This window comes from Salmo salar, chromosome ssa15 (assembly GCF_905237065.1).
Source record: "Salmo salar chromosome ssa15, Ssal_v3.1, whole genome shotgun sequence".
In the NCBI taxonomy this organism is placed as follows: domain Eukaryota; kingdom Metazoa; phylum Chordata; class Actinopteri; order Salmoniformes; family Salmonidae; genus Salmo; species Salmo salar.
This window is the reverse complement of record NC_059456.1, coordinates 48914034-49058212: the sequence shown is the minus strand read 5'-3', so window position 1 is coordinate 49058212 and position 144179 is coordinate 48914034. Positions and strand designations below refer to the sequence as shown.

At 43.9% G+C, this 144179-nt stretch overlaps 4 protein-coding genes across 5 annotated transcripts; 2 read left to right on the top strand and 2 right to left on the bottom strand.

The window, feature by feature from the left end:
- Positions 1-7393: 7393 nt before the first annotated feature.
- ptger2b (prostaglandin E receptor 2b (subtype EP2)) lies at positions 7394-9993 on the bottom strand. The gene is made up of 2 exons (XM_045695242.1): positions 9069-9993; positions 7394-8775 (listed from the first exon to the last, which is right to left on the bottom strand). Exons 1-2 carry the CDS (start codon positions 9861-9863, stop codon positions 8482-8484), a joined length of 1089 nt encoding a protein of 362 aa, XP_045551198.1. The 5' UTR covers positions 9864-9993; the 3' UTR covers positions 7394-8481.
- A 44576-nt stretch (positions 9994-54569) lies between these two features.
- On the top strand, positions 54570-60243 carry zfp36l1b (zinc finger protein 36, C3H type-like 1b). The gene is made up of 2 exons (XM_014144961.2): positions 54570-54761; positions 57263-60243. The coding sequence occupies exons 1-2, from the start codon at positions 54711-54713 to the stop codon at positions 58319-58321; spliced, it is 1110 nt and encodes a 369-aa protein (XP_014000436.1). The 5' UTR covers positions 54570-54710; the 3' UTR covers positions 58322-60243.
- An 8535-nt stretch (positions 60244-68778) lies between these two features.
- rad51b (RAD51 paralog B) lies at positions 68779-122022 on the bottom strand. 2 transcript variants are annotated; one of them, XM_014144964.2, is made up of 10 exons: positions 121496-122012; positions 121209-121322; positions 121033-121137; positions 120817-120953; positions 120525-120644; positions 120164-120347; positions 116393-116465; positions 110816-110925; positions 105233-105311; positions 68779-71264 (listed from the first exon to the last, which is right to left on the bottom strand). In XM_014144964.2, exons 1-10 carry the CDS (start codon positions 121577-121579, stop codon positions 71131-71133), a joined length of 1140 nt encoding a protein of 379 aa, XP_014000439.1. In that variant the 5' UTR covers positions 121580-122012; the 3' UTR covers positions 68779-71130. The 2 variants fall into 2 exon arrangements, with proteins under 2 accessions (XP_014000439.1, XP_014000437.1); XM_014144962.2 differs by lacking the exon at positions 68779-71264 and adding an exon at positions 85201-85791 and having other exon boundaries at positions 121496-122022.
- A 7684-nt stretch (positions 122023-129706) lies between these two features.
- On the top strand, positions 129707-142399 carry LOC106571654 (cysteine-rich protein 2). Its single transcript, XM_014144965.2, has 8 exons — positions 129707-130129; positions 134767-134861; positions 135389-135446; positions 135634-135762; positions 135907-135975; positions 139178-139272; positions 141339-141396; positions 141529-142399. Exons 1-8 carry the CDS (start codon positions 129949-129951, stop codon positions 141603-141605), a joined length of 762 nt encoding a protein of 253 aa, XP_014000440.1. The 5' UTR covers positions 129707-129948; the 3' UTR covers positions 141606-142399.
- The last annotated feature ends 1780 nt before the right edge of the window (positions 142400-144179 follow it).

The window sequence follows — 144179 nt, the reverse complement described above, 5'->3', positions numbered from 1 at the left end:
ACAAGGCAAGACATAAAAAACACCAAGAAGAATTATGCAGATTTAATCAGGTGAATGTGCAAAAATGAAGAGAACAAAAAAAAACACAGTTATGCTTAGATAAGGTGCTGCCACACAAAGTTGTCTGGATTTGTTGAGGTGCGCACAGGAACCTTCTTTGCTGAGCTAGCAGTGATCCGAAGTTTACGTCCGTCATACCACGCATAGGAGGCAATCTGTGCTTTAGTGACATCCTCCAAGCTGGCATATTTACACTCCTCCAGCTTAAAACCTGTTAGGGATAGGGGGCAGTATTTTCACGGCCGGATAAAAAACGTACCCGATTTAATCTGGTTATTACTCCTGTCCAGAAACTAGAATATGCATATAATTAGTAGATTTGGATAGAAAACACCCTAAAGTTTCTAAAACTGTTTGAATGGTGTCTGTATAACATAACTCATATGGCAGGCCAAAACCTGAGAAGATTCTATATGGGAAGTGCCCTGTCTGACCATTTCTTGTCCTTCTATAGCCTCTTTATCGAAAATACAGGATCTCTGCTGTAACGTGACATTTTCTAAGGCTTTCATTGGCTCTCAGAAGGCGCCAGAACGTTGAATGATAGCTCTGCAGTTTCTGGGTGAAAAACAGCAGGGGTTTTGGAGATTGGTCCTTCTGAGAACAATGGTACTGGTGCGCGCGTGCATGTGATGACTCCATGTTTTACTTTCAGTATTTGAACGGATACAACGTCTCCCGGTTGGAATATTATCGCTATTTTACGAGAAAAAAAATCGCATAAAAATTATTTTAAACAGCGTTTGACATGCTTCGAAGTACGATAATGGAATATTTTGACATTTTTTGTCACGAAACGCGCCGGCGCATCACCCTTCGGATAATGACTCAAACGCACGAACAAAGCGGAGCTATTTGGATATAACTATGGATTATTTGGAACCAAAACAACATTGGTTGTTGTAGTAGAAGTCCTGGGAGTGAATTCTGACGAAGAACAGCAAAGGTAATCCAATTTTTCTTATAGTAAATCTGAGTTTGGTGAGTGCCAAACTTGGTGGGTGTCAAAATAGCTAGCCATGATGGCCGGGCTATCAACTCAGAATATTGCAAAATGTGCTTTCACTGAAAAGCTATTTTAAAATCGGACACCGCGATTGCATAAAGGAGTTCTGTATCTATAATTCTTAAAATAATTGTTATGTTTTTTGTCAACGTTTATCGTGAGTAATTTAGTAAATTCACCGGAAGTTTTCGGTGGGTATGCTAGTTCTGAACAAAACATGCTAATGTAAAAAGATGGTTTTTGATATAAATATGAACTTGATTGAACAAAACATGCATGTATTGTATAACATAATGTCCTAGGAGTGTCATCTGATGAAGATCATCAAAGGTTAGTGCTGCATTTAGCTGTGGTTTTGGTTTTTGTGACATATATGCTAGCTTGAAAAATGGGTGTGTGATTATTTCTGGCTGGGTACTCTCCTGACATAATCTAATGTTTTGCTTTCGTTGTAAAGCCTTTTTGAAATCGGACAATGTGGTTAGATAAAGGAGAGTCTTGTCTTTAAAATGGTGTAAAATAGTCATATGTTTGAAAAATTGAAGTTTTTGCATTTTTGAGGTATTTGTAATTCGCGCCACTCTATACCATTGGATATTGGTGAGGCGTTCCGCTAGCGGAACGTCTGTCCCTAACAGGTTAACATAAATGTCATAAAATGACAAGCATTTCTGACACTACATGTTGATGCCGTGTTCAGTGCCTTAGACCGCTGCGCCACTCGGGAGCCCTATAACGGACTACCATTCAAATTGGAGTTAATGACAATGCAATACATAAAAGACTATAAATCACAACTTAAAGCAACCACTAAGATGAACTGTCAACAGACAAACAGAGAACACAGGTATAAATACACAGGGGATAATGGGGCAGATGGGTGACACCTGGAGGGGGGTGGAGACAATCACAAAGACAGGTGAAACAGATCAGGGTGTGAGAGTACCCCCCCTCTATGGGAGCCACCTGGCGTTTCACCTGGACGCATACCTGGTTGACCAGGGTGCTGGCGGTGGAAGTCGGCGATGAGGATCTGGGTCCAGGATTTCCCTAGCGGGGACCCAGCACCTCTCCCCCAGGCCATAACCCTCCCAGTCAACCAGGTACTGGAAACCCCTGCCTCATGGTCGAACACTCAGGAAGCATCTCACCGTGTATGCCGGATGGCCATCGATGACACGGGGAGGAGGGGTAGGCCTGGAAACAGAAGACAAAGGGCTGTAAGACACGGGCTTAATCCTAGACACATGGAAAGTATGGTGAATACGGAGGGTACGGGGTAACAAAAGACAAACAGCAGTGGGGCTCTTGACTCTAGAGATGGGGAAACGGACCGATGAAACGGGGGGAAAGTTTACAGGACTCCACCTGGAAGGAAGGGCAGGTCCCGGGTGGAGAGCCATACCCTCTGCCCGAGCCAATAGCGTGTAGCAGGGGTCCAGTGGCGATCTGCTTGTCGTCTATACCTGGTAGTGGTCTTCAACAGAGTGGCCCGGGCTCTCGTCCAGGTATGGCAACAGTGGGGGATGAACATCTGGGCAGAGGGATTGCTGACTTCTTCCTCTTGCTCTGGGAAGAGAGGAGGCTGATATCCCAAGGAACACTCGAAGGGCGAGAGACCCATGGCAGAGCAAGGGAGGGTGTTGCGAGCGTACTCAACCCATACCAGTTGTTGACTCCAGGTGGTAGGGTTGGCAGAGACTAAGCAGCGAAGAGTCGTTTCCAAGTCCTGGTTGGCTCGCTCCGACTGGCCCTTGGACTGGGGGTGGAATCCATAGGACAGGCTGGCCGGCGACCCAATGAGCGTGCAGAACACCTTCCAGAACCGGGACGAGAACTGCGGACCCCGGTCGGAGACCATGTTCACCGGGAGTTTGTGGATTCGGCAGACGTGCTGCACCATAAGCTGGACCGTCTCCTTGGCTGAGGGTAGTTTGGGGAGAGGAATGAAGTGGGTGGCTTTGGAAAACTGGTCGACCACAGTCTGGATGGCCGTATTGCCATCAGACAGAGGGAGACCGTGACGAAATCCAGAGATATATGGGACCACTGTCGATGAGGGACAGGCAGTGGTTGGAGATGACCAGCCAGAGCTTGCCGAGGAGTATTGTTCTGTGCGCAGACCGTGCAGGCGCCAACAAACGCAGCAAGATCCGGAACCATAGTAGGCCACTTAAAGACAGTGCATCCGGCTTGACATTCTTGGACCCCGGCCGGTAGGAGAGGGAAAAGTTGAACCGGGTCAACAGCAGAGCCCGTCTCTCTTGCCTGGAGGTGAGGCGCTTGGTGGTTCGGAGACACTCCTGGTTTTTGTGGTCGGTCCACACAATGAACGGATGTTCCGCCCCTTCTAGCCAGTTCCTCCATTCCTCCAACGCCATCTTCACCTTGTGAAGCTCCCGATTCCCCACATCGTAGTTCCTCTCCGTGGCTTTGAGGCGGTGGGAGAAGAAGGCGCAGGGGTGCAGCTTAAGGTCCAGGGCAGAACGTTGGGACAGGACAGCCCCCACTCTGAAATCCGAAGCATCGGCCTCCAACACAAACTGATGGGAAGGGTCAGGATGAACCAGGATAGGAGCAGTGGTGAAGCGGTGTTTAACTTCTTTGGGCTAGGGGGAAGTATTCGGAAGTTTGGATGAATGAGGTGCCAAAAGTACACTGCCTGTTACTCAGGCCCAGAAGCTAGGATATGCATATAATTGGTAGTATTGCATAGAAAACACTTTAAAGTTTCCAAAACTGTTAAAATCATGTCTGTGAGTATAACAGAACTGATATGGCAGGCTAAAATCCGAAGACAAATCCAGATTTTGTTTTTCAGCTCTCCTCTGATTAAATGGCTGGGAATGGGAGTATAAAAGGAAGTCCTCCCCGATTGCAGTTCCTGGGGCTTCCACTAGATGTCAAAAGTCTTTAGAAAGAGTTTCAGGCTTGTTTTTGAAAAATGAGCTAGAATTTGTAGTTTTTCTAAGTGGCTCCCATTTTGGCTGTAGTGTTTGTAGCGAGTTCCGGTGAGTGCGCGTACTTAATGGTAATGGTCTCCAGTATTCTCCGTCTTAAATTTGATCATTTATTTACATAATAGGGTACCTGAGGATTGATTAGGAACGTTGTTTGACTTGTTTAGAAGAAGTTTATTGGTAACTTACGGGATTCATTTTGTATGCATTTTGAAGAGGGAAACCGGTGGATTACTGAGTCAAGCGCGCCATTGAAACTTACTTTTTTGGGATATAAAGAAGGACTTTATCGAACAAAAGGACCATTTGTTATGTAGCTGGGACCCTTGTGATTGCAACCAGATGAAGATCTTCAAAGGTAAGTGATTTATTTTATCGCTATTTCTGACTTTTGTGATGCATCTGCTTGGTTGGAAAATGTATGTAATGCTTTTGTGTGTGGGGCGCTGTCCTCAGATAATCGCATTGTGTGCTTTCACCATACAGTCTTTTTTAAATCTGACAACGCTCCTGGATTAACAAGTTGTTAAGCGTTTAAATGATGTATGACACTTGTATTTTCATTCATGTTTAATATTACGATACCTTTAATTGGAATTTGGCACTCTGCAATTTCACCGGATGTTGTCGAAGTGGGACGGTAGCGTCCCAATGATCCGTAAGAAGTTAAGGTCGCGGAACACCTGGTCAGTGGTAGATGACTACGTGAACGGAATCTTGGTAGAGGTGAGTGCAGACAGGGGGGAGGCAAGGGTGCTGTAACCCCAGATAAAGTGGCAATAAAAGTTGGCGAAACCCCAGGAAGCGTTGCAGCTGCACCCTGGATGTAGTGCCAATCCACAACCACTCTCACCTTCTCGGGATCCATCTGGACACTCCCAGCAGAGATGATGTAGCCCAGAAAAGGAATGGTGGAGCAATGGAACTCACACTTTTCTGCCTTAACAAACAACTGGTTCTCCAGAAGGTGCTGGAGAACCTTTCGGACATGGAGCATGTGTTCCTGGGGGGAGTGGGAGAAGACGAGGATGTCATCAATGTAGACAAAGACGAACCGGTTCAGCATGTCGCGGAGAACATCATTCACCAGAGACTGGAACATTGCAGGGGCGTTGGTGAGACCAAAAGGCATGACCAGATATTCGTAGTTCTCGTTAGCCGTGTTGAAGGCGGTCTTCCACTCGTCCCCCTCTCGTATCCGCACGAGGTGGTAGGCGTTTTGTAGAGCGGCTCGAAGGCCGGGGGAAATGAGTGGTAGCGGATAATGATTCTTCACAGTAATGTCATTGAGTCCCCGGTAGTCAATGCACTGTTGCAGGGTCTTGTCCTTTTTCTCCATGAAGAAGAAACCAGTGCCAGCGGGAGAGGAAGAGCGATGGATATATCTGTAGCTTGGGAGTCCGCAATGTAGGTCTCCATAGCCTTGGTCTCTGGTCCCGACAGAGAGTACAGGCGTCCCCGGGGCGGCTTGGTGCTAGGGAGAAGGAGCAACTTCCAAGCCCCCAGGAAGATGTCCCGGACAATGGGCATGGCAGAACGGACTCCAGCCCATGATAGCACCCGTAGACCAGTTGATGAGGGGATTGTGTTGCTGGAGCTCGTCCAACGCTCTAACATCCATGGGAATGGAGAGGTGCTGAGTGGGGATGTTCAGCTCGGAAGCCAGTGTGGTGTCCAAAAAGCTATCATTGGCCCCAGAGTCAATGAGGACCCGGAAAGATTTGGACTGGTTTCCCCACAGCAGAATGATGTGAAAAGGGGTGCGAGTAATGGAAGCAGAACATTTCTCCATATGGCCCACCAGAGTACTCGCTCCTCCTCTTTTACCGGGCAAGAGGACACAAAATGACCAAAATTCCCGCAATACAGACAGTTCCTTGTGTTGATCCTGTGTTGCCGTTCTGCTGGCAATAGCCCAGCTCTGCCTAGTTGCATAGGTTCGGGAAACAGTGCCTCGGCTGTCTTCGGTGACTCTCGAGGAAGGTTGGGAAACCTTGGGTGCTGTCGGCAACGGGACCGTCGGGGATTTCCGGGATGACTCGGAGATGAGGTGGAATCCCTGGACGTGCGAGCGAAATCGAATTTCCTCTCCATCCGTCATCCCAACAATCGCCCATTGATGCAGATGGTCAAAGGGATGAGGGAGTCAAGATCCGTGGGTAAATCCCGAGCAGCAAGCTCGTCCTTAACCTCCTCCGAGATGCCATACAGGAACATGTCGAACAGTGCTTCCTGGTTCCACACACTCTCCGCTGCCAACATGCGGAAATCCACAGCATAGTCGGCCACTCTGCGGGCATCCTGCTGGAGCTGGATTAGCTTCCAGGTAGCTTCTCTCCCGGAGAACGGGGCATCAAAAACCTTCCTCTCCTCTCCCATGAACCCCTCCAAACTCACGCACATGGCCGACTGTTGTTTTCATACGTTGGTGGCCCAGGTGAGAGCCTTCCCAGACATCAGCGTGATGAGGTAGGCTATTTTGCAGTGATCTGAGGGGAGGGAGGAGGGCTGAAAATACGCCCAACAGGTGCTCTCCATTAAAGCGTTCCGGGGGCGGTAAACAAGGCTCCCAGGAAGGTGGAGTGGCTGGTGGGGCGGCGCTAATAACCACGGAGTTTTAGGGGCGGTGCGGTTACCACTGTGGCAGGCTGCCCCCCAGACAACCCGCAGAATTGCTCCAGCAGCATGTCCAAAGTCCGGTCATGGTGCTCAGCCAACGTTTGGACCCCTCCATAAGACCGCCAAGCAATTCCTCATGCCTACCAATGGAGGCTCCTTGGGAGGAGTGTTGTGCAGCTTGCCCAGGTCTGCTGGATCAGTCATGGCCAGTTCGTACTATCAGGTATGAAGGTAAGACCCAGATGCAGACAACGTCGAATTACAATGGTTTTAGTCCAACAGGGGCAGGCAATAGACAGGTCAAGGCAGGCAGGGGTCAGTAAACCAGAGGTGGGGCAACGGTACAGGTCGGCAGGCAGGCTCAGGGTCAGTGGCAGGCAGAGTGGTCAGGCAGGCGGGCTCAGAGTCAGGACAGGCAAGGGTCAAAACCAGGAGGGCGAGAAAAAGAGCGACTGGGTAAAGCAGGAGCTAAGACACAAAAAATCACTGGTTGACTTGACAAATAAGACGAACTGGCAACAGACAAACAGAGAACACAGGTATAAATACACAGGGGATAATGGGGAAGATGGGCAACACCTGGAGGGGGGTGGAGACAATCACAAAGACAGGTGAAACAGATCAGGGTGTGACATAATGCAAATATTCAATAAAATACATACACATTATATTTGGTTCTCCAATCAACAGTCAGTTTAAGATTAGCCGACTTGTGATTGTCATTAACCTTCATAAATACAGTAAATACTTGACCCATTCGTCCAGAAGGAGTTTGGTCAAATTTTAATTTCAGTCCTATAAAGTGCTGTTAATAAAGCTTTTTTAATAAATCAATGATATAAATAGACACATAATGAATTCTCATAATGCTAAGTCCTATTCCAAATGCATATTGTGTGGGTATAACCTATCAGCGCCACAGCCAGCATTTCGCTACACCCGCAATAACATCTGCTAAACACGTGTATGTGACCAATAAAATTTGATTCAATTTGATTTGACCTCAAAGTCTGATCTCTTCTTCGATCTATTCCAATCTCCTGTCTTGGAGGTCAGTAAGTGAATGTCCCCTATGTTACTGAAGACACTGCAATTCAGTGTCCGGGTGTCCTTTCAACCAGTCAGTGGATGTCTGACAAATCACTTCCTGTATCCTCTTGGGCTCCTGCTGATGTCAGAGGGTTATTACCTTAATCCTTCTAGAGTGGGTCATCGGCCCCCTAGTCCCATATGCCTGACACTATGGGCTTGTTTGAGTGGTAGGGGGCGAAAGGAACCCACTGTAGACCAAAGTCGAGGAGTGAAGTCGGGGGAGGTGTATCTGCGACAGCCAAAAGTCGGACACTGTAGTTTTCAACAGCAAAGCTCAGATCAACATGGCAGTGTCAACATACATGTAGCTGCTATTGTTTATAAAAGTTTGTCTGTATAAATATTAAAATACACTTTTCTGTACCACCGTACTTATTCATTGGTTCTTGAGAGATCTCAAATATCACTTTTCATTTGTATCACCTGTAACTTTAGAATCGTGCAAAGTTGATTCCTGTTTCAGTCATGTATTTGACCACACAATTTTTTTTTAAGAATGATTGGTTGACCAATAGTGCCTCGCACAATGCAGGTAATGGCTGCATGGTGCAGTTGATGAGAAGCAACTGAAGCGACTTGAAGACGACTTCATCAAGAACTGCATGACATTTGATCACATGATTTTTGTAAAGTTCATGCTGTCAGCAAGTTGGACCATTTTTATAACCATAATGCAACACACTTTGAAAGACGGTGACCAGTGATGGTCAACGACTTGACGAAAGTGATCCGCTCCAACGAGCCCTATGTCTTCTCCACTCCCTCCATTTCGTCGTTCTGAAGCTCGATAAGTGGGCTTGGCAGAGGGAGTTTGGGCCCAACTGGGAGAGACTTTTCCTGGGGGAATGTGGGGGCCTCTGGAGGCTTCTGGGCCTTACTCAGTGTCAGCTTTCTCCAGAGGAAGCGCAGCACTGATGGCCTGAGGATGATGAACACCCAAGGGTTGATGATGGAGTTGAAGGACAGCAGGCGAAGCGCAGCGAGATCGGTGGCATGGCTCTTCTTTGACCTGCCTGTAAAGTTGACATACACACGGAGCTATATAGGGGGAAAAGAGAAAAGGCATCACAGTCGGTTATTCAGAATTTCAAAATCAACAAAACCATATAATGGTCATCAATTAAGACAGACCAAATGTTTCATTATTATTTATTACAGGCCAGGTAGTATTGGTTGTAGTAAGTAGGCTTAGGCTATAACAGGTGCAAGAAAACTACAGAAGCAGAAGTGGTGACGTCAAAGACCACAAGAAAAACCTCCACTGCACATTCGACTGTCTCAATATTTTCTAAATTTAGACCAGCTTTATCGAAACGAAAGATCTTACTTACCACTAAAGGAAACGAACAGATGACGAAAGCCACTGTTATGAACACCAGTAGCAGAAGATGCTCCACTTCCTCAGTCATAGCGAAGGATTTTTGGTAGAACCGTATCCGTCGCGTAACTCCCCCACGGTGCGATTTGTACCTCCGATACATTATAATCAAATGGTAGACGACAGATAAGTTACTAATTACTGTCGTCGAAATCATGATAAGAGCCAATGACGCATACACACCGACGTATACTTTGTGTTTGGTCTCGTTTGGGTTCATATCAAAGAAGCACCAATTCCCCGGGCAATATTGGACGTACTCTCCAAAGCCCATAAAAGGTGCTAGGCAGAAGAAGATGCAGACCAGATAGATGAGTGGAATGGTGATGTAGCCGCAGCGCTTTGTCAAGTGCCGCTCGTAAAAGAACGGCTGTCCAAATGAGAGGTAGCGCTCCAAAGCCATGGCGCACAGAATGGCCAACGTGGCGAGGCTGAAAAAAGTCAAGCTGAACCCAAAGTAGGCGCATACTGCTCTGTTTTTACTCATATCTACCAAGGTCCTGTTTTGTGTATAAGAGGCTAGTGCAAGAGGACTGATGGAGAAGGAACCTAGTAGATCTGTAATCACCAGCGCAGTCACCAGCACCTGGAACAAGGATGGACTTTGCCGCCGGCGCCGCATCTCCAAAAGGACCAAGGCGATTAAAATGCCTAGTACCTCCGCAGTGAAGATTGCCGCGGATATATAGGGATTCCCGGACGAGACAGTGACTCTGTCATGGCAGGTTATATTATCATTGTATTCCATAACAACTGGTCGTAGCCTACTTCCATCAGCTTGAACTGATAAATGTCCCTTCTGCGCACATCAGTGCACACAAAATAGGAATAAATCCGCATCCAACTCGTTGACTGCCATGAGAAATGAGGCTCATGCTGGCTCCTCTGGTGTCAACAAAAACTGATGTTAATCTTTCCGGCCCAACCCAGTCACCCACCCACTCACACACAACCATGTGTGTTATGCTGCTGAGAGTGCAGTACTATCACACACTGTCAGCCCACTCAGAATGGAGAGGGCGCCCCCCCTGCAGCATTTAATTTGTTTGCGTTTTTAGTTCATTTACATTTTTAAAATATTTTTTGTAGGCCTGTACTGATAAATGCCACTATTGTTGGCATATGCAGACTTCGTTTGTATAGGGCTGCAAGTCAATGGAGGTGGCTGGTGGCAGGGTAGTAATGGCTGGAAACGAATTTATGGGCGTGTATATCAAACACATCCAACAAACGGTTTCCATGTGTTTGATACCATTCCATTCTAGCCATTACTTTGAGCAGTCCTCCCCAAACCTGCCTCCTCTTCTTTCCGCGATGGGTTTTTCATGAAGAAGATGCTGAATAAAGATAACGTATAAAGATAATGTAGAAGACAAGGCATGCATACATGACTGTAAGTCACTTTGAAAAAAGTATCTGCTAAATGGCAAATGTTGTTATTAATATATTATAGATAAGAGCAATCTGACAGAGGTTTCACATGTATGGAATGAATCACAATTATCCCATCTCAGTAAGACTGTCAACCAAAGACAATATATCAGTTCTATATCTATGCTGTCAATGGTCAACCATCCCATACAAACCAATAGCTCTGGGGCTGTATGTATCAAGCATCAAAGTGCAAATCAAGGATCAGTTCCCGCCCCATGTCCATGTAATCTTATTCATTATCATCTAAAAAGCTAAATTGATCCTAAATCAGTACTGGTACTCTGAAACCTTTTATGAATACTGGTCCAAATAGTAAAACATATATCAGAGGCCTATATTTCAGATTTCATATCTGGTGTATGACGTGTCCTAAGAGCAGAATTCAGCTCAGCTGTTGACCGCTGTGGACTTTCTCCACTAGATGGCGATCTTATCCTGGTTATTGTCAACTACAAAATTATTATGGCTATTCAGCTTTGGCTTACTCAAGACAGTAAAGACTAATAGAGATACATAACAAGGGAGACAAGAAAGGGTCTGCTTCATTGGATATTGCTATGGCCTACAATATGCACTCGTAGTGCTACAGGGTTATGCGTATTTTGTGTGTGATGATATCACTGTGGATTAAAGATTGAAGCCCCTTTTTTTGACCACTAGTTCTGTCATGTCATGGTCATGGAAGTTGATGTAACATGCTACAGCACATTCATCCCTCTGTTGATATGTTGAACGAATGGGACATCTGACTAAGACCACGAGTCTGGAAGGCAAAGAGACATTCCAACAAACATGGTAGCACACACTAAGTGCTTTCTCACTCACCCAGAAACAGAAGCCACATAATTCACAGCAATTAAAGAACCACAGTGGCCTGGGAGAGAATGAGGGAGAGAGGGGAGGGTGGATGGGATAGAGGGAGGGAGAGAGGCGATGGAGTCTCTCTCTCTCTCTTTCTCTCTGGCCTGTTCCCAATTCTACTCATTTTTGCAGTTTAAAGCGAATGTCCTGCAATTCTACCCATTTTGCCATTGGGTGGAGAGAAATTTTTGCAGTTTTAAAGCACATTTCCTGCAATTCTACTCATTTTCCATGACTTATGCCATGTTAATGATATCTGAGTGAGAGTGATTAACAAACTCAAAGGGGGCCCCCTGGAGGTCAGGACCCCTGGTTTCTCTGTTTGCTCCAAATCTCCATATCACTGGCCGTTAGCATAGAAGGTCCTTGAATTGGTGATGGAAATGGGCACGTCATGGCATTGCCTTTGAAACATTTTATTGAAAAAATGGTGTTTGACTAGACACAATGCTATTTTACAGTAAACAAATTGACAACAGCCTTTCAGCACACTTATAGGGAAGGACATTCAACAAGCACGGCACTTATACAAATTACCTATATTGGCTGAGAGAAATTGATGATAAAAAGATTGTAGGAGCTGTTTTGTTAGACTTCAGTGCAGCTTTTGACATAATCGATCATAGTCTGCTGATGGAAAAACGTATGTGCTATGGCTTTACACCCCCTCTTATACTGTGGATAAAGAGTTACCTGTCTCAGAACACAGAGGGTGTTCTTTCATGGAAGCCTCTCCAATATAATCCAGGTAGAATCGGGAATTCCCCAGGGCAGCTCTCTAGGCCACTTACTTTTTTCAATCTACCAATGACATGCCACTGGCTCTGAGTAAAGCCTGTGTGTCTATGGGGTGGCAGGATAGCCTAGTGGTTAGAGCTTTGGCTAGTAACCGAAAGGTTGCAAGATCGAATTCCTGAGCTGACAAGGTAAAAATCTGTCGTTCTGCCCCTGAACAAGGCAGTTAACCCACTGTTCCTAGGCCGTCATTGAAAATAAGAATTTGTTCTTAACTGACCTGCCTAGTTAAATAAAGGTTAAAAAAAATGTTAAAGAATGTATATGGATCACTCAACACTTTACATGTCAGCTACTACCTTGAGTGAAATCACTGCAACACAACCTGTGTTGACGGTGGGGCTCGGGGGCAGTATTGAGAAATTTTGAAAAAAATATGTGCCCATTTTTAACTGCCTCCTACACCAACTCAGAAGCTAGGATATGCATATTATTAACACATTCGGATAGAAAACACTCTGAATTTTCTAAAACAGTTTGAATGGTGTCTGTAAGTATAACAAAACTCATATTGCAGGCAAAAACCTGTGAAAAAGAGATAAAAAAAAATGTGAATTTTGTGACTGTACTATTTAGTGTCATTGTTTTATAGATACCATAGTGAGAAAGGATTAATTTCGCAACACCTACGGCTTCCACTAGATGTCAACGATCTTTATAAAGTTGTTTGAAGCGTCTATGATAAACAGAGAGCAAATTAGAATGCAAGGAAGTTGACATGTCATCACTTCATTTTTTTGGCGCCTGCGCATAAATCTGAGAAGCGTGAGTTTGTCATTAATTGTTTATCAAGACATAGGATAGGTTGTGTGAAAATATTACTGATGTTTAACGTTAAAAATGGACCAAAAGATTAATGCTAAACAAGGTTTGACATGTTTGAACGAACGTAAATAGATTATTTACTAGGTTTTTTTAGCTTTTCGGCGTGATTTTACAACCCCCCCCACCACGTTTTGTGGGAGCATAATGAACGCTAACTACTTGGTGTTATTTGGACATAAATTATGAACTTTGTCAAAAGAAACCACATTTGTTCCGGACCTGGGATTCCTGGCAGTGCCTTCTGATGGAGATAATCAAAGGTAAGGGGATATTTACAATGTTATTATCGATATTAGATGATGCTAACTGTATAGCATAGCTTATTGTTCTTAGCATAGCACCCCGTTTATTGCAAAATGTGATTTCCCAGTAAAGTTATTTTGAGATCTGGCCATTCGGTAGCAATTACGAGATGATAATATATTATTCTTTGAATGACAATATCATAATTTACCAATGTTTTCAAATAGTAATTTTGTTATGTTCACCGGAAGCATTTCAGAGAAGAAAAAAATCTGAATTTCACGCTACTGTAAAATGCTGTTTTTGGATATAAATATGAACTTGATGGAACAAAAAATGCATGTATTGTATAACATAATGTCCTAGGAGTGTCATCTGATGGAGATTGACAAAGGTTAGTGCATAATTCTAGCTGGTTTCTGCTTTTGGTGACGCCTGACCTTGAATTGAAAATGGATGTTTGTACTTTTGTGGCTATGTACTGTCCTAACATAATCTAACTTTATGCTTTTGCCGTAAAGCCTCTTTGAAAATCGAACAATGTGGTTAGATTAAGGAGATGTTTATCTTTTAAATTGTGTAAAATAGTTGATTGTTTGAGAAATTGAAATTATTAGATTTTTGATGTTTTGAATTTCCAGCCTTGTTAGCAATCCCGACTCGGGGTTCATTGCTAACCTGTAGCCCCAACATCAACAAAGAGCTGCAGTTAGTTTCAGAATGGGTGACAAGGAATAAGTTAGTCCTAAATATTTCAAAAACTAAAAGCATTGTATTCACTAAACCCTAAACCTCAACTAAATCTTGTATTAAATTATGTGGAAATTGAGCAAGTTGAGGTGACTAAACTGCTTGGAGTAACCCTGGATGATAAACTTTCATGGTCAAAACATGTTGATACAACAGTAGCTAAGATGGGGAGAAGTCTGTCCGTAATAAAGCTCTGCTCTGCCTTCTTAACAACACTATCAACAAGGCAGGTCCTACCGGCTCTAGTTTTGTCACACCTGGACTACTGTTCAGTCGTTTGGTCAGGTGCCACAAAGAGGGACCTTGGAAAATTCCAATTGGCTCAGAACAGGGCAGCACGGCTGGCCCTTAAATGTACACGGAGAGCTAACATTAATAATATGCATGTAAATCTCACATGACTCAAAGTGGAGGAGTGATTGACTTCATCACTACTTGTTTTTGTAAGAAGTGTTGACAAGCTGAATGTACCGAGGTGTCTGTTTAAACTACTAGCACACAGCTCAGACACCCATGCATACCCCACAAGACATGCCACCAGAGGTCTTTTCACAATCCTAATGGCACTACATAGAACCATATCTACATGGAACTTTTCCACTTCAGGTAACTGATGGAAGCAGTAGAATCAGATTTAAAATACAGATAAAAATACATCGTATGCAACAGCGGGGACTGTGAAGAGACACACACAAAGGCACAGACACACATACACATGATAAGACATGCCCTCTACACACATGGATGTTGTATTGTAAATATGTGATAGTGGAGTAGTGGCCTGAGGGAACACACTAAATGTATTGGGTAAAGTGTTACTAAATTTAATGTCAAGTAATATTTGAAATAACTGCCTTAATGTTGCTGGACCACAGTAATAAATATAAAAATACAAATGGGATTCCTACCCACACACATGCGCGCATGCACGCACACACACACACACACACACACACACACACACACACACACACACACACACACACACACACACACACACACACACACACACACACACACACACACACACACACACACACACACACACACACACACACACACACACACACACACACACACACACACACCCCCACTGTGGCCTCAGACACTCTCTCCCTCTCTCCTCTCCTCTTGCATTTATGCAAACACACATGTTGTGAAAGAGAGGTCTTAGGTGACCAGGTTTGAGGTTTTAAATGGGGGGTGTTGGTTTACCTGTCAGTGTTACCGGGGACAACTGAGTGGGAACACAATCTGTCCCTAAGCTAGACTATTATTTAACTCAAGACGCCCTGGTTCACCCTCCTCCGAAGTCATAGTTCATGCGGACTCAATCAAACAGTGTGTGCGTGTGCGTGCGTCTGTATGCATGTGTGTGTGCGTGGACAAGAGGCATGTTTTTCCATTGAAATAATTACATGTGGTTATGTAGTTGAGCTGTGCTATAATAAGTAGGGAAGAGAAAAGCCCACAAACCTGCTCTCTGAAAGGGAAACTGGGGCTTTTCCTGTCCAAAATGACTGGTATTTACATACTTTGTCCCAAATATGCTTCCAGTTTCAGTATTAGTAGGCTTCAATCTCTTTACATGACAATGCTGTATATAAGACTATGATGAGCTTTACTAGAGTATGAAAATGGATTTGACTCTACGCGAGAGAAAACAGCGTTTTGTTTTTCTAGCAATCTGAAAGCAGAACTTTCTTACGTAAGAGCACATTTGGGTTGTCTGTATGTCTATCCATCCATTGCATGCTCCCCTCTGCGATCTCCCTACACCAAAATAGATCAACAGATCCGAGTTATCCTACAGTGTTGCATACTGTTATAGCATCTATAGTTTCTGAAGTTTGTACAATCCTTAGGATTCGATGACAATGAAAATAGCTCCTCACGAGGCATCACTGAGGGGGTAGGAACTTGGGGACTCTATCGGACCACAGGCTGGGTTCCTGTAAATAAGAAACCTGATGATATCCTAAAACAAACATGTTGGCTTTGCTAAAGACGTGACGGCTGCCAAGACACAGAGAGGTCCAGCCACTGACCACGAGGAGACCAGACCTCCCAGTCTTCCTCTGTCTCTCCCTCCCTCCCCTCTCTGTCTCCCCTACCTCCCCCCTAGTCTTAGAGGGAGAGAGAGAGAAAGAGAAAGAGAATGAGCCTGCTATTACCCAGGGTGCTCTGCAGTGGGAGTGTGTGATGACCACAGGACAAGCGAATTCCACTCCGACCGCACGCAAGCGGTTCAGCAAGTTCAGCCAAGGTTGCTCAACGCAGCGGTCACTCTCTGGAGTGGGGCTTGGCCTAAACCCTTGCCTGGTCACGGTCACAGAGGTTGAACACTATGTGACCGCTGGCTGGTCAAGTGCCCAGGGTGATCACTGATCACTTAAGAGCATATTGTGTTTTTCTGCCTTTCCATTTTGTTCTTCATCGGTTTTAACCAGCTCTGGATAAGAATGGGCATTTCCTAGAACACTGCTTTACACTGACCCATCACACGCATTAAAGGTCCAATGTTGCCGTTTTTACCTCTATATCAAATCACTTCGGGGTAACAATTAAGTGCCTTACTGTAATTGTTTTCAATTAAAATGGTCAAAAAGTAGGGGGAAAAATGCTCCCAAGCAAAGAGCAATTCATCAATCAAGAATTTTCCTAGGACTGTCTGTGAATGGTCTGAGTGGGGAGGGGGAAACTGAAAACTAGATGTTATTGGCAGAGAGGTTTCAAACTCTATTTCTTATTGGTCTATGAACTAATTTACCGGCAATCCAAAACTCCATCCCACCAAAACAGGATGAAATTTCAGGCGGCCTTTTCTAACAGCTTTTACACTAAAAGGGCATTATCATAATTTTCTACATTTCACAGTATTACTCCAACCTTATAGTGTGGAAATATATATAAAACACAGGAAAATCACAGTTTTGTCTGTACTGGGCCTTCAAACACTGACCCAAGTGTAGTAGGTATGCTTAGATTGTCTACTCCTCCTGACACAGGTTTATTTCAGCTGAGCTGACCTCCAGACCATCACATGAATGACCTTTGACCCCTGCAGCCTGCCCCTGAACCAAGGGGTCAGCACTTAAGTTGGACAGACACATAGAAAGAGAGTGAGAGAAGAAAAGAAAAGAGAAAAGAAAAGAAGAGAAGAAAAGGAGAGAGAGAGAGAGAGAGAGAGAGAGAGAGAGAGAGAGAGAGAGAGAGAGAGAGAGAGAGAGAGAGAGAGAGAGAGAGAGAGAGAGAGAGAGAGAGAGAGAGAGAGAGAGAGAGAGAGAGAGGAAAAGAGAGGAAGGAAGGAAGGAAGGAAGGAAGGAAGGAAGGAAGGAAGAGTTTCATGCTAATATTGACTGCTATATTTGTTTTGTGTGTAGTCCTTTTACTGTATTACCTGGGACATTATTAGACTAGATTAGTTGAATGTATTCACCTTTGTCACCTGGTCAGGACTTACTGTTATAACATCTATCTCCATAACAGCTCCTTGGACAACTTACAGCTTATGCATGTGTAAGATAGAGATGCCTTTAGGCAGTCATTGAACAACTCAATCTATGTGTCATGAGCCCCGGTGGTAATCTGTTCATGTAGTGTGAGAGGGTAGAGTACAGCCAGAGGCTGGGAATGTGAACATGAACAGTGTGTGTGTGTGTGTGTGTGTGTGTGTGTGTGTGTGTGTGTGTGTGTGTGTGTGTGTGTGTGTGTGTGTGTGTGTGTGTGTGTGTGTGTGTGTGTGCGTGTGTGTGCGTGTGTGTGCGTGTGTGTGTGTGTGTGTGCGTGTGGGCCTGACGGTGAGGAAAAACATCAGTCAGAAGCCCTCACAATGGCCCTGCAGCCACAGTACTCACATGTCACCCATCCACCCTGTTACAAACGGCAGGAGGAGTGGCTCCTCTACCGCAACTACGCCCCTATACCCCACAGTGTTCCCCTTCCCTCTTCCCCTCCTCCATTCCCCTCTTCTCCCTCTTCTATTTCTTTTCCCCCTCACTCCTTTTTTATTCTCTGCATTCACAGCCGCAAAAATATGACCTCTTTTATTTGTAGTTCTACCCACCCTCACACCTCTCCACCCGACCCTGTCTCATTCTATTCATCACCACAGACTGCAGTGAAATGGAAGGAAAAGAAAGAATAAGGAAAAGAAAAGTGGAGGCTGGATGGCTTCCATCATGATTTAGTCAACTTTTACCTGTGTGAAATGTTGGCTTGAGTCCAAAAAGCAAACCAATACTCTTTCCATGAATGTGCGCGTGTGTGTGTGTGAATGTGCGCGCGTGTGTGTGTGTGTGTGTGTGTGTGTGTGTGTGTGTGTGTGTGTGTGTGTGTGTGTGTGTGTGTGTGTGTGTGTGTGTGTGTGTGTGTGTGTGTGTGTGTGTGTGTGTGTGTGTGTGTGAATGTGCGCGTGTGTGTGTGTGTGTGTGTGTGTGTGTGTGTGTGTGTGTGTGTGTGTGTGTGTGTGTGTGTGTGTGTGTGTGTGTGTGTGTGTGTGTGTGTGTGAATGTGCGTGCATGTGTGTGTGTGTGTGTCAGCATGTGAGTGTGACTGTTAGGGGTGTGGTTGAAATAAAGTTGGGTCATAAGCAACTCGTGAAAAGAAGACTGTATATCCGCCATACTATCAATACAATTAATCACACAAAAACTCACACACCCACTCACATACACAGACTGCCCAGCTAGCATGTAACGTTCTGAGAACCATAGCTGGGTGAGAGCTTGGTTATCCTACGGTTATTTTGCATACAACCTTCCAAGAACTTTCTGGTAATGGTGCAGGATAGTTGCTTGGCTTTGGAACATTCTCAGCATATTTAAAGAGCTTGACAAATCACATTATATTCTTGATAGTTCATTACTTTAACAGAATGTTTCCTAAAAGTTTAAACATGGTCTTAGGTAACTACCTTAAGATGAACACACACACTGTAAGTCGCTCTGGATAAGCGAAGGGGGAGGAAAAGGAGATACCTAGTCAGTTGCACAACTGAATATGTCTGTTGAATGACTGAAATGTAATGAAGTGAGTATCCTATCACCCCGCCTCATATGTTACATAACCCTTCTGGACTTTGTCTCTGGACATGTCATGGCTGATGGTCTGTTCTCTGCTGGAGCCATGGTTGGATAACCCCATGAGAGTTCATCATACCGCTCCACCCTCCTCCTCTCCTTTAAAGCGTACATAACATGGAGGAGAGGGAGGAGGGGAGGAGGAGGATGGTGGAGAATCAGAGACCATGTTGAAGAGTAATTGGTGTACAAGAACACCAGGCATTAGACTTAATCTAGCAACACAAGTGAAACCACCTGTTTCCCCTCTGTTTCCCCTCTCAACCAGATAGTGTGGTTAAGTCTGAAATGGCACCCTGTTTCCTATATATGCGCTACTTTTGGCCGGGGTTCATAGGACCATAGGGCTCCTGTTGATACCTGGAGTTTTGATACTGTGTACTTTAAATGATATGTACTGTATCTCTGAGAACTGTAACACTGAGAGTGATTGTCAATTTGCTTTGGCCCTAGTGTGGACACTTTTCAATGACCTTGTGTTTGGCATGGCACAAGTCTATTTTGTTTGAGTCCAAACTTCTGTTCCATTCTGTCGGAGTAAACAGACCAGTAGTAGAGTTCTATGTCTACCTCGTACAGTATGGGGACTTTGGACAGGAGGACTGGAGCTGAAACATGTAAGGAGGACGGGAGGAGGGGAGGAAGAGGAGAGGGGGAGGAAGAGGAGAGGGGGAGGTAGGACTTCAGAGGTGAGGGGGCTTACTCTGCTAAACTCATCAGGGGTCTTGGAGGCTGGGGAGATGTCCCTCATAGGGGCCCGCTTTACGTGATTTCACAGAGGCTGCACGGATTCCGCCCTGATAATATCATCGTCATGAGAGCCCACCTGTGTAATGTCAAACATACACTGCAATTCCGTCTTTTCACAAGCAATTGGTGCACTTTCCCCAGTGGCTGAAGAACAATTTACTTATTATGTTTTGTTGGTTGTAATGAGAGCAAACTATGTCAGTACCTCCCTTTTCTCTTATCATGAAATCCTATTGACACTTGACTCGAATAAAACTGGAAAGGCTATTGACTCATTTAGATGTATTCGTCTGTGTGAATTTGCGCTCGTTAACCCCTTGTAACGTACTAAAGACATGGTATGACTCAAAGTTGAAGATCAGAGCTCTGTTTATCAAGGGTGCAGTGGAGTAGTGTGGCAATGACTGTCTGCTCATATCTGTGCCAGACAAGGTTGTCATGCTGTGTCTGAGATAGTAAAAACGGAGGAGGCCGAGAGAGTGTATGGGGGAGGAGAGAGGGTGTGTGTGTGTCACAGGAGGTTGGTGGCACCTTAATTGGGGAGGACGGGCTCATGGTTTTCATGTGTTTGATACCATTCCATTGACTCCGTTCCAGCCATTATTATGAGCCGTCCTCCACTCAGCAGCCTCCACTGGTGCGCGTGCGTGCCTGTCTGTCTTCATTTATGTACTGTATGTCTGCGTACAATTGTCTGTTTACCATGGGGCAAATCCCCTTCCTCAAACTGACTTAATGACAGGTCTTAACTGGGGTCTGGGGGCTGCAGGGCTGGAGGCTGCAGGGAGTTGTGGGAGTTGTGGTGGTGGAAGCATGATGGGAACCAAGGCTCCTATCACCATCTCTCTTATTGGAACCAGGCCTTGACTATCTCCTGGAGAGGAACTGTCTACATGAGCCCCCCCCCCCATCCTCTGATGACTCCCCACAAAACCTCTACACAGCCCACCCCCAAACCAACCCCACTCTCCCCCCTGGAGCCCCACCCTCCTTCCCCTCATCCTCTCTTCCTTCCCCAGTCAGAACAACAAACCCGTGCAACTGAAGCCTGCGGCCTGCAGTGTCAGTCTCCTGTGACAGGAAGCCACATGAGAGAGAGAAACTGCCAGGGAGAGCAGAGAGAGGCACTTATGGCTGTAAGAGAATCTCCCTCTCTCTGTTCCTCTGTTCCCCCACTGGAAAAGACAGAATGAGAAGTTCCCAGTCCTATGGTGATCCACTTAACCCCCCTGGTTCTCATCATCTCTCTCTCTCTCTCTCTCTCTCTCTCTCTGGATCTCTCCTTCTCTCCGTCTTTCTTCTGTCGCACTGATGAAGATCAACCACTCCAACGCCAATAAGGCTCACAAACTCCATGTCTCGATCACCCTCATCACTAGACCGAAGCTCTACTCATAACTCATAACCTAAAATCCTACATGAACTGAACTCGGTGTCCAGCTAAGTCAAAACAGCCCTAAAATCATTCTATCATACTGATTGCTCGAGTGAAAAACAACACCAAATAAAGCATACCTTTAAATCCCAATCAACATTGTCTGCATGACTTAAGACCTGTTTGTTGAAAAACAAAACAACATTCATTTGATATCATATTAATCATCAGTTTTGTCTGCATGATTAAGACGGATGAAAACGATAAGGTATTCATTCAAATTGTCTTGAAGCCAGAGCGCTCTGTTTCTAGTTGGGTTTTAAAACTCTTTCCTGTCTAACGGTTTCACTCTGGCTCTGCAGGATTAAGTTGCATCCTGGGGAAAGTGGTGAATGACACACACAAACACACAAATGACAGTCTTTCCTGTCCCTCCCCCCTCCTCTGATTAGTGCTGGACACTTGGCTCTTATGCAGCCTGCTTATTAATTGGTCCGTTCTCAGTCGGATCCTGGAGAGGCTCCAGAGCGTGTTGTGTGTCTGTAATTAAACTCTGGCCCACAGAGAGGAGGCTTGTGTGGGGAGGGCACAGTGTGTGTGTGTGTGTGTGTGTGTGTGTGTGTGTGTGTGTGTGTGTGTGTGTGTGTGTGTGTGTGTGTGTGTGTGTGTGTGTGTGTGTGTGTGTGTGTGTGTGTGTGTGTGTGTGTGTGTCATGGGGGATCTTGTGGGTTAGGGTGTGTGTGTGAGAGAGAGAGAAAGAGAGAGAGCTAGAAAGATAAATAGAGAGAGCTAGAGAGAGAGAGAGAGAGAGAGAGAGAGAGAGAGAGAGAGAGAGAGGGGGAAGAAACGAGAAAGGTTCACGTCACAGTTATCATGGCTCTTCTTGAGACGACTGCACTCTACACATCTCAGTTAGGACCAACGGAATCAAAATGTTTTTCATTCATGTTGTTGACTCACTTGTTGAGTTGAGTAGATGTCATACTCAGTAACTTGTAAAGACTTGCGGCGCGTCCGTGAGAAAGAATGCAGTCGTAGAAAGGGTGTTTCTCCGTACATGTATTTTTCTAATAACCATGAACAAGAGCAATGGAAACAGGGTTGTACTAGTGTAGTTTGAACCTTTGGACGGCACCGTCCCAAAGAGAAACATTTGAACAGTGTACCAACTGTCTACTCTGGCAGAGGTCCCAACCTCTGCTAATGTCATGCTAATTGGAACCAAATCTCCTGGTACCAGTCCAATACTAGAAGAGCTTTACCGTGGATTTACCTCTTCCATCCAAAACATTAACCTGCTATTATTAAATGTCACCCCTGGCCTGGCGTGTCACTTCCCTTGCCGTTGGTTGAATCCCTGGACGATGTTGGGGCTCCAGCGAGCCGTGTCTCCGCCCCACATGTGGAAACCATCGAAGCCCAGGCCGGAGACACGGGACTGGGCTTGGACTGGAACACTGCTCCCTCGGAACACGCTCTGGACCCTGCTTTCAGAGAGAGGTTAGGGCCAGAGCGGGTATGTGTGTTTGGTTAGAGCTAGCACCAAGGAAAAAGTGCAAGCCTGTATGTGTGTTTTAGCATGTGTGTGTGTTAGCGTGTGTGTATCTATGTGTATCGGCATCACTCCGTCGATACGGGCAGGGTCTGTCTCAGCCTCAGGACTCACTGATGTGGCCATTACATTCACAGGAAACTCCCCCACATTCCCTCTTCCCCCTCTTCCCATTACAACCGGGCAATTGGGAACGACAGCTGATTCCGGGAAACTGTCTCGCTGCACCGTCAAAAGTTTATGATTAACAAACAGCCGGAGGAACTCAAACCCTATGTAATGTTAGTGTGCTCTCTGCGGGCTGAAACTGGGGGCTTTGGTTGGCAACAGACTGTACAGCTCATACATTCTAGATGGATGGAAGTGGTTAGACTGGTTTGATCTGGATCCAAAACAGAGGGAAGATGTCTGACAGAGAACGAAACTTTGGCCTACTACAGTCTGTGTCTTACACTTACTGGAAGTAGAAATCCCATTACTGTACATGCAAGTCATTTTCCAGAATTTACATTGGACACATCCTACTGTAAATTTGTTTAACCTTGCTGCTCTCCCTGTAGAGATCGTTGGTGATTATGGAGGAGAGAAAGGTTGATTTGTAATGCAGTTAGATGTGGTGGGTGGGGTGGACCCCCACTCTCAGGAAGCGTGATGTATCCTGAACTGGTCCATAAATCCACAGGTATTTCAGGAGGAGGACAGATCTAGGCCTAGGGAAATGGGCCACTTTTCTACATCTCTCCAGACCTGACAACACAGCCCTCCAGGCCCCAGGCCCTCCCAGCCTGCCTACCCCCCACTAGCATCCTAGTACAGTCGAAGTTGAGTATTGAATCTGTGGCACAGCAACTAACAGTATGATATGAGCACAACTGTAAACATACACACACAACCCCAAAACAGCCTCAATCCTCAATTTCCTCCATTACGTTATTATTAATTTGACATTTAAAAGACAAAAACCCAGTTCCCCGTCTAAAAAGTACAAACATTTGATACAAAAGAGCTATTGTGTTATCTGACGTCAAATGCCATGAACAGGAAGGATACAAATAACACACCAGGAATCCATACAGGATGTTTTCATATACTTTATATTGTGCATTACTCTGGACACTTTGTTTCCCAATGCTTCATTCACTTGGCAGTTGTTTTCATGAAAAGAAACCCTGGAACTGGTAGAAGAATTGAGAGAAGAAAATCTAGAACTGGCAGAAACCATGCCTCAACAAAAAAAAACACAGGGGCAAAATGAGCACAACCTCTGGAGGATGTTTACTGTAAAACGTACAGTAACTGTTCAAATTTCACGTGTGTAAAGTTTCCTTAGCTTGTCAGTATAACGTACAGGTAACTGCCAAAATAAAGGAAACACCAACATAGTGTCTTAATAGGGCGTTTGGCCATCACAAGCCAGAACAGCTTCAATGCACCTAGGCATAGACTCTACAAGTGTCTGGAACTCTATTGGAGGGATCTGACACCATTCTTCCACGAGAAATTCCATCATTTGATGTTTTGTTGATGGTGGTGGAAAACGCTGTCTCAGGCTACGCTCCAGAATCTCCCATAAGTGTTCAATTTGGTTGTGATCTGGTGACTGAGACATACACACGAACCCTTTAAATGGCACCGGAGAAGATGACAGACATTGCGTTGTTTGTAACTTATTTTTTTACTTATTTTGTCATAATGTTGTCGTTACCATCTCTTATGACCGAAAATAACTTCTAGACATCAGGACTGCGATTACTCACCACAGACTAGCAGAATCTTCTTTTCCTTTCACGACTCTGATGAGCCCGACGCAAAGGATACGCTGCTTCCTCGGGAACAGGCCCCGATCCCCGTGATCTGCGCGAAAAGGAGGCAGAGAAAGAGGGGCCGAAGGTCCGGCTGCCTTCTGAGAATTCGCAGGCGATGGAATAAACCCCCACTTCCTTCCATTCTGCTAGCAAACATGCAATCTTTGAACAATACAATCGACGAGTTACGCGGAAGATTAAACTACCAACGGGACATTAAAAACTGTAACAACGTATGCTTCACGGAGTCTTGGCTGAACGACGACAACATCAACATACATCTTGCTGGTTATACGATGTGCCAGCAGGATGGAACAGTGGCGTCTGGTAAGACAAGGGGCGGCGGTCTATGTATTTTTGTAAACAACAGCTGGTGCACGATATCTAAGGAAGTCTCGAGCTATTGCTTGCCTGAGGAAGAGTTTCTCATGATATGCTGTATGCAAACAAGAAAACGCTCACCGAGAGGCGGTGCTCCCAGTAGCCGGGGACTCTAATGCAGGGAAACTTAAATCCTTTTTACCAAATTTCTATCAGCATGTTAAATTTGCAACGAAAGGAAAAATATCTCTGGACCACCTATACTCCACACATAGACACGCATACAAAACTCTCCCTCGCCCTCCATTTGGCAAATCGGACCATAATTATATCCTCCTGATTCCTGTTTACAAGCTAAATTTAAAGCAGGAAGCACCAGTGACTAGATCAATAAAAAAGTGGTCAGATGAAACAGATGCTAAGCTACAGGACTGTTTTGATAGCACAGACTGGAATATGTTCATGATTCCTCCGATGGCATTGAGGAGTACATCACATCAGTCATTGGCTCCATCAATAAGTGCATTGATGACATAGTCCCCACAGTGAATGTACGTACATACCCCAACCAAAAGCCATGGATTACAGGCAGCATCTGCACTGAGCTAAAGGCTTGAGCTGCCGCTTTCAAGGAGCGGGACTCTAACCCGGAAGCTTATAAGAAATCCCGATGTGCCCTCCAACGAACCATCAAACAGGCAAAACGTCAATACAGGACTAAGATCAAATCGTACTACACCGACTCTGAGGCTTGTCGGATGTGACAGGGCTTGCAAACCATTACAGACTACAAGGGGAAACACAGCCGAGACCTGCCCAGTGACACGAGCCTACCAGATGAGCTAAACTACATCTATGCGCACTTCGAGGCAAATAACACTGAAACATGCATGAGAGCACCAGCTGTTCCCGGAAGACTGTGTGATCACGCTCTCCTTTAAACAGGTCAGCATTCACAAGGCCGCAGGGCCAGACGGATTACCAGGACGTGTACTGCGAGCATGTGCTGACCAACTGGCAAGTGTCTTCACTGACATTTTCAACCTCTCCCTGTCCGAGTCTGTAATACCAACATGTTTTAAGCAGACCACCATAGTACCTGTGCCCAAGAACACTAAGGTAACCTGCCTAAACGACTACGGACCCGTAACCCTCATGTCTGCAGCCATGAAGTGCCTTGAAAGGCTGGTCATGGCTCACATGGCCCCAACAGATCCACAGATGATGCAATCTCCATTGCACTCAACACTGCCCTTTCCCACCTGGACAAAAGGAACACCTATGTAAGAATGCTATTCATTGACTACAGCTCAGCGTTCAACACCATAGTGCCCTCAAAGCTCATCAATAAGCTAAGGCCCTTGGGACTAAACACCTCCCTCTGCAAGTGGATCCTGGCCTTCCTGACGGGCCGCCCCCAGGTGGTAAGGGTAGGTAACAACACATCCACCATGCTGATCCTCAACACAGGGGCCCCTCAGGGGTGCGTGCTCAGTCCCCTCCTGTGCTCCCTGTTCACTCATGACTGCACGGCCAGGCACGACTCCAACACCATCATTAAATTTGCTGATGACACAACAGTGGTAGGCCTGATCACTGACAACGACGAGACAGCCTATAGGGAGGTTAGATACCAGGCCGTGTGGTGCCAGACAACAACCTCTCCCTCAACATGATCAAGACAAAGGAGATGGTTGTGGACTACATGAAAAGGAGGACTGAGCATGCCCCCATTCTCATCGACAGGGCTGCAGGGGAGCAGGTTGAGAGCTTCAAGTTCCTTAGTGTCCACATCACCAACAAACTAACATGGTCCAAGCACACCAAGACAGTCGTGAAGAGGGCACGACAAAACCTATTCCCCCTCAGGAGACTGAAAAGATTTGGCATGGGTCCTCAGATCCTCAAAAGGTTCTACAGCTGCACCATCGAGAACATCCTGACGGGTTGCGTCACTGCCTGGTATGGCTACTGCTCGGCCTCCAACCGCAATTCACTGCAGAGGGTAGTGCGAACGGCCCAGTACATCACTGGGGCCAAGCTTCCTGCCATCCAGGACCTCTATACCAGGCGGTGTCAGAGGAAGGCACTAAAAATTGTCAAAGACGCCAGCCAGCCTAGTCATAGGCTGTTCTCTCTGCTACCGCACGGCAAGCAGTACCTGAGCACCAAGTCTAGGTCCAAGAGGCTTCTAAATATCTTCTACCCCCAAGCCATAAGACACCTGAACATCTAATCAAATGGCTACCCAGACTATTTGCATTGCTCCCTCACCCCCTCTTTACACCACTGCTACTCTCTGTTGTTATCTATGCATAGTCACTTTAATAACTCTACCTACATGTACATAGTACCTCAAATAACCGGTGCCTCTGCCCATTGACTCTGTATCTGTCACGACACCTACGGAAGGTGGCGCCCCTCCTCGCCCGGGCGGCACTCGGCGGTCGTCGTCGCTGGCCTACTAGCTGCCATCGATTTATGTTTCACGTTCTGTTAGTTAGGCCTAGGTTAGTTGCGCACCTGTTTTGTGTTAGTTGTTAGTGGGGAGGGGTATTTAGGCTAGCTAGTTAGGTTTGTTGTTTGTGTGGGATTGTTCGTTTGTCAGGGTGTGTTTTGTCATGAGGTTCTGTATTTTGGAGTTACGCTATTCGTTTTGGGCTGCGTCCCTGGTTACGTTCTTTTAAGGGTGGTGCATTTCTTTTTGCACACCTTGCACTCCATACCTTTGTATATTTTCCGTGTGGATATTTTATTAAATTCATTCACAGAATCATTCTGTCTCCTGCGCCTGACTCTCCTGAATCCACCCATTGTGACAGTATCGGTACCCCCCTGCTTATTGTCTCGCTGTTGTTATTTCATTGCTGGTCTTTAATTACTTGTTAGTTTTATCTCTTATTCTTATCTGTATTTTTTGAAACTGCATTGTTGGTTAGGGGCTCGTAAGTAAGCATTTCACTGTAAGGTCTACACCTGTTGTATTCGGCGCATGTGACTAATACAATTTAATATGATTTGATTTAATTTAAACCCTCTATGCTCCTTTGAGACCCCTCTTTTAAAGTTACTGTGATCTTTTCTTCCAGCCAAAATAATGGGCAACTGGGCATTTTTATACATGACCCTAAGCATGATGGGATGTTAAATGCTTAATTAACTCAGGAACCACACCTGTGTGGAAGCACCTACTTTCAATATACTTTGTATCCCTCCTTTACTCAAGTGTTTCCTTATTGTGGCAGTTACTTGTACGTAAATAGGTAGGGCCTGGAGTTTTTACGCCCATGTGTGTCACGGTTATCGATGCTGAAGGAGGACCAAAATGCAGCAGGACTGTGTTTGTTCATCTTGAACATTTATTAAACTCAAAATGAACACCAAACAACAAAACAAACTCACGATCACCGAACAGTCTTCTCAGGCTCATACACGCTAGACAAGAAACAATCTCCCACAAAAACCTACACCAAACAATTACCCATATATAGGACTCTCAATCAGAGGCAACGAGGAAGCACCTGCCTCCAATTGAGAGTCCCAAACCCCAATCAACCTAACATAGAAATACATTAACCAGACTACACATAGAAATACATAAACATAGACCATAAACCAAAAACCCGGAAATAATAAATCAAACGCCCTTTTACCAAAACACCACCCCGAACCACATAAAACAAATACCCTCTGCCACATCCTGACCAAACTACAATAACAATTAACCCTTATACTGGCCAGGACGTGACAATGTGGCCTGGTTGTGATCATACTCAGACCTAGTTATAGGCTACAGGTACATGTAGTGGCCAAAGATTTTCCTTCTCATTGCTCAGGTCACCTAATCCTAGCGACTGACAGTTAATGATTTGGGGAGTTCTATTCCTCAGGGCCCGTATTCCTAAAGCGTCTCAGGGTAAGAGTGGTGATCTAGAAGGCTAGTGTTATTCATTATGATCTAAAAGGCTAAACTGATCCTAGATAAGCACTCCTAGTCTGCGATGCTTTAGGAATACGGGCCCTGTACATGGCTGTTTGTAGAAAGGGTTCATTAGACTACGAAGTAAATGAGGGACCTAACAGACCAGCTCCCTGCAGCCCTGCACTTTGACCTGCTCTCCTGCTATAATTTACAGCCCTCTGTGTGCTGTTGTCTGTTGTCTTTAGGTGTGGTGACATGCTGATGGATTTGTAATCAACCCTCCTGTTTGTTTGTCAGGTCTCAATCGTTAGCAGTTTGTCTGACCTTGCAGACAGAGTGCGTGATCGTTCTCAGGTAGCCTACACAGACGTGACATCAAGAGTTGTAAAAGCTGCTCTTTTTGGCCTCTTTTCTGGCATTGAGGGAGGGGGGGAATGGAGTGCGTTTGTGTGTGTGTCTTACTCGAGAACTTAGAACAAAAAAGCATGTGGGACAGGTGTTGTGCGCAGGAAAACACTCCCTCCCCATACACACTGACCTATTTCTGTTGCTTCTAGGGAAAGGGACTGGCAACACTGCTGCCACAATCACGTAGGTTAGACACACACAAACACAAATCAAATCAAATGTATTTATATAGCCCTTCTTACATCAGCTGATATCTCAAAGTGCTGTACAGAAACCCAGCCTAAAACCCCAAAACAGCAAGCAATGCATGTGAAAGAAGCACACACACACACACACACACACACACACACACACACACACACACACACACACACACACACACACACACACACACACACACACACACACACACACACACACACACACACACACACACACACACACACACACACACAAATCAAAGACCTTGAATAAAATCCAGGGTGCCACAACTAAACATTAATAAGGAATTCATGATCTATAGAGTGCTGTTGCATAAGTTCATGAAATATCGAAAGCTTCAGAGGCTGAAATATGTCTCCCTAATGTTCTAGCTCTGACATGGTCTGTGACATGATTTAAGGCGATAGCATTCCTCGGAACCCCTGAGATAACATAAAGCAGTGGAAAGGAGGGAAGAAAGAAACAAGCCCCATTTGTGTATTCGCTCTGTACTAACAGCACTGAGCAACTCTTTCATTGTAACTCACATGACACCTCCTCAAGCCTCTATGGCAACCGTCCATAATGACCAATAGTTAACTAGTTATGATGACCTCATCACTACTCGCCTCAGGTCGAGCAGAAAGTACTGGAAGTTTATTTAACCAGGCAAGTCAGTTAAGAACAAATTCTTATTTACAATGACGGCCTACCGGGGAACAGTGGTTTAACTGCCTTGTTCAGGGGCAGAACGACAGATTTTTACCTTGTCAGCTCAGGGATTCGATCCAGCAACCTTTCCGCTACTGGCCCAACGTTCTAACCACTAGGCTACCTGCTGCCCCCCAAGTTTAGATTGAGGTCATATGTGCTCTCAGTGAGGTGGGATAACATCAACAAAACCGCACAATGACACGGAGTTGACACTTGACACAAGCGCTGGCCATTGCCTTTACGGCTTTGAACACTTAGGAGAGAACAATTAAATGGACACAGGGGAGAGGCAGGCTAAAGCTAACTTTACCATTCTGTCATCTTCGGTCGAGTGCTGAAGCACAGCAAAGCTATGATGTTCACGATTCGTTAAGGAGGGTCCACTTGAAAGCTGTAATTCAGATACGTCAGTTGACTGTGTGTTTATCAAGTTTTGAAGCAAAGGGACAGATGCATTGTGAAATGTGGACTGTTTGATTTGGCAGCACAGCCGCAGTGCAAGGTCCACTGTATTTCTTTGGGGCATGAGACTGCCAAGGAGAGAAAGGGGGAGAGAGAGAGAGAGAGAGAGAGAGAGAGAGAGAGAGAGAGAGAGAGAGATACAAAGAAGAGACAGAGAGTGTGTGTTGTGTGTGTGCATGCCAGTGTGTGTGTGTGTACGTCGGTCGGGCAAACTCTCCAGAGTCTCCAATCAGAGACAAACACTCGCCCTCCTCCGTCATTTCATTTTGAAAAATGAGTTTTTCCATACCAATCAGAAAGCACAATTACAAAAATCCCCTCCTTCTCAGAGCAGGCACTGGAAACAATTTGGTGTAAAAAAGGCTTATTTTCCTAGAAAAAGCAGAGGAATCACATAAGGACATAACCACTTTCTTTTTTCAGCATGCTTCAATAGTTTTCTTCCATCTCTGTGGCTATGAACCGTGTCCTGACTCCTCAGCACAAAGGACCTTTGTCTTATCACGCGACATGACAGAGTATTTCTGACATGTTCACGGTCGACAATGAGGCGACCGTAACCCAGACCGTTACTGAACCGGCATCGCTAACCACACATGCTGGGTGAGACGGTCGAGTCAGCTTCCAGCCGTATGGTTTGATGTCACCTCCAGTTTCAAGCTCTAGACAGTGATGCAGGCGGGACAATAATGGTGACAGATAATATATCACTTCTCCTCAAGTCCCCAGAATGTCACATCTCTTCCTGTCCATCCTAAGGCTATGGGCCGTTGACCTCAAAATACAAAACCTGGGGGTGGACAGGTATCATATGGCAAGTAGAGGTGACTGTGGTGGTAATAGCACACACCCAAGCTATTCTCTCAGGGAAGTGGAGGGAACAATAAAACAGCACCCTATGGTGCTGTGCACTTTACTTGCAGTCAACGACACACTGTGATCAGATAGAGAGTAGCCTGGTCCCAGATCTGTTTGTGCTGCTGTATAGCCAACTTGTTTGACATGACATTGACCTGAGGAGTTGGCAAGACAACACAAACAGATCTGAGATCAGGCTACATATAGAGAGCTCAACAGGAGAATGTTATGACCATTCGCCAACAGTCTGGGTTGGAGGTTGAAAGCATATCCCTCTATCAGATGAAGATAATCAGATAAACATTATGTCATTCACATCAGGTGACTAGCAGGGCTCCGAGCCAAGTATGACATCTTCACCACAGACCACAGACCACAGAGCTCAAAACATAGCTTGCCTTACCTCCTCACAAATCCTAAAAGCAATGTTAGCTCTCTTCAAGATGCCCTAGGAGGCCTCACCAAGGGTTAAGTTTCATAGCTAACTCGAACGCGACATATCTGTGTGTGTGTGTGTGTGTGTGTGTGTGTGTGTGTGTGTGTGTGTGTGTGTGTGTGTGTGTGTGTGTGTGTGTGTGTGTGTGTGTGTGTGTGTGTGTGTGTGTGTGTGTGTTTGTGTGTGTGTGTACAAGCATGTTCCTCATAAATATCTGTCCCGTCTCACTTCACTATGTGAGGCAACGGGTGGGGAATGTGAACCAGGGGCTATTTCTGGTTATTGGATATTTACCCTTTACTATGAACAGATAGATACTTATTAGACTACGCCAATACAAATGAGCCCAGACATGGGCTGCGTCATTATATCACTGCTGAAGACACTTTTATAAAGATGATTTGAAAGTATTATTCCAATGTATGATTTTATTTCGCTTTTTCTCCACCTTCCTCTTGTTTTTGTTTCTTTGTTAGTACTGTGAAGCGCTTTGTTACTTGTATTGAAAACCGCTTTGCAAAGAAAATTATTATTGTGTCCCAAATGGCACGCTATACAGCATAGTGTGCTACTTCTGACCAGAGCCCTATGGAGCCCTATGAGCCCTATGGTGCCTGGTCGAATTTAGCGCACTAAATAGGGAATAGGGTGCAATTTGAGACGAGTCATGGATGGAAAGAGAGGGCCATTATTGTTTTTCAACTCTACATATTCTTCACGTCAGTCTTCGTCAGTTGAATGTTGTGCTGTTTGCTAGCCAGCAAGCCAAGGGTTATGACAGAAATGTACACAGTAATGATGCCTTGTTAGAGCACATGCAGTATTCTAGATAGTACTGTGTTTTCATATAGATAACAGGTACAGTATATATGGTCATCGAAGCATGAAAGATCAAAGTGAACTGAAACTGAATGATTACATAGATAAGAGATGCTATGGCATAATTATATTCTCATATGACTCATTCTAATATTATTCGCTAACATTTTTATCAAAACTGTCTTATATAATATAGGATTGTATAGTATATACTTCATTACATAATTGTACACATATCATCACTCTTTCTCTTTATCATGTATCCCTGAGTAATAGCCTGATTATTATCTTGTCATTTTGACAGTGTTCTGATTCAGTTTGAAACCTAATGGCGATGTTCCTTCCCAGATATAATTCTAGATGATGAGACCCATGAGTCCAACGCTCTTGGCTTTGCCAGAGGAACAATGTGGCTTATGTAATATCGCTGACCCTCATCCAAACATCTGCTCGCTGATTCGAGGTGATCAGTCATACCAATGACAGTCACAAGTGTGCAGGTGAGGGGGGGGGCTAACCTCCCCCTCTGGAGAGGCCTTCCTTCATTCGGTGGTCAGATAAATATGTTACAGAAAAACGAGGAGGGGTGAGAACAGAGTAGACAGGGGAGAGAGAGAGAGAGGTCCACCTCAGGCCCAGTGTTGATTCTTCCAGAATGCATTGCTCAGGGGAATGCAGGGGTCAAGACTCTATTTCAGCAGGCCTGTAAATCCTCAGAACTTGTTTACAACACCTTTCTGAATCAGAGAGACAGAGGGAGAGAGAGAGAGAGAGAGAGGAATGAAAACTGGGTCTACATGTGACCCCTCCTCCCCCATTTCCTATCCTCCGCTATCTCCCTCCATCCCTACCTCCTCCTCTCACCTCCCAGGCTCAACCATGCAGCACACGCTGCCAACACACGGATGGCTTCCTCAGATTACTGCTGTGAAAAATGGTTTAGTCACACCGGCGAGCGCACCCACAACATTCCGGAGACATGACTGAGCATTTTCTCCCCACACACTCTCTCTATACAACTCTTTTTCTTTGACTCATTGCACTCCAGTCAAGACCTTCTCTTTCACTTTCTCCTTTTTTCTTTTTACACCGCTGGTCTTCTTCTCTTTTTCTCGTCCTCAGAATTTATCATGCTTCTCTGGTATCTCCAAATCAATTTCCTCCTTTTTTTTCAAGCACACCATAAAATAGCATTAATCTTACACACATCTGTTCTGTGTGTGATGTTTACGTGTGTGTGTGTGTGCATGTGTGTGTGCATGTGTGTGTGTGCGTGTGTGTGTGTGTGTGTGTGTGTGTGTGTGTGTGTGTGTGTGTGTGTGTGTGTGTGTGTGTGTGTGTGTGTGTGTGTGTGTGTGTGGGGGGGGTGGGGGGGTAAGTGAAGGACAGAGAGACTAAAACGAATTGGGCTTGATGGAGGAGAATGTGAAGTGAGTGAATGCGGGGGGGTTGGAAGAGGAGCCATCTAAACGCGAGTGGTCAGAGGCATGCTATCCCTGTTTACGTGCCCACAAATTGACTTCGCTGGTGGAAAATGCCTCCGTGGAGAACTGCCCGCCTTCTGTGGTTGTTGTTTATTATTTCAAGCTTTCAAATTGTTGCATGTGTCGTCTTGCTCAGGGGGTGGAAAGCTCTGTTTTTGTTTGAGTGGTCTGAGCGTAAGCAAACAGAACCAACAGTGACATAGACCACACAACTCCAGATGTGTCCGTTTGTCTGAGGCGCTGAGCCTTTTGTCAGGCCTTCTTCCCAGCTGTGATTGGGGCCTCTCCCTACGCAAACATTGCTTTTGTACGGCATTCAATGTCAGTCAACCCGACAATAAGAAATCTCACCCTTTTATTATTAGGCTAAGACTTGACACCAAGAAAAAATGTCCTTCCATAATCATTTAACAGGCTCTTTCCTGCCTTTCGATCATCTCTCCTTCATTTGGAGGGACAAATGAGAGAGTCACAACAAGAGAAGAAATCTCTCCGCACACAAGGAAGGGTTGTCTCAAAGGCTAAGCGAAAGCTTTGCATTAAATCCAGTAAACATGACGGTGGAGAGACTTGATCAAACCTGGATTTGAATGGGGAGCTCTTATCTTACCATGAGCCTCTTGTGAAATAACATACCATGTATGAACTCAAATAAATCACAGACGTGTTCTTCAAACACATACCCTACCGCTTTCCTCTCCTCCCTGCTCTCCTTCACTCGCTTTCTCTCCCTCTCCCCCAATCAACAGCGCATAGACGTTAATCCACGATAGCAATAACAAATAATGAAATTGGGAAAATAAGTTGCAACATGGTAGAAAGAAAATATTTTTTCTGAAAATAAACCACAGTCCGCTTTGTATTGCAAAACAGCACCGTGTCAACAGTGTTAGGCGTCCAACACTCCGCGCCAAGGTCTCTGGGCTCTGGTGGAGAAAAACATGCTGGTCGGAAGATTGCCATGGGAGATTGGAACAGAGACTGTAAGGAGAAATGGAGAGAAGTAGGGAGAGGAGAGAGAGAGGAGGAGAGAGAAAGATGGTTTACTCTGAATGTGGTTTTGTAAAATTGGATTGCTGCTTCCAAATCTGCACATTGAAAGCTTTGTGGAACAATGTCCAGATACTGTAGTACACCGTAGCTGAAGCTGTTCCCATATATCCCTCAGCTACCAGAACAGCAATATTAACCGTATTGTTTATGCTTTCTACCCTCCTTTGTCCTCCCTAGCTCCCTCTCTTCGTATAATCTGTTCATCCTGTTTTGGGTGCTCTCTGTTACTTTTATCTTGTGCAGTAAGTCTTCTGGTATTTTTCTAAATACTCATCCTCATTGAGGAGAAAGTGTCGGTCCTACATTCATTTCTCTGAAGGTAATTACATAACTTGTGTAATTAATCATCCAAATTGACATAATGTATTTTTCCTGATGCCTGTTTTTTTTGTGACTTGATGAGGACCAGTTAACTCAGGCCCAAGTTCACCACCATAACTAGCCAAGTCCATTGGGTGGTCCGACTAAAGAGCATACATTGATCCATTTGACTTAGCCGTCAGGTTCCATCTCCACATCAGATCCGCTTTGCCTTCCTATGTTCTGGACCGTGTTTTATTTTTACAAAACGGAATCTAAATAGTTGAAGGAATCAGTCGCCCACATTGCTTGAAAATGACTCTCTCCCTCTGAGCGTACAACCCACCCAGCACCGGGGTGTGTGTGTGTGTGTGTGTGTGTGTGTGTGTGTGTGTGTGTGTGTGTGTGTGTGTGTGTGTGTGTGTGTGTGTGTGTGTGTGTGTGTGTGTGTGTGTGTGTGTGTGTGTGTGTGTGTGTGTGTGCGGGCTTGTGTGTGAAATTAGTGCCTTTGATATTTTAAGAAGAAATAAAAGCCTGTGATGTTAGATGAAGTGCCATTTAATATAGACAACGTGGAGAATTCAATCAATCAGATTTTTTATATGAATAAAGACTTGCTAAAGTGGCAAAATTCAGCATTTTGCCATGTCCATCCGTGCATCCTCTGTGACTTCTAGGAAGATTTTAACCCACTGAACCCCAAGATTTCTCCAAGTTTTCAATATAAAGCCCTAGTTATTTTGTTGCTTTGACAGGCATTACAGAAGATGATTATTTATTTCATGTGATTAGTGATTCACGTACGTCTGTCCCTCATTTTAAGGTCAACCCTGTTACGTGAACTGAACTCTTGTTTTAATACGGTGAAACTACTTTTTTTTTTAAATATTTTTTTTCTGAAGAAACATTGAGCGTCTAATAATCAAATCCTGGTGTAAACACAGGTGAGCTGGTTCTACTCTTTTTGGCCATTTTCTGTTGTTTAGTAGTGGAAGTGTTTTAACGATTTAAATGTTTTTGTGAAGTTTGCGTTCAATTGCCACACCCTGTTGCACACAACAAGCTTCCATTCCCCCTGTCACAAGGGGATTTATGGCTGATTTAATATGAAAACTTGTTTTTTATGGAGTTAAATACGTGCTCTATATAACAAAATGTTGAAATAAGTTAAATCAAAAATTGTAATTTTTTTTACTACAAGTTACACTTCTCAAAAGGCACCAAATTCCAAATTGGTGAAACCACCCATGAATTGGTCTCCAGTCTCACCCGGAGAGAGACAATGAAATGGCAGTGGAAAAAGGAAGTAACAAATTACATGACATATTTCCTTAGGGCCCCGAGCAAACCAACACTGTCGACACAAAGCTAGCTTCCTCCATCATGACCTGATGGTCATCTCTGTGTTTTGTCATAGCTAGTTTTCATCTGTTTACTATTCTTTCTAACGAATCACTTTGAATGTCAGTTCAAATTTTATTTGGATGGAAACTTAGATTGTATAATCACTTCTTATCTCATACTACTTTGGAGGTTAGGAAACTATTTGAACAGGATTTCCCACTGAGCACAGGTGTCAATTCAACGTCTCTTCCACGTTGGTTCAAGGTCATTTTATTGAAATGCCCTGGAAACAATGTTGATTCAACCAGTGCGTGTTGAACGGATTATAATGTACAAGGCCTTAAAGGTAGAGGGGGCGTGTCCAAATACTTCAATAATGGCATTGTTTACTATGAACGACCAACACACAGTAATGTGTGTGTGTGTGTGTGTGTGTGTGTGTGTGTGTGTGTGTGTGTGTGTGTGTGTGTGTGTGTGTGTGTGTGTGTGTGTGTGTGTGTGTGTGTGTGTGTGTGTGTGTGTGTGTGTGTGTGTGTGTGTTTGTGTGCGGGCTTGTGTGTGAAATTAGTGCCTTTGATATTTTAAGTAGAAATTGTACACCAATATTGAATTTTAAAAACCTGTTATGTTAAATGAAGTGCCCTTTAATATAGACAACATGGAGAATTCATTCAATCAGATTTTGTGTCGGTACATTGCCAATCAATTTCACCTAATTTCACCAGTCTAGTAGTGACTATTTCACATAATAGTCACTACTAGACTGGTAGCAATCTCCAGCAGAGTAAACATATTGGTTTGTTCCCGTTCTACCGTTCTAGCTACCGTTAGCTAATGTTACCAATAAAGAGCATCTCAATTTGGTAGCCATTTATTCCACCCTTGTCTGGAAAACACTCTTTTACTAGAATTGTTAAGATAGCTAACTCACTCTCTGTTTGTGTGTTGGTAGCAATGATGAATGTGTATAAATCTCCTATGGTTGGTTAGTTGGTTCTCAGCCAGTCTCAGCTGCCTAGCAATCTTGCTGCCAATTTAGTGATGCTAGTTAGCTAACAGCAAGCTGACAATATTGAAATGTCCATGTTAGGAATGCTTAGCTAGGCAGTTTCATAGAGGTCAATACAATTAGTGGGATGGTTAAATTGTGTATTGTTGTGTATTCTTTTGTAGGTGCTACAGAATCTGATTCCACCAACATGCACTACCAACCACTGGCTCTGCACAATATGAAGTTAAGTTGGCCAAATATTTACAAGCTGATGGCTAAGACAGCTCAATTTAGAGTGAGCATGGTATAAACATTAATCGGGTAGTGTTTGTATGGTTTGTGTTGTGGGGTTACAGGTGGTTAGAGGTAGCCTGAGGACCACAGAGTACCTTCCAGACCATGTAAACAATTTAGTCTTACCCCTCTTCTCTTTTTACCTTTTCTTTTTGTACAACTCAGGTTATCTGGAGTCATTCCACGGTGCCCTGCTGAAAAATACCCCAAAGTGGGGCCATTTTGAGTGCACAAGCATGAGGGAGCGGACACACCTTGCAGTTATGGAGCACAATGGGACAGAAACCAGCAAGTGACACTGAAAGGTATAAAATCAAGACTACAACAGTAACAGCACAACCGCCTCACTATTTTCTCTGCAGATTCTCAAAACACAATACAAAGACATGTCTACAAAATTCCACTGCGAAGGGCTACTATTGACAAGGATGTTTTCTTTCTTTATTTCTTTCTTTAACCTTTATTTAACTAGGCAAGTCAGTTAAGAACAAATTCTTACTTACAATGACGGCCTACCAAAAGGCAAAAGGCCTCTTGCGGGGATGGGGGCCTGGGATTAAAATTAAAATAAATAAATGCAATATCAATATAGGACAAAACCCACATCACAACAAGAGAGACAGCAGAACACTATATAAAGAGAGACCTAAGACAACAACATAGCAAAGCAGCAACACATGACAACACAACATGGTAGCAACACAACATGGTAGCAGCACATAACATGGTACAAACATTATTGGGCACAGTCAACAGCACAAAGATCAAGAAGGTAGAGACAACAATACATCACACAAAGCAGCCACAACTGTCAGTAAGAACGTCCATGATTGAATCTTTGAATGAAGAGAATGAACTGTTCAGTTTGAGTGTTTGCTGCAGCTCGTTCCAGTCACTAGCTGCAGCGAACTGAAAAGAGGAGCGACCCAGGGATGCGTGTGCTTTGGGGACCTTTAACAGAATGTGACCGGCAGAACGGGTGTTATATGTGGAGGATGAGGGCTGCAGTAGATATCTCAGATAGGGGGGAGTGAGGCCTAAGAGGGTTTTGTAAATAAGCATCAACCAGTGCGTCTTGCGACGGGTATTTAGAGATGACTAGTTTATAGAGGAGGATAGAGTGCAGTGATGTGTCCAATAAGGATCATTGTCTGCAAATCTGATGGCCGAATGATAAAGAACGTCTAGTCACTCGACAGCACCCTTACCTGCCGATCTATAAACTTTGTCTCCGTAATCTAGCATGGGTAGGATCTGAATCAGGGTTAGTTTGGCAGCTGGGGTGAAAGAGGAGTGATTACGATAGAGGAAACCAAGTCTAGATTTAACTTTAGCATGCAGCTTTGATATGTGCTGAGAGAAGGACAGTGCACCGTCTAGCCATACTACCAAGCACTTGTATGAGGTGACTACCTCAAGCTCTAAACCCTCAGAGGTAGTAATAACATCTGTGGGAAGAGGGGCATTCTTCTTACCAAACCACATGACCTTTGTTTTGGAGGTGTTCAGAACAAGGTTAAGGGTAGAGAAAGCTTGTTGGATACCAAGAAAGCTTTGTTGTAGTGCATTTAGCACAAAATCCGAGGAGGTGCCAACTGAGGAGTATAAGACTGTATTATCTGCATATAAATGTATGAGAGCTTCCTACTGCCTAAGATATGTTGTTGATATAAATTGAGAAGAGCGTGGGGCCTAGGATTGAGCCTTGGGGTACTCCCTTGGTGACAGGCAGTGGCCAAGACAGCAGATTTCCTGACTTTATACACCGCACTCTTTGAGAGAGGATGATCTGTCAAAGTCAATTGGCTGGGGGAGGTTTACAGACAGTACTTTGAGATGAGGAAGGGGTTTTTGGTTGTGCAGAGTTGTGCTTAGACAGTAAATACACTGCTCAAAAAAATAAAGGGAACACTTAAACAACACAATGTAACTCCAAGTCAATCACACTTCTGTGAAATCAAACTGTCCACTTAGGAAGCAACACTTATTGACAATGAATTTCACATGCTGTTGTGCAAATGGAATAGACAACAGGTGGAAATTATAGGCAATTAGCAAGACACCCCCAATAAAGGAGTGGTTCTGCAGGTGGTGACCACAGACCACTTCTCAGTTCCTATGCTTCCTGGTTGATGTTTTGGTCACTTTTGAATGCTGGCGGTGCTTTCACTCTAGTGGTAGCATGAGACGGAGTCTACAACCCACACAAGTGGATCAGGTAGTGCAGCTCATCCAGGATGGCACATCAATGCGAGCTGTGGCAAGAAGGTTTGCTGTGTCTGTCAGCGTAGTGTCCAGAGCATGGAGGCGCTACCAGGAGACAGGCCAGTACATCAGGAGACGTGGAGGAGGCCGTAGGAGGGCAACAACCCAGCAGCAGGACCGCTACCTCCGCCTTTGTGCAAGGAGGAGCAGGAGAAGCACTGCCAGAGCCCTGCAAAATGACCTCCAGCAGGCCACAAATGTGCATGTGTCTGCTCAAACGGTCAGAAACAGACTCCATGAGGGCGGTATGAGGGCGCCGACGTCCATAGGTGGGGGTTGTGCTTACAGCCCAACACCGTGCAGGACGTTTGGCATTTGCCAGAGAACACCAAGATTGGCAAATTCGCCACTGGCGCCCTGTGCTCTTCACAGATGAAAGCAGGTTCACACTGAGCACGTGACAGACGTGACAGAGTCTGGAGACGCCGTGGAGAACGTTCTGCTGCCTGCAACATCCTCCAGCATGACCGGTTTGGCGGTGGGTCAGTCATGGTGTGGGGTGGCATTTCTTTGGGGGGCTGCACAGCCCTCCATGTGCTCGCCAGAGGTAGCCTGACTGCCATTAGGTACCGAGATGAGATCCGCAGACCCCTTGTGAGAACATATGCTGGTGCGGTTGGCCCTGGGTTCCTCCTAATGCAAGACAATGCTAGACCTCATGTGGCTGGAGTGTGTCAGCAGTTCCTGCTAGAGGAAGGCATTGATGCTATGGACTGGCCCGCCCATTCCCCAGACCTGAATCCAATTGAGCCCATCTGGGACATCATGTCTCGCTCCATCCACCAACGCCACGTTGCACCACAGACTGTCCAGGAGTTGGCGGATGCTTTAGTCCAGGTCTGGGAGGAGATCCCTCAGGAGACCATCCGCCACCTCATCAGGAGCATGCCCAGGCGTTGTAGGGAGGTCATACAGGCACGTGGAGGCCACACACACTACTGAGCCTCATTTTGACTTGTTTTAAGGACATTACATCAAAGTTGGATCAGCCTGTAGTGTGGTTTTCCACTTTAATTTTGAGTGTGACTTCAAATCCAGACCTCCATGGGTTGATAAATTGGATTTCCATTGATTATTTGTGTGTGATTGTCTTGTCAGCACATTCAACTATGTAAAGAAAAAAGTATTTAATACGATTATTTCTTTCATTCAGATCTAGGATGTGTTGTTTAAGTGTTCCCTTTATTTTTTTGAGCAGTATATATTGTTGTGTATGAGAGCAATTGAAATGCCATTTCTCCTCAATCTCCCATACACAACAATTCATACTGTGTAAGAACTGCCTTCCTAGGACTTTTAACACCTTCTTTAGCCCCCCCAGCCCATTCACTTTGTTGACTGATCTTTCTTCTCAAAAGCAGCTCCCAATGTCCCCTCATTGTCCCTAAACAATACACTAGCTGGTCCCCACCTTTAACAACCTTTAACAACAAAGGCGTGTTGCCCTATGTCCCTTCCACAAAAAGCAGAAAATGCTAAGACCACAATCATGTCTTTCCAGGAGACATGCAGTACCAGCAAATCTTCTGCAAGAGGAACAAACAGTTTGTGGTTAAGAAGCTCTACACCACTTTAAGCACAAAGCACAAAGAGTCTCAGCATCCTCAGCCCACCATTGCCAGTGTACCGAAGTCGGATAATGGACTATGGCTGCATTTACACAGGCAGCCAATTCGGATTTTTTTCACAAATTGGTCTTCTGACCAATCAGATCAGTTCTGAAAAAGATCTGACGTGATTAAGACCAATTAGTGGGAAAAATATCAGAATTGGGCTGCCTGCGTAAACACAGCTAGTGTGGCTCAGCATAATACCATGTAGAACAGGGGTCTCTAACAGTGTTCCTGGAGAACTACGTCCTGTAGGTTTTTGCTCCAACCCCAGTTGTAACTAACCTGGTTCAGCTTATCAACCAGCTAATTATTAGAATCAGGTGTGCTAGATTCGGGTTGGAGTGAAAACGTACAGGATGGTAGCTCGCCAAGAACAGGGTTGGAGAGGCCTGATGTAGAACCATCATTAAAAAAATATGGATATTTTCTATCAATGTTCTAAATTTGTCTGCCCTTATGGATTCACAGAATATATGTATATAAGCTTTACAACGCTCTATGGCATCAAACAGATGCTAGACATTCAGATACCCAAATAATGTTTGTTTATTTGTCAAGATCTAAAATACAGGAGTGTGTACACTATTTAATGCTAACTCAAGAGAACTGGGTATTCAACAACAATGCTATATGGTAAAACTAACATACGCATGTTTTTATGAACAGTGTAGTACAGTTCAGTGTGTCCGAGTGTGTTTCAGGTGTAGACAGACAAGTGCAGAGAACAGTAGTTACATATTGTTACACCCAGGAGTCAAGGTAGACTACATTTGTTACCGGTATGGGACACCCAACTGTACGGATTATATATTAGTGGCACTGACCCAATGATATGCACACTCAATGATATGCACACTCACCAACGATACGGCCAATGTTCTCCGCTGGTGCCAACACGATAGGCTACTGTTGGCTGAATTAAATTAAGAATTTTGATAACTAAAAGGCAGAATAGAGTCATTTCATTGTCAACTCTTACAGCAATAGCCATTTGCTTTCCAAACAGTTTTTCGTGATTGTATTTTTAAATATTGCGATATGCCTGGCTGAGTCTCTGCTTTTCACTGACAGTCGCAATTCAACACTCATCTATTTGGTATTTGCAGCAAGCACTGCGATATAATTTTGATTTTAATTTTATAATTCACTGCAATATAGTTTTGGCAATTCAATTTACTTTAGGGAAAGCTTAGCATCCCCTAGACTTATGGACATGTTGCATCTGCCTTTTAATGTGGCATAAACACAACCAGTCAAGATGTTTTCATCTGATTGTCAGACAATCACTTAACAAAGGCGCTCCTGTAGGCTACCTACGCACAATCGTCCACTCACAAAATTATTTCAGCATCCAAACCCCAACAGTGCACTAGCAATTTGATGAATGGAAAGAAACATCTGTTACTAAACACCAACATGAATTGTAATGACATTTTGCGATTGTCATTAGGCCTACACTTGCAGCCTGAATTGATGTATCCACTGTTTTCCACGTGCGCCTCGGCCTCGGCCACTCATCTCTGCCTTGTCTGCAAGCGTCTTGGCCACTCATCTTTCCCTTGATAAAATGGAAGTGTTCTCCTCGAACCACAACCCAATTTGGAGCATATATACCTGGTTTCCAGTCAATTCGCACATTTTTCATGCGGCTGACATGCAGTAATGTTAAATAATGGTATAATAGCCTCTAGTTTTTTGGGCATGTTGTATTAAATGTGATAGGCTGACGTTTTACCATACCACCTTACTTTCACCCCTGGTTACATGAGGTAATGTGATTTACCCGAAAAAATTTGAAGACATCTTGTCTATTTCAAGTCTTCTCTCATTGATTGAGACATGTGTGTGTCCTCCTCAAAGTGCTTCGTGTCATGATGACAGAGACCTGTCTCGATCAATGAGTGAGAAGACTCTAAATGGACATGATGGCGGCGCACATTTTGTTGGATTACTTATGGAGCAAAACCATTTTTGTTTTAATAACGAGCAATTCAAACTGACCCCCTGCAACTGGACACAGACATTTTATGAGACTTTATAAGACAAAGACGGCATGAGTAAGGTTGGTCGAACATTCTCTGTGCTACACCAAACAGTACCTATCCTGTAAATCCCAGTAATGGATACCAAAAATCTTTGGTTAAATCTGGTGTAAGAATCTGTAACTACGATAACTGGTGATCAGCAGATGATGGGAGAGGTCATAATGAAATTGTCATTCCAAAAAAACACAGTAAGTTCAGGGAATACTTCTAAAACAGTGGGAGGAGTGATATGATCAAGCTGCCATTCAGCTCCTCATGAGTAATCTGCTTGAGTGGGATACATTTCACGGGATACAGTTCTGCTACAATGACTGTCTTTGTATCTAGAATCCACTGCAGGAAGAAGTCCAGGCACCACACAATATTGCCTTGAAGACAAAAAAATTAAATAAATTATACTCTATTCTACAGTTTGAACAACAGTTGAACTGTACCAGTGTAACATCAACATTAGGGTAAACTAGTTGAACATGCATACATGTGCACAGGCACTGTTACGCGGAGTGGAACAGGGGAACCCAAGAGCAGACTCAGACGAGGAGACTGGGATGAGGTAAACAAGGTATTCATTGAAACACAGGGGGAAGATGGAGTGCAGGTCAGGGGAAGCTCGGGCGGGTTGCTGGAAACCAGGTGCGGAGGCTGAGGCTGGAGTGAGAGGGGTTGAGACAGGGTAAGCAGGTCCGGAGGGGAATCCAAGGGAGTAGTAGAGTGTGGAATCCAGGACAGAGTAGCAGGATGACGAGACAGGGACCAGAGTCAGACCGGGCAGAACTGTAGCGGAGAGGAAAACAGCGTCAGGGAAGGAAAACAGGCACAACAGGATAACAGGATCTGAATAGTAACAAATGGCTAGAACCGTAGACTGACTGAGCAGAGATTACGATCTGGCAGCGTGGAAGTGGCAGGGCTGAGTATTTGTAGAGGTCTTGATTATGGAACAGGTTGCAGCTGGTGGGGATCTGCTCTGACTCCAGCACAACTGTCTCTGCCCACACAATCACACACACAGAGAGAGAGAGAGAGGGAAAGAGTACTGGGGGAGTGGCGGCAGGTCAAAGAGACACAGGATGAGCAGTAGAGGGCGTTCCAGGAGCAGATGTGACAGGCACAGAGATTACATTTACAACAATATCTAGCCTAATAGTGTCACGTGTGCTCCCTCACCGGCCTCTAGGTCACCAGGCTGCTCGTTATGGCTCCCACCTGTCACCATCGATGCACGCACCTGAGCGTCATCAGACTCACCTGGGCTCCATCACTTCCCTGATTACATTCCCTATATATGTCACTCCCTTTGGTTCCTTCCCCAGGTGTTATTGTTTCTGTTCCTGTGTCATGTCTGTGCGTTGTACGTGTTTTCTTGTTTTGTATTATGCTACGTTTATTTAAACACTCACTCCCTGAACTTGCTTCCCGACTCTCAGCGCACTTGTTACAAATAGAAAGAAATATGGCATAACCCTCAACAATTCCACAGTGACAAGACTGTACAAATGAGCATACTGTAGGTAAGTAGGCAGACAGTATCTACCTACAGCCATGTCTATCAGGCATGCTTAGGCAAATATTCTTTATAGTAAAGCGGCTTCAGTTTTAGAGATTTACAACTGTGAATTGTTGTATTATTATTATTTCTCCTCATTGTTTGCTAGGGAGCTTAGCTAGCTAGCTTGCTAGATATACAATACTTGTTATTTAAATCTGTTTGGAATCATATCTTGCGTCATGCCTATAATTCTGTGAGATTGAAATGCAGGTCAAACGGTCAAAATCATAACTGATGTCAACCCTCGTCAATTATGTTACATAGCTAGCTAGTAAAATTATTTACAGTTGCTGATGTTACACTTGTTTGCTAAGAAGTTACAGATACGAGCAGTGGTGTAAAGTACTTAAGTAAAAGTATTACTTAAGTCATTCTTTGGGGTATCTGTACTTTACTTTACTATTTATATTTTTGAAAAATGTTTACTTTTACTCCACTACATTCCTAAATAAACACCCAAAAGTACTTTCTACATTTTGAATGCTTAGCAGGACAGAAAAATGGTCCAATTCATGCACTTATCAAGAGAACATGCCTGGTCATCCCAACTGCCTCTGATCTGGTGGACTCACTAAACACAAATGCTTAGATTGTAAATGATGTGTCAGTGTTGGAGTTTGCCCCTGGCCATCCGTAAATTAAAAAAAGAAAAGAAAATCGTGCCGTCTGCTTTGTTTAATATAAGTAATTTTAAATGATTTATACTTTTACTTTTGATACTTAAGTACATTTTAGCAATGACATTTACTTTTGATACTTAAGTAGATTTTAAACCATATACTTTTAGACTTTTATTCAAGTACTATTTTACTGGGTGATTTTCACTTGAGTCATTTTTTATGAAAGTGTCTTTACTTTTACTCAAGTATGATAATTGTGTATTTTTTCCACCACTGGAAACAAGGCGTGGTGCATAAGTTAGCAGGCTCCAGGCTAGCCAACTCTAGCTAGCCAACTCCAGTCACGTGCTAACGTTTGCTGGTAAACCTAGCTTTAGGTGGATGGTTGTAAACATTGTAGCATGCTGTTTAGTTGCTAGCCATATCTACCACTAAAAAGAGAAGAGGTTTTACAATCGACATACAAAAGATATCTGATTATAAACCTCTACTTTTTTCTTTTTTTAAAAACTTTTTACCCCTTTTTCTCCCCAAGTCAGTCTTGTACCATCGCTGCAATTCCCATAGTGACTCGGGAGAGGTGAAGGTGTCTATGTCTATTTCAGACCTCATGGCATTTTTCAAGGACGAGCATAAGAGCAGCAAAAGGAGAGAAGACCACTAAGTCTGGCCATGTGGAGAAGTGCAGCTATAGTGAAGGGCAACTTACCAGTTTGGTCAGGGCCAGCATGAGGGATAAAGTTTATCCTGTGTCAGTGAATGTAGCTGTTACGTTAAGTTTGAGCATCTTATACAGCTGTCAACATTCTATAAGAAAAGAGCCACTTAATCAATTATATAATCATTTAACAGATTACCCCGGATAGTAGACTTTGATGAGTGATAACTCAGTTCTTGAATGAATCTAAAAATCTATTGACATTCAGAATTCTTTGTTCTTTGACTTTGTTTAGACATCCAGTCTGTATTGTAGTTTCATGACCAGAGACAAATCTTCAAAGGCACAGTATTTATTTATTTGGAGTGGTACATGCATTCACACAGTCTTGATTTATAGGATCCTTCCCACTGTATGATTGATATGTCAAGTGGTAAAATCCCAAGTTATCAATAAACAAATTCAAAGAAAAAAACTGCACTTGTCCTCATGTGAAAATTACAGTTGATTAAATATTCTACAGCTGTAATGTCATCAACCAAATCCAACTTTATTTATACAGCGCATTTCTTACATCGAATGCATTTCAAGGTGTTCAAAGTCATGCATGGAAAGTCATGTGGCACTTAACATCCTTCCTCTTGGCAGGTCTCTATTGATGACCAGGGGATTCTCTCTACCACATGGGAATGCCTCCGTGGAGCTCATCAGTGTAGCCATGAAGACAATTTTGGCAGTTCCCAATATCGGCCGTACGGATGTGGAGTGCGAGTGGAGGAAGTCAGCCATGCCCAACCAGGTGCAGTCAGTTAGTGAAGGACCTGCACCCGGCTGAAGACTACAACCCTCTGTCCTGAGAGCCCACAGAGGAGGATCTTCAGTGGCTAAGGAACCATCTCCGGGGCAGGTTCAGTGGAATGACATGTCTCCTTGAACCTGAGCCAGAACAACCTCTACCCTCTCTGTCATCATTGTCTGTACCGGACATTGTTAAAAAACAAGGGCACCTGAGGCATGCAGGCATCCTGGCTGGCATGATGCTGTCGGTGGAGAAGCAGGAGGCTATAGGGCAGATAACAGTTGGACAGCGCACCAACCCCAACTGGCACACCATGAGGAAAGGGAGGTTGACGGCCAGCAATTATGGAACAGTGGTTAGGGTCAAGCGCATTACTGCTAAAAAGGGTCCTTAGATCAGTCGTTGGATGAGGTGTTGTCTGTAAAGTGGGGCACAGATAATGAAGAGGAGGGCACCAGACCATTCAGTGAGGCATCAAGGCAAATGACCACAGAGATGGATGTGCAGGAGTCAGGGCTTTGGGTCACGGGGTCTTGGATCCCGTGTGCCTCGCCGGATGGTCTGGTGGACAACACAGCAGTGGTGGATTTCAAGTGTCCATATGGTGCAAGGTACCTTACCATTGAAGAGGCAGTAAAGTCGAAGAATTTCTATTTCAAGGACGGAGGGTCTTACAGCCTCTGAAGACCATCCTTACTGGCACCAGGTCCAAGGTCAGCTCCACATCACTCTTCGTTGTGTGTACCACCAAAGCTTCCATCACCATCCCCATCTGGCGTGACGACATCTGACAGACTCATATTGCTCCTCTTGTCAGTACCCGTTTTCAGGGAAGACAATGGTCCAAAAATATTCCACATAGTTCATACACACACACACTAGGCTCCCAGAATAGGTTATATTCCATACAAGTTTTGCTCAAAGCATCCAACTAAAGTAATGCAGTTAACGTAAGTTCAATCACAAAGGCTGGTCTGAGTGCATCTCCTCAGTTTCATTCAGCAGTACAAAACAATTTACATTGTATTCTATCATGGGCACAGTGGGAATTTATATCTGTGATGATTAAATTATGTATTTCCCTCAGAGTGAGAGAGTACATCACTTCCAGCATACTTGCTGAGGGTGTGGTTGATAATTTCTCTTTCCCACCAGGAAATGACAGCTACAGACCCGAGTGTTGTCACTGGGTTTCCGGTCCGCCCATCTGAAAGATAAAAAAATTGTTACTTTTACTAGTTAGCTACGTTGATTACTAAAATGATAACATCTATACTAAAATACCATAACCCACAGACTTGACTATAGTAACGGTCAAATAGACTGGGCTTAGGTCTACCTGCACATCTACTATCCTACTATGTAGATCGGGATTTCGGCTGGGATGGAGGTATTATCTGGAATGCTCAACTAGATGATCAAGACAGTCTAGGGTACTACATGCCCGAAGAGGTGAAGTACTGTGATGAGCTACACAACTGCTCTTCTTATTCTACACTAATTCTCAAGAGGAAAGTTAAAATCCTCAGCCGTAAGTAAGGTCACTGAGGAGGACCAACAGTGATAGGGGGATCGTCTGAAAGGGATTGACATGTAGGGATGTGACATAAGAATTTTGGGCTATGGCCAGAAGACCACGATTTCCACATTCTGGTCCTAAATCTGTGGCATGCGATGTTTGTAATGGCAGAATTTCACTGCGGTGTCAGGCTAGTTTGACACATTGTCTACTAGCCGAATCTGAAAAGTACTAGCCTCGGGCTAGCTTAATTTATATCTCTGCTGATATTTCTAACCGACTTCACAGGTCATTTGATTAGTCATGTACAACAGATGCACTCGTGGAACAAACTGTTTCTGGGTTTTGTATGGGGAAAACATTGAGCCCACAAGTCCTTTGTGAGCTAGCTAGCCAACTTTAGAAAATGTAGCTAACTAGCAAACCAAGGTTCCAAACTAGTTAGCCCACCAGGCGATATTTAGCTAGCTAGCTAACATTACTTAACCGTTTGTGTAGTCACACAGACACACGCTATCAGAGAGGATATTGTTGAACGAAATCATGCAAATGCTGTTCAGTTTTTCATCAGTTGAAAAAAATAGGCAATTGCTTCAACTTAAAGTCCCCCAAAGACCATACTGACACACATGGTTTTTCTTTGAGGTGTGTTTGAACCCACAACAGGTAGCCTAAAATGTCAGGTTAGAAACCAGATTTCAAAGTATCTGAAGTTAGCTGAGGAATTCAGCTATCGGACCTCTTCCATGGTGATGGTCACCCTTGAAACAACACCCTCAAAGGCATCCTACTCTGGTTTTTGACATTCAGGAGTAGGCTATGTTTGTGATCCTTTCAGATATAGCCTGGCCTTGGTTTGTCGTAAACAATTTTCAGTGGGAATTTAGTGCATATTTTGGAAAGATCGTGTTGGGTCATTGACGGACGCATATAGCCACTTTGTAAATAATATGCACATCACGGATACTTAACTCTATGCCTATGGAACCAACAGCCAAGACAGCCTAATCACAACTTTGAGGCCCCTGTAATGAATTCTAAAGCATCAAAAAGGCAAGAGGGAGACAAATCATGAAGCAATAAACATACATTTTACTGGAAGACAAAGAAAACAATTTAAAAAAAATGATGGACCAAAACTCTAAAAGATGTACAGTGCCTTGCAAAAGTATTAACCCCCTTGGCATTTTTCCTATTTTGTTGCATTACAAACTGTAATTTAAAATGATTTTTATTTGGATTTCATGTAATGGACATACACAAAATAGTCCTAATTGGTGAAGTGAAATATAAAAAAGGACTTGTGTCAAAAATTCAAAACAATGTAAATGGGAAAAGTGGTGCGTGCTTATGTATTCACCACCCTTGCTATGAAGTCCCTAAATAAGATCTGGTGCAACCGATTGCCTTCAGAAGTCAGTTAATTAGTTAAATAAAGTACACCTGTGTGCAATCTAAGTGTCACATGATCTGTCACATGATCTCAGTATATATACACCTGTTCTGAAAGGCCCCATAGTCTGCAACACCATTAAGGAAGGGGCACCACCATTAAGGAAGGGCACCACCATTAAGGAAGGGCACCACCATTAAGGAAGGGCACCACCATTAAGGAAGGGCACCACCATTAAGGAAGGGCACCACCATTAAGGAAGGGCACCACCATTAAGGAAGGGCACCACCATTAAGGAAGGGCACCACCATTAAGGAATGGCACCACCATTAAGGAAGGGGCACCACCACGCAAGCAGCACCATGAAGACCAAGGAGCTCTCCAAACAGGTCAGAGACAAAGTTGTGGAGAAGTACAGATCAGGGTTGGGTTATAAAAAAATATCTGAAACTTTGAACATCCCACGAAGCACCTTTAAATCCATTATTAATAAATGGAAAGAATATTGCACCACAACATACCTGCCAAGAGAGGGCTGCCCACCAAAACTCATGGACCAGGCAAGTAGGGCATTAATGAGAGAGGCAACAAAGAGACCAAAGATAACCCTGAAGGAGCTGCAAAGCTCCACAGCGGAGATTGGAGTATCTCTCCATAGGGCCACTTTAAGCCATACACTCGACAGAGCTGGGCTCGACTGAAGAGTGGCCAGAAAAAAAGCCATTGCTTAAAAAAAAAATAAGCAAACACGTTTGGTGTTCGCCATAAGGCATGTGGGAGACTCCCCAAACATATGGAAGAAGGTACTCTGATCAGATAAGACAAAAATGTCGTTTTTGGCCATCAAGGAAAATGCTATGTCTGGCGCAAACCCAACACCTCTCATCACCCTGAGAATACCATCCCCACAGTGAAGCATGGTGGTGGCAGAATCATGTTGTGGGGATGTTTTTCATCGGCAGGGACTGGGAAACTGGTCAGAATTGAAGAAATGATGGATGGAGCTAAATACAGGGAAATTCTGGAGGGAAACCTGTTTCAGTCTTCCAGAGATTTGAGACTGGGACGGAGGTTCAACTTCCAGCAGGACAATGACCCTAAGCATACTGCTAAAGAAACACTTGAGTGGTTTAAGGGGAAACATTTAAATGTCTTGGATGTCCAAGACATCAATCCAATTGAGAATCTGTGGTATGACTTAGATTGCTGTATACCAGCAGAACCCATCCAACTTGAAGGAGCTGGAGCAGTTTTGCCTTAAAGAATGGGCAAACATCCCAGTGGCTAGATGTGCCAAGCTTATAGAGACATACCCCAAGAGACTTGCAGCTGTAATTGCTGCAAAAGGTGGCTCTACAAAGTATTGACTTTGGGGGGGGGGGAATAGTTATGCACAAGTTTTTTTGTATTATTTCTTGTTTGTTTCACATTAGAAAATATGTAGCATCTTCAAAGTATGCTGTGTAAATCAAATGATACAACCCCCCCAAAAAATCTATTTTAATTACAGGTTGTAAGGCAACAAAATAGGAAAAATGCCAAGAGGGATGAATACTTTCGCATGCCACTGTATTGCTACATCAGCCTTTCTCAAAACCTGGTCCAGCGCCTGTCCATGGAGGAATACTTGCTGACCTGGGGCATATTTGTCTTGAATATGACGGCATATTTGAATCGAATAAATACTTGACATATGCCAACTTGCGCAATGCGCTGAACCTTGCATTCTGCAGTCTAGGTTGAAGATTGGATATATTTTGAACCTAGGCTGCAGTAAACAAATTGTGTTGACATTATGAAGTGTAGCTACACCAAAAGGTTATTCGAGGAACCATTAAAGGGGGTCTTTGAATAATGCCTTTAAAGAGGTTTCAATTTGAAGAACCGCTAAAATATATTCCAGAAATCCTTTCTTTTTAGTGTGGCGCGGGACTACTGCTGGGACGCGCAAGTGACAGTTATTTATCAAGCAAACGATACAATTGCCGCTTTCCAGATGTAGACATGGATCACATGCGTAAATTGATGAGGTCACATCTGAGCCAAACTCTGCTCAAATTCGAGGATTAGGTTACTTCCCCTCAAAATCTGATCCGCGCCCGGGAAAGCAAATGATGCGTAATCCGTTCACCAGCACAGAAGAGACACATCTTGTCACCGGTTATTGAGGATAAACTATTGCGCGCTCGTTTTAATGAGATGCGCCTTTCCACACTCTGGCTGTTCAGCAAACGAAAATACACTCTAATAAGGAAAGGTTCGTGGAGTATCCTTTAGGGGTTCTTCAAATTGAAACTGGGGGAACCCCAATAAATTCTTCGAAGAATAAAGGGGGATGTTAATTTGTTGATATTAATGTGTTGATGTTCTCCGTATCCATAGCCAGAATGGTTTTGCAGAGCATGGTAATCGAACATGTTTCCAGTTATATTCATGTGTATGGAGTTTGAAGTCTGTGAATCCCAAATAATAGTAATTATACAGATGATTAACATAACATGCACACTGCAGTATTTATACCTTGTTTTTTGTGGTTAATGGAAATGAAAAAACTGTTTTGATAATGATTTTTAAACACATACCTTGTCCATAATGTAGAGGCCTATGGTATATTCATTGAAGAGGTAAGAGAGAAATATGGTAAATGTGATCTGCATAATAATATACCAGCACCTATTGACATACCTTTGTATGCCTCTTCTTCATACCTGCAGACACAGACACAAAGGTGAGCAGTTTAGTCATCTGCACTCAATACAGCTAGCCTTCAACATATTCTTATAGCCTACATATTCTTACCTCTTTGTTGATTGATATCCATTGAATTGTGTCCATTTTCTGGTTTAGAAAGAGTTGCACAAATATGAAAGATTGATGGTATCATCATAAAACAATATCAATTTAGATCATACAAGGGACACACCTTACCTTAAATTGAGGAGACTTTACATATTTCATTTAAGTGCCAGACCTACTGTAGTTAGGATCTTGCAAGAACCCCCACCACCTAAGGAGGTTTCTCGATTAATCCCACCTCCTGTGAGGTTCTTGGAAGAACCTTTTGGGGGCAATTTTGAGTGTCAAGAATCCTAAGGTTCTTTGAAGAACTTTGAGGATCTTAGAAGAACCCTTGTTGAACCCCTCATTTTTAGTCTACCCGAAACTCAGCGAGATGGCAGTGAAGACGTTAATCCCCTTTTATTCTACCTACTTATGTGAGACCAGCTTCTTCTCTCTTCCTGCAAAAAAATATAAATATTGCAGCAGACTGGCTGTTAAAAAACACCTTGAGTGTCCCTCTCCTTCCCCCAGAGGTCTGAACTGTTGGTTTCCGGGAGACAGACACACCCGTCTCAATGATTAGGTGAGTCAAACATCTTGTACTATTCCATTTTTTTTTTGTATATATCGATAGAAGGAAAGATGTATTTGTTTATAAAGATTCGGTTGTAACATTGTTTTTATTGACAGCAAAAGTATATGATTGTGTATAACGACTCAGTTATTTTTGTCTTGTCATTTATAGACAGACAGCCCCAGAACACAGCCCATAAACAGAGCCCCTGAAGACTGCCCATGAAGAAAGCACAGAGAGCGACACTGTCCATGACTACAACACAGACAGACACAGGCAGGCAGGCAAGCAGGCAAAAAGATAGACAGACAAACAAAGAGGAAGCCAAGTAAATACATAATTCATTCATTTTTATAAAGAAAAAGCGAGTTTCCATAATGTTTTACCAAAGCGGTCCCCAGAGGAATAAGGCCATGCCTTGCTGGTCCCTGGGCCCCAAAAAAAAAGTTTGAAAAAGGGCTGCTCTGACAAGCAAGAAATAAGTGGTGAGGGCGAGACAGTTACTTGTGTCAATCACACTTAGGTCCCTCCCAGCAGACGTAACCATGCATAGAGCTTTTAAAAAGGATCTGCGCACAACTGTTGCAGGACAGAGGGGGCTCTCTGCAGGGCAGAAAGAACACTTTAATCTGGATTTACCACCAGCCCTGTGCTTTAGATACATTATTTTATATTTACTTTACAATATCCACTCAACAAAAATGACTGCAAGTATCGTTTCTCCTTTCTTCGACTACAACGAAATGAACAAGGTAATGAATGTGTATTGCTTGCTTCGAGCTAGCTAATTGCTAACTAGCTGACTTGGTTAGCTTCGCCTAGTTCATTTAACTTTTTCGGGATTGTTCAGCAAACGTTAGCGAGTGTTTAATGCACGTTTTGGATCGTAAGTGACAAACTTATGACAAAGTATAAAGTGTTTACTGGCCGTTAACAATTCGGTACTTTTAATAATTAGCTACCTTACCAGGCAACGTAAGTTAACGCTGCTTCTGTCACATGTTTTTTTGTTTCTGGTCTTGAGTAGTTAGCGTCGCGATTTTATCATTTATTTTAAATGTTAGTTTACTAAGTGATCGCAAAAAAAATGATTATTTGAAAATGCAACACGTAGCTATCTATGAGTTCACATCTCATGGCATGCCAGCTATTTGGTTGAAAATGAGCAACATGCGGATTCAATCCTAGCTGCTACTAGTTTTCTTGCAACAATTTAAGCGCTTGTGTGTGTGCAAACTGTGCTGTTTCTCGCACGGATAACGTTATGGAAATCTCTCACACAGTACGAATTGTAAACAGTTGTGCCTAAGTTTGAAAATATTGGCTACAAAGGTTACATGTCAGCATTTGACTACGGTGTATCAAATAGCGATGGCTTTTGAGTTAGATTACCCGATGTTTACTGGTTATCGTTTTTAATCTTATTGTATTATCTATGATGTCTAACTATGTAAAAGGCATTGGTGCCTATCACTAGGCAAGCAATAACAGTTTTGCTGATTTCTAGTCAAAATGAATCAATCACAGCACGTTTTTGGACATATTCAGCAGTTATTACCTGATTTAAGTACAATACCATTGGAAATTCGTGTTGAAAGGTCATTTTATATTCTTAACTTAAATTGAAATGCTGTCGCTGCTTCAAAAAAATACATTTTGATAAATAGCCCAATGTCAAGAGTTTTTTTTTTTTTGTCAATCAATAATCAATATAGAGAAAAGGTGAAACGGAATGTACTATGTTTATCTACAAATGTGAAACAATAGTAATAATATTACATGTCTTTTTTTAAACGAGCACCTTACCACTGGTTACAGGACAACCTGCAGAAAAGCGAACTGCATTTTTGATAATGTCACCAAAACAAAAACGCAACACTGTTGTCCATACTCGTATCGATTGTCGTGTTAAAATCAATTAGATTCAATTAGCTAGAGGGGGGAGATGGGGGTTCACGTCCTGTTAAAAACTAACACCGCTCAAAAAGCCACTCGTGATCTGGAAATAATGTGTACATCGCTTGTTGTTAATCACTTCCATAAGATATTACGCTGAAATCAATAGAACAGGGGCAAACGTTTGGAGTGTCGTGCTGTTTTAAATGAACACTTCAGAGGCCACACCGAAACATGGAATAACCTATACATACATGGTTGGTTAGATGAGAACTTCTGGAATGTCTGATGTTGATTTGACTTGACTTTGGAAGAAGCTAACCACTTAGCAAGATGGCTAACTAGCTACTAAATTAGCAAACCAAATGCTGAACTGCAGAGCATTTGGCACATTTTTTAGACAGTAACTTAATAGTTCTAAGATATCTAACTGGTAAATATTTTAGGTTTGAATTCTACACAGTAACAAGAACACCTGGCTGCACAACAGTGAGTGACTCAAGGCCACAGTCTCTTGACTCGGGGACTCCCTGTTAACTTTATAATGAGAAATTGTGACTGGTGAAATGAACGAAATCTTCTATCTCAAGGTATTGCACAAGTTGACTACAGGTATTTACTTAAAGTAGATACCTATCTATCCACATACATTTTGTATATGTTTCAACAGTATTGAAAAACCATCCCATGGCTATTTCCAAATATGCCGGTATAACACCTACCAATCTGAGGTAAAAAGGATGTACAATTCCACTCAGTTTTATTGGGTGAAAATGCAAGCTTGTTTAAGGTAGTAAAACAAACTGTCCACATTAGGGGAAATTGGCACAATATAAAATAATTTAATATGTCAAAGTAATTCAACATGTCAATTTAAGATGATAGTATGTTTCCTACTCAAACTGTTGCAATAATGACATTGTCACTCATTTAACCATTTAGAGTGTTGGGGAAAAATGCTTCTAATCAGAATTTATCTGGGTGCTTTAGACTAGAGCCTCTATAGCATCTGTGCAGCACCCTGAGGGTTTGCGGTCCGTACCATCACTGTCGAGCCAACATGCTATGGCCATAATTGTTTGGCAGTGCTTTTTATTTGATTTACAGCTAGTTAGAGTAAACGGATTGCACAATTGTCTTTAACTTGTGACTTTGGAGACCAGTGTTTCTATAGTGCTGTTGAACTAGTAAGTATATCATTAAGATTCTGGATCTGCTTTTGTAGTGGGTCTGGACTGTAACCAAACATGGCTAGCTCCAAATGTTTTGGGAGAATTGAGAAGGGGTATTTTTATTTATTCAGTACTGATTGACACTGACACTTTTTTATTAAGCATGACTGTTCTTTTCTTTGCAGAACAATAAGATGTTTAACTACAACAACAATACTTTCGGTGGGCCCCACTCCACATCTGTCCCAGTCTGCACTGGTGCCAACAACCCTCCCTCTTGTCCCCCCACTGGTTCCCTGCTGGACAGGAAGGTAGTGGGGGCCCCCTCTGCAGGGGGCAGTGGGCTGTTCCAGCGCCGCCACTCGGTCACCCTCCCCAATGCCAAATTCAACCAGAATCAGTTCATCAACAGTCTCAAAGCTGACCCCTCCTCGCTCCTGATTGGTGGTGGTGGCAGTAACAAGGAGAACCGCTTCCGGGACCGCTCCTTCTCTGAGACCGGGGATCGCCTCAAGCCGGGCAGCCAGCTCCAGTGCCTTGGCGGCGGGCAGGGCCAGCAGCAGCAGCAGGTCAACTCCAGCCGCTACAAGACGGAGCTGTGCCGGCCCTTCGAGGAGAACGGCACTTGCAAGTACGGCGACAAGTGCCAGTTTGCCCACGGCATGCACGAGCTGCGTAGCCTGAGCCGCCACCCAAAGTACAAGACGGAGCTGTGCCGCACCTTCCACACCATCGGCTTCTGCCCCTACGGCCCGCGCTGCCACTTCATCCACAACGCAGAGGAGCGCCGTGGCCCACCGCCACCGTTCTCCACTTTCAACAAGATGGAGCGCCCCCGCCTCCAGCACAGCTTCAGCTTCGCCGGCTTCCCCAGCCAGGGCGGTCTACAGGACAGCCCCACCTCGGTCACCCCGCCGCCCATCTTCTCCACAGAGGACCTGAGCGAGTGGCCCAGCAACCCCTTCACCTACTCCAGCCAGGAGTTGGTCAATCTGTTTGGCCCCAGCCTAGTAGGGGGGCCCCCTGTCTTGGAGCCCAACCTGCTGGCCCCGGCGCCGCACTCCCCCACTACCCCCTGCTTCTTCCGGCCCATGTCGGAGTGTCCCCCCAGCCCCCCGGACTCTCTCTCCGACCAGGAGGGCTACCAGAGCAGCCTGGGCAGTCAGAGCGGTTCCGAATCCCCCAGCCTGGATGCCTCACGCCGCCTGCCCATCTTCAGCAGGCTCTCCATCTCTGATGATTAGAGAGCCTACACACCCGATGGATGCATGGAGTGAGAGAGAAAGTGAGTGCCTGTCTCACCACGGTCCTGTCCCCCTCGTCTCCTGGCCTTGTTTACAACCCAGAAGTGGACATGGTTCTGTGTAGCAGTGTTGTAGCCACTGAGTCCAATCAGAAAACTCAGCTACCCTATTTCCCCCTCCCCCCATCTCAGATGACTCCAATTAGCCAACAGAGGTGTTTTTGTTTTACCCAATCAATCATTCAGCCAAGTGGTCACTCAAGAATCGTGAGTAGCAAGTTGGCCCTGGGTGAAGTGCTACAATAACGGTGAACAGTAGAAATCAGAGGGGATGGATAAGGTCTGTAGGAAGTTTCAGTATGTCCCAAGGCAGGATTCCCCTGTCGTTTTGTGTGTAGCGTTGCTGCATATCTTCATATTGCCATAGATGTGGCACAGGCAGCAATCTTCAAACATCCCATACTTTTATGTCTCGAGGACTTGACAAATTCGTGCTCCATTTAAAAAAAAAAGGTTCCCATTTCTCTTCAAGTTAAACCATCAAAAAAATGATTGGACTACCAGATTAAATGAAGTGCCTTAGTGTTGTCCGATCAATGTGCGGGACAACAATTGTTACTTTTTCCACGTCCTAATGATTGCAAAAAAATCTATTTTCCTCTTAAATTAAAAAAAACAAAAATGTTATTATGAGGACTGGACAAACACACAGATTTTTTATTTTTTTGAATCGGGGCTGGAAGAATTTTTCTTTTGGTGCTACTAAGAACCCTTAGTAAATGTCTACTGGTCTGTGGTTTCCTTAGTTGTGTGGAAGGAGTAGGACTGGTCATCAATGTAAACTGGTCGTTAAACATTCATATTTGAGCTTGGCCTGTCCCCCCCCGTTCTCCTAGCCCCCACTCGGCTCAATAGCTGACTGAGATGACACCTCAGTCGCCGCTGTCGAATCACATGAGCGCCATGCTCTCCCATCGATTCCACCTTGTTCAACTATATTGTTTTGTAAAACCTTCAAACGGAAGGTTTGCTTGTCACTGCTTATTTAACTTATCAAAATGTATTTATTGCTGATCTTAAAGCATTTTTTTTATTTTGTATTTATCTGGATAATGAAACGATAGAATATATTTTCTTTTATGTTAAATTATGATCTTCCGTATTAATCGTAAGATTATGAAGACTTTTTTTTTTTTTTTACAGGTAATATATTATACTGCAATGACATTTTTGTTTTGTAACTACACTTTGATTTATTTTGAAAGTGAATCTTAATTTAAATACAAAAAATGCAAATGTTTTTGCGTTTATATTTATTGTTTTTCCTCTTCCCTGATTGGACTGCGGTTTTCAGGTTCTCTATTTTGATGTCTTAATTTCTCTTCCAGTTGTGGGCTGCAGCAGCTCTCGAAGGCCCTCTAGAATGTAGTTGGAAGTTGGGGTAACAGTCCACTCCCTGTTATTTCACTGTCCTTTTGACTGGGAAAAATATAAATTTGAGTATTTAAAAGTCACTTAGCCTATATAACCAGCATTTATGCTGTAAACGACAAATAGAAAGCTCTTTATTTTAATTAGTTATGGATGCTCACCTATTCCGCAATACCATGCATACATTTACTAGCACTTTTAGTTGTGTTGTTGGACCACTCGTTCCCATAAGTGCCTATCAATACATTCCAGGTATCCCCAAGCGTTGTGCCTTTATCACATGTTTTATAACACAGCAGATTTAAGCCCAAACTTGTAGTTAAGTATAAAGGTTAACAGGATTGACACATGAAAAGCAACAGTTGAATGTATTCTTTATAGCAGCTGTTGCTGTTCACCACAGTAATTTCTTTGTTCTCATGTATTTTTTATTTTTTTTAAATGACAGATTGCAGTTTAAACTTAACTAATAAAACCCATATTTCTATTGAACGTCTGTCTTCCTGATTGACGAGTTGTTTGTGGCCGAGGTTGGCAACATTTCCGTTGTGTTTCTTATCACTGTTTATGTAATGATCATATACAGCAACCCTCACATCACATGACTAGGGTGAGAATATTTATCAGTGGAGAAAGCGGCCCATGTACTAGAAGCTGGCTCTATTTGGGCTGGGCATCGAAGGGGAACCATAGAGTTCATGTGGGTGAAGCGGTGCTATTGAAATCTTGAGCAAACAGCCCTGTTTGTTATCCTACCACATATCTGACTTATCTTGCTACAGTCTCTACACCAGCAAACTGGGGAACTTTGTTTGAAAGTTCCCATTGAAAAGCTAGCTACCCCCCCCCCAAATAGTCAGACCAAAAAATTACTTAAACAGTTTTCCAGGAAAACATTTCCAAGACAGGAAATCCAACTTCTGTGCTTTCTCTCTCTGAAACTACTGTTGGTTGGTGTGCTATTCTACTGTGATTTTAAAGAAACGGAGGAACAGCAGCCATAACTTTCAGGGTTGCTACTTCTTGTCTTGAGGACCTAGATCAGCCTTTCACCATGGTTACTGTAAGGAAGGAGACTTGAGCTTTTACAGTGACTCTCCCAGTCCCTCAGTTCGGCCTGTTACAGCTGATGATTTGCAGTTTCAGTTCATTTGTTATTCCACACTAGGCAGAGCCAGGGCTGGTTCCCCTGAGGCCTGGACTTATCTCCAATTTCCTCACAGAGACAAGTTAGGAACCTGGCTGCTCCATTAGTCTAAGTCAGTTCAAACTTAAAGCAAAACAGTGGGGCTGCATGGACTGGTACTCAGGTTTTCATTGTAGTATGCTAAGCAAAAACATCTTGTTTAACTTCTTACCTCATGATCCAGCTACGACCTTGTTGGTTTAGTACTCTCTCGGCTGCCTTAACCCTTTTGAATGTAGCCTAGAAACCAAACCACTGCCTGCTAATGACTGAAACACCCAAGGCGTGACACTTTACTAGAGAGAAGTGTACTTGTTTCAACAAGTGGGTGGGTGTTGCCTGAAGGACAAGGTGTAAAATATTCTCAAGTGCTGTGAATCCTTACCACATCAGTGATTTCTGATTCCTTTGAACAGAGACTCCTGCAGGAGGATCACTGTGCCTTTAATGGTCCAGTGCAGTCAATGTTCCTGTGTTTTATATATATTCAACCAATGAACGCATGTAAAGTGATGGTCCCATGTGTCATGCGCTGAAATAAGACTCCAGAAATGTTCCATATGCACAAAAAGCACATTTCTCACATTTGTTTACATCCCTGTTAGTGAGCATTTCTGCTTTGCCAAGATAATCCATCCACCTGACAGGTGTGGCATATCAAGAAGCTGATTAAACAGCATGATCATTACACAGATGCACCTTCTGATGGGTACAAAAGGCAACTTTATAATGTGCAGTTCTGTCACAACACAATGCCAAAGATGTCCCAAATTTTGAGGGAGTGTGCAATAGGCATGCTGACTGCAGAAATGTCAACCAGACCTATTGACAGAATTTAATGATAATTTCTCTACTATAAGCCATTTTAGAGATTTTTGGCAGTAAGTCCAACTGACATCACAGCCACAGACTGCGTGTAACCACAAGCCCAGGACCTCCACATCCGGCTTCTTCACCTGCGGGATCGTCTGAGACCAGCCACCCAGACAGCTGATGAAAGTGAGGAGTATTTCTGTCTGTAATAAAGCCCTTTTGTGGGGGAAAAACTGATTCTGATTAGCTGGGCCTGGCTCCTAAGTTGGTGGGCCTATGTCCTCCCAGGCCCCTCCATGGCTGCCCCTCTGCCTAGTGATGTGAAATCCATAGATGAGGGTCTAATTTATTTATATATTGACTGATTTCCTTATGAACTGAGTAACATTTTTGCATGTTTTGTTCAGCATATACACTATATATACGAAAGTGTGGACACCCTTTATAATTGGTAGATTCTGCTATTTCAACCACACCCGTTGCTGGCAGATGTATAAAATCAAGCACACAGCCATGCAATCTCCATAGACAAACATTGTCAGTAGAATGGCCTTACTGAAGAGATCAGTGACTTTCAACGTAGCACCGTCATAGGATGCCACCTTTCCAACATAGTCGGTTTGTAAAATTTCTGCCACGCTGGTCAACTGTAAGTGCTGTTATTGTGAAGTGGAAACGTCTAGGAGCAACAATGGCTCAGCTGCGAAGTGGGAGTCCACACAAGCTCACAGAACGGGACTGCCGAGTGCTGAAGCACATAGCGTGTAAAAATTATCTGTCACTATCGCATTCCAAACGGCCTCTGGAAGAAATGTCAGCACAATAACTGTTTGTCGGGAGCTTCATGAAATGGGTTTCCATGGCTGAGCAGCCGCACACAAGCCTAAGATGAGCATACACAATGCCATGCGTCAGCTGGAGTGGTGGAAACGTGTTCTCTGGAGTGATGAATCACGCTTCACATCTGGCAGTCTGACGGACAAATCTAGGTTTGGAGGAGGCCAGGAGTATGCTACCTGTCCCAATGCATAGTGCCAACTGTAAAGTTTGGTGGAGGAGGAATAATGGTCAGGGACTGTTTTTCATGGTTTGGGCTAGGCCCCTTAGTTCCAGTAACGGGAAATCATAACGTTACGGCATACAATGACATTCTTTCCTGTTTCAGCATGACACTGCCCCCGTGCACAAAGCAAGGTCCATACAGAAATGGTTTGTCGAGATCGGTGTGGAAGAACTTGACTGGCCTGCACAGAGCCCTGACCTCATTGCCCAATGTCAGTGCCTGACCTCACTAATGCTCGTGGAAGCAAGTCAAATCAAATGTATTTATATAGCCTTTCTTACATCAGCTGATATCTCAAAGTGCTGTACAGAAACCCAGTCTAAAACCCCAAACAGCAAGCAATGCAGGTGTAGAAGTCCCTGCAGCAAGGTTCCAACATCTAGTGGAAAGCATTCCCAGAAGAGCGGAGGCTGTTATAGCAGCAAAGGGGGGGACCAACTCCATATTAATGCTCATGATTTTGGAATGAGATGTTTGACGAGCAGGTGTCCACATACTTTTGGTCATTTAGTTTATTTCCACACTATGTGTGGTTGGAATAATACTGTGAAATTATGAAAATGATGATAATGCCCTTTTAGTGTTGGTCGCCTGACATTTCAGCCTATTTCGGTGGGATGGAGTTTTGGCCTGCCTGGCAGTTAATTAGTTCATAGACCAATAAGGAAGAGTTCCAAACCTCTCTGCCAGTAGCCTATACGGAGTAGTCAGAAAATACTATTATACGGTTTTCAGGGTTACAGTATTTTCAACCTAACTTCCATTTCCCCTGAAAAACGGAAGTGAGAACTCCATTAAGGCGTCTTTCAACGCCTGCTACGCTAGGTTACTATGCCAATAACAGCTTGTTTTCAGTTTTTCCCTCCCCACTCAGACCACTGCCAGACAGTCCTAGCAAAATTCTTGCTTGTGAAATAGCTCTTTGCTAAGAAGCTATTTGTTTCATTGTTTTCAATTAAAATGGTCAAAAATCCCAGTCAGGTACTTCATTGTTACCCAGAAATGATTTGATACTGGCTGCATTGGGCCTTTAAGAAGTGCAGCTGCGGGAGAAAAGAGGAGACCAGACCAGTACTGTAGTTGATGCTCTAGATGTTGTAATTCTTCTATCAGCTGTATTTTCCCATGTGTTTGAAACAGAGAACAAACCGAGCGAGACAGACCGAGAGCTCCATACCTACTGGATTCTCCCTATCAGGCTAAAGCATTTGGCTCTGCATACATTAATAGCACTGAGGAAGGCCCAGATTTAAAAAGATGAGATGAGTGCACACATATTAGGGGGAAGGGGTGTGAGAGAAGTTGAGCTCTATTCGCCGGGGAGTGAAGGGGACTTGGGAACATCAACTTAAAGTAACACATGGGTAGGCCTATTTGACTGACCGATTCACCAACAGGCCTATTTGAATGACTGACAACAGTATTTGGCTAAGTTGAGTTTGCCAAAGTAAAGGCATGGATGGAGTTGATCATTGACAAAAGTGAGGGGGAAAAAATGTAATTGCAGGGAGTCGTTTTACTTGACAGCAGCCCTAAAGATGCTGATTATAGCACCAATACTAAAAGCGGGAGCCTGACTCAGATATAAACCTTTAGTAAAGGTTTATTACACAAGCAGAGATAATAACAAACTAGAAAACTTAAACAAAAGCAGAGTGAATATTAGAGCAGAGGGGCCATGCAATCTCTATCTCCCGTCCAGGCTGTATCACATCTGGCCGTGATTGGGAGTCCCATAGGGCGGCGCACGATTGTCCGGGTCTGGCCGTCATTGTAAATAAGAATTTATTCTTAACTGACTAAATAAAGGTTAAATTTAAAAAAAAATGAAATGTTCCATTGTCATTACCTTTCTCATTGGTTAGGAGACGGCTGTAGCGACAGGGATGAGCTGATAGGGACAGATGGAGCGTGTTTTGCGTACTTTGCTCCCAGCCCCGTGACCCTGCTACAATTTCCCAGCCATTGTATGACTTTTTCCAAGACTCCAGTGCTGTGCTGGCTAAGTCAACCTGCAGGAGCGGAGCCCGAGTCCAGTCACGTGGTTCTCCACCTCCCACAGGCCGTGTCATAAGTAACTCCTCGCTCCTGACTGGCTGCGAATCAAGCCTACGACGACAACATTGAAAAAAAGCAGTTGCAAGGAGGAACTATGATTTGAGAAGTGCGGTTTTGGCACCGACTAGGGTCTTTTCTCGTTACAGGCAAAGGCGGGGTAGTGTGAGATACTGGGTAGTGTGAGATACTGCTGCGGGGTCTTTCTAACCATCATCAGGGTGTGTGAAGGAAAAAACAAAGGCTGACACCCCTGGTGAAGGAGTGCTGTCTGTCCCTGAGGCTATGCTGGGCCCTGTGACTGAACACTCTTAGCCAAGACTGAACAGCACTACTTTCTCCAACAAACAGCTACAGACTGCCATACCTGTCAGCACTCATCATAAAGACTAGCTGTGTGTATGTGCGTGCGATACCTCACTGCTGTTCTTTTCTTTTCCATTAGAAGTGAAATAGTGGTGTGTTTGAACTTGACAGAACGTTCTAATTCGGTGAGTTGACCAAACACAGAACATAAAACAGCGTGAGGACTACTAAGGGGAAAACTAGGGGAAACTCCCATTGCTCTTTGATTGGCGTGAAAAGAATGGCTCGAGCAAACCGCTTATGACTAAAAAGACAAACATACTGCCTTTTGATACTCATATGAATACTTTATTACGGTTCCTCCTCTCTTTGGCAGTGAGCTATAACACACACACACAAGAAAAAGCATGTGACTACTGTATGATGTATGTAAAAGAATACACACACAGAGGGAAAAACAACAGAAAAAGGAGGAACTACCCAAAATAACACCATTGTTCAGCTAATCAGCCAAACTTCCCCTTAAAGCACTGGAGGAGTCATGGGAACGGGAGGCATGGTAACGGCCTATCAAGTCCCATTCGAGTCAGCAGAAGATTGATGGGTTTTCCTCGAGCTAAAAGCCACTTAAAGGGTGTCAATTAGTAGCCGACTGAGAGGCACTTTTCAGTCTCCCGGTAAACTCTCCCAGCAGTGGCTGTGTGCATGTGTGAAACCTGTCCAGCCTGCTCTCTCCTCTCGCCTAGTGCCCCAGGGGCTTGTAACCTGCTGAGCCACACAGCAGAGCACTGTTTAACCACAGACGGCCACAGCTATACACAATGAGCCATTACACAGCAGCCACAGCACACAGAGCGTCAGTACTTACATACCACCACTCTGCAGGCCAGGGAGAAACATCTGTATATACATTCAGGCCTGGTGGTGAACACTGAAAGGTCCAGAGTCCCAGATGAGTTGGTGCAATATGTTCTGTACTGTACTATACTGTGGGATGATGATGGTACAGTTGAAGTCGGAAGTTTACATACACTTCAGCAAAATACATTTAAACTCAGTTTTTCACAATTCCTGACATTTAATCCTAGCAAAAAGTCCCTGTCTTAGGTCAGTTAGGATCACCACTTTATTTTAAGAATGTGAAATGTCAGAATAATAGTAGCTTTTATTTCTTTCATCACATTCCCAGTGGGTCAGAAGTTTACATACACTCAATTATTATTTGGTAGCATTGCCTTTAAATTGTTTAACTTGGGTCAAAACTTTCGGGTAGCCTTCCACAAGCTTCCCACAATAAGTTGGGTGAGTTTTGGCCCATTCCTCCTGACAGAGCTGGTGTAACTGAATAAGGTTTTTAGGCCTCCTTGCTCGCACATGATTTTTCAGTTCTGCCCACAAATGTTCTATAGGATTGAGGTCAGGGCCTGTGATGGCCTCTCCAATACCTTGACTTTGTTGTCCTTAAGCAATTTTGCCACAACTTTGGAAGTATGTTTGGGGTCATTGTCCATTTGGAAGACCATTTGCGACCAAGATTTAACTTCCTGAAGAAGCAGTGGCTTCTTCCTTGATGAGCGGCCTTTCAGGTTATGTCGATATAGGACTCGTTTTACTGTGGATATAGATATTTTTGTACTTGTTTCCTCCATTATCTTCACAAGGTCATTTTCTGTTCTGGGATTGATTTGCACTTTTCACACCAAAGTACGTTAATCTCTAGGAGACAGAACGCGTCTCCTTCCTGAGCGGTATGACGGCTGCGTGGTCCCATGGTGTTTATACTTGTGTACTATTGTTTGTACAGATGAACGTGGTACCTTCAGGCGTTTGGAAATTGCTCCCAAGGATGAACCAGGCTTGTGGAGGTCTACAATTTTTTTTCTGAGGTCTTGGCTGATTTCTTTTGATTTTCCCATGATGTCAAGCAAAGAGGCACTGAGTTTGAAGGTAGGCCTTGAAATACATCCACAGGTACACCTCCAATTGACTCAAATGATGTCAATTAGCCAATCAGAAGCTTCTAAAGCCATGACATCATTTTCAGAAATTTCCCAAGCTGTTTAAAGGCATAGTCAACTTAGTGTATGTAAACTTCTGACCCACTGGAATTGTGATACAGTGAATTATAAGCGAAATAATCTGTCTGTAAACAATTGTTGGAAAAATGACTTGTGTCATGCACAAAGTAGATGTCCTAACCGACTTGCCAAAACCATAGTTCGTTAGCAAGAAATGTGTGGAGTGGTTGAAAAACAACTTTTAATGACTCCAACCTAAGTGTATGTAAACTTCCGACTTCAACTGTATATACTGAATGTACAAAACATTACAAACACCGTCCTAATATTGAGTTGCACTCCCTTTTGCCCTAAGAGCAGCCTCAATTCGTCGGGGCATTGATTCTACAAGGTGTCGAAAGCGTTCCACAGGGATGCTGTCCCATGTTGGCTGGAAGACCATTCTTGATACACACAGGAAACTGTTCAGCGTGAAAAACCCAGCAGCGTTGCAGTTCTTGACGCACTCAAACTGGTGCGCCTGGCACCTACTACCATACCGTTAAAATGCACTTAAATCTTTTGTCTTGCCCATTCAACCTCTGAATGGTACACATACGCAAAGTAGCAGCAGTGTAAAGGGGGGGCGGGCAATGCAAATAGTCTGGGTAGCCATTTCATTAGATATTCAGAAGTCTTATGGCTTGGGGGTAGAACCTGTTTAGAAGCCTCTTGGACCTAGACTTGGCGCTCCGGTACCGCTTGCCGTGCGGTAGCAGAGAGAACAGTCTATGACTTGGGTGGCTGGAGTCTTTGACAATTCTTTGGGCCTTCCTCCGACACCGCCTGGTATAGAGGTCCTGGATGGCAGGAAGCTTGGCCCCGGTGATGTACTGGGCCGTACGCACTACCCTATGTAGTGCCTTGTGGTCGGAGGCCAAATAGTTGCCATACTACAGTCCCACTGTAGCTCAGTTGGTAGAGCATGGCGCTTGCAACGCCAGGGTTGTGGGTTCAATTCCCATGGGGGGCCAGTATTTAAAAAAAAAAATGTAATAAAAATGTATGCACTCTACTGTAAGTCGCTCTGAATAAGAGCGTCTGCTAAAATGACCCAAAAAAAATTACCAGGCAGTGATGCAACCTGTCAGGATTCTCTCGATTGTGCAGCTGTAAAACCTTTTGAGGATCTGAGGACCCATGCCAAATCTTTTCAGTCTCCTGTGACATCAATAAGGGATCATCGCTTTCACTTGGTCAGTCAATGTCATGGAAAGAGCATGTGTTCCTAATGTTTTGTACACTCAGTGTAGGCTAGTCTGTCTATGAGCAGTGTCCAGGAGGAAATCCGCCCAGTTGTGTATATGAGAGGTTCTGTGTCTGGCTTTCACCTGTGTTCCTGACACCGAGTACCACTTCTATAAAACATTGACAGACCTGCCTGGCTGGTACTCCCATCAGTCTCCCCTTGAGCAAACTCTGAGCCCTTACCTTCACCTCAGAGAAGCCAGCTAGAAAGACACCGGCATTGCAATAGATCTATGACCAATCCTTCTTTTGTACACACAGGAACTGCTGAGGTTAATACAACACTGACTTCAGTCTGGTAGGTTGGTGAAGTGTTTTATTTTAATATACAGTATTGTACATGGTATTTTGAGAACATTCTAATTAACAACAAGGGGAATGTTAAAGACACCAAGTCACAAACACAGACAAACACACATACTGTGAGCAGACATGCACACACAAATTCAAAACACACACACACACACACACAGGGCTCTACAGTTTTTACAAGGAGCACATGTGGTCCTGAGCTGAAAAATGTAGGAGCACATTGACAAATATTAAAGAGGCAATCCGCAGTTGAAATGATAACAAAAGGCTTGTTTCTGTAAAAGGTTGCGGGATGGGGCTGGAGAAATGTAACCACACTCAAACGCATAGATAGAGCTATGGATGCAAGGACTGACAATCCATGATATCAATATTTCCGTTTTTTGTTTTGAGGCTATACAGTCTTTGTTTACATTTACTTTGGGGAAAAACAAGCTTTTATTTTGTCTGCTAAGCTCATGGGGCATTTATAAGTTATACTCTTCAAGAATCAATGGGTTTACATTATTAATTTATAAGTATAAAAAAATGGATGTATTAACTGCAGATTGCCCCTTTTAATGAGAATTGCCAGCAATTAAAAAATACAGGGTTTACCACCAGTAAAATAGATTTTTAAGATTGAGATATAGCCTACATTTATGGAATGGCGTTTGTTTTTTTGCATGTAAAAACCCCCACATCAAATAACACTATTTGACTGGTCAAATAAGCTTTTAATATGACATGTCAAATAATACAATTCTATTGTAGAATTCTGTGTGCTGAATTTGCAAGTGTAAGCCAAGAGCCACCATTATGATCACAGCCAAAGTTGTACAATACTGCGTTGGTAATAAGGAATTATTTTTTTCGATCGAATGGGAAAACGTCTGTGTGAGCATTTGGAATTAGAGCAGGATCAAATGAGCAGGATCAAAAATGTTTGCAAATATCTTTGATACAGATGTTATCACCAACTTCTGGGGTAACTAGCTAGCTTTAGCGGTGTACAAGATCTTCAGTTTCTTGGCAATTTCTCGCATGGAATAGCCTTTATTTCTCAGAACAAGAATAGACTAATGAGTTTCTGAAGAAAGTTCTTTGTTTCTGGCCATTTTGAGCCTGTAATCGAACCCACAAATGCTGATGCTCCAGATACTCAACTAGTCTAAAGGCCAGTTTTATTGCTTCTTTAATCAGAACAACAGTTTTCAGGTGTGCTAACATAATTGCAAAAGGGTTTTCTAATGCTCAATTAGCCTTTAAAAATGATAAACTTGGATTAGCTAACACAATTTGCCATTGGAACACAGGAGTGATGGTTGCTGATAATGGGCCTCTGTACGCCTATGTAGATATTTCATTAGAAATCACCCATTGCCAGCTACAATTGTCATTTACAACATTAACAATGTCTACACTGTATTTCTGATCAATTTGATGTCATTTTAAATGGACAAAAAAAAATGTGCTTTTCTTTTTTTCTATTTAACGCGTTTTTCTTAACTTCTTAAAGCATTGTTGGTTAAGGGCTTGTAAGTAAGCATTTCACTGTAAGGTCTACACCTGTTGTATTTGGCGCATGTGACAAATAACATTTGATTTTATTTTTGAAGGTGAACCGCCAATTCCACTGTTGTGGCTAAACCTTATTGTGGCTAGCTTCACATAGGTGGGTCCAACCACCATTAATCAAATAAGAACTGTCTTGTAAATTAGGAGTATTTTAGATGACACCACCTAGTTAGATAGTTAGCTAGTTAACTATAGCTACTGAAACAGATGTCATTTTGCTATGTTTTTGGGGAAGAACATTGTTTGCATCCCTCAGCTAGCTAGCTTTTTTATGTCCAGCAGTGATTGTGTAATCAATGTGTAATAACTACGTAAAACATTACTGAACGTGTTAAATTATGTGACGTGCAGTCATATTCAGGTCCTGATTGGTCAACAAGCCTATTTGAGGTGTCAAATTGTGTTAGCGTTACTTGACACGTCAAATAGCGTTATTTTTTTGTTACTTTTTTGACACACAAGACCCAAACAGCGTTCCATATACATTGGATCTATATGAATCCTCATCTCCTAAAAAAACGATTTTCCTTTCTTTCTGTGCCACCATGATTGCATACTACGGAGGCTGCGGAGAAATCATTACAACAATTATTACCTGGGTGATGTGTTTTCTATGGGCACTGGTATTCCCAAATTAAAATTCCTGGTAGCACAGCAAAATATTTAGGAGCATATGCCCCGAAAATGGTAGCACTGTAGAGCCCTGACACACACACACACACACACACACACACACACACACACACACACACACACACACACACACACACACACACACACAGTCAAAGACACTTCAGGTGGCCAACGCCAGCAGGATTGGCTTGTGTCAGGTTGTAGTTGAATCCTGTCCTCACTCTGATCGGCTGGAGGCCCGGGTCTGTGCCTTGATGCAACACTTCCTGGTTATCATCATTTCCTAGAAAACACACAAAACAGGGCCCTTAACATGTAATAGATCTGGGTCCCACCGAAACAACAGAAGCGAGGTATTACATTACCAGTGTATATGGATTTCCATATTACTGGTCCATCTGAGTTTTATTCTGAATGACAAATACCCCCTCATCACGAGTTCTCTCGGCAACAGCCTGGGGCTTGAGGAAATTGCCGGTCATTGGTTTGTTTCAATAGGTTACCATATGGGTAGGGAGTCAGGGACCAATGTGAGCTCGTGTGAGGTAAACATTTACAGAAAACGTTGATCCAAAACAGACTATGTAAAACAAAACCTGGCCCAAAGAAAAATAGGGGATTGATTACTTAGATACCTATGGACGTCATCGGGGGTATTTTTATAACATTTCTTTGTTTTGCCATAATCCTTATCCATTCCTCAAGGGGAGAGGAGCTGGGTTCAGAAAGCACAGGGTGGCTACAGACCATGACAAACAGCTGTACGTCTGTTTGACTGCGTGAAGTGAAATGGGCCCAACTGATCAAATACAAATTTAAGTTGTCAAAGTGTACTGTATGCAGTTTAGACAGGTGAGGAGTAATTGTGGAGCTAGGCGAACTTTCCTTTTCATTCCTTATCCATGGTGTTTCTGTTAGGTATAATTATGGTGTTTCTGGTAGGCAGGGTTGGGTAGGTTACTTTCTAAATGTAATCTGTTAGTTACCTGTCCAAAGTTGTAATCAGTAACATAATTTGGGGATTACCCAAACTCAGTAACATAATCTGATTACTTTTCCCTTAAAAGGCATAAGAAGAAGACAAAAAGGACCCATCAAACGCATTTGGTATGTTATCATAGTGGTCTCTGACTGGTCCGACTCGCTCCAATGGAACAAATTTAAACTTGAGCCTTTTTTCAATACCGAATTGATTGGAATTGAGAAAACAGAAAGATGTCAATTTATTAATATCCTTTCTGATTTTAAAAGTAATCCAAGAAGTAATCTGATTACAAAAACACAAAAAATCTGCTAACATAACTGATTAGTTTGTTAAAAAAATAATAATAATCTGATTACATGTAATCAGTTTCTCCCTAACCCTGCTACTTCTGAGGAGCTAGGAGGAGGTTCAAAAGGTGATAAACACCTGAATGTTTAGACTAGGCGTGGTTACAATGATGAAGGAGAGCGATTATTTTGTTGCAACTCACCGCAAATTTTTCTCAAATCTACTGTATCTAACCTACTAACGAAGACGCCATGTCTTCAGATGCCAACACCCTACACAACCAGTGTACTGCCACCACAATGCCGCCCCGATTCAGCCGGCCCACATTTAGCTTTTGATAACGATAAAAACTGTCTTCTTTAATCTCAAAAGATGATCTTGCTCCAGAAAAGGGCAGAAATCATAATCACAGGCGATTGTCCTGAGAACAAAAGGCCTTTTGGGACAAGTCAATCCTAAAGGGAAGCAGCAGGACTGAGGACAATGAGGAGCCCGGGAGATTATTCTGAACACTGCCTGGACCAAACCCAGCCGTTCCCCACCTGTTTCTGTTTCAATCACAGACATCCCTAGACACCAGGAAGTAAGGAGCAGTGAATCACTACTGTATCCATGGGAAATCCTGGTTTATAAATTATTGCTCTACTGTATGTCTGCTGATCGCTTTGTCTAATATAGCTACATCCATTGCTATAACTGTGAGATGGTCCACTTACAGTATGGGTCGTACAAGGCCCCTGGAGAATGCCCTCAGGAGCCGCCCCGATTCGGATCCTGATTACATTTAGAAAGTAACATGATCACCGACAACAATGAGACAGCCTATAGGGAGGAGGTCAGAGACCTGGCAGTGTGGTGCCAGGACAACAACCTCTCCCTCAACGTGAGTAAGACAAAGGAGCTGATCGTGGACTACAGGAAAAGGAGGGCCGAACACACCCCCATTCACATTGACAGGGCTGTAGTAGAGCGGATCAAGAGTTTCAAGTTCCTTGGTGTCCACATCACCAACAAACTATCATGGTCCAAACACACCAAGACAGTCATGAAAAGGGCACAACAACACCTTTTCCCCCTAAGGAGACTGAAAAGACTTGGCATGGGTCCCCAGATCCTCAAACAGATTTACAGCTGCAACTGCTCCATCCAGATCCTATATACTAAGCGGTGTCAGAGGAAGGCCCAAAAAATTGTCAAAGACTCCAGTCACACAAGTCATAGACTATTCTCTCTACTGCCGCACGGCAAGCGGTACCGGAGCTCAAAGTTTAGATCCAAAAGGCTCCTTAACAACTTCTACCCCCAAGCCATAAGACTGCTGAACAATTAATCAAATGGCCACCCGGACGATTTACATTGACCCTTCTTGTTGCTACTACTCACTGTTTATTATCTATGCATAGTCACTTTACCCCTACCTACATGTACAAATGACCCCGACTAACCTGTACCCCTGCACATTGATTCGGTACCGTGTTACTTTTTACTATAGTTTATTTAGTAAATATTTTCTTAACTATTACTTGAACTGCATTGTTGGGTAAGGGCTTGTAAGTAAGCACTTCACGGTAAGGTCTACACCTGTTGTATTCGGCGCATGTGACAAATAAAATTTGATGACGCAAGAAACATACAGAACATTAAACAACTCCCTCACACAGCCACACTGTTGAGTGGAAACCGTTGAGATGTGGGGGAAGTGGAGTAGACTGGTCTATGAGGATGGAGTGAAAAGTCTAGGAGGAGGGGGCACTTGATAAGAAGAAGATAGAGGGGAACACATGAGTGTCATTCCAGTTTCCAGAGGAAATTTATTGACTTTGTCCAACACAGAGGCCGGTTGCACCAGTTGGTCGTAAGTGGGTTGCAACTCTAGGTCTGACGTAAAATGAGCTCTACGTCGAACCAACAAATTGGACCTGTTGCACCACCTGGGCATAAGCCCTTCTATGAGCTACACCTGGGCGCGGTGGTGTAAAGTACTTAAGTAAAAATACTTTAAAGTACACATTTTTGGGTTATCTGTCCTTACTTTTTATATTTTCGACTACTTTTACTTCACTACATTCCTTAAGAAAATATTGCACTTTTTACTCCATACATTTTAATGACACCCAAAAGTATTCGTTACATTTTGAATGCTTAGCAGGACAGGAAAATAGTCCAATTCACGCACTTATCAACCAAGCATCCCTGGTCATCCCTACTGCCTCTGATCTGGCGGACTCACTAAACTCACATGCTTAGTCTGTAAACGAATACTAGCCTTCCCTGTGGCTCAGTTGGTATAGCAGTTGGTAGAGCATGGTGTTTGCAACGCAAGCATGGTGTGTGCAACGCAAGGGTTGTGGGTTCGATTCCCATGGGGGGCCAGTACAACAAAAAAAGAATGCATGAAATGTATGCATTCACTACTGTAAGTCGCTCTGGATAAGAGCGTCTGCTAAATGACTAAAATGTAAATGTAAAAGATGTGTGCCCGTGGCTTTCCGTTAATTTAAAAAACAAGAAAATGGTGCCATCAGTTTTGCTTAATATAAGAAATTTGAAATTATTTATACTTTTACTTTTGATACTTGAGTATATTTTAAACCAAATACTTTTACTCAAGTAGGACTTTACTGAGTGACTTTTACTTGAGACATTTTCTATTAAGGTATCTTTACATTTACCCAAGTATGACAGTTGGATACTTTTTCCACCACTGCCTGGGCGTAGCTTCTACGCTTAGTAGGGAGCAGGCATAGGGTGTTCAATTGGGACCATCTTCTTTCATGATATGCACTGAAAATAATAGTGATCTATACATTTCAAAACAATGTGAGTCTCGTGTTCAGATTTCATAACCTCTGGGGTCTTTTCGAATTGCCTATGCACGAGTCAATAATACACTTGATTTATGCTACATGGCATGCTAAATCTGTCTGATCAGATATTAGCAAACAAATAGATGAGCTGCCACCTCCAATTATTTGCCCAGACAGATCAAATAACCAAATATACAAACAGAGATTCAGTGAAACAAAATCGCATTGATTGTTAGACAAGTCAAGGGCTTTTAGTCGGCATATAGCCCCTATAGGCTTACGCGAGTGAAAAGCAAAATAATCAACCTGTTATACTATGCTAGCGTAGGCTACATAGCTAGCTAACATGCACTTTTAGAAGAGCAAACAAAACAAAAAATTCAAATCATGAACACTCACCTCAATGAGTTTCCATGACATCAATGTCACATGCCCCTTTATTTCAGTCCCCAGAATCTGACCTCTTGACCTTCCAAGACTATCATACAGCACGCTGCTATGCCCTCCCTGAGACAAATACACACGTAGCCGAAAGATAAGCAAACAATAAATACAGACCAAACTAGTCTGGCGGTCCCCACATGCCTGGTAAACGTTCTTCTCTAAACAGCCATCCGTGTTTCAGGCCTCCATTTTTCTACCTAGACTTTCAAACAATGGTTGGGTTGTACCAAAGCAGAAGTGAATGCTGGGGGGCGATGAGGAGGAAATGGTTCACTCCAGCAGTGAGATAAACTTCATGTGAATTTTATCTATCTCTCTCTCTCTCTCTCTCTCTCTCTCTCATTACAATCACAGACCGAGGCAGCTCAAATTCATTTTTACGGCATTTTAAAGTAACTGTACAATGAAAAGTTCACATTCTGTTAATTCATCCCCAAATATTATTATTGACTCATCCTATTTGTGGCCAAAGCACTTCAAAAACCCCACTTCAAACTTGTATCTAAAAAGGTTTTTATTGCTATTTACTCATCAAGGATGATGTCATCCTCCTTAGGAGGATGAGCTGGCCAATCAGCAGTCTATTCACAAGAATATTTGTAATGACCGGTATACGCCCACACCCTTCCAACACAGAAAAGCTGCTTTTTAACATATGTAATTAATCCTTTTTTAAAAGAAAACAATTTCCCTCATATTATAATGAATTATAGATCAGATTTCATAGAAATCTGGAAACACTGGATAGTTCTTTTAACACAACCACACTCAAACAGGCCCGGAGATGAGTCAAGATAGTTATGGAGGATTTGCTTATGACGGACTTTTTCCCCCTTCCAAAAAGAAGCAAAACAAGACAAAATGGGTCAGTCGTAGTGAGGCACCAGAGAGAATAACAACTCGGATGGAGGAGGACAGATCCTCTCTTCTCCTCTACAGGGCATTGTGGGAAGCAGAGATGACATATTAGAAGGAAAGTGGAATTCAAGAAAAATGAGATGGTGTGTGTCGGAGGGAGCTGAGCGATAGAAAGCGCTCTGCAGGCAGGGGTCCAGGTCAGCGATAGGGGATGGGGAACAGAACAGGAGCTCTGCATCTGTCTGTCAGAGGGGGCTCCTGTATCCACCCCTCCACCTTTAATTTATGGCCCCTCAGACGGAGACAGTCGGGATCAGGGAAGGAGATAAAGGGGAGTCTTGAAATGAACACCTTGGTAAAACCTGCCGCTGTATAAAGTAACGCAGGGCGGGGGGGGCTCTCCTGCTGGAGCTGAACCAAGTCCATCTCCACCCCAGCAGCCTCGCCAAGCTCTCTATTGGCCAGTCTCTGGTAACAACATGGGGCCTATAGGAGCCTAGGGCTATACTGTAGCAGGGTGTTAGCCCTAGGCACACACACACACAGAGAGGGGAACTAACAACACTCCCACCACCATCCTCCAAGCCTCTCTGGTTCTCTGCTGTACTGAGCACTCCGCCTGTTTGAAGTCTTACATAATAGTTTGTAAATAGCCCCTTCTTTCTCTCAGTTTCACAGGCCCGGGCCCAAGACAAACCTCACCAATAATCAAATCAAACTGCTAAATTACAGAGGGGCTATTACCACTCGGCACGCAGTTCAACTTCTCAGCGCAGAGATCCAGCCAGTCATGGGACCTTGACCCTTGTGGAGCTCCAGAACTGCAGCAAGAGAGCAGCTGATTGCTAATAATGAGTCAGTGTGCATGGAGCTTGTATCCCAGGCAGCTAGAGACTCTTCTGGGCCGTGCGGTTGTGTTTTTCCCCCCTCCCCGGTACTCCCCTACCCCACTCCTCCCACCCTCTACCCCTTAGGCCCGCTGGAAACATTGAGTCAGCCAAGCCAAGGCCCCTTTTGTTTCATGTTTATCTATGTGCCTCTAATGGGAGGCATTGGACCACGCTGGGTTACAGAAGAACATTGCAGCTCCGCTCGGCTATGCTGCTGCCGTCTGTCTGGGCTACTAATAAGAACACCTGGGTTCAAGTACTATTCAGAAATCTTTTAAATATGTTGATTGTTTGCACTAGCCTGCAAGAGTGCCAGGTGGGTGAGGTTTGTACGTTAACTACTTTTCTATTGGTTCCATTGAGACAGGCAAGTTCAATCAAGCGCAGATAAAGAATTGAAAAGGATTTCAAATAGTATTTGAACCCAGGTCTGCTGCTAATAAACTCTTCGCTCCTCCTCAGCCCGAATTAAATAGGCCATCTTTAGAAAACATCTCTCCCTTCCGATGTCATGTTGAATCGGTTGTTGTGTTGTAGCTCATGGAGCAGCAGGGAGAAGAACAAAAGGGCCCATAATATAACGTGGCCTGGCTTTAGTGTACGAGGGCTGAGTTGATGCTCTCTCTGTGTGCCAGGCCAACGTAACGCTTAGGGTATAGTCATTAGTCACTGTGAAACAGAACAGGGCTGGCTCATCTGATTCAAATTAGAGCTCATCGAATAGGAGCCAGAATGAAACTAGGATGATTCATAAATGCTCCATTTCCACTGAGTTTGGTTGTGTGTGAGTGTAGGACCAGAAGTCCTCACAAGGATAGTAAAACAAAGAAAAGTAGGGACATTTTGCCAGCCCCCCCATAAGGAAAACGGCTATTTTAGCCTTAGGGGTTACAATTAGGGTTAGGTTTAGGGGTTAAGGTTAGGTTAAGGAAAATAAGGTTTTGAAATGGAATCAATTGTTTGGTCCCCACAAGGACAATAAAATAAGTGTGTGTGTGTGTAAGTGTGTGTTTGCTAACCCCCAAACACGGTGCCTAAATATGGAGAGAAAAAAAAAAGTGGTTGTGTAATTTCATTCAACTTATGTGTAACCTTTATTTAACTAGGCAAGTCAGTTAAGAACAAATTCTTATTTACCATGACAGCCTAGCCCGGTCGACGCTGGGCCAATCATGGCCGGATGTGATACAGCCTGGATTCGAACCAGGGACTGTAGTGACACCTCTTGCACTGACATGCAGTGCCTTAGACCTCTGTGCCATTCAGAATCCCATATACACCGAGTATAGCATACATTAGGAACACTTTCCTAATATTGAGTTGCCATCAGAACAGCCTCAATTCGTCAGGGCATGGACTGTACAAGGTGTCAAAAGTGTTCCACAGGGATGCTGGCCTATGTTGACTCCAATGCTTCCCACAGTTGTGTCAAGTTGGCTGGATGTCCTTCGGGTGGTGGACCATTCTTGATACACACGGGAAACTGTTGAGCGCGAAAACCCCAGCTGCGTTGCAGTTCTTGAAAACATACCAGTGTGCCTGGCACCTACTAACATACCCCGTTCAAAGGCAGTTAAATCTTTTTAATTGCCCATTCACCCTCTGAATGGCACATATACACAATCCATGTCTCAATGCTTAAAAATCCTTCTTTAACCGGTCTCCTCCCCTTCATCTACAGTGAATGAAGTGGATTTATCAAGTGACATCAATAACAGCTCATAGCTTTCACCTCGATTCACCAGGTCAGTCTATGCCATGGAAAGAACAGGTGTTCTTAATGTTTTGTATACTCAGTGTATAACCAAAGCATTGAAACCATCACCAATGTGGTTCTTGTTTGACAGTGAGTGAGTTTGCGCGAAAAGACGCCCACTTCAGAACTGACACATGCTTGTACTCAATGACAACATCTCATTCTGTTTTGCCCAAGGATGACAGATGACTAGATACTTACACCATTATCATGTTCATTAGGCGCCAAACAGATTTTTAAAAAAGTACTGAAACACGGCGGGACGACCTGGAATTTTCTAATAAGAAATGCTCATTTCCCCACATAAACTCTCTTGTGAAAGCACCACGATGTTATGTCCAGGTTCTGAGTCATATTTAACGGAGTAGGTGGTACATTTATTTGTCTTTTACGGCTGTGGTTATTAGTGTGTTAGTACATGTGATGCACTTGGCTGCCAGGGGAACACGCTGTCCTGGGAGGGTTGCAGCTGTGATAGAGGGTGACTCATTTTGGGGAGTGGGGTTCCAACACACACACACACACACACACACACACACACACACACACACACACATATATATAAACACACACAAGTACATACGTATCTGAGGTGTTTGTCTGGGCACAGATAGATATTGACAAAATGTCTGAACACCTGCGTATGGCATAAACCTTGAGGGGTTCACTGCTCCAGGAATGACTGAGAAGTGAACCGAAGCCATAGAGCCCAATGTGTTTAAATGCTGCTTTCTGTGTTTATAATAAAATGGTACACACACACACACACACACACACACACACACACACACACACACACACACACACACACACACACACACACACACACACACGTCTCTCCCTCTACCACACACACTTATGTCCCCATGACTATGTGGAGGGAATACTGAGCAGCAGCTGGAGATGCTTCTGAGTCTAAACTGGAGAGCAAGCTAGCTACTGATGTGTAGTGATGAAAACCACCCATTCACACACTAAGGCAGCCCAGTGTGGTCTCACATCAGAGTAACACTAAATGAACAGCATGTGAGAGGTCACACACCCAGGCTATAAAAACACTCGTACTGTAAACAGAAGTGGTCATCAACACACTGGACGTACGGACCAAAGCAGCCTATAACACCATATTGTGTGGGAGTCAGTACGTGAAACAGTACTCCCACTACAATCTTTGTTTCCCTCTCAACCCCAGGCTATAGTTATAACTATCCCTCCCCTTACTCCAACTGCAGTCTTCAATATCCCCTTTCTCTCTCCAGATTTTGACCCCGTTTCTCCTCAGTGCTCGTTTTTATGACCCCTCTATTCATGTCAGTGGAGTCTTAACTACCCTGCCCCTCTTTCTCTGTCTCTCGCTTTCTCCCTCTGGCACAGGAGATTAAAGTCCACCAGATTCCTTGCGCTGCTAGGGGGTCCGAAAAGATTCTCTTTTTCATTTCCCCTCCCTCACCTTATTTTCTCTCCCAAGATAGTCTTTCTCAATATGCAGCAGCAGCAACCTTGGGACTATTCAAACCCTTGAGAAAATGAAAAAAGAAAAGGCTTTGGAGAGAAATATGATCTTTTGAAGTGTGAGGAGGAGAGGGGAAAAACTACAGAGGGCTTAGATAGAGAAGACATGGGGGAGCGCCCAATAAAATGAGTATAGAAGTGTAGAAGTGTAACAGAACGAACGAGACGAGAGCTGAGACCGAGAGAGAGAGCAGAACAGAGATTGAGAGAGGAGGAAATAAATAAAAAAGGGGAGAGAGAGAGAAGGGGGGGGGGGGGGGCATTTCTTTATAAGACGAGGGAGAGGAGAACAAAGAGGTCTTTGTGTGGAGTGCTGAGAGAGTGAAGTGGAGCCAGGGCTTAGGGAGTGTTTAACAGTGTACACTGACTGCATTCCAGCAATGTGATTACGAGCCACTTTTAATTTATTCTCCTCCAGGAAACAGACTTAACTCTTCCCTGCCCTTCCCTAGACTTCTAGTCTTATTACATTTTCTCTTTCACTCTACTTTCTCCATAACTTTTCCCCCTTCCTCTCCAAAATGTGTCAGTTCTGCTAATATGCTCAAGATTATATTTCGTCGGACAAATACTACACAGTGTATCTAACTCCACAGCACTAACGCATTGCATTAGAATTCATGAGGGCTCAATTGCTAATGGCAACGCCATGTACAGTTTTGTAGTATTGACATTCAAGTGGAATGGAGCACATTGAGAAGGACTCGTGTGTGATTGGAATAAAGCAGAAGACAAGTTGCCATTGGCCAATAAAGTAATCTTATGAACACAGACCAAGTCTCTCTATACCAGGGATCATCAACTAGATTTAGCCATGGGCCGATATTTTCTTGAGCGGATGGTCGGGTGGCCGGGAATAGAACTACAAATAATTTGTAGACTGCAAATTGACCCCAAACAGATATATTTGACTAAAATTGAATAATTTCAAACCTTGAATACATTTCTATATGATCCCGTGTCTCTCTACTATGTGTGGAAATACTTGAGAACAGATTTCCCAAATTAAGATCGCTTGAAGCTGATTTCCTGGTGGGGTTTTTTTATGTCCAATTTGTATTTTATTTTTTAAGTTGGGGTTTGGAGGAGCGCCAGTTGGGGAACCCTGCTCTTTACATCCCACTCTATATATTTCTAGCGCGCGGCACACACACACACACACACACACACACACACACACACACACACACACACACACACACACACACACACACACACACACACACACACACACACACACACACACACACACACACACACACCCCTTGCAGTCCGGATATAGGATCTAAAAGGCATGTATACAAATCCCTTCTTATTACTCATAATCCCGCGGAGAGGACACACTGGCAACAGACTTCCTGACAGATATGTACTGCAGAACTGGAAGCAGGCAGGCAAGGGGAGGGCCATTCATCAAAACAAACACACTGCTTATGGGACAGGAGGGGAACAGGTGCTTGTCTGGCCCCTTGTGTGTGTCTGTGTGTGTGCGTGCATATACAGTATGAATGAGTGAAGAGGCGCTACTAGGCCTTAATTAAAACATCAACACACTCTCCCAGATAAAACAACATGCGTAATTAAAAGTCTGGTCATTGATCTCTGTGCCTCCTGACTGTTGACTCTGGTCTCCGCTCAGTACACAGGAGGGTTTGACTGGGATGTGTCTTAAGAGCCAGGCAGCCTGAAACGCATTCAACTATTTCATATTAACCACTTTAGCAAACGACAAAAAAATAAAATAATCATAGCCTTGTCCCAGATTGGTTTGAGCTGTTTTACGTGACATTGACCACATAGGAGTTGGAAAGACAGCACAAACAGATTTGGGACCAGGCTAAAAGAATCATGGCAAATTCAGATAGTCTTGACTGTAATTTACAGTACATAGAGAGCCTTACTAGAGACCTGGAGATCTAGGGCAGTGGTTTTCAAACCTCTCCTCGGAGACCCCCAGAATTTTCACTATTTTGTTGTAGCCCTGAGCTAACTCGCCTGGGCTTGATGATTAGTTGACAAGTTGAATCAGGTGTGCTCGCTCTGAAGTAGTTCAAATACATGGAACGTCTGGGGGTCCCAGAGGAGAGGTTTGAAAACCCCTGATCTAGGGCACTCAGTCAGTCTCCCCATTCTAGAGCCAAAAGTAGAGAAACAAAAAGAGGGGATTACAACATGAGTACCTCAAGGGAAGCATAACCAAATCTGTAGGAGGAAGTGAAAGTGTTTTCATTTCAGAGAGCGATTCATGTTAATATACTGGTTTCATATCATTTTTATTCTGTTTCTAAATGTGTCATGTTAATAGCACTACATTCAGTGTTCGTCTCTTTTAGTAGCCTGGTGACACATCTATTTGTGCTGTGTAGCCAATCCCTATGGGTTTGGCATTAACAAAGACCATGTAGGAGTTGGCTATACTGCACAAACAAGTCCGGGAACAGGCTACTCTTTTAGTGCTAATACGACCAAGGAAGTTGCTTATACTGCACAAACAGATATGGGACCAGGTTACTTTTTCAGCCTGACCATGACAATGACAATTTTGGAGTTGGCTATACTGCATAAACAGATCTGGGAACAGGTTACTCTTTTAATGCTAATGCTACGAAAAACCACTTATTGCGTGCGGAGTTCCACAGTGAGTCGGCAGAATGAGTGTGAAGTGTATAATGTGACAGAGATTAGGTGTAATGGCTGCCCCTCCCCCCTCTATGACCCCGTCACAGTTTCAGACATGATGGTGGACCACACACAGACAGAGAGGCAGAAACAGCCATAGCAGAGTAACCCACATCCCTACAAGCCCTGCGCTTGCAAGTCTCACCACACAGGGAGACAGAAAAAGAGGGTGGGAAAAGAAGAGGGGGAGAGAGAAGGCGGCAGGGAGGGAGAAATAGAGAAAGAGAGAGCAGGGGTGAATCAAACCGGCCCAACCGCCACCTCCTACCACAACTACCCCGGTACTCTCTGACTGGTGCCTTCCTTTCCATCCAGTACCCTTCTCTGGACAACTGCGCTGTCACCAGCCAGCTGTTAAGCATGAAGAGAGAGAGCGGTTGGTCGGTGGAACGGAGTGAGAGGGGAGGAGGAGGAGTGGGGGTGGTGGGCGAGGGCAAGTGAAAGTTGGCCCAAATAAAAAACCCTTCTCAAAGGGATCAAAGCGGGTGCATAGCAATTTAATTCAGAGAGGATATTGGTGTTCCCGTAGGCTTCCCCTGCTTCCTGACCCCCCTACCCTCGCTGCCCCCGCACTGAGTCTTAAGTCGCATAGCCACAGACCAAACAGGGGGACCATTATTCCCCACCCTCTGGCCTGCTTCGCTCCTGCACCTACTCCACTGTTAACTCCCGAGTCTCTGACATACAGTACCAGTCAAAAGTTTGGACACACCTACTCATTCAAGGGTTTTTCTTTATTTTTACTATTTTCTACATTGTAGAATAATAGTGAAGACATCAAAACTATGAAATAACATATGGAATCATGAAGTAAACGAAGAAATAAAAATAAAAAAAAGTGTTAAACAAATTCTTAGTAGCCACCCTTTGCCTTGACAGCTTTCACACCTGGAATGCATTTCAATTAACAGGTGTGGCTTGTTAAAAGATCATTTGTAGAATTTCTTTCCTTCTTAATGCATTTTAGCCAATCAGTTGTGTTGTGACAAGGTATAGGTGGTATACAGAAGATGGCCCTATTTGGTTAAAAAATATGGACCAATTCCATATTATGGCAAGAACAGCTCAAATAAGCAAAAGAGAAACTACAGTCTATCAATACTTTAAGACATGAAGGTCAGTCAATACGGAAAATTTAAGTAACAGACACATCTCAACATCAACTGTTTAGAGAAGACTGTGTGAATTAGGCCTCATGGTCGAATTGCTGCAAATAAGCAAGAACACCAATATGAAGAAGAGACTTGCTTGGGCCAAGAAACACGAGCAATGGACATTAGACCAGTGGAAATCTGTCTTTTGGTCTGATGAGTCCAAATTTGTGATTTTTGGTTCCAACCGCCGTGTCTTTGTGAGACGCAGAGTAGGTGAACGGATGATCTCCGCATGGGATTCCCACCGTGAAGCATGGAGGAGGTGGTGTGATGGTGCTTTGCTGGTGACACTGTCTGTGATTTATTTAATATTCAAGGCACACTTAACCAGCATGGCTACCACTGCATTCTGCAGCGATACGCCATCCCATCTGGTTTGCGCTTTGTGGGACTATCACACCTCCAGGCTGTGTAAGGGCTATTTGACCAAGAAGGAGAGTGATGGTGCTGCATCAGATGACCTGGCCTCCACTATCAGTCAACCTCAACGCAATTGAGATGGTTTGGGATGAGTTGGACCGCAGAGTGAAGGAAAAGCAGCCAACAAGTGCTCAGCATATGTGGGAACTCCTTCAAGACTGTTGGAAAAGCATTCCTCATAAAGCTGGTTGAGAGAATGCCAAGACTGTGCAAAGCTGTCATCAAGGCAAAGGGTGGCTATTTGAAGAAACTCAAATATATTTTGATTTGTTTAACACTTTTTTGGTTACTACATGATTCCATGTGTTATTTCATAGTTTTGATGTCTTCACTATTATTCTACAATGTAGAAAATAGTAAAATAAAGAAAATTAATTGAATGAGAAGGCGTGTCCAAACTTTTGACAGGTAATGTACATGGAGTGAGATTCACAGCACAAGACCTCTACTATGGGAACTAGGCTGCTGATGCTTATGGGTCAAAGTTCATAGGTCACAGGAACACAAAGCAACTCAGGTGGCCCTCAGAACCAAACTGTAATCAATGTCTCTTACAATGAAATGCAGTAGTGAGAAACAAAGAGGACATGTAGTTTAATTTGGCTCCCAGCGGAGCCCTATTGCCGTTTCATCACTACGGCCCTCAAGTAAATACATTACATAATGCCCATTGAACTGAGGAAATACTGAGAGTTCAAAAGGGGCTGCTGGTGCTATTGTGTGGCTGCATCTTTCCTGCCCTGGCGTTTAATAGCTATAGGCTCGTTTTCTCTCTGTGTGGTTAACGGTGGAATTAGGAAGTAGCTGCTGGCCGACCTGTGTACAGTATGTGGGTGTGTGTCTCGTCGGTGTACATGTGTCCCTGTGTGTATGTGCTTGTACTTGCATGTGTGTGTGTTGGCTGGGGGTCCTCCAGAGGATGTGGCCAGGGCAGGCGTGTGGTGTGGGAACGGGGCTGCGTGTCAGCTGTCAGGGCTGGAAAGGTCAGGCCGCAGGAGCAACACAGGGCAGCACTGTCTGTGTGGCAGGGCCGAGGGAGGGAGGGAGGGGGAGAGAGAGAGACAGACACAGAGAGAGAGAGAGAGAGAGAGAGAGAGAGAGAGAGAGAGAGAGAGAGAGAGAGGAGAGGATACAGAAAGACTAAATAAGAGTGGGAGAAGAGTCAGCTAGACAGAGCGTGAGTGAGTGTGTGTACATGCGTGTGTATGTGACTGTGCGTTCCTACAGGTTTGTAAAGGAGAGAACCAGAGCGAGACAGCTAATCCCAGTGAACAGCTGCTGGCGCCTCAGACACATCAGGAACAACAGCACCACTCCAGCTCTCTGACAGACAGACACCACTACTAAAGGTTAATGAATACGAATGAATAGGGGCACAATTAACCAACCCAACACCCTCCATAGGTACAGTACAGCGTGTGACTGAATGACTGACATAAAACATCAACCACAAACAACACACTGTGTTCTGGTCTCCACAGTGGGAGGCAAGACTAGGGTTGCAAAGCTAACAGTAATTTACCAAAGTTACCGGAATCTTCTGTAATTTTGGTAATTAACAGAAAAATGATTGCAATCCAGGATAACTTTGGTAATTTATACTTGAATAACTTGTGTATATATAATGTATTCATATTTACAATTCATTATGTATACGTGTCCATATTATCCATGAGTTTCTAGTGGACAAACCATATGGATCAAGAGAAAATAGTCTAATGAAAAAAGCATCTAAATCAACAATGGCATTATCTGCAACTTTTCCAACTATTGACTTTCTTCACAAATGCCACCAGTTTGACGCCAAAACATTAACAATTAAACTCAGCAAAAAAAGAAAAATGTCCTCCTACTGTCAACTGCGTTTATTTTCAGCAAACTTAACATGTGTAAATATTTGTATGAACATAAGATTCAACTACTGTGAAAAAAACTGAGCAAGTTCCACAGACATGTGACTAACAGAAATGGAATAATGTGTCCCTGAACAAAGGGGGGGGGGGGGGTCAAAATCAAAAGTAACAGTCAGTATCTGGTGTGGCCACCAGCTGCATTAACCTGTTAGGGCTAGGGGGCAGTATTGACACGGCCGGATAAAAAAAGATACCCGATTTAATCTGGTTACTACTCCTGCCCAGTAACTAGAATATGCATATAAACTGTTTGAATGGTGTCTGTGAGTATAACAGAACTCATATGGCAGGCAAAAACCTGAGAAGATTCTGAACAGGAAGTGGCCTGTCTGACAAGTTGTTGTTCATCTTGGCTCTTTTTATTGAAGACTGAGGATCTTTGCTGTAACGTGACACTTCCTACGGCTCCCATAGGCTCTCAGAGCCCGGGAAAAAGCTGAATGATATCGAGGCAGCCCCAGGCTGAAACACATTATCGCGTTTGGATAGTGGCCGGTCAGAGTACTCTGAGACTCAGGCTCGTGCACGAGGGCACGAGATGTTTTATTTTCTCTCTTTGTACGTATACACGCTTTCCCGGTCGGAATATTATCGCTTTTTTACGAGAAAAATGGCATAAAAATTGATTTTAAACAGCGGTTGACATGCTTCGAAGTACGGTAATGGAATATTCAGAATTTTTTGGTCACGAAATGCGCCATGCTCGTCACCCTTATTTACCCTTTCGGATAGTGTCTTGAACGCACGAACAAAACGCCGCTATTTGGATATAACAATGGATTATTTGGGACCAAACCAACATTTGTTATTGAAGTAGAAGTCCTGGGAGTGCATTCTGACGAAGAACAGCAAAGGTAATACAATTTTTCTTATAGTAAATCTGACTTTGGTGAGTGCTAAACTTCCTGGGTGTCTAAATAGCTAGCCCTGTGATGCCGGGCTATCTACTGAGAATATTGCAAAATGTGCTTTCACCGAAAAGCTATTTTAAAATCGGACATAGCGAGTGCATAGAGGAGTTCTGTATCTATAATTCTTAAAATAATTATGTTTTTTGTGAACGTTTATCGTGAGTAATTTAGTAAATTCACCGGCAGTGTTCGGTGGGAATGCTAGTCACATGCTAGTCACATGCTAATGTAAAAAGCTGGTTTTTGATATAAATATGAACTTGATTGAACAAAACATGCATGTATTGTATAACATAATGTCCTAGGGTTGTCATCTGATGAAGATCATCAAAGGTTAGTGCTGCATTTAGCTGTGGTTTGGGTTTATGTGACATTATATGCTAGCTTGAAAAATGGGTGTCTGATTATTTCTGGCTGGGTACTCTCCTGACATAATCTAATGTTTTGCTTTCGTTGTAAAGCCTTTTTGAAATCGGACAGTGTGGTTAGATTAACGAGAGTCTTGTCTTTAAAATGGTGTAAAATTGTCATATGTTTGAAAAATTCAAGTTTTTGCATTTTTGAGGTATTTGAATATCGCGCCATGGGATTACACTGGCTGTAGGGGTTAAGTACTGCAGTGCATCTCCTCCTCATGGACTGCACCAGATTTGCCAGTTCTTGCTGTGAGATGTTACCCCACTCTTCCACCAAGGCACCTGCAAGTTCCCTGACATTTCTGGGGGGAATGGCCCTAGCCCTCACCCTCCGATCCAACAGGTCCCAGACGTGCTCAAAGGGATTGAGATCCGGGCTCTTCGCTGGCCATGGCAGAACACTGACATTCCTTTCTTGCAGGAAATCACGCATAGAACGAGCCGTATGGCTGGTGGCATTGTCATGCTGTAGGGTCATGTCAGGATGAGCCTGCAGGAAGGGTACCACATGAGGGAGGAGGATGTCTTCCCTGTAACGCACAGCGCTGAGATTGCCTGCAATGACAACAAGCTCAGTCCGATGATGCTGTGACACACCGCCCCAGACCATGACAGACCCTCCACCTCCAAATCGATCCCGCTCCAGAGTACAACAATCATTCCTTCGACAATAAACGCGAATATCACCCCTGGTGAGACAAAACCGCGACTCGTCAGTGAAGAGCACTTTTTGCCAGTCCTGTCTGGTCCAGCGACGGTGGGTTTGTGCCCATAGGCGACATTGTTGCCAGTGATGTCTGGGGAGGACCTGCCTTACAACAGGCCTACAAGCCCTCAGTCCAGCCTCTCTCAGCCCATTGCGGACAGTCTGAGCACTGATGGAGGGATTGTGCATTCCTGGTGTAACTCAGGCAGTTGTTGTTACTATCATGTACCTGTCCCGCAGGTGTGATGTTAGGATGTACCGATCCTGTGCAGGTGTTGTTACACGTGGTCTGCCACTGCGAGGACGATCAGCTGTCCGTTTGTGTCTCCCTGTAACACCGTCTTAGGCGTCTCACAGTACGGACATTGCCATTTATTGCCCTGGCCACATCTGCAGTCCTCATGCCTCCTTGCAGCATGCCTAAGGCACGTTCACGCAGATGAGGAGGGACCCTGGGCATCTTTCTTTTGGTGTTTTTCAGAGTCAGTAGAAAGGCCCCTTTAGTGTCCTAAGTTTTCATAACTGTGACCTTAATTGCTTACCGTCTGTAAGCTGTTAGTGTCTTAACGACCGTTCCACAGGTGCATGTTCATTAATTGTTTATGGTTCATTATACAAGCATGGGAAACAGTGTTTAAACCCTTTACAATGAAGATCTGTGAAGTTACTTGGATTTTTACAAATTATCTTTTAAAAGACAAGGTCCTGAAAAGGGGATGTTTCTTTTTTTTGCTGAGTTTATATATTGACATGGTAAAATATACTGAACAAAAATATAAAATGCAACATGTAAAGTGTTGGTCCCATGTTCCTGAGCTGAAATAAAAGATCCAAGAAATGTTCCATACGCACGAAAAGCTTATTTCTCAAAATTTTGTTTACATCCCTGTTAGTGAACATTTCTCCTTTGCCAAGATAATCCAGGTGTGGCATATCAAAAAGCTGATTAAACAGCATGATCATTACACAGGTGCACCTTGTGCTGGGGACAATAAAGGGCCACTCTAAACTGTGCAGTTGTGTCACACAACACAGTGCCACAGATGTCTCAAGTTGAGGGAGCGTGCAGTTGGCATGCCGACTGCAGGAATATCCACCAGAGATATTGCCAGAGAATTGAATGTCAATTTCTCTACCAACGTCGTTTTAGAGAATTTAGCAGTACGTTCAACCAGTCTCACAACCGCAGACCACGTGTATGGCATCGTGTGGGCGAGTGGTTTGCTGATGTCAATGTTGTGAACAGAGTGCCCCATGGTGGCGGTGGGGTTACGGTATGGGCAAGCATAAGCTACGGACAACGAACACAATTGCATTTCATCAATGGCAATTTGAATGCACAGAGATAACATGACAGAGATCCTGAGGCCCATTGTCGTGCCATTCACCCGCCGCCATCATGATAATGCACAGCCCCATGTCGCAAGGATCAGTACACAATTCCTAGTAGCTGAAAATGTCCCAGTTCTTCCATGGCCTGCATACCCACCAGACATGTCACCCATTGAGCATGTTAAAGATAAACTGGATCGACGTGTACAACAGCATGTTCCAGTTCCCGCCAATATCCAGCAATTTAGGACAGCAATTGAAGAGGAGTTGGACAACATTCCACAGGCCACAATCAACAGCCTGATCAACTCTATGTGAAAGAGATGTGTCACGCTGCATGAGTCAAATGGTGTTCACACCAGATACTGACTGGTTCTGATCCACACCCATACTTTTTAAAATATATTTTTTAAAGATATCTGTGACCAACAGATGCATATTTGTATTCCCAGTCACACGTAAATGAAATACACTGCTGGAACGCCGAATGATGTCCTCATCATTCGAAAGATGGATCAGAAAATCAGGTGTTTTAATCAGCGTATGCTTACTTCGATTTTGACCTGACGCAGATGAAGATAAAACAGAGTAAGGTGTTTATATGAATAATGCGGAATCTGTCTACTGCCATAATCAGTTGAATATCTAATTATTATTGTGCATGTAAAAGTACTCAGTGACCAAATCTGGGACCAGCCTTGGACGTTGACACAGTGTGACCTCAAGCCTCTATTGTCCCACAAACAGATCTGGGACCAGCCCGTTATTGTCCCACACTGACTAAACAATGCAGACAACCTGACATACCTGATCGGGCAGTGGGTCCACCATGGTCTACCTGATATAAACCACAACTACTGATAAGAGAGATGTTGGGTAAATTACAGAGTGGTTGCCAACGGTAATCACGTTTCACTCCTCAGACGAGGAGAAATATGTAAACAGTGCATTTCTATGTACACTGGTCAGGACGGGCTGGTCGCTGACAAACACACACACATAGACACACACAAAGAGAGAGCGAGAGAGAGAGAAAAATGGCTTCCCAGACACACAGCACTCAAGACTGTGTCATCAAACCATTGATGCCTCCATTCTAAACAGAGGAAGAGCTGAACCAAAACCCAGCATTGGATTTCAAACTTGGAGATTAAAATATCTTGGATGCCATCCATCTGACATTCCAGGGGTTTTTACATGTGTTCGGCAGTTGCATTGAGTTCCTCTGAAAAGCAGAGGAACTCAATGAACTGAACCGCAAGAAATGAAAGAGGGAAAATTGAGGAGGAGGAGGGGTGGATCAATAGAGAGTTCAGATGAAACTCGGACCGTACAAAGTTATGACCAAAGGGATTGTTTGTAACAGAATGACAGGTCTGGGATCTGACCATACAAGACAAGGACCCAGGCGTATTTGCACTGCTAATCCGATCAAACAGTATTTCTGAAAACTTGTTGGGCAATTATAATATTGCCCAACAATACCAGCCACGCAGACTTGCGAAGCCTATAATGTTGCAACCCGGCGTGTCAACACTCCAACTTTAGCCACCCCCTCCATCCTCCTGGGTAGACGTTCACAGTAAACCAGGTCTGTGAAGGGCAATATAATGATAAAAGTACCGGGTACCGACACGTCGTAAACAAAGGGTAGGCCCCTATGGCTACCTCATCTGAAGGTGTTATGATAGCGGAGTTCAGTGTACTGTAGGTGGGTGGAGATTAAGAGAGAGAGTACAGGACAGGGTCTGGTATCAGCTATCAGTAGCGGCCTGGGTCATGTTCAGTAGGACACACAGTTTCAAAACGTTTTGCAACGGAAAACAAGCTCAGAAACTAGCTCCCGGTTTCACTCCATTTCGAAAATGTTATCTTCCTGGAACGAACCTGATCTCATATATCAGTAGGGGCCCTGTTCAGGCAGTATGACGCCATGAGGTTGTTCAATACACTGTACCCTATATACCCACTGGGATCACTCTGGTTACATGGCCTCACATGTTCCACCTGATCCCCAGCTACAGATAACATGTAAGACCTCAAGTAAGACCTCTCACTGTCACAATGATGTAAAACGAGGCCCAGACAATAGGTTGGCATAGTGTTGGGTTTACTAAGATTACAGGACAACAGTGGGGAATCAGAGAAGCATGGTTGGGTCTTGGTCGACTGAAAGGGATGGGGGAAGGATAGGGGGTCTGTGTCTTAGGTTTAAATCCTCACCTCAGGGCTGGAAGGTGAACCCGAATACGTCTCCTTTGTCACACGTGCACTCCACGACCTATGTCTTTGACTCTTACACAAGTCTGAACATGTGGATGTCACACCGCTGGGACCGGATTGGCAGAGAGCGGTCTGATGGGTTACACAATAACTTATATATCCAGTCCTACTTAAGATTCTCTAAATCCGCTTTTCTTAAAGTAAGGGTCGCGGACCTGTTAATGGGGTAGACGCGTGTCAGTGTACATTTATAATTGTTTCATTAATTACTGGAATTGATTTGGCAAAGTGCATCTGCGCTCTCTGTTCAGTGCGCTTTCTGCTTAATAAGCAGCGGTCTCTGCTCAGTTTGGCAGCTGCGCGAGTGCGAGAGGGAGATAGATGCCCGTGTGTTTTGCTGTTTACCGGATCTTTTTTTCCTAGTTTTCTGGAAGATCGCAGCACACGACGCAGCGCTGTCGTTCAGGCAGCAGATGATGCGCTGTCAGCCACTGACTTGTCATTCCCACTCGCCATCACTCACTGCTGTCATCACATGGACTCACGCTAGCCACAAGTTCTGACTGAGCTCAATCGTCATGAAACGCAAATACAGCGATGAGTTTCTCTTCTCTTTCATACAAACGTATGAGGAGCTCCCTCAATGTGTTTTGTGCGGGGAAGTGCTTAGTAATGAGACTCGCACAACGAACAAAGTAATAAAACGACACGTCCTGACCAAACATCCACAGTATGATGGTAAACCCAGGGAATTCTTTCAGAACAGGGCAGAATGCTTCAGGAAACAGTGCTTCCACAGTGGAAAAGTAAGTCAGCTAGCAAGGCATTGTTGTCATTTTATAACAGGTGATGATGAGCAGAAATAAGGGAGTACTAACTCTCATAGTAGTAGATCTGAGTTTCTCTTTCTAACAATCCCCTGGCCTTGTACACAGCTAATGGCTAACATTCGCCACAGCAAGCTAGCTGCAACCCTAAGTAACAGTAACGTTACAGATGAAGATGAAAAATATACAGTAGGCCTGATCATTTAACTGTAGAAATTACTGTTGAAAACTAGTCTAGGTTGGAACTGTTGCTGTTAAAATACAAGTAATCATTTTTATTCTGAACTATCCCAGTTCAGAATAAAAATGATTACTTGTATTTTAACAGCAACAGTTCCAACCTAGACTAGACTAAACCTAGACTAAAATGATTGAAGCAAGACGCTTTTTGAGGCAAACACACTCACACAGTTCTGGGTTGCTCATCTACAGCAGGAAGCAGTTTCCTGACTGACTGAGGAAGCAGTAGATGTTCTGATCCAGTTTGGAACCACTTACCTATGCGAGTCAGGGTTCACCTCCTGTACCGTTAGAAATTGAGCCCAGAATAGACATGCTTGATGAAAACTTCAACCAGCCACACACACACTTCTCATTAGGACTGTGTGTGTGTGTGTGTGTTTTCTGGTCTACAAATGTGATCAATCAATCAGTTTATTCCAGTTCAGAATAAGAAATGTTTTGTATTTTAACAGCAACAGTTCCAACCAAGACTTTCAACAATCATTTCTACAGTAAGATGTAGGGTTGCACTATTACTATCAAAAAGCCTGTGTGTGTGTTCTGTTATTCATCTGTGTGATGTGCTCAATCCGTTTATTCCAGTTCAGAATGAAAGTGATTTATTGTATTTTAACAGCAACAGTTCCAACCTAGACAGATATATAAGAGTGTTTTTAATGGGGGGGAAATAAACATGAATATATATTTAATTTCATTGTTACTTGTTTTTGTCTATATTGCATTTGTTTTAGGCATAAGGGCAATGAAATGTACCAATATTTATGTATAGTTGCATATTTTCCTAAGCTTGGGTCCCAGGAAAACACAGAATTTCTCATTTGGGTCCCAGGCTGAACAAGTTTAAGAACCCCTGCTCTAAGTGTATAAGTAAACACGATATAAGTGTTTCTTCTAATGGAACCAACACGGAAAAATCTGGAGAATCTCTTACTAGCCCATATTCCATTGTCATCTGGTTTGTGAGTCTCTGAGTGTCTCTCCTGCAAAGACTGACTGCTTAAGCTGTAAAGTGGCAGTAACTGCATAGGACCGTAGGTGACCAAATGGAATGGCACAGACATAGCACAGCGAGCTAGCTGAGATAGGGTCCGTAGCCTTATAGAGTTACACAGTTACTCAGGGTTGTGCAGTGACAGCACTTTTTCGGCCGTAGTGAGCTGCCAGGCTGGCCACTCCAGACGGCCCATAAGTAATCCTGAAAGCAATAACAATAAGTGAATTCCCAGGCATGCAGGATCTTGTGGAGAGTGGAAGGTGCTTTTTCTCTGTCTGATGCTCTTTTCTTTCTCCAATCCCCCTATCCTCCTCTCTTTTTCTTCTCAATTCTCTAACCCTCTCTCCTCTCAAGCACCAGGCTCGGGTTTGGTTCCTCTCTTTCTCTAGAGAGAAGCCCTTTGCTTTTCAAATCATCATCATCAGACCCGTCAGGGTATTTGCAGTTCCCTCACAATTTCCCACCTCAACTCTTTTCCACTGACTTGAAAAACGCACGGTAAACAGATAAAGCTAGCAGCTAGCCCAACAGCAACGGTGCCTGAAATATAGCCTTCCACACAGGTAGCCTACACGTGTGTGTCTGTTCCCACTATCTTTGAGCTATGCTGGGAATGGTCTTTTTTTTGGGGTCTTTTGTGGCTTCCAAAGCCCCTGATGTGCTGTATCCTTCCACATTAGTTTCCCAGATGTTGCCTTGTGTATCTATCAGAATTCAGACCTGGGCTCAAACACTATTTCAAATCATTTCACCGACTTTAGCCGCGTTTGATTGAGTTTGCCATGCGAAAAGGACCCAATACAATAGTTCCAAAACTGTAAATTCCACCCCTATGGCTCTCCAGGCAGGCTAGAGAAAACGCTCAAAGTATTTGAACGATTTCAAATAGTATTTGTACTCAGGTGTACTAGTGTCTGTGCATGGTCTCTTCTGTCTCTCTCTCTCTCTCTCTGCATGAAACAGAAAGCCCATCTGACAGGCTCGAAGGATGAGGGGGTTGACTTTCTGGCAGGGCTAGTCCCAAACCCCGGTCACGAAACCGTCTCCTGACAAAAGCTGAGGGGAAGGGAAGTTACATAATGCCCAGGGATAGGATAGCTAGCTGCTGCTGCTCCTAATGAAAGCAATGTGCGATGGATGGATGGAATGGTAATGAGATCATTTAATGAGACGCAAGGAGAGGAGAAAGGGAGCCAACCGTCCACTGCCTGGCTAGGGGTGCGGAGTGTCACATTTAACTTTCACACACCAGTTGTCCAATTGGATTGGACGGGCAGATGTTCTTTTTTCCAGTAAAGCACACTTTCCCCTCCTTGCGTAACCGTGTTGTACTTCTAAAAAAATAATAAAAAATAACCATTTGCCAGCTTTTTGAGTAGGGCTACCTAATATTTTATTAAAATCTGCTGGAAATGTAACACAGGTTTCCAAACCAATTGGGTCGTAGAGGTTGGGGTTAAACCAGGTATTATTCATGACAAAATTGTGTAATCGTGCACCATCATCATCGGTAACGCCAACAATCTACAATATGCTGCCATTGAGAACTGCAAACAACCTAAAATTACAGAGAAATCACATCTCAAGCCATGTCCTTTCTCAAAGCAGCTTTCCCAAATGATGGTGATGAACACGTGAACAGCTAAAGCCGACAGGGTCAGTTGTGTGTGTCAGCTACTTAGTGCGTGCATCAAGGGGACCGGTTGTTGGCATGACGATGCGATGGCAGGGTGAGAGTGAGTGAGCAGTGAACACTGAGGGTGAGTTTGTACCCACTGCATCATAAAGCCCTGGTGTATTCAGTGTGAAAAAGAAGAAACCACATTCTGGTAGGAGAGCTCTATTTGGAATCTGGCAGGAAGCAGTGCTCACATCACATCAAAGACACACTTGTGAGGAGAAGGCCAGATTAACACGACCCATTCACTGGAGGAGCGGGAGAGGAGAGAAGAGCCTTTCAAAGAAAGCCATGCTGGAATACGACAAGAGGATACTAACGCAAAGGCTGGGAACTGCAAGAGACTTCACAATACAACGCTATCACGATACTTCGGTGCCGATACGACATTTATTGCGATTCGGTACTGCAATTTGATTGCGATTCGACGCTCCAAACATATTGCTCACCATGTCTACTGCTGAGGGATAAGAGAGAGACAGAAAACGAGTTTTGATCAGTCATGGAAATAAAAGTGCTGAAAACATGTTAGCTTTTACACATAATTTACTCGCATAAAAAGATTGGATGGAAACCTGGTTCGAGACAAAACCATGCTCACTTACAACGGGGTCCAGAATTATTAAAGTTGTCACATGCACAAGTACAGTGAAATGCTTAACTTGCAAGCTCTACCCAACTGTGCAATAATCAATATCAAAATAGTATAACTATATACATATAGTACCAGTCAAAAGTTTGGAAACACCTACTCATTCAAGGGTTTTTCTTTATTTTACTATTTTGCATCAAAACTATGAACTAACACATATGGAACCATGTAGTAACCAAAAAAGTGTTAAATCAAAATATATTTTCAATTCTTCAAAGTAGCCACCCTTTGCCTTGAGGCAGCTTTGCACACTCTTGGCATTCTCTCAACCAGCTTCATGAGGAATGCTTTTCCAACAGTCTTGAAGGAGTTCCCACATATCCTGAGCACTTGTTGGCTGCTTTTCCGTCACTCTGCGGTCCAACTTATCCCAAACCATCTCAATTGGGTTGAGGTCGGGTGATTGGAGGCCAGGTCATCTAATGCAACACCCAATCACTCTCCTTCTTTGTCAAATAGCCCTTACACAGCCTGGATGTCTGTTGGGTCATTGTCCTGTTGAAAAACAAATGATAGTCCGTCTAAATGCAAACCAGATGGGATGGCGTATCGCTGCAGAATGCTATGGTAGCCATGCTGGTTAAGTGTGTCTTGAATTCGAAATAAATCACCGACAGTGTCACCAGCAAAGCACCCCCACACCATCACACCTCCTCCTCCATGCTTCATGCTAGGAACCACACATGCGGAGATCATCCGTTCACCTACTCTGCGACACGGCTGTTAGAACCAAAAATCTTACATTTGGACTCATCAGACCAAAGGACAGATTTCCACTGGTCTAATGTCGATTGCCTGTGTTTCTTGGCCCAAGCAAGTCTCTTCTTATTATTGGTGTCCTTTAGTAGTGGTTTCTTTGCAACAATTCGACAACGAATGCCTAATTCAGTCTCCTCTGAACAGTTGATGTTGAGATGCGTCTGTTACTTGAACTCTGTGAAGCATTTATTTGGGCTGCAATTTCTGAGGCTGGTAACTCTAATTAACTTATCCTCTGCAGCAGAGGTAACTCTGGGTCTTCCAGTCCTGTGGCGGTCCTCATGAGAGCCAGTTTCATCATAGTGCTTGATGTTTTTTTCGACTGCACTTGAAGAAACTTTCAAAGTTCTTGAAATGTTCCGTACTGACTGACCTTCATATCTTAAAGTGGTGATGGAATGTCGTTTCTCTTTGCTTATTTGAGCTGTTCTGGCCATAATATGGACTTGGTCTTTTACCAAATAGGGCCATCTTCTGTATACCCCCCACCTTGTCACAACACAACTGATTGGCTCAAAAAGCATGAAGAAGGAAAGAAATTCCACAAATACATATTTAAGAAGGCACACCTGTTAATTGAAATGCATTCCAGGTGAATACCTCATGAAGCTGGTTGAGAGAATGCCAAGACTGTGCAAAGCTGTCATCAAGGCAAAGGGTTTGAAGAATCTCAAATATATTTTGATTTGTTTAACACTTTTTTGGTTACTACATGATTCCATATGCGTTATTTCATAGTTCTGATGTCTTCACTATTATTCTACAATGTAGAAAATAGTTAAAATAAAGAAAACCCTTGAATGAGTAGGTGTTCTAAAACGTTTGACCCGTAGCGCGCGCGTATATAAGGGCTGTCAAAGTTAACACGTTAATAACGGATTAATGCTTACATTTTTAATGCCGTACATTTTTGGGACGCAATTAGAGCATTTTCTTAGTTTGACCCCCTGAACCATGCATTGTTCAAATTAAAACCCCGGCAGTCGATGCGCTAGTTTGACAACCCCTTCACTAGCTAGTTACTTGTATGACTGAATGATGGAGAATGCTAGTGAGGGGCTTTTAAATGGCTAATTAAAACTTCAAATCCCTCCCAGATAGCTTTCTGGATAAAACAAAAGTAATTTGCATCCACTGCAAGGCTGAATTTGTTTATCACCGAAGTACATTGAATCTTCGGTATAATTTCCCCCCCCCCTTCATTATCATTATTTTTTTTTTACGTAACACATATTTTTTCTTAAAACTGCATCGTTGGTTAAGGGCTTGTAAATAAGCATTTCACTGTAAGGTCTGTTGTATTCGGCGCATGTGACAAATAAAATTTGATTTACAAGTGAAACATACTGTTGATGCCGGCAATACAAGTAACGTTACTAGTAGCAATGAAGGAGATCTTCGGCAGGCTAAGCTAGAAGTGTGTGCTTGCGAAAGGCCCATGGATAAGTTGTCGAGCAGCAAGCTAACACAAGCAATAGCCAAGTGGCTAGCTACAGCTTACAGGCCAGTCCACATTGTGGAGGATGAAGGCTTGAAAGATATCATTTGGATCGCATCAAACGACTCAACGTACGAGATACCCGAGAGCCACCGTCGTTACAAGAATACACAAGCTGTTTGAAAGCGAGAGGGCTACGAAAGCAGAGGAGTTGAAGCATGCAATGGTTGGAAACTACATTCACACGCTCTGGCTGTAAGGAAGACAGAAGAGAGGCACTGCTGAAACGTGCCAGAGCATTTCATGGATCTAGCAAAGCAGTAGAACATTGAAAACAAAGTTAGCTCAATTTGCACAGACAGCGCACGGAACTTGATTACAGCTGCGAGACATCTGCCTTTTGAACACCTGCACTCCATCACAGTGTCCCTAGTACAGCGGGTTCGACAATGCCCTAGCCAAACGCCCGAAAAATGGTTGGGCATTTCAGCCCACCAAACGCTGCAGAGCTAGAACAACATCAAGTTGCAAATGGGCTAAAGGAGTCGTCACTCGCACAAGATGTCACAACAAGATTAAATTCTACTCTGGAAATGGTAAAGCATGTTCCACAGAAACCAACAACCATTGAGAGATGCTCTGGCCCAACAGAAAACAAACATCACCATGCCAACCAAAGCTGAACTGGAGCCCTGCAGGTAATCTTTATCTTACTATTAGTGTTATAATAAGATTTTGTGTTTAAGTGTGAGAGAGTGAGTGTGTAAAGTGTGTGTGAGAGAGAGTCTGTGTATAACAAGTCTCTCACAATTGACTGAAGTGATTTTGAAAATATCTTTCACTGCAGGCACTTCTGGGAGGAGAGAAGTACATTTCCTGCTCAGTGGTGTCGCCTGCTTTGTGTCATCTCCTTCGGGTGATGGAGTGCTCTGATGATGACCCTGCCTACATGGTAAGATTCAAGCTGACATTCACATGGCTGAAGATAGCCACAGCACTCGACCCAAGGTTTAAGGACTGTCCACTACAGTGGTGGTCACAGCATGCAAGGGCACACACCAGGCTGGCCTGCATAGCACTAAGGTAGCTGGCAACGCCTGCCACATCAGTACCTTGTGAGAGGTTGTTTTCACTCTGGGCATATCGTACAAAAGAGAGCAGCTTTATCATCTGAAAAATGTCAACAGGCTTGTTTGTCTTTGAAACTGGCTCAGTGAAAAGAAATAGGAGGACGACTGAAGTGTATGGTCACAGGTTTATGTTCTATGGAATTCATGACATTGTTGGACAGGTTTATGCTCTTTGTATCCATAGATCCAGTTCTTTTTTTCTTATAGCCAACCCTCCACATCAGTAATTGGGAGAACAATAATTTGGAATGGCTGAAGCTTTAACTGTGTGTGTGAGAATTTACGAGGGAACATTAGTAGGCCTACTGGGAGCATTATTAAGTTACAGTACTTTTGTATTGCTTTACTTATGGTGAATATGCCATTAAAAACATTCTGATACAGAATATTTTTGTGTTTGAGTCAATACACGCCTGCTTAAAAAAAGGGAATGTTTTCATTTAGCACCAAATTTAAACAAATAAAAAATGTGTGATTAACAGAATTTAACACGATCAATTATTTGAATAGTTTGACAGCCCTAATATCTACCTATCTATATAAACAAGAAAAAAGAAAGGAAGCTATATACAGGGACAATGCCAATACCACATTTTCTGGAGTAGTTTGAGGTAGATATGTACATGTAAGCGGGGATAAGGAGAAAGTGACTGGTAGCAGGATAATTCTTCCATTTAAGAATGTTGAAGGCCATTGTGTTCTTGGTGACCTTCAATGCTGCAGAAATCTTTTGGCACCATTCCCCAGATCTGTGCCTTGACACAATCCTGTATCGGGGCTCTACGTACAATTCCTTTGACCTCATGGCTTGGTTTTTGCTCTGACATGCACTGTGAACTGTGGGACCTTTTATAGACAGGTGTGTGCCTTTCCAAATCATGTCCAATCAACTGAATTTACCTCAGGTGGACTCCAGTCAAGTTGTAGAAACATCTCAAGGATGAGCAATGGAAACAGGATGCAGCGGAGCTTAATTTCATGTCTCATAGCAAAAGGTCTGAATACTTATGTACACAGCGGTTGCATTGAGAAGTGTATCTATAATTCTTTGAATAACAGTTTAATATTTTATCAACATTTTTGATGAGTATTTCTGTAAATTGATGTGCTCATTCACAGGAAGTTTTGGGAGGCAAAACATTTCTGAACATTACACGCCAATGTAAAACGGGGTTTTTGGATATAAATATGAACTTTATCGAGCAAAACATACATGTATTGTGTTACATGAAGTCCTATGAGTGCCATCTGATGAAGATCATCAAAGGTTAGTGATTAATTTTAGCTGTATTTCTGTTTTTTGTGATGCCTCTCCTTGCTTGGAAAATGGCTGTGTGGTTTTTCTTGTCTAGGTGCTGTCCTGAAATAATCTACTGCTATGTTTTCGCCGTAAAGCCTTTTTGAAATCGGACAATGTGGTTGGATTACCGAGAAGTTCATCTTTAAAATGGTGTGAAATAGTTGTATGTTTGAGAAATTTGAATTATGAGATTTTTGTTGTTTTGAATTTGGCGCCCTGCTATTTCACTGACTGTTGGCAGAGTGTCCCGCCGGTGGGACGCTAGCGTCCCACATACCCCAGACAGGTTTAACAGCTTGGAAAATTCCAGAAAATGATGACATGGCTTTAGAAGCTTCTGATTGGCTAACTGACATCATTTGAGTCAATTGGAGGTGTACCTGTGGATCTATTTCAAGGCCTACCTTCAAACTCAGTGCCTCTTTGCTTGACATCATGGGAAAATCAAAAGAAATCAGCCAAGACCTCAGGAAAGAAATTGTAGACCTCCACAAGCCTGGTTCATCCTTGGGAGCAATTTCCAAACGCCTGAAGGTACCACGTTCATCTGTACAAACAATAGTACACAAGTATAAACACCATGGGACCACGCAGCCGTCATACCGCTCAGGAAGGAGACGCGTTCATCTGTACAAACAATAGTACACAAGTATAAACACCATGGGACCACGCAGCCGTCATACCGCTCAGGAAGGAGACGCGTTCATCTGTACAAACAATAGTACACAAGTATAAACACCATGGGACCACGCAGCCGTCATACCGCTCAGGAAGGAGACGCGTTCTGTCTCCTAGAGATTAACGTACTTTGGTGTGAAAAGTGCAAATCAATCCCAGAACAGAAAATGACCTTGTGAAGATAATCGAGGAAACAGGTACAAAATTATCTATATCCACAGTAAAACGAGTTCTACATCGGCATAACCTGAAAGGCCGCTCATCAAGGAAGAAGCCACTGCTCCAAAACTGCCATAAAATAGCCAGACTACGGTTTGCAACTGCACATGGAGACAAAGATCGTACTTTTTGGAGAAATGTCCTCTGGTCTGATGAAACAAAAATAGAACTGTTTGGCCATAATGACCATCGTTATGTTTGGAGGAAAAAGGGGAAGGCTTGCAAGCCGAAGAACACCATCCCAACTGTGAAGCACGGGGGTGGCAGCATCATGTTTTGGGGGTGCTTTGCTGCAGGGGGGACTGGTGCACTTCACAAAATAGATGGCATTTTGAGGGATGAAAATGACGTGGATATATTGAAGCAACATCTCAAGACATCAGCCAGGAAGTTAAAGCTTGGTCGCAAATGGGTCTTCCAACTGGACAATGACCCCAAGCATAATTCCAAAGTTGTGACAAAATGGCTTAAGGACAACAAAGTTAATGTATTGGAGTGGCCATCACAATGCCCTGACGTGAATCCCATAGAACATTTGTGGGCAGAACTGAGAAAGTGTGTGCGAGCAAGGAGGCCTACAAACCTGACTCAGTTACACCAGCTCTGTCAGTCAGGAGGAATGGGCCAAAATTCACCCAACTTATTGTGGGAAGCTTGTGGAAGGCTACTCTGAAACGTTTGACCCAAGTTAAACAATTTAAAAGGCAATGCTACCAAATACTAATTGAGTGTATGTAAACTTCTGACCCACTGGGAATGTGATGAAAGAAATAAAAGCTGAAATAAATCATTCTCTCTTCTATTATGCTGACATTTCACATTCTTAAAATAAAGTGGTGATCCTAACTGACCTAAGACAGGGAATCTTTACTAGGATTAAATGTCAGGAATTGTGAAAAACTGAGTTTAAATGTATTTGGCTAAGGTGTATGTAAACTTCTGACTTCAAGTGTAAATAGGAGTAATAGTGACGAGTAGCAGGATAAATAGATAATCATTTTAGCAGCAGCGTAGGATACACCAGTACTGCCTGCTGGACGGGAGCATGGAGAACAGTCCATGTCTCAGGTGGCTGGAGTCGTTGGCAATTTTACTGGCCTTTCTCAGACACCTGGCATGTATGTCCTGGATGGCTGGGAGCTCACCCCAAGTGATGCACTGGGCCGTCTGCACCTCCCACTGTAGGGCCTTCCGACATTCCAGGCGGTGATACAACCAGTCAGGATGCTCTCGATGGAGCAGCTGTAAAGGTTCCTAAGGATCTGATGGGCCATGCCTCCTGAGGGAGAAGAGGCACTGCAAAGGCATGACTGTGCTGGTGTAAGAGGACCATGTTACGTCCTCAGTGATGTGACACTAAGGAACTTGAAGATCTTGACCCTCTCCAAAACAGCCCCGTCGATCTGGATTGAAGTGTGCATATGCCCGTTTCCTGAAGTCCACAATCAGCTCCTTGGTCTTGCTGACATTGAGGGAGGGGTTGTCGCTGACCTCTTCTCTGTAGGCTGTTTCATCGCCGTTGGTGATCAGGCTGACCACCGTCGTGTCGTCAACAAACTTGATGATGGAGTTGGAGTCGTGTGTGGCCACACAGTTGTGAGCTCTATTTTCATATTGACACCCTTGATAAAAAATGAGCAAAATGACTGCATAAAATTTATTTAAAAAACTTAAACAATAATGCCTGAGACCCCAGGAATTATCGTGCAACAACTCCCGACAAGGGAGAATTGTCTTGCTGGGAGATCCATTCCTGGATAATAAAGACAATAACCCCAAGCACACATCGAAATCCACAAAGAAATGGTTAATTGGCCACAAAAATCTACATTTTGCAATGGCCATCTTGGTCTCCGGACTTCAAACCCCTTGAAAACCTGTGGTTTGAACTGAATAGGGTATTGAAAAATAGGTGTCAATATTTCTGACCACTCCCTTCGAGAAAAAAAGATCACTTGTTACACAAAACATCTTTCTCTGAGCAATTGTATTATAAAATAATATAAAATGCCCAATTTTTTGATCATACAATATAGCTCAGTATTTAAATTATTAATTTTTTACTGTCATTTTTGCTCATCTTCATCACACATGGATGAAGATAGGTGGAAACAAGTCACGGGGAGTACTTTGTAGACATTCTACATCTCCTTGTGAAGAATAAGTACAACTAGGCCTATTTTTTTTCAAATGCAATGCTCAATATACTAAAGTGTGGAAAAAACAGTATAGTGTACCCCCCTCCCTTAACAGAATGTTATTTTGTGATATTACATTTCCTATAAAACTTTAGCGGTGTCTGGCACCAACATAGATCAACAGGAGCCTGAGGGCTTGTGGGTAAATCAAACGGTTCCAACTAATGAACTCTGACAGAGAGGCAGTGGGGGTGCGCAGGTTAAACAGGTTACGACTCTGAAACCCCACATACACAAACACAAAAATACACCACACACACACCAAAATGCCTCCACCCCCACCCCTCACCACACGCTCTTTTAGGCTTTGATTTGTGTTACCGTGTTCCAATAAGATTTCAGGTTTCAGATTCGGAGTGAAAACAGCCCAGTGAGTTATGGCGAGCAGCTTGAAGGGCACATCTGTCCTGAGGGGGAATCTATGGTTTATTCAGTGGTCAGATACTACAGATGGGGAAATGAAGGGGGGGGCAGGTGGGGGCGAAGGAGAGCTCCTCTTTCACTCTTCTCTTCCTGTTCTCCAGTTCACTGAATGTACAACTGGAATATGCAACAGCAAGAGAAAACAGAGAGCTGCTCTAAGGTAATATTTCCATATGGAGAAAACCTGCTCTCAGTTTCCTAAAAATCATAGTCATATGACTATAAAGCCCTGAGAGGTGGGCTATTTGCCCTTTTTAACCCAAACGCGAGACAGGGTCATGGGTTTTGTACATTGGGTGAAGATGAAGTCAACCAGAAAAAGCACTGTATAAAATACAGTAAGTGTCCCATTGGCTGGGAAGTCAGCTTCATTACAGGGAGGCCATCTGTGTGGCCAGCTGACTGACTGTCCACTCACCCTCTAGACGGATGCCCTCCTTCTGAACGGTGTAGTTTAGAACAGCAAACGGGGCCACAGGTGACTTCGCTATTACAATCTGTGAAAGGCAGAGAGAGAGACAGAGAGAGATTAAGTGAGAGAAGAGAGAGATACGAATGTGGGTTCACTGGGTTGTCAGAGTCACATTCTTTGACAGAGCGCAAAACACATAAGTGAGAGATGCTACGCATCGTGAAGAGAGGTTCAAGTGTCGTGTTGGAGATCACTCCGAGAGGACACGCCCCACTAGCACTCAGACAGAGCGTCACAACCTATTGTCATGCAGGCAGTTTGAAAGTTAGGCGTTGTCGAGCAAAACATGACAACACGAGGACAACGGGGCACGTCGCCAATGGGTAGGGTGTTTTTGATTGGGCACAATGGGATAAGAGGAGAGGGGGAGTGAAAGGTTACTTGGGTTGCTCCGATGCTGCCAAGAATTTGCGTTTAAGCCACTTGTAGATGCCAATGTGCCCAGATCTGTCCGTTTTGTCCCCTAGCCACAACACTGATATTGTTCAGATTCAGTGTTTAATAGTCGCAGGTATGATTGCAGGGTACAGTGAAAATCTTAGGCTGGGGCTGATTTCCTGGTGTTTTTACAGTCTTATCTCCAACAATGAAATGTATAAATTATTTTAAAAAAATCTGAACTTGGGGAGACAAAACCAGCGGCACCAGTTGGGGAACACTGCTGTAGGCCGTCTCGTCGTTGTTGGTAATCAGGCTATTACTGTCATGACCGTCAGCGAACTTGATGGAGTTGGAATTGTGTGAGGCCACGCAGTCATGCGTATACAGGGAATACAGGAGGTGACTGAGGACGCACCCTTATGGGGCCACAGTGTTGAGAGGAGATAATGTGAAAATTCTGTGCAACTTTCTGCGCATGGTTACTGTGAACAGTGAGGCTGTACTTGCTTTAAGTTCATTTTATCCTCTCTGGGGGTGTGGGACGCTACTGTGAAATTGCATCCAGTGAAATTGCATATCTATATTTGCATATCTATATGCATATCCTAGATTCTGGGCCTGAGTAGCAGGCAGTTTACTTTGGGCACGCTTTTCATCCAAAATTCCGAATGCTGCCCCCTACCCTAGTGAGGTTAACAGTGGTCAAGTAGACTACTGTGGCTATTTGATCATAATGTAGGCCTACCAGAGTGGAGAAAATGCATCCCATAACATTTTAACATGGAAATAGCTGTTCTATCGTTCAGCCTACAGTAGCAGCCAATGTGTGGTGTTCAATGTAGGCCTACATTCCATGACACTTTTGAAAAAAACATGCAGGGCTTGTCATTAACTTGTTTATACACTTGTCCCTTCAGACAAGGTGACGACAAAATGCACACGTTTTTCACGTTTTGTGCTCTTGTAGGAAGCAATCACTCCCTCATTGCTGACCGCAATTGATCTATAACTGGTCTAATAACTCACTAACTAGCAAAGGATATGAACACGTGCACGTCGCTACATGTAGCTCTCATTTTGATCTCAAAACAAGCACATCTACACACGACCGTTGATGCTTTAAACGCAGTACAGTTCAAAGTGAATGGCATTGATCCATATATGGCAATGGTCTATTTGCATATAGGCCTACTGCATCTCTGATTGGTTATGGCGCACCAGTCTGTGTAGAGTATGTGCCTGCCAATGCAATAGAATCCTACTCTGATGCGTTCTGCCTTGCATAGTTCATTTTGTTTCGGTATGTTGCATTGAAAGTGGGTAATATACAAACGTGTGCAGCTTAGAGAGAACATTGTCTTTGACTAGCCTTTCGATGACTGAAGTGAGTGCTACTGGTTGGTAGTCATTCAGTTCAGTTCAGTTACTTTCCCTTTCTTGGGCACTAGGATAATAGTGGACATGAAGCAGAAGGGTATAGTGGTCTGAGCTAGAGAGAGAGAGAGAGATTGAAAATGTCAGAAAACAACAGCCAGCTGGTCTGCACATGCTCCGAGGGCACGACTAGGGATGCCATCTGGGCCGGCAGCCTAGCGAAGGTTAACACGTTTGAATGACTTCCATACGTCCTCAGTGGGGACAGTGCGAGTATGTAGCCCACGTTGTCATCAGGGGCTTTCCTCGGCAGCTCAGGGTCATTGTGCTCGAATCGTGAGAAAAATGTGTGTTTAGCTCATCCGGTAGGGTAGCATTGGTGACCACAATGTGGCTGGCTTTCTTCTTGTAATCCGTGATAGTCAGGAGCCCCTGCCACATACGCCTTGTGTCCAACCTGCTGAATTGCTCCTCCACTTTGTCCCTATACTTGTGTTTCGCAATCTTGATCGATCTGCGTAGGTCGAATTAGTACCAAACTATTGTCCCCGGTCACCTAAACCCATTTACAAGCAGCATCTCTCTTTCAGTTTCCCTACAAGGCTGCTATCAATCCACAGTTTTTAATACGGGTATGTTTTTATCGGTATCACATTATCTATGCATTTTCTGATGAATCCGGTGTATGAGTCAGCGTATTCATTGACGTCATCTCCAGAAGCGAGCGAGACTTCTGATTGGTCAGGTCTGTACAGCATTGGTCCGACCACCGGAACTTCCCTCCAGTCTATGTTTATATGCGTGGAGAAGCAGGATGGAGTCATGGTCAGATTTGCCTAAAGGAGGATGGGAGAGGGCCTTATACTTATACCGGTGTTGAAAAGGCGTGTAGCAGTGGTCAAGAGTAGAATTTCCGAGAGTTAAACACGTGTTGGTAATAACTCAAATTACTTTCGTTAAAGTCGCAAAAAGTTTGTCCAGGGTCCAATTAAGAACTTTGAGAGCATTGTTGGTGTCAGCTTGGGGCAGGATGTACACAGCCATGGCGATAATCCCGGAGAACTCTTGGAAGGTAAAAAGGGCAACATTTGATGTCAGAGTATTCCAAGTCGGGGGAGCAGAAGCTTGCAGGTTCCTGTACATTTCCCCTATCGCATCATATGTTGGTCATAAAGCAGAGCCCACCACCTTTGCTCTTATGAGAGCCCGCTTCAGAAAACTGTAAAACCAGCTGGTGGTATGTCAGAGGAGGAGAACCAAGTCTCAGATAAACTGAATATGTTGCAGAGTCCCTCTGGAAGGAGATCCTCGCTCTGAGTTTGTCAAGTTTGTTCATTAATGATTGAACATTGGCGAGTAGTATGCTCGGTCATGGAGGATGGGTTTCCCAGCATATTAATCTCACTAAGACTCCGCCACGTCCGTCACTCCGTCGGCATCTTTGCTTCCTACTCTCCGGTAGGACTCCCAAGCAGCTAGGCGCCTCGCCGAAGAAGCTAGTCCATTATTCCGCCATCTCAGGGAATTCTGGGAGGTTGGGAAGACGTTGAGTACCCAATAGTTCTACCCAGGTGTATGAAGTAATTCACGAAACAAACTGAAAAGTCTAAACTTGCAATGTTTTATTGGAGTTCGAGTCGAAGCGCCCTCCGTCAGCGCCATCTTAGCCATGTGGCATGGTTGGCGTGGTGTTGCTTTAGCGTTAGTCTCTCTAGAAAGTTGGGTTGCCTCCCACAATGTACCAATGCTCCAGCTTACACGTCTGTAGAAGTCAGACAGTTGGGATAGAGAGGACAAGTCAGAAATGGGACACGCGTCACCAGTTACGTCACTGCCGTATCCACTTGTTGCCCTAGCTAAACATGAGCACAATTCCATCCCACATTTTCAGCTCCGCCTACTCAACCTATTGATTTGTTTGGAGAGTTGTCTGTCTGAAGAGGACCCACCCTGGAATAATTTTTCTCCCCTTTCGAAATGTCCAAGAGAATTAAACATCCTCCCCAGACTTTGTGCGGTTGCTCCAAGCTCTGGGATTTCCGATACTACTTAAGCCTGGTCCCAGATCTCTTTGTGCCATCTTGCCAATTCCAGGTCATTCAGTACAAACACATTTGGGACCAGACTAGTGTCGCATGGCCTGGCTCAGTTCAAACCAGCCTGGGCCTTTTAGCTACCACCATCTAAACTCAAAGGAAGAACTAAGCGAAAACAAGACGGTTGAGGTTGCTGCAGCATAAATAGCTGCAAACAGTGCAGAAATAACGAGTGCAGCGTCAGTGTTTTTGGAAGCGCGTTGAATCACGACTGTGATAAATGTTATTGTGAAATCACCCGTCAAAACAAGGAAGTGATGTTTTCTCAGTGTTCTTGTTTCATTAGGCTTGACAGACTCTTGGTGGGTTGAACGAGAGGTCATTCTAGCCATGCTGAACCTCTGTATGAGCTTTAGACATAGAAAAGTAGAGACTGGCAGGCAAAAGTGAAGACATGGAATAAAGATACAAATCACCTTACCGTTTTCTTTGGGACAGCATTAGCTGTGAAGCGCTGTGTCTACATACTCATTCTACAAGCTTTAGCCATAGGCCTACTGATCGTTCTTTACCTTCAGTGAGCTCACTCACTGTGCATCCAGTCAGTTGAACATTTAATATGAGGGAGAGGGGGGGGGGCTCAGATTTACACTATTGGAAAGAAACAATCCCAATGGCATCTAAGAATTTGAAAAGTTTTCTTTCCTGAGGTGCAGTTTCAACATTGGAGCATATATCTCTAGTTTGGGCCTAACCAGCTACAGATGTCTGCTTTAACTGCTGTTGCTTTATTTCAGTTAAAAATAAACGTGAGTGCTATTTCACCGAGGGGATTAGATTACCTGTGGTCGGTAATCAGTCATTTTCGCTAAACCCACTTGAATTAGGACCAGTGTGAATAAATGCCGTCTCAGTGATTTTCACAGGCATGCACGGCTCTGCGGACCGCAGCGACCAGTCAGCTCCCTGTTTTCAAAACCGCCGCGCCCACAATAACATGTCATTAACTCTGACAGAGACAAGTCTCCCTGCATAAAGCCATCTCGTGTTTTTGCAAATCAGATATTTATTTTATTTTATTAACCTTTATTTAAACAGGGAGTAACATTGAGATAACTCTTTTACAAGAGAGCCCTTAAATCTACAAGGAAATCGTGGTGGAGATGAACGTTTTGGAGGCTAGCTAGATGACTGTCCTGTGTTCATTTGAGCATGGGCAAACCGACAGAGCAGTCGGAGCATATAGGCAGAAAGACAGACAGGCAGAGGCACACACAAACACAGCGTCAATGAACCAGCCCGAGGACCCAATGGACCCAGGCACCAGACTGAAGCCTTAATGGACCAGCAGTTGTGGACCGCTGCTTTTCCTTTCATGCTGGTTTTCTTTAGGGGGATTTGGATCGTAAAAAGAAAAACACAGAGCCTTTCGTTTGGGCCTCCGAGGCTTTTTGGGAATTGACTCTGGAATGCACCCGCAGCTCTGAGTCGTGCAGGATGAGACTAAAGGGAGAGTAGTGTGTGTGTGTCTGTCTGTCGGTCTGTCTGTCTGACCACACTATTTCCCCAATAGAGAATCTAAGCATGGCCATAGTTCAGTCGTTTTAAACGGTGTGTTCTGTGAAAGTTGGTTAATAACAGTTCTGGATAAAGCCCAAAGAAGACATAGGAAGACACAGTTCCTTTCCCATAGTTAGTAAAACTAAAATGTTATCCTCCGTGACATATCGTATATCACCTGTCTTTGGTGTGTATCTACATACTGGACAATGAGGCGGGTGTTGACGCTATGACTCCATGTGTTCCCCAGCGCTGCCGTCACATACCCAGAATCCCTCGCATCGGATGCTGCAACACAAAAACAAACATTACAGGGGTTGAGTTCAACTTTGAACAGCACTCACACTTGTGTGATGTGTTATCTTTATTTATTTCATACAGTGGTCATTCCATGTCATTTCAGCAAGCCATGACACCCACCATCTCAGATTGTTCCGAAATAGTTTCTGTAGTTAGAAACAAATAAGATTAGTATTCCTGAAACAATTTGTTGAAATATAATTTGCTCTCTGAGAAATTAAGCTAAATCATTGCACCCAAAATTGGCCATTATAATTTATAGGAGTCATATGATATTCAACAACTAGAATACCTAACATCCGATTTGGACCATAATTCTTCCTAACAATTAGTAAGACATGATGAATCCAATACAATGATCAAAAGCCACTCACGGGCCCCCCACCCCAACAACCAGTATACAGTATCAGTTCCCCATGTCTGACAAGCTGCTGCTTGGAGTATTGTTTCTTCAACTTTTGTTATGTACTTCCCTGTGAATCTGGTGATGTTTTTTTCCCCCTGTTCAGAGAAATCAGCCATTGAAGCTTGCTTTCTATAAAATAAAATAGTGTGAAAGTACCAAGTTTTGCTCACTAGATGCCGCTGTACCTGCTACTGCGACAACACTGTCAATTTTGCTGGTCTCTTGTGTTTATTAAATGGATTACAACATTTTCTTTGCAACTTTGGGTAGAAAACCAATAGCTTTGGCTCATGACAAAAATAAATCGTGGTAAAGAATGCAAGCTACTAAAAATAAAAAATTGGCCAATTTGGGTGCGATCAATGACCTTAATTTCTGAGATCAAATTATATTTCAACAAAATAATGTTTCAGGAACACTAATCTTATTTGTTTCTAACAACAGAAACGATTTCAGAACAATCTTAGATGGTGGGTGTTGAAATCCTCCTTCTTGTGTTTTTTGAGTTGGAACGACTCACTGACTGTACAGAAACTTGGCAAATTGCAATCAATTTGGAAACTGCAAATTCAAAACAAACTGCCTTGAAGCCTGAAAAACATATCACACTATACAGTAGGTAATTTAAGTATCGTCATTGATTCATCCCCGTCATTCATAATTATTCCCTATTTCCACTGTGTGTGTGTTTGACCCTGCAGGCTACGTAATGACCATTAACCAGAAGACAGCCCCAGCCGCCTGACACACTGTTATTATCGCTTGCTTTTGTGTGACCATGGTTCCCTCTGCTCCCATGACACCAATAAACCTTGGCTGGGCCTGGGATGCTAATTCTGTCTGCTGAAGGATGAGCCCTGGCGGGTGGCGGAGTGTGTGTCTGTGAGTGTGTGTATGTGTTCGCAAGCGTGCATGTGTGTGTATGTCCGCAAGCGTGTGTGTGCGTTAACGTGCCTGTGTGTGCGTACCCGTGTGTGTGTGTGTGTGTGTGTGTGTGTGTGTTGCCGTGTCCTTTTCATTCTCTTCCTTGATGTTTTTTCCATGGAGTAAGCAGGGATTCTGCTCGCACAAGTGTCCTATCAGCAACTCTCACTTCCTCAAAACATTTCCTGTGGAAACGTGTGCAAGGCAGAGAAAATAAAATAGCTGCACGACCATGTGACGGAAGTTCCCCCGGCCGGGAAGAGCAGCAGCAGCAGAGAGAAACGATTCATTTTAATATCACAATATACTAGGTAGGAGACATACAGTAGACTAGAGTAGTACTACAAACAGGGAACACTGGTTCAAGGCAATTAAGTTGAAATAGGACTGAATAAACTACGGGACAAAACACACAGTACTAGAAGACCAGCGGTTTCAGAGTCAAACCAAAGTGGAATATAACTGAAAGCATTGGGCCTTAGTGCATCTAGCTAACCATTAGGGCTCTTTCACTAACATAGTCAGTGTACAACTGGCTCACGAGTTTGGGAGCTGAGGCAAAAGAGACGAAAAGAGAAGGAAAGAGAAGGCCGGAGGGACTGAGAGGCAGACTAAACAAACTCCATGTGCGCTGCAGACATCTGCTGTACAGCTCCCTGGAGAAGGATGATGATGATGGGGGGGGCACTATCAGCCTCTTTCCCCTGCTTAGCTCCCCCTCTGCCTGTTAGACAGGCCTCTAACACAAACACCCAAACCATAACACACACACTCCTTCATTCTATACCCTTAACCCCCATCCTAAACCTCCCCTGATCCTACAAAGCCAGCAGCCCACACATTTTCCCACAACTGGCCAGGAACGGAAAGCAGATAGTGTAGAGTCCAAAATCCTGTCCAGTGTTTCAACACACTGTCTATGTCACGACTTGTGCTCGCTGGATGGCTCCTCAAGTGCCACCATAAGTCCAAGTGCAATAAAAGTGTTTTAAAACAACATTCAAGGACATGTGTTACTAGTATATAGCTAAAAGGCCTTATCCAGCTCGTGTATGACAGAAAACCATACTGCGTTTCCCTCTCTATGCTAATAGAGAGAATGGATATCATATGGATGGATAGCCATCTCTGATAGAGTGAGAGCTCTCTGGAAAGGCTGCCCCGCTGTGCAGAGGAGGAAGTGGCTCAAATAAACATGCCCAGTACAGATTTCAACCTCCCCCTTTTCCCCCTCTCAACAACTCTCTCGCTCAGCATCCCATTCAACTTTTCTCTAGTTGTTTCTCACAATCTGTTTCTCTCTCGTTCTACAACCCTCTCTCCCCCTCTGCCTTCTGTTTTCCTTTACCCTCTGTCCCTTAGTAAACCTTATTAGTCTAGTGGCTGGAGAGCTCTGTGCAGTGTGGCTGTGTGTGACCAAGCCTCGAGGGTAAGACGGGCGGTCGATTAGGGCGACCGGTTGGGGAGGAGGAAAACCCAATCATGTAGATAAAGTGAGGGCATGGAAAAGTGTCTCAGTGTGTTGCTGGCTGGCTGCACACAGTGGCTCTCCTATCAGAGGCAGTGGAGGAGCTGAGGGGCTTGGATCACTGCAGCCTCAGTCACACAGTCAATGAAGGAGCCCTGCTGTTGACAAAGAGGCTGTCTGTATGTCTGTCCGCTGGGCCCTGCTGTTGATTAAGAGAGTCTGTCTGTCTGTTGGGCCCTGCGGTTGACAAAGAAGCTGTCTGTCTGTCTGTTCATTGCTGACCTGGGTTCAAATACTATGTCTGCTTTAGCCTGCCTGGAGTGCCAACTGGGTTGGGTTTGCACTTTTGGGAATATTCTATTAGTTACATTGCACCAGGCAAGCTCAGTCAAACACAGCTCAAGTATTTGAAACCCAGGTCTGCTGTCCTCTGGGCCCTGCTGTCTCTCCGTCAGTCAGTCTGCTGGGCCTGGCAAACAGAGGCCAACTGTCTGTCCGCTGGTCCCTGCTCTCCCACAGTGACTGGCCTGTGGCCCCCTCACTCCCATCTAACCCTAGAGGGAGCACGGGGTTAAACCACACCGGATGGCCCAGTTTAGCCTCTATTAAAGGCTATTTTTATTTACACACAAACACCCCGCACAGAGGTAGGTGTGCACACTCATACACATACGGAACACTTCACAAGAGCATTCACACAGCAACTAGTCCCTCCATGCACGGAGTGACCGTATCATTACTTAGCAGTGTTAAGTAATGAGCTCACTTCTCACACAAAGATTCCCTTAGGTGGTTGATTCCTCTTTAGTCCCTACCCATAATTAGATGATTCATAAGCTTCAATATAATCTTGGTTACCCAGAAGTAAAATTCACGTGAAAGTTGTTACTTCCACAAGAGATTAGCTTCAACACTACGTTTACTTTTCATCATGAAGTTTATGTTATGACAAAATAAACGCTTGTCATGATGACCTCTTCCCCATTACACTAGGAACACCAACCCGCATCCATTACTTTATGCTTTACACTTGCTATTGCGAACAGCTAGCTCAGCCACCTAAGGGTTTGGGGGATTTTCTATGCCTTGCCTTGGGCATCGCCTGTCTCAAATGCTGGCACCAACTACTGTTGGCACTGGGCTGGCTATTGAGTTGAGTTTTCATCAAAATGAGGTCAGAGAGAGCTTCAGTTGGACAACTGCAGTTTCACTAGATTAAACACAGAGAGCTAGGACAGACCTCATAGGCATCCAATGTCCCTCAGAGACTGAACTCTTTTCATCTCTATTATTACAAATATCTACAGAAATAAATCTTTCCGACATGAACAAAAAAAGGGGGGGGGGGGGTTTCCAATAATGAAACGCTACCCATTCAGCTTCTGGCACATAACACTGAAGACAAGCAAAGGATGATAGCAATAATCAGACATACGAATTCAATACTACATTCTCTCTGTACTGATAGCTGGGCTAGAGCGTGTGTATAGGTCAGTCCAGCAACCAACCCATCTCTACCTAGTAGTTTCTCTACACACTCATCGGGCCTCCGCAGTACCAGAGGCTACTTGAAGCCCACTTCAGGCCCACCTGAGTCACAGTTACTGATCCTACACCAGGTAGAAACCAGACTCCCCCTTTCCCTCTCCTCAGACTAGACAAAGGGCCTTTTCAGACCTTCCATCATGCGCATCACGCTCGCCACCCCAGCCAAATCCCAGGAGACCATCGATGGGAGAAACCCAAAGGCGACGGAGGCTGACATTTGACTGGAAACCCGAGACGCAGGGATCTCTGGTTGAAAACATCATAGGTAGAAACCTGCTTGCACGAGACAAAAGGGGGAGAAAAAAGGTGCGGGAGAAAGGGAGGGATGGCGGGCCTAGAGAAGAGTCAGACCAGGGGAGTGTGAATCTGATTACATTAGCAGAGAGAGGGGTGAATCAGATACACCCTACTGTCGAACTCTCCCCCGCCTCACCACTCCATCCAAGGACATATGGAGAGAGAAAGAGAATGAGAGTGAGAGAAAGACAGAGCAAAAATTGAAAGAGAGAAATGAGAAAGAGAGAAAGAGGCTGTCCTTCCTCGAGGGGGAAATCACTGTATTTAATGAAAGAGTGTAGTAGGTAAGAGAGAAAGAGGCAGTCCTTCCTCGAGGGGGAATCACTGTATTTAATGAGAGAGTGTAGTTGGTAAAAGAGAGAGAGTACAGTTACAGGTCAATGCCATGTATCTATTAGATAACGTAAGAGAAAGAACCCGTATCCCTTTACTCAAAGGCTAGCTTCAGCATAATGTTGCCCCAACATTCACTGGTCCGACTACACCGCCGAGACACAGATACATATCCACAAACAGGCAATGCTAAGGGGGTGATGAAGAGGGGGACATTATAACAATACAGGATACAGGTCATAGAATAGCTCTGTTACCAAGGTGATGGTAAACGGTGAGATCAAACAAATCTCTGTGACCCATCAGAGACGCTCCATGTGTTTCAAAGAGTCACACGCAAGGCGACCTGCTACAAACATCCTCGGTGCATCACTACATTAGTATGTGTTGAATCCAATGTTTCATTGGATGGTTAGTATTGCAGTTACATTCAGATGTGATCAGTTAACATGGAGGATATTTCGTTTGTGTTTGTTTACCTCCCCTGAATGACGCAGCGCCTCTCTCTCCTCGATTGCCCACATGCGTCGTGATCTGGTTGGTCAAGACCACCTAGGAGGGAGAAAATAGAGAAGCATGAAGAGAATATCATGACTTTAGCACCTTCCACAGAGTGCTGGTTTGCCATGCTAAATGTTCATTTCAAGGTTTTTAGGCAATATCTCAAAGCAATATACCTTAGACTATGAACACAAAATATACCAAAATAATCTTTGGAGAAGTTCTGGTAAGTTATTTCTTAAAATGTGTTTTACTTGTCCTCAGATGACTGATGGTCAATAGTAGGTTGGAGGTCAACAACATTAAACGATATGGGTGGTCAATATGTATCCAAACCCAACCAAGCCGGAGATAAAAGTATTCTAAATATCATCCGGTCCAAGTCTGACACAGCAGAATTCTGAGTAAATTCCCTCGAATAATCAGTGGTGGTGGCTCAAAGTAGCACTTGATGAATCAAATTGGCCTTGATGAAATACCAACATGATAAAACTGTTGCCAATACAACAGACTCATAAAAAGAGAGAGGCCCTAGGCCTACCGTCACATGAGCTATAATTGTCCTTTAAGCCTCCAGCCTCTGGCTTGACAGAGCTACACTGTGCCTTGTGAGCCAACTGCGGCTGACATGAGTCAAAGTCCATATGTCAACAATAAGGCTACAATAATAAACTCATGTTTGGGCAGGCAATGAGCTCCCATGTGTTGTTCTAACTAGGAGAAATCCAGAGAAACAACACAGTTAAACTATGAAACCTTGCCTAGGCAACAGATGTAGGATCTTAATTTGATCCAGTTTGGTACAACAGGAAAATAACCTGAAGCACCAGGAACTGTGAATTATAATTAATGGGCAATTGTGTAGGGGTTGATACCTTTTTCGTAATGGAAAATATGTCTGACATTTCAAATACATTTTAAACCACAAATACACTACAAGTATTACATGTCCTGAATTTCACAAAAGTTCTCCTGCAACAGGGTGATCAAATCAAGATCTTACACCTGTACATCCAGTAAACTCACACCAAATCAACAATTCCACACAACCTAGGAGTGGAATGGAAGCAAAGGCCTCCAATCTACCAGTCATCCAGTCTCACAAAATTTGGCACTGTGTCATACATTAAAACAAGAACTAGTAAATTTAACAACCTGGTTGGTTTGGCCCTGGGTGCTAATAACAAAAGTCTTTACTTGTTTAATCATGATAGCCCTTATAAAATACTCAGTGGGCCACTAGCAAGGTAGGCTATCCTCACTGTGGTTTCTTGTCAGGGCACATTTCAGTTAATAATATGGAGGAGGTGAAGGCAAAACGCTCTGTCAAGTCCAGACAGCCCTCACATGAACCACAACATGCTTGTACGCCAAAACACGGGTGTGGAAAATCGCATACGACTTACACCGAAGCCTAATGATCACACAAAGGCACACATACAAAATAAAGAAGACAAGTTAGCTGGCAAATAGGTAATGAATGAGCTTAGATGTTTAGTATAGCATAGGATAGGCTTAGCGCCCTCAAATTCGACACACAGACCTCAAAGCTAGTTCCACTGTGTTTATTACGATTTATTTTGTTCATTATTCCTTCCCAATTCAGGGGCTGATTTAGACCTACGACACCAGCTGGGTGCAATTTATTATCAGGTAGAACAGAAAACTAGCAGTTGTCCAACTTCGGACCTCGCTCGTGGAGTAAGATTTGAATACCCCTGGCGTAGAGTATAGTATATTATAAACTGGGTGGTTCGAGCCCTGAATGCTGATTGGCAGAAAGCTGTGGTATTGGCTGATAGCCACGGGTATGACAAAACATTTCTTTTTACTGTTCTAATTATGTTGGTAACCAGTTTATAATAGCAATAAAGCACCTCGGGGGTTTGTGGTATATGGCCAATCTACCAGGGTTAAGGGCTGTATCCAGGCACTCCATGTTGCATTGTGCATAAGAACAGCCATTAGCTGTGGTATATTGGCCATATACAACACCCCCTCATGCCTTATTGCTAAAGTATAATATAGTATTAAGCAAACGCTTACAGTGTTCAGTAACTGTCAGGATGATCTTGTTGCTATGTAATGTCAAGGTATGTTAACGTGTACATACAGTCATGACATTCTGACGTGGCCACTGCATCCTTTGCAGACATATAAAAATAGCTACCAGTAAATAAGCTGTCCATCACTACTATACACAGACAAGCGCCAGACTCTTAGAGCCCCTGGGCCACAGCTGTGAGAAACGCTAGCGGGGAGATGGATGTAAGAACTCAGACACACTCCCAGGGGACTGAGGAGGAAAGCTTGAGTAACACCTGCCAGGGACTGAGGTGGTGACTTAAGATTTGTATCTAGTGGAAAGTTCAGGGGAAAGTTGGGTTGGTAGACTAGAAACTGATTTTAATCCCCAGTGCTAATAGCCTGGCTAGGCCAGCAGTTGTAGTAGGGACCTAGTAGGTGAGGTGATACACCTTCAGTGCTTTCCTGCCCTCTAGTGTTGAACTGTGTTACTGACGCGAACGAGGATGCACTGGGGTCAAATAGGGCACATTTATTATTCCTTGTGAGATATGGTATGGATTAGATATTTTATTCCATTTTAGATTTCGGGAAAACATTTCCTACAGAGTGCAATGCACTATTGCCTTTCACCCTTTCCTTCCAAATCCCACACAGAGGGCAGGTTCCTTTGTCTTGGATTACTTTGTGATAACGCTGACATCTAATGGCTGAATGGGGCTCTGCAATATATTAGGCAGTCAGAAGTGGTATTAAGGGACTAATGATGTGATGGGAGGGGGGGGGGATAATATAATGCAAAATGAAGGAAAATAAAATGACACTGATATCTACAATATAATAACCCCCTCCAGAAATGAGCCCAATAACATATTGGCCCATATTATCAGTCAGGTGTGTTACTTAGCAATAATCATTATCACCTGATGTAGCCCATCTGATGCAGCATAGTGTCTATAAATGAATAAATAGGCTGAGGGTTTCCGATCTGCATTTACCCCATCGGTCTAATCATTAGCTAGATCACAAAATCCAAACATTAGTCTCTCTTGTTGCTAGTTAGCAACATATGATGACTTGAATGCCCCCCCCCAAAAAAAAAACATTCCACTGGCACTCAGCCAAGGATCATGTACTGTGAATATAAATTTGGCCTACCTGTTACACCTGACCCTTGTTACATTTAGCACAGGTCTTCCCTATGCATTCAACCCAATGGCCAATGCTAACGCGGGTACGCCATGCCGCTGGTAAAAAAACTCTGGTTCTAAAATGGTGCATTTTAGCCTACTAATTTCTTGGATTTGAGAAGTGTAGCCTAGTAACACTTGAGAAATCAGTGATGCGCCTCTTTTAATAGTGGCCATCAAAACTGCTTTCAAAGTTGTTGTTTTTTACCCCGACTGCATTAAGAATGTTGTACAATGACTGGGCATGCATATTTCTTCCCCTGTGCAGCACTCACAATTTGAATGTGCCTCGAGATTAATATTACTTTCTCGCATAGAATGCGACAGGCTGAACAATTGAATAACTATTCTACTACGGGGTTGTCTAATTTTGGCATGGCTTACTTGTGTTTTTGGCTGTGGAAAATGAAATGTGGAGAACAATTCAAATAACCAAAGCAGGTACCAGGTCTCTCAGCTCCGCCTGGCTCTCATTTGGATCATAGGTGCCGTGTCTCAGATCAGGCCCAATTTAACCCCAGCACACACACTCACAGGGATGTGAAAGGCCTGAGCCAGGTATTTGAGGGTGGCAGCCTCCTGGCCCAGCAGGTTGCTGCGGTGAGTGAGGTTCCCAGGCAGTGTTGTGTCATACTCCTTCCTCACCACTGAGGCCACAGAGTCAAGAATTACCAACCCAGCCTTGGAGGAGATGATGTCCTCCTCCAGCCTCTCCAGTCTGGAAGGAACCAAAACAAAACTATCAATACCAATATCAGTATTAGAAATAGTACCTTTCACACAGTTTGCCATCACCCAAAATGCTTCATGGGGCCAGAACATGCTTGAGGTAAGTGAGAGGAGACGATTGAATGAAACATTTCAGAGAGACTGAAAGCAACATGGCGGCCTCTACCTGTCCAGGACATCCTGACACGTGAGCTCCCGAAAAAGGTGAACACGACCAGCCATCTCCAACACACGCTCCTTCTCACAGAAGTAGTCTGGAAACCTGCTCTGAGCAATCTCCACTAACCTGGAAGTGCCAAGAACAAAACATTTTAGGCCACACAATGCATTTATAAGACACGGAAGATAAGATTATAGAAGACATTACATAATAGAAGATTATAAAAGATATGACAAGATAATAAATATGCAGGAGGGGAGAAGAGAAAAGGAGGGTGATGAAAGTAAGTCCCAATCACCTCTCTGCTGAGAAAGCCGACTCTGTATCTATGTAGATGACTCCGCTGTCGAGGCCACCCATGCACTTTGGCAGAGTGGCCAGCACACTGAGCATCATACACACCTGGCTCTTCCCACAACCTGAGGGGCCAGTCACCTGAAAGATGGAAAGGAAGTTTGTGATACATTTTCTCTCTCCATCACCATCTCTGTACTCAGTAAGGAAGGTGTACAACCTCTGTGAGTGTCCCCCGTGGTAGCCCTCCCTGAAGCAGTCTGTCCAGGGCGGGTAGTGATGTGGAGAAACACAGGTCAGCCCTCTGCTTCCACACCTCCAACGCCTGAAGAACAACAATTTCATAAGACAGAACAGTGAAGTATGACAGTGACACTGGTGATGTTGTTGACTTACCGTGGTCATTGAAGGGGCACAGGCCTGGCTGACTGACTGAAGCAGCATCAACACCTGCTGGTAACTCTGCCCCGCTAGGCGCATCACCTCTAGAGGTGTGAGGGACAGCAGGTCCTGGTGACAAGGAGCATAGTAGTCACAGTTGCAAAAGGCATCTCGTTTCTACTCCATCTATTCTTTGATGTGAGAATATTACATCATGGTAACATTTCAAGTTGATATAAACTTGGAATCCACAACGTTAGCAGCAACCCCCTCCAGAAATGAGCCTGAGCCCAACCTCTTACCTGGCAAGTTTCGATTTGGTGGCGCTTGAGTCGTTCGCATACTTCGAGTGACATACCTGTTCTTCTGAGCTTTTTACTTGCCATAGCTAACGAGTTAATGCCTAGAATATATATTATTTTTACAAAATGACAAACTCAATGACACTGGTTTCCCCTTTTGTATGTGACAAACTTATGTTAGCTAGCTAACTTCAGCTGCAACGAGTGGCTAAAGTTCGCTCCGCCCGTGGCAAACGCTAGAAGCTATTTGCTCTAGCAAGCAAATTATGGCTCAAATATAAGAAATTCCACATTTTGCAACATTATTCAATCTATTTTCATTGCCCTGCTAGCTAACTACACGAGTTCCGTTGCCTTGACAGCCGTGTGGCATAAAAAAAAAATACCGCCGCTTCTGCTTCTTCTTCAGTGGAGTTTAACGGGGGTAAGCATCCAATATGTTGCATTACCGCCCCCAACTGAACTATAGTATAAATCCATTACACTTGGTGAGCAGTGGTGGAAACAGTATCCAATTGTCATACTTGAGTAAAAGTAAAGATACCTTAATTGAAAATGACTCAAGTGAAAGTAACCCAGTAGAATAATACTTGAGTAAAAGTCTACAAGTATTTGGTTTTTAATATACTTAAGAATCAAAAGTAAATGTAATTGCTAAAATATACTTAAGTATCAAAGTAAAAGAACAATTGTAAATAATTTCAAATTCCTTATATTAAGCAAAGCAGAAGGCCACATTTTCATTTATTTACAGATAGACAATTTTCCCGTTCTGCTAAGCATTCAAAATGTAATGAGTACTTTTGGGTGTCAGGGAAAATGTATGGAGTAAAAAGTACATAACTTTATTTAGGAATGTAGTGAAGTAAATGTAAAAGTAGTCAAAAATATAAATAGTAAAGTACCCCCCAAAAAACGACTTAAGTTGTACTTTAAAGTACTTTACACCACTGTTTGGGATATAAAATGGGAAAGGGGAAGTGGGGAAATTAAAATAAATGTAATTTTTTTATTACCCTACCAACTACCCTACACTCTTTAAAACCCACCACATTATTCCACTACTTTAACCCTATCTGATCCTACCCTAGGGCAACAACATTAGAGGACAGGACATCACTCAACACACCCTGTGAAAACTTCTGAAGTCTCTGCAGCTGCCACCACAACATCTATTTTCTGTCACTTATGTTCCATCTCTGCAGTACAGTTGATAACCATTGCTATGAACGCTAAGAAACCCACCTTACTGAAACATTTTTAACTCCTTGGCCTATTCCTCTGTTCTGGCACAGATCTACTATTGACAGGGATCCTCTCAGAATCCCTCCCCTTTAATCAACTCTCTACTTTCTTCACTGCCTCAGCATACATCTTCTGCACTACTCTAACCCTGGCCACCTCAACCTGACTCTCTCGCACCGGACACTTCCGATCCCCAGCAACATGGGCAACCCTACAGTTGACACACACAACTTTTCCCACCAAAACTACACATTCCTCTATCCCATGTCCTCCTGCACACTTTCTACATCTTGGAATCTCCCTCCTACACACTGCTGCGACAACGCCCGTGAACGTAACACCTATAAAACTGCAGTATATTCGGCACAAAAGCTCTAATAGAATAACTCATATATCGTGACATTACTTTGTCAGGTAAAGAAAAGAACAGACTGTTTCACCTCTATTTCACCACGCTCCCTACCGGATCTGAGTCGCACCAGATGCCGGGCGTCACAAACACCACGAATCTTCATCTTAAATTGCTTCACCTCCACACTTAACGCTACCCCAGAAATCCCTCCTGTCAATGGTGCCTTGTACCTAAACACAAAGCAAGATACAGATCTTTCCCCAAGTTGCGTTGAACGGAGCGCCTGCTCCCTCTGATCACAAACAAACATCACAAGTCCACTTTCAGTTACCTTCACCGACTCAACAGCACCCACCATCTTTTTCACCCAACCTGAAACCACCCATGCATCAGCCAAAAGTTCGAGTTCCACCCTCTTCAAAAATATCACTCGCACTGGACCTAACTTATCTTTATCATAACCATGTCCATCAATGCAAGGCTCGGGCGCCAAGCTCCTCACAACACCTTCTACCCTTTCCATTTCACTTCCAGAACTTGAACTGTCATCCGGCTCACTCTGTTTAAACTTGACACTAATCTTCCACGAGATACCCTCTCCCTTGTTATTATTGGCTTCAACAGATTCACACCCATCCGCTGCCTCCCTCAGTCGTTCAACCTCCTCTCTCTTTCCTTCTAATCCTCCTCCCTTAATCAATTACCCGACTCCTTCTGAAAATATTAAACTTTTCCGAGACGAAATCTCTTTTTAGCCTCCTCGAGAGACATGTTAAGCCCTGTACTCCGTCCACTTCAAACTCGTCTGACCCATACCTCCACTTCGCTTTGCATTTTGGTAAATGTAGTCATATGGGACTGTCAAAACCACTGCACTGGGTCCTGATGCATTCTTTTTAGGCCTGGGTCAGCTTGATGCATTTCTCATGAAGAATTAATAGAAAACAAAACACATTCTTTCAAATAAAATATATTGAACATTTTGTGCTATTATGATGTGGTGAGACTGTAAAATAGACAGCAGCAGCAACCATCACGACGTGAAGCAGTCTCACAGGGCTGTGTGATGAAATGACAATCTCAAATAAATTATACCTTGCTTATCGTCTCTTTCTCACTCTCCCTTTCTCCCTCTGTCTAGACCCCATCACTCCATCTCCCCCAGCCTGTGTCTGTATCAGTCCGTCTATTGTTTGGAGTGTGACTAGTGCAGGATGGAGGGCCATGTAAGGCCATAATGGCAAGGTTCTCCCTTATCACCAGAGAGATAAGAACCGCTTCTGCACCCAGAGGTTGGGAGCCGTGTCCCTGTCGCTGAAGTGGCCAGTTAAAATAGAGGATGACTAAAGAGTACTGATAAGAATACCGGTAGTTTGCTCTGCCAAGTTATCCCTAATGGGAAAAGGGCAACACAACGGACTATTGGGACAGTATTTGTAACACATGTAAAACAACATAAGGACACCGGGACTTAGAAGGTAGGGTTCAATATAGAGTGCATGGCAGAGGATAGGTAGAGACAGATGGAGGACCATGGGAGAGATCAGTCTGGAGACTGGGGAACAGAGCTTGGGTGAGGTCTGATCGTCTGCTATCGAGACAAAAATGTCCCTAACACCAGTTCCATCCATTCTTGGTCACTGAGCCAAAAAAATGGGGTCCTGGACAGACCGTTCTGAAGATGTTTATTTTATGATTAGTGCATTCCCTGGCTCCAGAGGGAAAGCAACAAAGCTGTTTCCATCTACATTGATTCTCTTCATGTGTGTTTATCTTCTTATAAAAATACAATATGCATTAGTTGGATTTTAATGGAATGGTATTTCTCTTGGAATCAAATCAAGATTCAAAATGTAAATAATTGTGAAAAATGAGGTGGACTATCTGTCAGAGTCTTCTATAAGGCTTGTTGGTCATGCCTCAGAGCCTTAGCTTAACTTCTGAACTAAAAAAAATGTATGAATCTTTCTCTCAACTCTTTTGAACAAATATCCATTATTATATTAATATGGCATCATTTAGAAAACAATCCATTTAAATCCTTTCTCTTCTGAACAAATTCCAAAGCATGACTGTAACAACGATGGCGGATTGGCCATCTGGCAATCCTGGCAAATGACAGCCTGGCCAGACTATCTTTTATTAAGGTGGGCTGGTCAAAATTGACAGGCCCATTAGCCTGTTTTTTTTAATGAATTTTGTGCTATTTCTCTGTTGTCATAATCTTCTATATTAAGCATTTGTCTGAACAGTGGGCAACGGCCGGCCCCACTGCCAAGATGGACCATTGTTTTGATTGGCTGAGCTGAGGTGATGCAGATTCACATCCAAAGTCAAACGCGCATCATCAAAGAGAGTGAGACCCATTCTGACTCTGTCAGTCACTCAGTCAAAACAGAAAAACATAACGGTGGTGCCAAAAAAGTTTGAGACCGAAAAGGCCGATGCTGCTAAATGTGTGAAATTAACCAGATTATTTGCTAAAAGTTCTGGTTCTGCTTGTCCGAGTGCTGAGTTTGTGAGACATTATAGATCAACTGCAGTGGCGCAGTCGAGATAGGAAGAAAACAGATAAAGACACACTCACAACACTGACATAGAACTGACAGTTAGGCCTAATATTTTGGCTGTATATTGTATGAAATATGTTTCATACCTACTATAGGCCTGGTAGACTAATTAGGGAATGGGTATTCGGGGAACATTTAGACTCTAGGCTACTTGCAATATAGCCTAACAAGTCAAGATTGGCTGTTATAACACTTAGGTAAGGCAATAGCCATCTGCTAGACATTTATTTATACAGTGCTTTTTGCTCGTCATCATGTATTCAGTAAAGGTCAAATCAGGGAGTGTCTGTGTATTTGAATTGTTTTATCAATGTATATTCGCTTAAGAATCGCAGTCTCTTCAGCCTGGTGAGTTAGTCTATGAGCTGTAGTAACAAGTGACTCTGGTGTCAGATTACATTACATGGCCACTGCAGTGAGGGCTGGAAAGTCCTGCCTATCTCCCACTTACTTCATTCGATGAACGGCCTGTCACTTTTGGGTAGAACAATAAGTATATGTGTGCAGCACAGTCAAACAAAGCACAACGCTGGGCATCCATTCGCATCCATATGAACTGGTCCGGCATCGTTATTTGACAAACAGAATGTTTTATATTGAATTCAATAGAAGAAGAGAGAGAAAGAGAGAGGGACAGAGAGAAACTGGCAGTTCCTTAATGTATCCATTGGGACAGGTTGTCTCTCCCCTCTTGTCTCTCTCTGTTTTCTTCTATTGAATTATATGTAGCCTAATACTTAAACACTTATCTAAAGTGGGCAGTGGGAACACTTGAAATGCACAAATGTTAAATATGTAGTTAGGCTGTTAAAAGCAAATGGCCATCTATAAGGCATTTATTCGGTGATTTTCTTCTTTGTCTAATATATGTGTTTATTCGTTCACTACTAGGATGGGTAGCGCTTTATTTTAAGGGTCCGTAATAAGTCATTTATGAAGTGTGTGTTCACCATTTATTAATCATCACGCCCACATTCATAAACCATTTACTATTCATTAGTAAAGTATTTTTGCAGTCCCTAATCTAAAGTGAGTGCTATTTCACTTTATAAATACTTTCTAAAAGTTTTGAAAGACCAGTGTAATTTCTCACAAAATTGGCATGCCATTGGTAGACAATCCTGCTGTACCTGGTAAAAGAACAAGCACACAACATAGGAGGTTTAAGGAAATATATGTACATGTGTGAATAACTTGCTTACTAACATTTACAAATGTGGGAGTAATGAGTAATGAATGTTGAACAAACGGTTTGTAAATGCCTTATAAATGGTTTACTCTGGACCTTTCAAATAGTGTTAACCTGACGGTTTATTTATATTTTGGCTATATATTATATATGTAATAGTAATGAACCCTTAGGATAGGGGGGACATTTATGACAGCCAGGCACTTATATTTTCAGCATTAGGAATATTTGTCTTTATCGAATAAATGTGTTTATTCCTTTACAATTAGGATGTTGCTGGGCCTAGCACAGGCTAGGAACATACAGACCACATACACTCACTGGACAGTTTTTTAGGTACACCCATCTAGCATTGGGTCGGACCCCATTTGGCCTCCCAAGTTTTCTGTAGAATTTTCATTGTTGGACATAATATACTGTAAAAACACCAGGAAATCAGCTCCAATACATTTAAATTTGGGAAACCACTGGGTCAGTAACTGAAAGGTTGCTGGTTCAAATCCCCAAGCCGACTAGGTGAAAAATCTGTCTGTGCCCTTGAGCAAAGCACTTAACCCTAATTGCTCCTGTAAGTCGCTCTGGATAAGAGCGTCTACTGAATAACTAAAATGTATTTTCATGGATAATAGAGAGACACGTGATCATATACAAATAAAAGCAAGGTTTGAAATTATTATGTTTTAGTAAAATATTATATCTGTTTGGGCACTTGCGGTCAATTTGCAGTCTACAAATTATTTTGAATTATGTTCCCCCCCTCCCCCCACCATCTGCTCAAGAAGAAATCGGCCCGTGGCTGAATCTAGTTGATGATCCCTGCAGTATATGCTTTTATTTTCTGTTGTCCTAGGCTACCTGAATAAAATACTTGCTCACTAGGCTAACTTCCATTCATGGGCAACGTTAGCTAGTTAACATTAGCCTTCTACATCTAGCTACATGTTGAACTTCCATCCTCTCAGGCCAGGGGCACAACAATGTATGAATTAATTGTTGGATCAGAATCTCCGTTATAATCATTGGCCAGTATGGAGAATTAAGTAAAACCACAAGTCCAAATCCCTATCTCCATCCATGGCTAATTTAGGAATTAGCCAATTTTAGCAAGCTGGCTAGGTGGCCACCGGAGGACAACAAAACAACGAGACGCAACAATTACATTTTTTTCTGTTAATGACGTAAACTCTCAATGGGATTTGATAGGACTGACGCCACATCCAAGCTGACTTCCCTTGACACTTTTTTTGGTTCGCCAGGACCATTCACAGTTGAGCTCGCTCAGTTTAGCTCAACGCTGATAGGCTAAAGCCAGATGCTAGCTGGCTTCCCTTGCCTTCAATGCTACAGGCGGCAACAATGTCATACTCTTTATGACCAGACAGCATCAGATTGATGGCCTACACGTAGAGAGAGGGGTGCTGTTTCACTCGCTCGGATGCTTTCTCCTGTGAGATACATTCAGCCTATTGTGAATCGAAGGAAAATTATGAAACACAGAGACGAATGAGAAATGATTGAATCAAAAATAATAATAAATTGTCCATTTTGGGCGGAAGTCTGGCATCCATTGGCATCCATGAATAGACAGCTCAGAGGTGAGTGCAGTGGAGGTAGGCAAAAAAACAGAGAGATACAGATGTATTGCCAGTTCCTTAATATGTTGGCTCTATATGTAATAACAATTAACACATACAGACGGACAGACAGAGACAGATTGTCTGCAGAGAAGATGCAGAGACAGACTACACAACAGGGAGGCAACAGAGGCACATCTATAGCAGTGAGGTGTATCACCATGAGCTGGTTAAAAAGAGCTGATTAAAAAAGGCAAAGGACTATGTTTTTTCACCGGTCAATGGTACAGTAAAAGTTGAGTAATGCTGTACTATAAATGCCTATGTTATGTGTCAGTAGCATTACTGACTGTGTGTGTCACGATGTGCGCAACTGGTTGAAGGTAAGTCAGGTGCAGGAGAGCAGAGATGGGTGATAACAGGCGCACTTTATTCATGCCCAAGGAAAACAGCGATAACGCCCAAAGTACACAAACGGTACAATGAACAAAACACACGTGTCAAACACATACCTGGCGCAAACCAGCGTGAAGCGAACCACACTTAACAAACAATTCCACACACAGACATGGGGGGAACAGAGGGTAACATACATTTAGTCAGATGAGGGAATGTGAACCAGGTGTGCGGAAAACCAAGACAAAACAAATAGAAAATGAAAAGTGGAGCGGCGATGGCTAGAAGACCGGTGACGTCGACCGCCGAACGCCGCCAGAACAAGGAGAGGGACCGACTTCGGCGGAAGTCGTGACCGTGTGTGTAAGTAGCTGGGGTGCGCACGGTGCGTGAAGTGATGTGGGCTGGTGTGGCTGAAATGCCAGGGATGATTTTTTGTCCCAGTCCACCCTGGTAACAACTGTCATGACTGTAAGGACAGGTACAAATCCTGTCATAGAGTCAGTCTGAACTTTTAATGAGACCACAAAAGGATTAGACTGTTTAGCCTCTTTGGGATTCAAGATCATTTGTAGCAAATATCTGATGTACATTATATGAATGCCAAGAATCCACAGTAGCCTACAGTATCTACAGTAACCTACAGTATCCTTGGGACTTGTAGAGCGTCACTTAACATTCTGTAGCACAGGGGTAGGCCTGAGAGTATCCTAACAACCACATGAAGCTGAAACAAACAGAGAAGTCTAGTGTTGAAAGATGAAGTGGGAGAGTAGAGGAACTGTCCCTGTTAGGTTCCAATGGGATTAATCGAGTTCACATACAGGGACACCTGATATAGAAGTGATGACATCGACTCTCATGGAAATTATTCACGGTAGCCTGCTGTGATGCCACATTTAAAATTGGCTCCCAAATAAGAAACAACCACAGTTGTACTGCTGTTGCTGGGTATATTTTGGTTCAAATGTGTATAACGTTTATGTTAAATCTCTGTCCTCATGGATTAGGTTCTAGTCTGCTGTGCAGTAGCCAAAGGAGCCATTTTACAGTATTGGGACGAGGCCAGAATCAGCAGGTCTACGTCATCACAGAGGAGGGGCTATGTAAATTTAACAGAATAATGTATGGGGATGCAGCCTGCTATTTCCACTTGCCCATCAATAAAATCTAGGGGGGAAATCGTCGATTCAAATTGCTCAATTAAAAAGAAAAAGGATATCATATTCTCTCGTCTACAGGCATTAGTCCAGAATATATGGAACATGGCATCGAAATGTCCTAAATGCGACAAGACGGTTTATTTTGGTAAGTGCATTTTTCATATGATCATATAGCCAACCATCCCATGTCTGTAGTGTGTGAAACCCCCACGAGTGAGCTATGTCGGCCTAATTACTTAGGCTATTGTAGACACCGTTACAGCTATTGTTTTCTAAATTATAAGCCCACTGTCACATTATAATTATACAGTAAGCCTAGACAATATTACCCTACAGATTGGGGAAGACCTCATTGGACATTGTACTGCCTTTGATCTATTTTATTAGAACGAACCAGTAGGCTATTTACTTTAGGTATGGGTCAGCGGCGTCAGCCTAGCGTGCCTATATAGGCTAAACCAATTAGGCCCGGCTCCCTGACTGTACATGACTTCGGAAGTGATGTGTGGTATAGCCTACATCTGCTTATGCCATGCAAGGAGGTGGGATCATTTCTTCCTTCATCAGGGCATATGGGAAACCTACGTCCCACGAGTATTGGCTAGCCTATACATCGATCAGAGCAGTGCAAATATTCGTAATATCAGTCCAATACAACGCCCTGCAGACGGGTGAGGGCCAAGTCTACTTCCAGCGCACACCGCTAACCTGCAACTGACCAGTTGGGTTTTGGAGGGATATAGCCTAAAGTGAAAACATCTGTCCCCAGATTATTGACATAAGCAGCCTTTCCCATTGATGGCTATTAGATGGATTTAAAAGTAAAACATTTCTCCTTATCCGAAAGCCTATTTACAGTAGGCCTGTTCAGGGAATATGTTCATGGTTTTAAATTAATTGAGATAGCCAGCCTAGCTGCTTGGCACAATAATCAGATTGAGCTAAACCAATTAATTAGGCATGTTGCTGCGCTGATAGATAGGCCCTACCTTCCATATAAATAATTAATTTGTTGCATTGACTTTGCCCTGGCCTACACTACATGATTAAAAGAATGTGGATGCCTGCTCGTCAGAAATCTCATTCCAAAATCATGGGCATTAATATGGAGTTGGTTCCCCCTTTGCTGCTATAACAGCCTCCATTCTGGGAAGGCTTTCCACTAGATGTTGTTACATTTCTGCGGGGACTTGCTTCAATTCAGCCACAAGAGCATTTGTGAGGTCAGGCACTGATGTTGGGCGATTAGGCCTGGCTCGCCGTCGGTGTTCCAATTCATCCCAAAGGTGATCAATGGGGTTGAGGTCAGGGCTCTGTGCAGGCCAGTCAAGTTCTTCCACACTGATCTCGAAAAAACATTTCTGTATGGACCTCGCTTTGTGCACAGGGGCATTGTCATGCTAAAACAGGAAAGGGCATTGCCCAAACTGTTGCCACAAAGTTGGAAGCACAGAATTGTTTAGAATATCATTGTATGCTGTAGGGTTAAGATTTCCGTTCACTGGAACTAAGGGGCCTAGCCCGACCCATGAAAAACAGCCCCAGACTATTATTCCCCCTCCACCAAACTTTACAGTTGACACTACGCATTGGGGCAGGTAGTGTTCCCCTGGCATCCGCCAAACCCAGATTAATTCTTCAGACTGCCAGATGGTGAAGCGTGATTCATCACTCCAGAGAACACGTTTCCACTGCTCCAGAGTCCAATGGCGGCAAGCTTTGCACCACTCCAGCCAACGCTTGGCATTGCGCATGGTAATCTCAGGCTTGTGTGCAGCTGCTCGGCCATGGAAACCCATTTCATGAAGCTCCCGATAAACAGTTCTTATGCTGACGTGGCTTCCAGAGGCAGTTTGGAACTCAGTAGTGAGTGTTGCCACTGAGGACAGATGATTTTTGCACGCTTCGCGCTTCAGCACTCGGCGGTCCCGTTCTGTGAGCTTGTGTGACCTACCACTTTGTGGCTGAGCTGTTGTTGCTCCTAGACGTTTCCTCTTCACAATAACAGCACTTACAGCACTTACACTTACATCCTATGACGGTGCCACGTTGCAAGTCTGAGCTCTTCAGTAAGGCCATTCTGACAATGTCTGTCAATGGAGATTGCATGGCTGTGTGCTCAATTTTATTCACATGTCAGCAACAGCTGTGGCTGAAATAGCCGAATCCACTAATTTGAAGGGGTATCCACATACTTTTGTATATATAGTGTATCTCTGGAGAACAATAAGAATCTGATTTCAGTACTAACTGGCATGGACAGCTCCCAAAGAAGGAAATGGAGTGGAGCCTCGCGCGAGCCAGCCGACCAACCAAACCAATGACAGAGCGTGCATGTGAGTCCGAGACACTGTAAACGACAAGCCGATTCAACATGTTCTCTCATATGGCTGTAGGCCTACTGTATGTTGAAACATACATGATTCAATCTAGTCTCTGTTATTTATTTCCCACTCCCCTGTAAAAAGTAGGCATACACCATAGTAAAAAAAAAAAACAATGAAAGAGATTGTTTTGATAGTTCTTCTTAGACTATATTACACTCTTTTTCATGAGTTAAAACAGTAAGTGTGGGTCTATGATAGTCATCGGCAGTGCATCAGAATAAAACCTCCTCGCAACACTTTTCCTTCATCTTGAAGCATCTGTATCTTCTTACCTAATTAGCCCAGAATGGGCAATATCTTGGGCTTTCTATCTGGTAATAAATGAATGAATGAATGAATGAATACCAGATAATACTTGAAATCTGCTTACTGTCTATTATCTTAATACTTTCCCTTATGGAATGTCCCTCTGACCTGTGCTTGTGTGTCGTGTCACCAATAAAGAGGGCAATGCCACTCTCTTTGTGTTTATTCACATATTCACACGCTTCCCCCTTAGGCTCCTCATTTCTTAAGTCCATGTCTGCTTTGATGCTATCATTGAGTGCTGCTAAATCTGCTGTGTTTACCTCTCTACTCCCACTCTCATTATGAAGTCCTTTTGCCTCAGGAGTTTAGATGATGTTTGATGTATGTTGCGTAACTCCTAGTCTTTGATTCGGCCCCCACAAGATCTCCTCTCTCATTTTAACACTCTAATCTGGGCCATTGCATAATCGTCATCAGCCATATCTCTGAAACTGTACTGACTTCATGTGTCATTTAGTTGCTGTTCCTGTCCATGAAAGCTGATAATAATCCTCCGTCCTCCCTGACTGTCCGAGTCATAGGCTGTGCCCCCAATGGTACCCTGTTGCCTATGTGGTGCACTAAATAGGGAATACACTCTTTGAAAAAAAGGTGCTATCTCGAACCTAAAAGGGTTCTTCAGCTGTCCCCATAGAATAACCCTTTGGAGAACCCTTTTTAGTTTCAGGTAGAACCCTTTTCACAGAGTTTTTTGCGGAACCCAAAAGGGCTCTACCTGGAACCGAAAAGGGTTCTACTTGGAACCAAAAAGGGTTCTCCTATGGTGACATCCAAGGAACCCTTTTGTGTAGGATGCCATTCAGGATCCTGCCATAGAGTCCTGCTCCCACACTGCCACTGGATGGATTTCATCAACAGATACAGGATGAGACATAGTCACATATTGTACCAGAGGGGAAACAAAATACCCTTAATCAACCTTAATTATTTAGACTGAACAACCCCCACAGGCTTCCCTCTTTCTTTCTCACTTTCTCACTCTGTCTATCTCTTTCTCATTTACTCTCTGTCTTTGTGTGTGTGTGTGTGTGTGTGTGTGTGTGTGTGTGTGTGTGTGTGTGTGTGTGTGTGTGTGTGTGTGCGTGCATGTATGTGTTTGTGTGCATGCTTGTATGCCATCCATGCAGCTGGGAAATGTAGAGAGGGAGAACAAGAGCGAGAGAGAAAGAGAGAGATCGACAGAGAGAGACAGGGAGAGAACACCCTGCAGGGACAGACTCTCATGACTCTCAAGGCAAATTGGCTATTGTCTGTCTGCCGAGGTGACTATGTGGTCACTGCCTCCCACTTAACTGTATCTTGCATTAGTGACAGGTCGCCAGTCTAAAAAGCATGGGATATCTGGGTGTGCCAGAGGCATGTGGCCTGCCTCGGTATTCTGGGCTATATCTAACAGAGGTTAGAGATAAAAGCCTCATTGAGTAGCTTGTTCTATGTCCTCTCTCTCTCTCTCCTTGCAATCCCACAGCAGCCAGGGACAGGCATTAGACATTGGACAGGAAGCATTTGCAGCATATTGTCTCCTCTCTTACTGTAGTCTAATTTACAGGCAGATTGGGACTGTGCATGCGTGCCAATGTGTGCGTGTGGGCGTGTGTGTGTCTGACAGAATGATGGCCAGGCGGAACGGACAGAAGTGGGGCAGAGGCTTTGGGATTTGAGATATGAAACAGGCTTTTGAATTACAATGGTGACTCATGCTATGGGTAAGTCTGGCACAGCGGGGGGCCAGGCACCAAAAGATACACTGACCAGAAAAGACTGGAGGCACAATGGAGACGTGGAGAAAATGGTGGAATCAATATAACATGATCATCAACATGAAAGAGAATCTACTCCTCCGTACAACAGAGATAACCCGACTCCCGTTCAGAAGGCAATGGACAGGGTGGGGTTTAGGTTGATGAAGAAATTAATGACTGACACAATCCAACCGCCAGAAAAATGTCCTTCCCTACCGAACTAGCTCACTCTAACATCTCATACTCAATTGACATCTACATGTGTAAATGCAACCACAACCTGTCCCTTTCCTCTACAGTAATGTAACCCCCCCCCTCCCTCTCTCTGTCTCTCCTCCTCCCAGCGGAGAAGGTGACATCTCTGGGGAAAGACTGGCACAAGTTCTGTCTGAAATGTGAGCGCTGCAACAAGACCCTGAACCCAGGGGGCCATGCTGAAGTAAGAGGAGTCGGTAGCTTACCCCACACAGAGACAGTCAGTGGACAACCACGGGGGGCTTTGTGTACAATAGAGAGGAGTAACTGTTACCATAGATCTCTGGGAGGGTTAGAGAGGGTTAGGGCCTCATGGGGAGAGTATCAGCATTCTGACATAGCCTATTCATCAATATGGGCACTGTACCGTACAGGAGGCTAGGCCAGTTACGAACAGATAGGATTGGCTTCTATTGAGGTTCATACAGGCTACTAAAGGATGTGGTTTTACGTGTAGTGTTCAGTGCAATCTGAAATCCATTGGGTTCCTCTCTTATTTGTGGCATGTTTGTTTAAAAGATCCAAAGATCCTTCCAAAGCTACGTCAGCCTTTTAAACCAAAGTCAGTCATGCAGCCCTCAATGCTGGAATGGACATCAATATGTTAAAATGGGTATTTTTGACTTGAGTTTATACCAAAATGAAGCCCAACACAATCCAATGTGTTTGTTCCCAGATACTTTTGCTCATTGTCTTTCTTTCTGTTCACAGCATGATGGAACACCCTACTGCCACAAGCCATGCTATGCTGCCCTCTTTGGACCAAAAGGTGAAATACATCAACTTTATTGTCAGCCATTATTTTGTTTTGTGCTTATGTGCTAATAAAATGTTTAATTACAGTGAGCCCCTAAGATAGGCATAATTTATGCTTCTCCAGAGTCTCATAAAAGGAAACTGCTTTGGTTAATGTGCTCGCACAGTATGTAATAAAGCCTCTCTCTCTCTCTCTGTAGGTGTGAACATAGGAGGTGCTGGCTCTTACGTCTATGAGGCTCCCGTTAACGATACCCCTGCCAGCGTTTCCACGGAAACAGGGGCCAAACCCGAGGAGAAGAAAGCTCACGCCAAAGGCCCAGTGAAGGGTAAGGAACATGCCGGGGGGGGAAAATGAAAAAAAGAAGGATAGAGCTACTGTCTTGTGTTATCCCATATGGAGAGGGTATTCAGTGTATTTTCACCACTGGTTGTGTAACAGTCCTGTTCTCCTCCATCTCTTTCTGACACAGCCGCAAGCTTCTCCACTTTTTCTGGAGAGCCCAGTAAATGTCCAAGATGCAGCAAGACAGTGTATTTCGGTAAGCCTGTTATGTTAATGTCCATGTCATTTTGTATGTGCCTATGTGTATGTATCTGTGTATGTACAGTACGAGTCAAAAGTTTGGACACACCTACTTGTAACGTGTACACTGGGAGTCTGGAAGCATGTGCAGGGAGTGCAAATTGAATAATAACTAGAACATAGTACAAAACAAGAAATACAAAAAGCGTACAGACATGAAACAGAAACAGAGTCATAACGCCTCAGGAAAGAACCAAGGGGAGTGACAGATATAGGGCAGGTAATCGGGAAGGTGATGGAGTCCAGGTGAGTCTCATGATGAGACAACTGGCGACGTCAATGCGCCGGAGAGGGGAAGCGGGAGTAAACGTGACACTCATTCAAGGGTTTGTCTTAATTTTTACTTTTTTCTACATTGTTGAATAGTAGTGAAGACATCAAAACTCTGAAATAACACATATGGAATCATGTAGTAACAAAAAAGTGTTAAACAAATCAAAATATACATTATATTTGAGATTTTTCAAAGTAGCCACCCTTTGCCTTGATGACAGCTTTGCACAGTCTTGGCATTCTCTCAACCAGCTTCATGAGGTAGTCACCTGGAATGCATTTCAATTAACAGGTGTGCCTTGTTAAAGTTAATTTGTGGAATTTCTTTCCCTTCTTAATGCGTTTGAGCCAATCAGTTGTGTTGTGACAAGGTAGGGGTGGTATGTATACGTATACATATATATATATATATACAGTGTTGCTTCCTAAGTGGACAGTTTGATTTCACAGAAGTGTGATTGACTTGGAGTTACATTGTGTTGTTTCAGTGTTCCCTTTATTTTTTTGAGCAGTGTATATATAACCATTATTTAACTAGGCAAGTCAGTTAAGGACAAATTCTTATATATATACACTGCTCCAAAAAATAAAGGGAACACTAAAATAACACATCCTAGATCTGAATGAATGAAATAATCTTATGAAATAATTTTTTCTTTACATAGTTGAATGTGCTGACAACAAAATCACACAAAAATAATCCATGGAAATCCAATTTATCAACCCATGGAGGTCTGGATTTGGAGTCACACTCAAAATTAAAGTGGAAAACCACACTACAGGCTGATCCAACTTTGATGTAATGTCCTTAAAACAAGTCAAAATGAGGCTCAGTAGTGAGTGTGGCCTCCACGTGCCTGTATGACCTCCCTACAACGCCTGGGCATGCTCCTGATGAGGTGGCGGATGGTCTCCTGAGGGATCTCCTCCCAGACCTGGACTAAAGCATCCGCCAACTCCTGGACAGTCTGTGGTGCAACGTGGCGTTGGTGGATGGAGCGAGACATGATGTCCCAGATGTGCTCAATTGGATTCAGTTCTGGGGAACGGGCGGGCCAGTCCATAGCATCAATGCCTTCCTCTTGCAGGAACTGCTGACACACTCCAGCCACATGAGGTCTAGCATTGTCTTGCATTAGGAGGAACCCAGGGCCAACCGCACCAGCATATGGTCTCACAAGGGGTCTGAGGATCTCATCTCGGAACCTAATGGCAGTCAGGCTACCTCTGACGAGCACATGGAGGGCTGTGCGGCCCCCCAAAGAAATGCCACCCCACACCATGACTGACCCACCGCCAAACCGGTCATGCTGGAGGATGTTGCAGGCAGCAGAACGTTCTCCACGGCGTCTCCAGACTCTGTCACGTCTGTCACATGTGCTCAGTGTGAACCTGCTTTCATCTGTGAAGAGCACAGGGCGCCAGTGGCGAATTTGCCAATCTTGGTGTTCTCTGGCAAATGCCAAACGTCCTGCACGGTGTTGGGCTGTAAGCACAACCCCCACCTGTGGACGTCGGGCCCTCATACCACCCTCATGGAGTCTGTTTCTGACCGTTTGAGCAGACACATGCACATTTGTGGCCTGCTGGAGGTCATTTTGCAGGGCTCTGGCAGTGCTCCTCCTGCTCCTCCTTGCACAAAGGCGTAGGTAGCGGTCCTGCTGCTGGGTTGTTACCCTCCTACGGCCTCCTCCACGTCTCCTGATGTGCTGGCCTGTCTCCTGGTAGCGCCTCCATGCTCTGGACACTACGCTGACAGACACAGCAAACCTTCTTGCCACAGCTCGCATTGATGTGCCATCCTGGATGAGCTGCACTACCTGAGCCACTTGTGTGGGTTGTAGACTCTGTCTCATGCTACCACTAGAGTGAAAGCACCGCCAGCATTCAAAAGTGACCAAAACATCAACCAGGAAGCATAGGAACTGAGAAGTGGTCTGTGGTCACCACCTGCAGAACCACTCCTTTATTGGGGGTGTCTTGCTAATTGCCTATAATTTCAGATTGCTGCAAATAAACCACTGCTAAAGGACACCAATAAGAAGATAAGACTTGCTTGGGCCAAGAAACACGAGCAATGGACATTAGACCAGTGGAAATCTGTCATTTGGACTGATGAGTCCAAATTTGCGATTTTTGGTTCCAACCACCGTGTCTTTGTGAGACGCAGAGTAGGTTAACGGATGATGTCATCATGTGTGGTTCCCACCATGAAGCATGGAGGAGGAGGTGTGATGGTGTGGGGGTGCTTTGCTGGTTACACTGTCAGTGAATTCAAGGCACACTTAACCAGCATGGCTACCACAGCATTCTGCAGCGATACGCCATCCCATCTGGTTTGCGCTTTGTGGGACTATCATTTGTTTTTCAACAGGACAATGACCCAAAACACACCTCCAGGCTGTGTAAGGGCTATTTGACCAAGAAGGAGAGTGATGGAGTGCTGCATCAGATGACCTGGCCTCCACAATCACCCGACCTCAACCCAATTGAGATGGTTTGGGATGAGATGGACCGCATAGTGAAGGAAAAGCAGCCAACAAGTGCTCAGCATATGTGGGAACTCCTTCAAGACTGTTGGAAAAGCATTCCTCATGAAGCTGGTTGAGAGAAGGCCAAGAGTGAGCAAAGCTGTCATCAAGGCAAAGGGTGGCTACTTTGAAGAATTTGTGTATCTGTATGTATCATGTGTCTGTGTATGTACTGTATCTGTGTATGTATCTGTGTATCATGTATCTGTGTATGTATCTGTGTATCATGTATATGTGTATGTGTATGTGAGTGTGTGTCTTCAATGCACATGGTGGGAGGAATGTTGTTTCCATGGTGATATGCCTGAAATTGTGTGTGTGTGCGTGCGCTTCCGTGTGTGCTTGTGTTTGCAGCTGAGAAGGTAACGTCCCTGGGGAAGGACTGGCATCGACCCTGTCTGCGCTGTGAGAGATGCTGCAAGACTCTGGCCCCAGGAAGCCACGCAGAGGTGAGAGACGGGGAGAAGGGGAGAAGGGGTAGGGAAGTGGGAGATGTGGGGAGGGGAGAAAGGACAGAAAATACAAAGATTTAAGGAGATGCCCTGTCTGTGCTTTCTGTGATCTGAATGACATTTTCACATACTCAGAATTTGACTTAGTGAGAAGGTGCTGCTAGTGATAGACAGACAACACATAATCTACATACAGTACATACAATATAAATACAATAAACAAAGAACAATTACACATGATAGGAGAGTATGCAAATTTACAGTTGAAAATGTACAGAGAATATACTAAGAATATACTTATAAAATGTACAATTTACAGTGGGAGTGCAGCGTAGTTCAGTTCTAGTAATTATATTTCTATGGCCATAGATTGATACATAGGCCTATAATTGTCACGTCCTGACCAGCAGAGGGCGTAATTGTGTTAGTCTTGGTCAGGATGTGGCAGGGGGTTTGTGTTTGTTAAATGTTGTGTGGGTGATTGGACTCCCAATTGAAGGCAGGTGTGTTGAGTTGCCTTTGATTGGGAGTCCTATATAGGAGTGTGTGTTTTTCTTTGGGGTTGTGGGTAGTTTTTTGTGAGCACTGCGTTTGTGAGCCTGCTACACTGTTGCCGTCGTGAGTATTTGTTTATTGTTTTGCCTGTGGATGCTTTACTTAAGTTTATTAAAATAAACTATGAGTATCCACATTCCCGCTGCACCTTGGTCCATTCTTGATGACGGTTGTGACAGAACTACCCACCACAAAAGGACCAAGCAGCGGAAGAGGAAGCCACAGGGGAACAGCGTGGATGGATGGACTTGGCAGGATGAGCAAAGATTCTGGGAGGACAAGTTAAGGGAGGGCACAAGGGCTGTTTGGCGGGGCGAGATTGGAGCCCCAGGCCAGCTCCCCGTACCCTTGTAGGGCAGACTGGACAGGTCCCGTGCTTTGGGGCTGTGGTGAGGCCTGGGATTTTCAGGCCAGGAGGCACAGTACCAGCGCCCCGCATGTGCCAGGGCGAAGTAGGCATTGAGCCGGAAGGGGTGATGCCAACCCTGCGCTCAAGACCGCCAGTGCGCCTCTACGGTCCGGTGTTTCCCGCCATACGCACTAGCATGGAGGTGCGTGTCTCCAGGCTGGCACGTCCAGTACCAGCCCCACGCATCAGGCGTCTAGTGCGTCAGCCCAGCCTCGCCAGTCAAGAGTCACCAGAGCTGCCCGCCAGTCAAGAGTCACCAGGGCTGCCCGAGTGGCCCGCCTGCCCTCCGGCCCTGCCCGAGTGGCCCGCCTGCCCTCCGGCCCTGCCCGAGTGGCCCGCCTGCCCTCCGGCCCAGCCCGAGTGGCCCGCCTGCCCTCCGGCCCAGCCCGAGTGGCCCGCCTGCCCTCCGGCCCAGCCCGAGTGGCCCGCCTGCCCTCCGGCCCAGCCCGAGTGGCCCGTCTGCACGGTGCAGCTATCGGCGCCACCGAAGTGGGCGACGCCGAAGGTGGAGCGAGGTCCACGTCTTGCACCTGAGCCACCTCCAGGATAGGTGGGTGGGGGAGGGAGGGTGTATCACACGGCAGCCACCCTCCCTTCCCTCCCTTATTGTTTAGGGGTTATTGTTTATTGGTTTTGTTGGGGTATTGGGGATTTTTTTGTGTTTTTTTTTTTTAGGTGCATTCCGGGGTCTGCACCTTGAGGGGGGGGGGTACTGTCACGTCCTGACCAGCAGAGGGCGGAATTGTGTTAGTCTTGGTCAGGATGTGGCAGGGGGTTTGTGTTTTAAATGTTGTGTGGGTGATTGGACTCCCAATTGAAGGCAGGTGTGTTGAGTTGCCTTTGATTGGGAGTCCTATATAGGAGTGTGTTTTTCTTTGGGGTTGTGGGTAGTTGTTTGTGAGCCTGCTACACTGTTGCCGTCGTTAGTATTTGTTTATTGTTTTTCCTGTGGATGCTTTACTTAAGTTTATTAAAAGAAACTATGAGTATCCACATTCCCGCTGCGCTTTGGTCCATTCTTGACGACGGTTGTGACAATAATGCATGTGGCAGGAACGGTCTGGGTAAGGTAAATTATATGAATTCCATTCTGTTTCAGCATGATGGGCAGCCCTACTGCCACAAACCGTGCTATGCCACCCTGTTTGGGCCCAAAGGTATGCTATACTCACTCAAGACTTTCTTCCTCTTAACCATATGAAAGACCAACCACCCTATTGCTATGCTTTACATGTATTATGATATTTCATAGATATCACCATAGTCAGATGTCCATTGTTCCATTCCAGGGGTGAACACTGGAGGTGTTGGGAGCTACATCTACGATGAACCCAGCGCTGAGGCAGAGACTGAGGCCCAGCCTTGAGTCTACCCATATCCCCCACCACCTTCTCCTCCAGCCAGACCTCTTCAACATTGGCTCTCTCACCTCATGCCTTGTACCTATCCCCAGTCTTAGATATACTCACCCTATCTGTATTTCCAACCTGTCCCTACACTTTCTACTCTGCCTCTCCTTTAGGTTATTCAGCATCTACAGGAACCAAGTGTCAAATAGTACATGTTGTATGCTTAACTCACAAGAATGGATATTTAGAATGTTGAGTTGTAGTTATAGATTATTTATACCTCTACTTTTTGTATTGCAATGAATCTTTATAGCGAACTTCTCCCCTGTGAAATGTACAGTAGGTTCATCGATGTCCCCTTCCTCATTGTTCATATCTCTCCAAGATGCCAAATCAGCAGAAGTGTGTGTGTAAGATGTACAGTACAATGTGTATTAAATGAAAGCCACCATATGGTTTGACTCTACACAGTACAGCACAGACCTAGTGAGGGAAAGATGAGGGGGTGGTAGGCCTACGGTTTTTCATTCCCTGAAAATAATGTCATTTATCTGTGCACCTACAAATACATGGCATACACAACTGGCATGATGATTTCCAAGCTTTCTGCTATAGGCCTATTCAGTATGTTCTTGCCAAGTTCACCCTGCGTCTCGGAGAACAGGATGATAGTGTAGAAACAGAATAGATAGAGCATACTGGGAATGTGCATTATTGTTAGCCTATTGCTGTTGGTTGTGCACCAAAGGAGTGTTACTTAAGAACATGGGTCATCAGAGGTTTTCTACAATAAAGTTGTGAGAACATAAAAGTTTGTTTTGTGTCTTATTTGGGGAAAGGTATAAAGGGTTATTTACAGGAACCTGTTACATATTGGTGGTAGTTATTACAGTGTAGGCTACAACTCAGACAAAGATAAATTATATAAAGATAAAGCTATCTGATATAAAGATTTATAGTAAAAAGCTTTGGAGCACCTTAAATGAAATGTTGGGCAAAAAGGCAAACTCGGCCCTATCATTCATTGAATCAATCAGATGGCTCACTCATCACAAAACCCACTGATATTGCCAACTACTTTAATGTTTTTTTCATTGGTAGGGTTAGCAAACTTAGGCATGACAAGCATTGAAATGTTGAATTCCGTAAAGTGAGTGTGGAAGAGAAGCAATTATTGTTGTCTATCAACAATGACAAGCCACTTGGGTCTGATAACGTGGGTGGAAATTGACTGAGGATGATAGCGGACAATATTGCCTTTACTTCAATCTAAGCCTACAGGAAACTTTGTTCCCTCAGGCCTGGAGAGAAGCTAAAGTCATTCCGCTACCAAAGAATAGCAAAGCACCCTTTACTGGCTCAAACAACCGACCAATCAGCCTGTTACCAACCCTTAGTAAACTTTGGGAAAAAATGACAATGCTATTTCACAGTAAACGAATGAACAACAGATTTTCAGAACACTTATAGGGAAGGGCATTCAACATGTATGGCACTTACAGAAATTACTGATGATTGGCTGAGAGAAATTGATAATAAAAAGATTGTGGGAGCTGTTTTGTTAGAATTCAGTGCAGCTTTTGACATTATCAATCATAATCTGCTGCTGGAAAAACATTTGTGTTATGGCTTTACACCCCCTGTTATACTGTGGATTGAGAGTTACCTGTCTAACAGAACACAGCCTCTACAGGAATGGTGGGTCCCCCTTGGGATGGTTGGGCTAACGTACACTACCGTTCAAAGGTTTGAGGTCACATAGAAATGTCCTTGTTTTTTAAAGAAAAGCTAGTTTTTTGTCCATTAAAATAACATCAAATTGATCAGAAATACAGTGTAGACATTAATGTTGTAAATGACTATTGTAGCTGGAAACGGATGATTTCTAAAGAAATATCTACATAGGCGTACTGAGGCCCATTATCAGCAACCATCACTCCTGTGTTCCAATGGCACGTTGTGTTAGCTAATCCAAGTTTAGCATTTTAAAAGGCTAATTGATCATTAGAAAACCCTTTTGCAATTATGTTAACATATCTTGTTCTGATTAAAGAAGCAATAAAACTGGCCTTCTTTAGACTAGTTGAGTATCTGGAGCATCAACATTTGTGGGTTTAATTACAGGCTCACAATGGCCAGAAACAAAGAACTTTCTTCTGAAACTCATCAGTCTCTTCTTGTTTTAAGAAATGAAGGCTATTCCATGCGAGAAATTGCCAAGAAACTTAAGATCTCGTACAACACTGTGTACTACTCCCTTCACAGAACAGAGCAAACTGGCTCTAACCAGAATAGAAAGAGGAGTGGGAGCCCCAGTGCACAACTCAGCAAGAGGACAAGTACATTAGAGTGTCTAGTTTGAGAAACAGATGCCTCACAAGTCCTCAACTCTATTCCACATCAAGTAGCTCATGCAAGCAGTAAAATTAGATGTAAAAAAGTATTTTAAAAGTAGATAAATAGATACAAATACAACTTATTGAACAGTAGGGACTGTGAAGAGACACACACAGGCACAGACATGCATACACACATGATAAGATGTACTATACACACATGTACACATGGATTTTGTGTTGTAGATATGTGGT

Excerpts from the sequence above, each read along its gene's own strand:
- ptger2b (XM_045695242.1), bottom strand. The coding sequence starts at position 9,863 with ATGGAATACAATGATAATATAACCTGCCATGACAGAGTCACTGTCTCG. Across the intron at positions 8,776-9,068 it reads TCTGTTCGTTTCCTTTAGTG|CTCCGTGTGTATGTCAACTT; the intron begins GTAAGTAAGATC and ends CCCCCTATATAG.
- zfp36l1b (XM_014144961.2), top strand. The coding sequence starts at position 54,711 with ATGACTGCAAGTATCGTTTCTCCTTTCTTCGACTACAACGAAATGAAC. Across the intron at positions 54,762-57,262 it reads ACTACAACGAAATGAACAAG|AACAATAAGATGTTTAACTA; the intron begins GTAATGAATGTG and ends TTTTCTTTGCAG.
- rad51b (XM_014144962.2), bottom strand. The coding sequence starts at position 121,579 with ATGGCAAGTAAAAAGCTCAGAAGAACAGGTATGTCACTCGAAGTATGC. Across the intron at positions 121,138-121,208 it reads GTGCCCCTTCAATGACCACG|GCGTTGGAGGTGTGGAAGCA; the intron begins GTAAGTCAACAA and ends GTTGTTCTTCAG. Across the intron at positions 120,954-121,032 it reads CACGGGGGACACTCACAGAG|GTGACTGGCCCCTCAGGTTG; the intron begins GTTGTACACCTT and ends TCCATCTTTCAG.
- LOC106571654 (XM_014144965.2), top strand. The coding sequence starts at position 129,949 with ATGGGGATGCAGCCTGCTATTTCCACTTGCCCATCAATAAAATCTAGG. Across the intron at positions 135,763-135,906 it reads CGCCAAAGGCCCAGTGAAGG|CCGCAAGCTTCTCCACTTTT; the intron begins GTAAGGAACATG and ends TTTCTGACACAG. Across the intron at positions 139,273-141,338 it reads CCCCAGGAAGCCACGCAGAG|CATGATGGGCAGCCCTACTG; the intron begins GTGAGAGACGGG and ends ATTCTGTTTCAG.